The sequence below is a fragment of the Lytechinus pictus genome, chromosome 1 (genome assembly GCF_037042905.1).
Source record: "Lytechinus pictus isolate F3 Inbred chromosome 1, Lp3.0, whole genome shotgun sequence".
Classification (NCBI taxonomy): Eukaryota; Metazoa; Echinodermata; class Echinoidea; order Temnopleuroida; family Toxopneustidae; genus Lytechinus; species Lytechinus pictus.
Window position 1 is genome coordinate 13,300,461 of NC_087245.1, and position 144,179 is coordinate 13,444,639.

The 144,179-nt window shown below is 36.3% G+C and overlaps 4 protein-coding genes across 8 annotated transcripts; 2 read left to right on the forward strand and 2 right to left on the reverse strand.

The window, feature by feature from the left end:
- Window positions 1-5,329: 5,329 nt before the first annotated feature.
- LOC135153628 (uncharacterized) lies at window positions 5,330-16,535 on the forward strand. Its single transcript, XM_064097358.1, has 8 exons — window positions 5,330-5,555; window positions 7,000-7,380; window positions 8,260-8,655; window positions 9,121-9,504; window positions 10,879-11,250; window positions 12,039-12,113; window positions 13,188-13,250; window positions 13,727-16,535. Exons 1-7 carry the CDS (start codon window positions 5,330-5,332, stop codon window positions 13,244-13,246), a joined length of 1,893 nt encoding a protein of 630 aa, XP_063953428.1. The 3' UTR covers window positions 13,247-13,250; window positions 13,727-16,535.
- On the reverse strand, window positions 14,521-45,488 carry LOC129257744 (alanine--tRNA ligase, cytoplasmic-like). Of its 4 annotated transcripts, none has more exons than XM_064096472.1 (20): window positions 45,244-45,488; window positions 42,935-43,305; window positions 40,999-41,187; window positions 37,653-37,798; window positions 36,617-36,808; window positions 36,152-36,296; window positions 35,408-35,553; window positions 34,627-34,735; window positions 34,054-34,204; window positions 33,458-33,585; window positions 32,763-32,913; window positions 31,956-32,125; window positions 31,525-31,638; window positions 30,841-30,978; window positions 29,956-30,206; window positions 29,009-29,171; window positions 28,382-28,576; window positions 27,304-27,393; window positions 18,861-18,968; window positions 14,521-17,844 (listed from the first exon to the last, which is right to left on the reverse strand). In XM_064096472.1, the coding sequence occupies exons 2-20, from the start codon at window positions 43,289-43,291 to the stop codon at window positions 17,662-17,664; spliced, it is 3,126 nt and encodes a 1,041-aa protein (XP_063952542.1). In that variant the 5' UTR covers window positions 43,292-43,305; window positions 45,244-45,488; the 3' UTR covers window positions 14,521-17,661. The 4 variants fall into 4 exon arrangements, with proteins under 4 accessions (XP_063952542.1, XP_063952519.1, XP_063952534.1 ...); XM_064096449.1 differs by having other exon boundaries at window positions 44,550-45,251; XM_064096464.1 differs by lacking the exon at window positions 45,244-45,488 and adding an exon at window positions 44,815-44,903.
- On the forward strand, window positions 44,619-70,291 carry LOC129257735 (uncharacterized). Of its 2 annotated transcripts, none has more exons than XM_054896130.2 (6): window positions 44,619-45,027; window positions 53,766-54,106; window positions 56,317-57,053; window positions 62,499-62,754; window positions 64,322-64,590; window positions 66,640-70,291. In XM_054896130.2, the coding sequence occupies exons 2-6, from the start codon at window positions 53,777-53,779 to the stop codon at window positions 68,417-68,419; spliced, it is 3,372 nt and encodes a 1,123-aa protein (XP_054752105.2). In that variant the 5' UTR covers window positions 44,619-45,027; window positions 53,766-53,776; the 3' UTR covers window positions 68,420-70,291. The 2 variants fall into 2 exon arrangements, with proteins under 2 accessions (XP_054752105.2, XP_063952514.1); XM_064096444.1 differs by lacking the exon at window positions 44,619-45,027 and adding an exon at window positions 45,365-45,760.
- A 5,323-nt stretch (window positions 70,292-75,614) lies between these two features.
- On the reverse strand, window positions 75,615-86,905 carry LOC129257754 (uncharacterized). Its single transcript, XM_054896153.2, has 2 exons — window positions 86,604-86,905; window positions 75,615-85,829 (listed from the first exon to the last, which is right to left on the reverse strand). Exons 1-2 carry the CDS (start codon window positions 86,877-86,879, stop codon window positions 83,475-83,477), a joined length of 2,631 nt encoding a protein of 876 aa, XP_054752128.2. The 5' UTR covers window positions 86,880-86,905; the 3' UTR covers window positions 75,615-83,474.
- Window positions 86,906-144,179: the final 57,274 nt, after the last annotated feature.

A 144,179-nucleotide genomic window follows, 5' to 3' on the forward strand; every position in this document is an offset into this window, starting at 1 on the left:
TGACCTACGTAACGGAATATTATTGTGAGGGGGGGGGGGCTATACTGCCATTATCACCTGTTTCTAATCTTCCAGTCACGAGCACACACACAACACACACACCATGCACACACAACACACGCGCGCTAAGTACTGCTTATCAAGCCGATTGCGAACGTTTTCTCTACATCGCGGTCATAGGCGGATCCAGGGGGAAATGACGAAGAGACTGCGCCCCCACCCCCTTCCCCATTGGATGCGGAAAAAGAGAGAAGGAAAAGAAAAGGGGGAGGGGAAGGACGGGAGAAAGAAGAAAAAGACAAGAGGTCACGAAGACAAAGGGGGAATATTATGTAAAATCAACTTTCAGGTTATTATAAAACATAGCCTAAATTTCGCTTGCGCTTCGAACTTGCATTGAATGTTGAGTGACATATTACTCTGCTCGGCATATTTTATTATTCAGTGTGATACGCATCCTGTTCATGATTATCAAAAATGTGGTGAATACAAAAAAAAAAAAAGATTCAGCTTGAACAACGCGCTCGCATTATTAAGTCTTCTGAGATCATGGAGATACGAATTCCCACTAACAGTCCATGAATATAAACTGCACCCCCCCCCCATTTAGGTCAGTATATCAAACATTTTCAGCTTGCGCCTTTTCATTTAAATTAATTGTTTAGTTGGATACACATCCTGTTCACGATAAAAGTGCTTAGATAGAATGTCTCGTTCTTAGGTCCAATTAAGTCACCAAAATATTTAGCTTGCGCATTATTTATTTAGTTAGATCCATTTCCCCTCCACAATTTTCACTCATGTCAAACATTGCTAAAACTGTACCGTTTCGGGTCAGTATATCGAAATTTTCAGCTAGCGCTTCGCGCTCCTGTTATTGAGATACACAGCTTGTTCTTTATTTTAAAATCATGCTTGAAATTTTCAGCTTTCAAATCAGAATATCAAATTGTTTTAGCTCGCTGTCCGCATCATTTATCTATGAAGATATAGGCCTACCCATCTGTTTCCTGATTACATAAAAGTGTATAGATTATCCCGTTTTCATGTCTATATTTTAAAAGGGATCAGCTCGCGCTCTGCTCTCGCAATAATTGTAATCGAGATACATTAAAAATGTACTTGATTGTACAATATTTAAGGTTGGAATATAAAAAGAATTCAGCTCGCGCTTGCCTCATTGTGCTTAGATGAACCCTAAATAGGTTTGAATGAGAAAAAAAATCCCCTTATTTACCTTGCCATCCGCTCGTTTTTCGAGAAGAATCAAGAGTGTGAATAACTACTTATAAACATGCACTCTCATTCTGGTTTGTTGTACGACAGGCCCAAATACCATGGATACTTTTTACCATTCTTGATGACAGACTTTGATATGATATATTGCCCCTCAAAATCGGGACTGGCAGCAGTTTATACAGCGTTAACAGAATACCTTCTTAAAAATATCACAATTGGAAAGCACCTGGACTTCTCAGCAACCCAACCTTTTCTCAGCTTGATCATAATGGAAATCAAATAATATTTGGGCGAAAAATTAACGTCTAGTAATTGACTGAAGAAAGATTTTGATCATGATTTTTACATCTCATGGCTTCCATTCCTTAGCTTTTCTGATTTCATCTCTTTTTACAGGTAAATGAATTCATGTCTTTTCCTAAGGTAATTGAAATCTTGTTTTTTTTTTTTTACGATGCATCAGCAAGTTTATGTGTATCATGCTATCATTACCTGTTGATATTATGCTATCATTTATACAATTTACCATTCATTTATCCATCATCCGATTTTTCCTTGATAATGTTGAGATGATAAACCAATTAATCAATTCAGTTATGCATTTAAATTTTCATTAATATTTGCAATAGTTGTTTCATTGATTGATAAAACAATTTGAATTGCTTTTTGTGCACGAGTGCGATTGTATAGACTCTTAATTGATTTCAAGGATTAAAAATGAATCCAGATCGGGTGTGATATGGACCACTCGCTTTTTGGATTTGTTCTCAATCATTAGGATTAACTTCTAACATCTCATAAGCTTTATAGTAGGATTTAAAAGTTAATTCATTTGATTAGAAATAAATCAAATGTTCAGGTAGCCACTGTTGACAGCCGATGTGGATTTTTTTTATCCTTGAAATTTAGAGTGTGCCTGGAACTCAAATTAAAAACAGTTTTGGTGTCTGGATGGTGATGATGAGATGGTTAACAACTACCGTGTGAGTAAAAAAAAAACTTGACACCTCATAAGGAATAAAAATATGTCATCAACACGTAATTTTTATATATGGCTTGAAAAAGAATTCTCTCCCAAATAATTTGATACCATATTTATGTGGTACGTGTTAACCCTTTATTAAGAGGTATTTTTTTAAGTGATGTAAATTTTGATTTGCAAAGTAAGGCATGACTGCAATGAATGAATTCAGATATCAATGGTGTCATAATCCTACAAGAGTTGCAGTAAAATCCATTTCAAAATATTTTCCCATTAATTTACATTATAATTATTTTAATAGTATCATTTTTTAGTATCAATTCTTCATTGAAAAGGGATTTGCAAAAGTGCATACTAACTCATGTAGGATTATGACATCATTGACATCTGGATTCATTCATTGAAGTCATGCCTTAGTTTGGCCCAAAAATGTACATCACTGCAACGAATACCTCCTGATCCCCCAAGTGTTAACACATACCCTATAAATATGGTATCAAATTATTTGGGAGAAGATAATCTCTCCTGCCATTTATAATGATTATGCATTCATGAAATAATTTTTCTTAAATTTGGGGATTTATGAGGTGTCAATTTTTTCTTTTACTCACACGGGTACAGGCCTATAGTTCTACGGTTGTTGTTTCGTGTCGATTCGGAAATAGGAACCATAATTCTTTATTTATAAGCGGCAATTTTCAACATCTTTAGTGATCCGATTTTAATCGAAAGTCTAATTATAGTCCATTTATTCAATTTCTAGGATGCTCTTTCATCAAAAGTGCCTTTACTGGGACTCCATGTACACCAATAGTACTATGCCAAGATAACCCAATTGTGACTATCACTGGCTCCAACTCTAACCCTGATGGTCCAGCAACGCACTGCATCTGGAATATCACCAGTCCAGATAATACCAAGATTATTGTCCGTTTCAATCATCTAAATCTTGAAAATGGCGACAAGCTTCAGGTTTCATCTGATGCGAGAACATTCTTCCAGGTTGCCGATATTCGCATACAACTCCATCCGCTATAATTCTAACGTCAATAATGCAATTATCATTTTCCATTCTGCAGTAGCAGTTAGTGATTCTACGGCGACCTTAGAATTATCATATGGAGGTAAAATATTTTCAGGAATTCGTTCGATATCCTGCAAATTTTCCTATATTTTCAGAAATTCCGAGAAAAAAGATCTACGGCAAATACGAATGAGGATCTATTTCTAGGCTTATATACTATAGACCGACAATTTTGTCTTATGCCTCTCGTCAACAGTCTGACTTCTTTTGATTGAAAATAACAAACAACTTGAAGCTATGGGCATATAGAGTTTAATGATAAGAGAAAGTAAAATCAGAATCTTATCTTATTTTCGCCCCCCCCTGAAAGTGGCACCCAGGACATCACTAAAGAGGCAGAGGGGCGATCGCCACCTATATGGTTTTCCAATTAGTGAACAAATAGGAGAAAGAGTGTAAGAAATATAGGTATGAGTGTTATGTTACAACCGTTATTCAATCGGGTAAAAAAAAACTACACCACCTTAAGGCTCTCCATCCCCCTACATCAAAATAGCCTTGTGTCTCTCTAAACTATTCATTTCATACTTTACTTTTTTTGTTGGCTCTTACATACTTTGATAGTGTAGAATTTTATGCTCTAAAGACATAATCATTATGTCATTGTATCAATGATATCGCTGGATGAAGTTTTGGATTGCTGTTCGGTGATCTAGCTTTATGTCGATGCAAATATCACAAGTTCAAATAGCATCGAGAAGCAGAGACAGTATATTTTTTGTGAGGGGCACCCTTTGGATTTTTCAAGAAGAGAAAGAGAGGAGAAAAAGAGGAAGAGATGAGAAGAAAGAAGTAAAAGAGAGATTAGTTGTGTAATTCTTATAAACTGACTTATATACTGACAAGTCGACCCAACAAAAAGTTTGAATAAAAGAGAAAAATCAAACAATTTTAACATTGAAAATTTCATCAAATCGGTTGAAAAATGAAAAAAAGTTATGACATTTAAAAGATTCGCTTTATTTTACAAAACAGTTATATTCACATCCTGGTCAGTATGCAAACGAGGAGACTGATGACATCATCCACTCACTATTTCTTTTGTATTGCATTACACATGTTACATGAAATATGAAATATAATTTTCTCCTCATTGTCATATGAAACAAAGTTTGATTTCTTCCTGAACACGTAGAATTAGCACTGTTTTAGCATTTTGAGGTTCAAACAAGAGGGTTCTTATTGTAAAATCTGTAAAAAGTGAAATATTGTTTAATTAAAACAATGAAAAACAAAAGAAATAGTGAGGGACATCATCGAATTTCTCATTTGCATATCACAGATTTGTGCAATGAACTGTTTTTTTTAATGGGCGAAATATTAGAATGTCATAACTTCATTATTTTACATCCGGTATTGATTAAATTTTCAGCGTTATGCTTCTTTGATTTTTCTTTGATTCAAATCAACATTCTTCCTGGGTGGAATCTTGATTTTTCAAAATGCCATTCACTGGCACTATTAAATGGAAATTCACGACATGTTGATTTTTTTTCTTCAGATGGAGGACCGCAAGACGATGTTTTGCTCTTGTCAGGTGGATACATTGACCTGGATGTTTACACTTCGTAATTCCGAAGGTTCGTAATTCCGAAACACGCAAATTGCCTATACCTCGATGTTCGTTAATCCGAAAACGTAAAAGGGTTCGTTAATCCAAACATTTGTGGCGTTATTCCGAAGGTTCGTTATTCCGAAGGTTCGATAATCCGAAAACGAAATAAGGTTCGATGTTCCGAAGGTTCGTTAATCCGAAAACGAAATAAGGTTCGTTGTTCCGAAGGTTCGTTAATCCGAAAACGAAATAAGGTTCGTTGTTCCGAAGGTTCGTCAGTCCGAAAACGAAATAAGGTTATAGTTAATCATTTAGTTTTCGGACTAACGAACCTTCGGAATTACGAACCTCATTTCGTTTTCGGACTAACGAACCTTCGGAATTACGAACCTTCGGAAATACGAACCTTCGGAACAACGAACCTTCGGAATAACCGAACCTTCGGAATAACGAAGCTTCGGAATTACGAATGTATGCGGACCTGGATGAAAGCAAACAATCTTTAACAATCATATCACCAGAATATACAGAGACTTCTCATGACGTCTACCTGAATATCCACTATGTGGTGATTGCACCAGGAGATAGCAAAGTCCACGTTGCCTACGACACGCTTGCCATTGGTGCCGGTGTCGACTTGAGTGTTTACGATGGCATTTTTACCAAGAAGCTGATATCCAACTTCAGTGGTTTTGGTGAGAAAGAACCAATTCCTTAAGGGAGTATGCTCAGCAGTAACGCAGTCACTCTTAGGCTGTACTCAGATTGGCAGTATCCAGGTGATGGATTCCAAATAACCATAAGCATAGACGGTGAGTGTCATGCCAATCTCTTTAAAACTAGTGTTATGTAGGTCTATGGCGCGTTTATTCCGTCAAGTTCAATGGTAAATATGAAGTTACATAATGTGGGCGACGTTGAATGTGGGTGCAATGGTGTAGGTTGGGCGTGTCTGGGAAGTGTACATGTATACGAAAAAAAGAGACATAACGTGGTGAAATATTATTTCTTTGATGGCAGGGTGAGACGTGATGAGAGGGAGGGAGGGAGGGAGAAAGAAGCAGGAATTAATAGATAAAGAAAGTTTTGGCGGGAAGAAAGAGAGAAAGAAAGAGGGGGACGGGATCATTAAAACATATAGGGGTCTAATCAAAGTTGAGCCTCCAACAGCTCGATCAATAGTTTAGATAGTAAAGTATTTTGTATGAACCTGTTATTCCAAGAGTTGTGCTACAAGAGGCCTATAGGGCGGTGCGATCACCGACTTTTGAAGATAAAATGGAAAAGAGAAAGAAGAAAAAAAAATGTTTAAAATAGAGAAGTGAGAATATCAGAGGAGAGAAATGAGAGGGAGATTGCTCAAATATTTCTATTTAGTTATTTTTCATACATAAATACACCACACCTCTAGGTCAGCTTCTTCCCTATATCAAACTGTCTTTCGATCCCTGCCCTATATTGCCATTTTTGACCCCCACTGATCACCAAATTTTGAAGAAAAAAAAATGTTGGATTTCAATTTTTTATATTGACCAATGACAAAAAAATATTTGGTAACGAAGGAGAAATTGTCATTGAACTGTAGGCCCCAGAGGAAGTTGATTTCAGATCTCTGTAACCTATGACCGCCATAACAGGGTGTCGGGTAAAAATGGCAGAGGTAAAAATGGCAAAGGTAAAAATGGCAAAGGTAAAAATGGCAGAGGTAATAATGGCAGAGGTAAAAATGGCAGAGGTAATAATGGTAGAGGTAAAAATGGCAGAGGTAATAATGGTAGAGGTAAAAATGGCAGAGGTAAAAATGGCAGAGGTAAAAATGGCAAAGGTAAAAATGGCAGAGGTAATAATGGCAGAGGCAAAAATGGCAGAGGTAAAAATGGCAAAGGTAAAAATGGCAGAGGTAAAAATGGCAGAGGTGAAAATGGCAGAGGTAATAATGGCAGAGGCAAAAATGGCAGAGGTAAAAATGGCAAAGGTAAAAATGGCAGAGGTAAAAATGGCAGAGGTGAAAATGGCAAAGGCAAAAATGACAGAGGTAAGAATGGCAGAGGTAAAAATTATTACTTATCATTTGTCACCATGATCTTTCCTATCAGCTTTACCTGACATTTTGTTTGGGAATAATTTCCTCTTTATCAGAAGCTACGCCTCAAAATGTAGCCAGCATGTGTGGAGGTGTATTAACACTAGGCGAGACCCTTCCAAAGATCACCTTCACCACACCACTGTACAACTACCATAACTCCAAAGACCTCTACATGGACTGTTTCATGTTCTTCAGAAGTCCTGCTGGAAAGCAAGTGAAACTGACCATTACTCGCATGGTAACAGTGAACGAAATAATCACTATCTTCAACCACCCGTCCTCTTCCAGCTCCTTACACCGTGTCAACACCCTGTCTGGGATAATGGACTCGCCACTTCAGGTCATCTCCTCAAGGGGTGGATTGACCCTGATATTTGATGACAGAGTATTTGGACTGAACGGACCTGGAATAGAGGGTGATCTTCAAATCTTGGGTAAGTCTGGTATGAACATCTGTGAAGATGGCTGGTAGTTTCTTGAATTCCCATTTTCCCTGAACAATATAAATATTGTTTATTGGTAGAAAGTAATAGGTCACCTGATCAAAAAGGCTTGATGACTTTCTTGATGGTGTTGCTTGGGTCCATAACACAAAGATTTGTTAAAAGCTATAATTGCACAGGACAATCCTGATTAGGCCTACAACTATTATCTTTACTGGCTTTAGACTTTTTTTTATTATTTGCAAACATTTGGCCTGGTTTGGATGACTATCAGTATTAAGTACTTTGAGATTCGTTTCATAAATTCTTTTCTTTCTAGACGAGGTTCCAGATTCGCTTCCTGGTTTTTGTGGAGGGGTTATTGCTCTCACCGATGAGACACCACACGTCACCTTCTCCACCCCTCTCTTATACTATCGAACGAGCGATGATGTCATCATAGACTGCAAAATGCACATAATGAGTCCTGTTGGGAAGCAGGTTAAACTGACCATAACTCATGTTGACACAATTAACGAGCAAATCAAAATCTACGATGACCAATCATCAACATCAAGCAGAAACCTTGTGACTTACTTTTATGGACACCTAGAGAAAAATGTCACGATACTTTCATCCCGAGGAGGACTAACAATAATATTTGCAGATCAAAGCTATGCAGAAAATTGAGGAGGATTCTATGCTATAGCAGAAACCTTTGGTATGTCTAGCTCGCTCTTTTACTTTGACGCCATATGCACTCTGACACGATATATTCATTTAGACCAAATGAAAAAGAAACATACATGCATCATTAACCCAACCGTTGGAAATGGGAAATGTGTTTGTTTTTCGTTGCATTCAAGTTTCATGAATAATCATTCTCTGTAGATTCCGTACCATCAGATGAGCCAGGATTCTGTGGCGGTGTGGTTACATTGTCAGAGAGATCACCCGTGTTCACATTCTCCACACCTCACTACAACAACCCTGCTTCTTCTGACATCTACATGGCCTGCCGGATGTACTTCACATGTCCCCAAGGACACCAGGTTCAATTCAACATTCAGGGTATGGAAACCAAGTCAGATGCGAACAATGGCGTCACAATCTACGACCACCCATCCTCGACAAGCAATACCTACATGGCCGCTCATCTGTCTGGTGTTCAGCCAGATACTCACCAGTACTACATATCCTCTCGTGCAGGGTTTACTATCACTTACGATGATATTGATGCAGTTGATGACAATGGAAAAGGAATGCTTGCTGAAGCTCGGATAGTTGGTAATTAATATGATTTATGATCATGATAGGGTATGGAGGGTGTTTGTGTGTGTGAATGTGAGAGAGCGGATGTTCATGTAAGGGTATGTGTATGAAGGTGAGTGCATGTGGGAGTGTGTGATCGTGAGAGAGAGGGAGAGTACGAATAATCAGCAGTCGCACTTTTCCTTTGACCAAGTAATCTAGAAAGTTCTTTTGACATATATTGAAGAGAAATATTAGCTTTAAAGCTTAAAGTAAAGAAAATCTGCTTTACCAACAACCTGGCTCTCATCTTTGAGGTGGAAAGTTCGAAATCATTATTTGTAAAGGCAAGATCTACCAAACACATCTCAGATGCATGGAATTGCTCTATAACTCATCCAACATTAATCAAGAAAGGCGATATATGTCACCAGAATATTCAACCATGTAGCAACAAACCAAGTCTTATCTCCCAGCTATCCTTAATCTTTCAAATTATAGATGGAATACAATCGGGACAAACAATATCATGTGGTGGGACCATACCATTAGATGATGAGCTTCCCCTTGTATTCTTTTCGACACCCACCTTTCACCACCCTCTCAACATCGATGCAGACAACGACTGTGTGGTTTACATAACAAGCACACCAGGCAAACAAGTTCAACTGACATTGAATCAAGTGGCGACAACACCTAATGAAGTAATCAAAGTTTACGATCATCCGACGGATTCCAGAGACCGGAATCTTGTACTTAAGGCCCAGGGAACTCTAACACAGAAAGTATCGGTGTATTCAACAAGTGGAGGATTGATTTTGACTTACACGGATAGTAGCACAGGACTCAATGGCCCAGGTTTTCTTGCAGAAGCTTTTCTATTAGGTAAGATTGCAGAAGATCTAATATTTTCTGAATTTTTTTAATGATTATATATTTGTTCCGGTTGTGGGCAATGCAAAAAAAAATAACGAGGTTAAAAATCTATCATTAAGCTGGTTATGCTCAGTTGCATTAAAATTATGTGTAATCGATTGTACAAAATTATTATACAATCAATGAAATGTGTTATGAAACCAGGGATATACTGCATTACCTTTCCATATTCATTTGATCACAGAATCATTTTATGTTCAATAGTGTTATATCATCATAAGATTTCTCACAAATTTTAGAAATGAAACCTACAATTTAAATATACAATTGATCGCTAAGCTTTGTGTCAGAGGGCCAAGATACATATACCTTTTTCTAATCAACCTTCAAGATTCATGTGATCAGACAAAATCATTCTACATTCAATAGTGCGAAGTCATCATAAGATGTAAACCTATTTTTACATCCCCCCCATCAATCGTACAACTCAAATCATCTGCAATCAGTTGCTAAGCTTAATTGTGTCAAGGGGCACAAGTAGCTATTCCACCTTTATAATTCATTTGATCACAAAATCATTTATCTATAATATTGCTATATCATCATAAGATGTGAACTTATTTTCTCTCAAATTTTAGCAATCATTCGTACAAATGGAATCTATAATCAATTGCTATGCCTTGTGTTTCAGGGTCCACATACATATTACAATTTCAACTTCATATTCCAAGTTATTAAGAAAAGTCAAGTTTGGTAGTGCTATCTTCATAAGATGTAAACATATCTCTCACAATTTTTTGTATTTGTGTGATTTTGCGTATTTCACATAATTTCAATGCAACGGTCATTATAATTGTTCCCATAGGCCAGGCAGTGCTCTGACAACCCTGTCCCATGAAGGAATAGATTGGAAGTGGTAAATCTGCCATGCGACATCTTGCTAAGATGTGGACTTGTTATTTTCCAAAAGATTACCTACTTCACAATATGACACTTGATCAGAGCAGTATATTTCAGTAGTCTCCACAGGACATATTCTGAGCATTTAATGATGTTTCTGTCCTCAAAGAACATCAGTGTGGTGATAGTTGCATAGTGTTCTCTCAGTAAGATATGAATGCGTCTATTTTCACATTGATTCCACGCAAATCATTTAAGCAACATCAGAAAAACACAAAATTTATTGGAATGGTCTCTATATTGCTCCATACAGTGATGTTGCACATAAAAAGCAATTCAAAGCAACAGAGGAAATGATGTTGATGGAAGTGGTTCAAATAAACACTCAATTAACTTTCTCCAACAAATACTGCAAGAGTTCTCCTCTTCCCCTCCCTTTGGTAGGGTCTAATCTGATTTATATCATTTTTTTTAAATTCAAAGATGAAGTTGCGACTTATCAGAGTGCATCATGTGGGGGATCAGTGATTCTCAGCGATTCCTTCCCAAGGGTGTACGCAACTACTCCATTCTTTTACCATTCACCCCATGCGGACATGGTCATTGAATGTCGATGGTATCTGATCAGCCAATCAAACCAACAAATAAATCTCACTCTCAAAGACATCGACATGAGGAATGAAGTCCTCAGTATCTACGATCATCCAACCTTGATGATCAATCAAGTGGGTACTGTGGCACAAACTACAGATGAAGTTTCTCTAAAGTCAGAACAGAGAGGGTTCATTATGGATTTTGCGGATGAGTCCCCTACAGAAAATGGACGTGGGTTCTTTTTTTATGCGAGATTAGAAGGTAATCTTCATAATCCTAATCAGACTTCTCTTTGTTTAGGTAAACCTTACTTTAAAGAAGGAAATCAACCAGGATCAAAATATGGACATTTTTAGTGGAACACCATAGTTTATAGGTGGCACGACATTTGTTCCTGCAATATTTGCTCTGGTCTTAATATCTCAGAAGGAATATGGTTAGAGTTAGGATTATAATAGAATTTTTGGTTCAGAATAGTGTCAAGATAAGGATTAGGGTTTATTCAGTATTGGAGGTTAAGTTTTTGTTTGGCTTAAATAGATTTTCCATCGCAGCAATTGTCGCTGGAGCATATGTCATGGAAACATTTTATGAGATTCATTATAGTCACTAAGAAGAGACGTCTCCTTGGAAAATTTGGCAATCAGCTTATCTTGCCCTATCTAAGCAGCTAAGGGAATACAACTACTCTGTATGATTTGTAATAGTAAGCTTAAACTGAATATATATATATCACTGAATATGATTTAGTATTTATTGGTATTCAGAGTATTATTATTATTGCTTAGAGTATAATTTAGTGCAAATAATCAATCCCTTTTGATTTTCTGTAGACATTTTCTTCATTATTTTTAATGGTACATGGATCATATTATTGCATTGTACCATTAGAAAAATATGTATTTTTTCATACTTTTTGTATTAAAGAATTGTAATCATATTCCGTATCCTAAAAATATACTCCTAATAAGAACAAGTCTGACAGAAGAGAATCAAAATTTAATGATAATGAAATAATGATTATTATTACTCATGCATATTCTAATCAGGTACTGAAGGAAATATTACAATACCTGATGAACCTATACAGAGCACAATACCAAACGAACCTATACAAACAACAGGTAACAAAATAAGTAACCTTATGATAAGTTTTCCATTTCTTACTTACACTCAAAATTTAATGTGAAATTGTCAAACTAAATCAAAACAAATGCTAGCACTAAAGAAAAGTTGACTATTAAATGAAATAATTGAAGCCTACAAATGCATATTGTATTCCAATAGAATACATGCCAAAAGCACATGTACATGCACAGCCCTCTAGGAGACAATTCAGTTCTTGATTTTTCTTTTCAAAGTTTTATTTTACATAAACACATGTATGTATTTTTGTACATGCTGCTAAATACATGTATACTCTTTTAAGTAATAATAATAATTTTTCTGTCAGGGCACTTACAATTAAGGTGTCAACGGACATTTTCCAACCAGGGCGTGGTGTTAAGCTAGTTTATGTAATGTAATGTGCAGTCATCTTTTGGGAAATATAAGGTCCTTGCTCTTGTTTTATATTATCTATCTTCAGTTCAAAGGCTTTATTGGGTAAATCAAACAACAGTCAGGGGATTTCAAGGGAAACTGAGGGCCATGCTCACTGACGTGCACTATCTGAGATCTATTTCTTAAGGCGACCGCACACCTTACGACTGGTCTGCGACCCGATTTTAGAATAAAATGTAGTAGTATTTGATGCTAATATTAAGACTTGTAATATCTTACTGTGTAATGTTCTAAATCATTGTACGAATACCTATGATCAAATTTGTGACTATGCTCTCATCCTTCTTAGAATAAAAGCGAATTTGATATCTAGTCGTAATGACGTCATAGCAGTCGTACGATTGGCTACGATTTGTAACTAATTTTGACTTTACTCCAAAAAAAGGGCTTGCAATCTTTCAAAATGGTTATAATATTATTATTTCAATTAGTTTTAACCTCAAATAAAATGATATGTTCCATTCACATCTTCAAAAAATTAGCAAAATGCGATTTGTTCCAAAATCGGGTCACAGACCAGTCGTAAGGTGTGCGGTCGCCTTTAAAGTAATGGTCTCTTCAAAGTTTACAGGCTCCATTCCATTTTCATTGCTATCAAGATTAAAGTCATTATGTAATTCTCTTCCATTATTTAGCCATTACCACATCAAAACCAAACACTTCTCCTGACTTGCCATCATCACCAAAATCATGAACAGGTAAACAATTTTAGTAAAGATTTTGATTTCATATATTTGGTTGCCATTTGTTAAGTTTTAAAACCATCTTGTAACATATATTTTTAATTAATGCGATACACTTTTCATTGGTCTGTAAACTTTAATCAATGATATTTTGTTTTTCACTTTCTAATTATATGCTTTGTTATCTTCTTTTAAATGGACCTAATCATTATTTTTTACTTGTACACCATGACAATCTGACATGAATTTTATAAGTCTATTCATGAAATTTTCAAAGAATGTGAATGTTTTCACATAAATGTAATCATGTCAGTGTTTTTCATATGGTAGACATAAAACATTTTATCTCATTCTCATATTCCGTTGATGAAAACATTGAATAAATACTCTCAAAAGGCCTTTTGCAAGAACACATTGCAAAACAAAAACATTTGAAACATTTACTCCTCTTTCACTTTACCATGTACATTTTTTTATCAAAAATTCAATAGGAAAGCGAGTCCATGTCATTTCAGTCACTGTCATCGTATTCGCTGTGGCTATACTCTTTACCGTTGTTGTGTTGGTGGTGATCTATAGACGAAGAGGTCATCATGACTCAGACACAATGGAACAAACGGAGGACAGTGCAAACAATATTATGGCAACACCAGACAAAACGGGCAAAGATTTAGGTACATCCAACGAAGTGGATCCCAGCTATACAGAACTGAATGATATGAATGATACTGCTCAGCATCAAAATATATAGTCACCATGATGATGAGAATTGTGATGCCCTGTGAACACGAATCAACCAGCAAAATTTTGGAGAAAATTTGAACTTGCAAGAATGACCTTGATACCTATGACTTTCCAGTATCAGCTCGACACTTTCTGAAGTTTCCAAATAAAGCCTAATTCATCACCTTATTTCATACAATATGTTAAATTGTTTTTAAGCAACTGTACAAACATCTCAAATGAACTCAGATCATTATAGGTCTGATTATAAGAGCCTTCCTTGGATTACCATTACAGATTTTTTTTTCTTTGAATTTGCTTCAAAACTTTTGATCATGAGCAAAAGATTTGTGATGTGCTCATGAATACATTTGGGGGCATTAGCAATGCTTACAGATCTAGATATTTAGAATGCTCTTCAAAATATACAGGAATACTAGGAGTATTTCCATTCCAACTGCATCCCTGCTAATTCCACCTCTAGTACTACAAAAATATTACATGCAGGCTTGCAGTTGTGAACATTTTGTAAGCCAAATTACAAAATATATGAAAATGCGGATAATGAATAATCATAAATTCTTTTTGTTTAATTCAAAGAAGGAAATCTTTTTCAATGACATCAGTATAATAGAATGATAATATCTGTATACTTATCAGCACAAAGCCAGATTCTCAATGGACCTCTCACCAAATAAGTGTACAGAGTTTGGAATACGAGGGGGTTTGAACTATAATTTGTAAAATAAATCTATGGTTTAAAAGGGTTTTCATTTCAATCATGATTGACAAATTATTTTAACCATATCAATTACAGATTTCAATTGATTCAATTCTGTGTTTAAAAAAGAATTTATCTTTTAATGTCTATCAGTTATCAATGTTATTATCAGTTGCAGAGAGACCACTTTAAAACATGCATTTGGCATCATATTACGTGTTTTGCAGAACTGATTATGTGATGTATATAGGCCTTCACAAAATTTTGTTTAAATCCTTAAATAAAATGAAATTCAGACAGGACGGATACCAAGTTAAATTCCAGGTTTGCTCACATTATATGAAAGAAGTATACAAATTGCCATTTGCTAATAACTTTAATCCACAAACATAATTAAAACCAAGGAGAAATGATAATTTGGTACTTAGTTAATTTATTTGCTTCATAAGCATAATTTATAAACATAATTGTTTTCATGTATGTACATACAGACAGGTGATACAAATGTACACATAAGTTATTGACATTATTGTCATCATTAAAGGCAATATATCAAGTATGAGTTTGTATATTACACCTTACCTCAGTTTCATAACAACTGAATGTAAACAGTTAATACCACGAACTACCAACAAATGTTATAAGACCATCAAATGAATTCTGTAGCTTGAAGTGTTACTCATTTAAATTGTTACTACTAATTTATTTTCATAATTAATATGACTGTATTTCTATGGTAACTCATTTGGAAAACCAATTAATAACCTATTAAAAAAAGAACTACGGTATTAATTCAGATACAATATATTGCATAGCACATGTTTATATACAGGCTTTTTATTATCGTAGGATATATATGTTTTTATTTGTTCATATTTTATTAATGGGAGAGGGTTAACAATAAAACCAAGTATATACTGATTAAGTACATGAGCTAAATTAGTAAAGAGTCACCTGAATCAGGTGAGCATCGTTTAAAACCAAATCTGAGTGTAAATTGTTTTGAGAAGCCTGTTTTATTTATTTTTTCCTACATGTATGATGTATAGCCTAGAGGCAGATGGAATGTCTGTCATTGACTGTGCAATCATAATGAACTTGGAATACTCTTTTCCCTGGGTGTAATCTCAAAATCATGTCGCTTTTTTAAGTCACTGCATTAATATCAATCGTACTCATCTCTGAATGAAATCAGACTTTTGTGCTTTAAATAACAAAATAGTGATTTGATTGGACTAATTTGTGGTATAAACAATCTCAAATATTCTCAATTTATTAAAAGAAATTTTGTATTTTATGTATTTTGTTATCAATTTCTTACAATTTATTTGCAATTTAAACCTTTGTATTTCTGTAATCTTTCTTAATTGAGAGTCACATATTTTTTAGCATTTTTCTTTCAGCCTGCAGTAAAATAATTACTGTGTTAATTAGCACATGGCCAATATCAATTCTTCATACTCAAGGATTTTACAATCTGCTCCAACTTCCAACATGATTATATCATATTCATTGTAGGGGGGAATGTCAGTATGGGGGAATTTTTAATCCTTTACATTCCAAATTTAATTGTGTATTGAATTGTAATTTAGAAATTTATAAGGGCTATTTTGGACATTTGGGGGCAAAATTACTCTCAAGACCAATGTATACGTATCCTTTTCCGCTCTATCAATAATTTGTGAACATTGAACAACTAATGCAAAATGAATCTCTTGACCGATGTCACTGGCAAAAGCTTTCTTTGGAGCTATAGTTAGAAATTACTTTGAAATGAGATTAAAGAACCTACCTTTTATGGCCAGAAATAAAGATAGTTCTTGATTTTGTGACCTGGATATTTCGTCTCATGACTTGTGATATTTGAAAATCTTTGGATAAGGATTGAAAAACAGTGCTCATGTCAAATGTTTTTTATGCATGCAATGTAGAAATTGACTTGACTACAATCAAATAAAGATACAGTTAAATATTTTCATAGTATTTATGAAAGTTGTGAATTTTCGCATTTCAATAGTACTTAATTCTTTCTCATAATGAAGTGTAAGTGTAGACCAGCTTTCAATTGAACACTTATCGGCATTTAAACAGTTGAATAATTTTTGAAGACCTATTTGGCAATAAAAAGGTCACTTCTTAGAAATTCTCATTTACAAATGCTGAAATATAGAGACCCTTTCAAATTCATAGGCCTATAAATAGATAAATATCTTCAAGTATCAATGGCTCTTGCACAATATTTATAACTTTTTTTTCCATAGAGTACATACCTCATAAAATTGGGAATATATTGTACAAAAACTACCCGACAGGTTTATATTTTAAGAGATATCTCATCTAAACCATGATTCCTATAGCAACCATTTCCACTATTTGTTACATAAACTGGAAAAAGAAATTTACCTGTCTGCAACTTTTTTCTACATGTATACTGTACATGAATACATATATTCTATCAAGGAGCATGCACAAGTGGTTCAGCAATAGTGCAACAGTCTGGTGACTGGCAGGTTTTGAGTTCAAATTGAATTAAATTTGCTTGGACCTTTTGATTGGAGAAAAGCCGACCAGTTTGACAAGCAAAAAAGCTTCAAAATTCTGTGGGCTATTGCACATTGCGTCTTGCACACTGCAGATTTAATTTTCATACAGCATTGTTGGGTGTTGCCACCTTGTTCAATGTTTACAATAAATATTTCTTTTAAAATTGGTTATTATAAACTCATCAACTTGCCTTTCCACACAATGAATGTTTGTTTTGTGTGAAAATTTAAAAAGCCATCGAGTAAAGACTAACACATATACTGTTCAAGTAGTCTATTGAAACTCAAGGACAGTGATATACAAGATAGCATATACTTATATGTGTCAAGCTGCAACAAAAGCACACATCTGGCTAGTATCGGCATACCTTTCATGACCATATACTTCAATATGACATTAACAGATAGCTCTTACTTGATATTTCCTGTGTATGAAATGCTACGTATCTTCTTCAAGTCTCTGAACTACATATTGTCTTGCTTTCTCCTTGCACTCTTCCAAGCTATATGATGCTAAGCCACGCCCCCTAGCAAAGGTCTCTGAGCCGAAGCCCTTCCCCTCCATCTCACTCATCACAAAGTCCATCCACTGGCTGGCATGTAATCCCCTCGAAACAAACTCCTGCACGAAACAAATGAAATGAAAAATGTATTCAATGAAGGCTGAATCTTCAATCATGAGAGTAGCAATGATAAAGCTTTAGAAATGAAATACTTACATTGCTAATGCAACTGTCACAAATACCTTTACGAACGATTTTTATTCATTGCAATAGGTGGTATATTTGTATGGTGTTCGTAAGGGTATTTGTGACCAAAGCATTACTTTCATTACTAATGCCAAAGTTTGATGTTAATTTTTTAAATGGTTTAACGCTACTGAAAGAACAATTTCAGAAAAAAGCCATATTTTAGCCACTGGATATGACCTCTTAAACTGAGATTTCATAATCAATGGCTAAAGCTTGTAAGTACAATTAATTATTGGGGGAGGGAGGGGTAGGTGAGAAGGTAAAACAAAAAACATGTTCAATCTTTCTTGAAAGTCACCTTCAATATATTCTCATCAAGTGCAAGTGAAATCAACAAACGAAATGTCAATTAATTACAGGAAGTAATGTACCAGACACTAGAAGTGTGGTATGAAATCAACAACAAGCAGATGTTCTTTCAACATTCCAAGTGTCATCAAACCATGAAATTAACTCTCGTGCAGGATGAAACTGACAAGGAAGCTATCTTGAAAGGGAGTGAAATATACACTGGAGTTGTAAACACAGAGAAATGCAGGTCACAGTCGAGCCTTTGTTTAGTATACTTGGAAATTAGGATCAGCATTGAGATATTTTATTGAGAATTAAAAAAAATGAAATTGCAAACAAGACAGATTTCAAATACATTTGATAACTTGGGCAATGTACAATAAACACTAGTTAGCCTGTGTTTATAAAGAGTTGCAGGTTGATCACTCATACCACAAAAATTAACAGGATATTGGTTTGATTTCAAAAATAAATTTCTTATCAAGAAATAAATTCAAAAACTTGATTTCATAGCTTGATTCTGTCACAGAACACCAGTACTAATAGATGTGTAATTATGCAAATTATTTTGCAAATTGAATGAAGAAAAAATTACCTGAGGCACTCTGCAGATGCAATAAGCCTTCTCCTTGTCAGTACTGAAAAGCATGATGGGAGTAGAACCAAAGTCGTCTTCTAATGATTGTTGTATTTTCAAAAGCACCTGGAAGAGATATAGACATGCAATAAATAACAGATAATTACTTTAGAATCAATGTCAAAATTATATGAAATAACACAGTAGCTACTAGGGTGACCTTTCACAATGGCAAATCAAAATAAAAGGTTCCACGGTGGCTATTACTGATAGAATAAGTTCTATCGGTGGTAGGTTTTTATGAAACATTGACATGATTAGGTAACATTGCAGCAATTCTACACTTCATTTCATTAACAAGATTCTCTTGACTTAAATACTAACTCTAACAGAAAAGAAAATGTCACTGCTTTGTACATCCCTTTATTTTCAAAATTGGTGGCATTAGCATTACAGATGGCACTAAAGGACAGTATATTTCCAAATTTTTCCTTGGTACTTGCTATAGAGCCTATATCTCAAACTCTTAAAATTTTTTGAAAAGCATTTCTCCTACAATAAATGCCATCAATGTTAAATATAACATAGTTAAGCAAATATATTTCAATTTTCAAAACCTTCATGACTTCACTACATAGCCATTCTCGGCCCTATACAGTCAGAGCGCCACGCGTATGCTAATGAGCACGATCGCTGAAATTTATTCAGAATCCCATCCGCCCGAAAATCATCTAGCGGGACTCTCGTAGATCGCGAGATATCACGAGAGTCATGCAGGTCTCGTTCTAATGACGTCATACTCTTCACTGGAAAAGCCAAGATGGAAGAATGCAACCGTAAGTAAATCTTGAAATCTTTAGCTTTATTTTGATATGAAATATGTGGTAATCCAGAAAAAAATTGAACCTGAAATAATGCTTTAGATCTAGGCAATATTTTAGCCGGATCGGAGATCGAATTTTTCATTAGAATGTTGTTTTTTACGTCCTGACCCTCCTCAGAATTTTTGGCTTTCGTGAAGCCTCCGATGTTGTAGAATATATTTCAGTGATGAACATGTGTAAATATCTCTGGGACGCAAAATCTCCTTCGTACTCGTATTTTACGATGAAACTACCTCAAATTTTCCATTTTGTCAACTGCACTGACGCTGATTCTTCTTTTGTACTTGTTTATTTTATTGAGTGATGACGTCAGCCATGGTCTCGCGCGGAGTAACCAACTGGTGGGTCAGTCCCATTAGTGTATTTTTGTGTCTTGTTTAAAAAGCTTGGTGCCCCCAATTCTCTCACATTGATTGTGCGAGGGCCAAATCATTGCCATGCGAACTTGAAATAAAGATTAGATCTAGTTTGAAATTATTTTGTAATTATTCCATGAGGTTGCAATCTAATTTTGTGCCTTATATTCTGATGCATTTCATCCAAATCAGACTATTATTTGAGACTGAGATAGAGCTCGAGAGCTGTGACACTAGTGTCAGTGACATGACACTGTCAACAGTTGTCTAAAAAAAAAGGGAATTGACAGATTGAGATTGACTGACTTCTTGACTAGCCATGAGGCTCCTTGAGAGTAAATATCATTCATTAACGTGTGCTTACCCTCCTTGGAGCCAGGGATTGCATCCCATACATTTGCGTGTACCGCGAAAAAAAACCCAGAAATTTTACGCTCTCGAGATTTCTACTTTCCATATAAGAGAGGTAGATCTAGTCCTAAATCATGTGAATGGGATATACAACTTCATCTCTGACATTTTTACATTTAAAACAAGAATTCATTAAAAAGACAGAAAACTTTCAACGATGTTCATGTCACCATCATGTTTTTTTTTTTTTTTTGCCAAGGCTACAAAACGCCTATTGAGGAAATGAAGTTGTATCCCATTTACATGATTTAGGTATAGATCTTTTAGAAGGAAAGTAGAAATCTTGGGGAGAGTATGCATTTTACTCTCTGGGTCAGGAGCCTCCTGGCTACAGGTATTCTCTCTAGTTGTCAGTACTAATAGATCTCTATTGTAATTGATTATTGAATTAAAGTTATTAAGTAAATTGAAAATGAATTATGGAAACCTCAATAATAAACCTTGGTTAACAAAGGTGTCATTATATATTTTTTTTAGAATTCAATTTAATCGTAGAATCTAATGTTAGATCTAAGCTTGATCTACTTTCTTTGAAAATTTAAATTCAAGACTCGGGCAATATACTAATCAAGAAGTTAACGTCCATGGGAACTCATTCATTTACTCATATTTTGTGGACTTTGAATTTTGATGAGACAAAAAGACATTTTAGCCCAAGATTTATTCAAGAAAGTTTGCATTTTTCAGGTGACAATCTGACATAGACTCAGATTTGAATTTTATTGCATTTTTAAAAACATGTATCATTACATGATTAATTGTGCAGATGGGTGAGGCCTGAGGGGCCCTGATATGGTGGGGGGGGGGGGGGCTTTCATTATCATAACTGCACTTTTTGCTATAAATTTTATTACAAACAGCTAAAACTTACCATCCAATTATGATTTTTTGCATGATCCCAGGCTAATTCTGCTCAGTCCTCCCCCTTCCCACTCCAAAACAAAAAAAGAAGAAACATTCTGCGGCCTTTGGGTATCCACACAGACAATGTCATTGTACAGATATTTTTAAGAAGTGCCATACTGATACAGCAATGCTTTGATAATTGAATTGTCACACTGCTGATTTTATTTTCTGGGGGAGCAGCAAAATTATTTTTTGATGGAGATGTGTCCCTCAAACCCTGAAATGGGAGTTCAAGAGGGAAACATACATGAACATGTATTTGTTTTTAATATAGTTAGGAAATATGAGCAATATTTTGATAAACTAAAATATGAATCTATGCATTTTATTTATTGTAAATTACTGAGCCTGCAAATTCTTTTTGCTTTGGGCAAAAATATTACTTGGATGGGCGCTTCTATTGCTATTTCAATAGATTTGTTTGCTATTTTTTCCACCGTGTCCTTCTTCATTAAGTGCTGACAAATTTTTATATGTGAACATTGTAATTTTGCTCTGAGTAAATAAATGATAGGAAGTTAAATGTTATGTTATTACATATTGCAATTATTTTCTTTGTAATAACATTTAACTCTCTGTCCTTTTGTTTTATTGCTTTCCTAGTTTGGAATTTATTTTGTTGTAAAAGCAATCTTTTCTTTTTTTTTCTTTACAGATCACCTTCACATCTGGCTGGATGCCAAGTTCTTTTGATAGGAGACTCAATTGTGTGACACGCTGTTTTTAATGGACCCTTTTCTTCTGAAACTTTGTGCTTTCCAGGGGCTAATGTTACATCGTTAAGATCATCATTCGTCAAATCTTTCAGAATTACTTCGACTTTTCTACAAAGGCTGTTTTCATCCATATAGGAACAAACAATTTAGAACATAGTGTTTGGGAAAAGGATTCCAAAGCATTTCACAATTTGTATATCAGTGTTAGAGAGCAATTTCGGTGTGCAAAGATTATTAACTGTTTGGGATAAAGTACAGATTCCCATATGCTATTATCCAGACATTGAATTATATGGCTTTGTTGTATCCAGGGATGATGGGGAAGTACATGTAGCATGCCAGTGGGACACAGATGAAAGTATTGAAAAGATTAAATCAAATGTTTTATATCTCACAAGGGGTTGTTCTTGTGCCAAGAGCAAATGTCATAACCGTTTATGTAAATGTAGAATAGAGGGTAGATTTTGTGGGCCAGGTTGCCGCTGTAGACAGTGCCAAAATCTTACTGCTGTAGAGAAACTGGCAAGTGATAGTGACTCCAGTGAAGAAGATTCTGATATTGATCATTTTGATTATGATTCTGATTTTGATGAAGTTCCTTGTGATAAAACAAATATCGAAGGTACCATTGAAATCGACATTGATGGTGATTTATCTCTGTTTGAAGATTTGCAGGAAGACTGTTCAGATTATGAGTAGGCATTCTCTGTGTCATGTTCTTGTAGCCCTTTAAAATCATTCATCAGTCATTTAATCAGTCTATTATATGCCAGTATTCATTGGCTGCTGTGAGGGTGAAGTTTGTTACATTGAATCAATTCATGATAGCTATTACTTTTATATTATGTACATGTTTTTTTTAATGGTTATAATTTTTGTTTAAAGAACATTTATAAGAAGGCATGACAGGCAATGTGGAAATGTTGGTGAGCATTTACACATGTTTTTTATGCATGTGATACCTTTTTATTTGTATATCATTAAGTGTCTGCAACATTACACTATTTCCACATTATGCATAACAGAAGAAGTTGAACTATTTTTTTTTTTCACAAGTATGCACATTTTTCATATATTTAACGTACCTTGCCATGTTATGTTTATTCTTGCTTTTTACTGCAATACATATGAGTCAGTGTATGTATACGTTTCTTGCCAGTTCCATTGAGGTCTTGCAGGTCAATCATTTTGGTAGCTGAAATAATAGTTGTCGTAGTTGTATGAAACAAATGTGAAGTTTCTTACGACAATTGTGAGGCTTAAGCAGAATACATGATGGTTACATGTATTTTGTTAGATTGGCTAATTATTTCATTAGCAATATATAGAGGTGCAGTACATGTATTTCCTCTTGAACTTTGACGCAGCTTTTTTCAATATGTGTGTGATTTACAATATCCTATAAAACAGTTGTGTATATTATTATTATTATTTTGCCCTGTTGTTGCTTTGCTTTTGCTACTTATGATTATGATTATGTAAATGTGTAACTTTTTTTGCTTACATACATGTATTGAACCTTTTGTACAAGTTGTCATGATGGTGAGCATTGAACTACCCTTGTTCCTACTTTTACATGTACATTATATATATTTTCATGATCACCTCTTTATAAATTGTTTTTCCTTGTCATTTAGATAGTGCATTGTGGCAGTTTCTTGCAGGTCAATCATTTTGGCAACTCAGATAATAGTTTTTGTAGTCACATGTATATGAAACAAATGATAAGTTTCTTACAGCAATTGTGAGGCTTAAGCTAAATACATGATGGTTACATGTATTTTGTTAGATTGGCTAATTATTTCATTAGCAATATATAGAGGTGCAGTACATGTATTTCCTCTTGAACTTTGACGCAGCTTTTTCAATATGTTTGTGATTTACAATATCCTATAAAACAGTTGTGTATATTATTTTACCCTGCTGTTGCTGTTCCTACTTATGATTATGTAAATGTGTAAATTTTTTGTTTATGTAAATGTGTAAATTTTTTGTTTATATGTTGAAGCACTTGTACAAGTTGTCATGATGGTGAGCATTGAACTACCCTTGTTCCTACTTTTACATGTACATTATGTATATTTTCATGATCACCTTTTTATAAATTGTTTTTTCCTTGCCATTTAGAGAGTGCATAGTGGCAGTTTTAACATCTCATACACATGTTAACAATGGGGACATTATTACAGTTGGTGATACGTATATTGACCCCAGTAATTCCATATATTGTAATATGTATTACCTAGATATACATGTATGTAAACGTATGGCTGAATTATTTCTTTTATGAGGCAGTTTTGATGGCACTGACTTCTGTATACAAAGATTATTTCACTTGTTTCCTGTCATGACTACCAAAGTAATTTCACTGATGACGGGCTTTCCTAAACAATACATTCCTTGTTTATAAAATTGTTTTAACTCATATTTACCTCAACTACTGTCTGCTTGCCAAAGACATTCAGGGAGCATTAGATGTAAAACTGCCTTTATCTTTATTAACATGTTTGATTGTAAAACAAAAACAGTATTCACTTATACTCTCTTCATGTACTTGCCTTGAATGATATTAGGTGCCAAAGTTTTTTGCTTGTATTTATATGTTTTGTAAACATGAGTTTCAAGAGTTTGATGTTGGAAATAAACTCTTTTTTTCTTGTTAAAATTGATCAGATATTGAACATGCTTTCAATTTTTTTTCTTTAGGAATATCCATTTACTATGAGCTAGATTTTGAATTCATGCATTGTATTGCACTGGAGATCTGAATATGAGAATATAGAAGAATAAATGAAGAAAGAAATAGAAAAAAATCAAGATTTAAAGAAAAAGAAGAGAATATGTGTATGAACTTAAGTTACAGTTACACAACTGTTTAAACACGTTTCTGTGCATGACAAAAAGAAAAGATGTGTTCGATTAGAAAGTCGGCTGGATGTGTGAGGAAAATATTACATGTAATATCAAGAGAGAGAGAGACAGACAGAGCAACACTAATAGAGAGGGAGAGAGATGGGTGTTTCCCACGGAGAAAGGTGTTTGAAAATGAATAAAAAAACACAGTAGTGGGACAAGATTTGTGAATATGAGGAATTGAAAATTGAGGAGGAAGACGAGATCTGTTGAACAAATGATATCCAAGTATCCCACTGCACGATGGAATGTAATTGTTCAGAGAAAAGGGTGGATAATGAATCGTGATAAATAGAAATATACATCGCACCCAGGTGTGGAACCAGGGGGGGGGGGACACGTGCCCCCCCCTTGAGAGTATTGAGAGCAACTTGTCTATTTTTTTAAATGTAAACATACCGTAAATACACAAGTGTCCCCCCCCCCTTAGAGTGGCAGCAAATATTTTAAATGGGATTATGTGGTTCCTTTACAAGTGAGCCCCCCCCCCTTTTTTTTGGGGGGGGGGTTGTTAATTTCAAATGTGGCAAAATGTCAGTCATTTTTGGAGGGAAAACTTTTGCTTGTCAATATTTCCTACGAAATATTTGCCCCCTCCCCTTTTGGAAAATCCTGGATCTGGCCCTGATCACACCCCCCCCCCAAATAAATAAATAAATAAACAGAAATACTAGTGAATAAAACAAAATCAACTAATGGGAGAAAGAAAATTGATAAAATGGATTGATAATGATTTAGAACAGTAAAACAAAACACATGAATTATGGAGGGTGTCTTTGCATTTTTGTATTTTTTATGCTTTTCTAAACTTCCAAGCATGTTGACATTTATTAATTGTTCTATCCATTCTTGTTTGTTTCTGAAAACGGGATGTGTGCATGTATGTAATTCTTTTCAACAAATCTTGGCAACAAAACCGGCCGGGGGGGGGGGGGGGGCAGCATCAATAAGTTAACTAAGTACATACCGGTACATGTAATTCAGAAAACGCAGAATTGCATACATGGGACTGAGTTTATTGATAAAACACAAATACGACTCTACTCACTTAGAATGGCTATAATAATGAATGCAGAGATATAAGGAAATATCCCATGAAATTTTTTGCATTCTTGTCAGTCTTCTATATTGAAAAATCTATCAAAAACAATTTTACGTCTATAAACTTTGTATAAAAGAACAAATACTCTATGAAAGTAGACGACGTTGTTGTTCGGGGTTTCGCTTCGAAAGTCGATGAGTAGAAAGGTCATGACCTGCGATCACGCGTTGAATCCATGGAATGCGTTGACCAATCAGATTGCTCTATTTACGTAACTCGTTTGAAGCTCGTTTTGGACAGGCCCTCATAATGACTTGGCGGTATGTTTCCCTGGTTCCTGACTCTCCTCATTAATGAAAAACCATGAATTATGTCTCATTTTAAAGAGTGATAATTCAGCTTTACAACTGTTATTAAATTTGAAGGACGCAAGAATTATGAAATGGTATTATACGTCGTTAAAGCTGAATGATTTGAATTTTTCCGGGGGCAAAGTTCTAGGGCAGTTTACCTTACTAAGTTAATGAAATATGTCGATAATTATGGTATATATCGAATCCTTGATTCTTCCCCTTTCTATCGATATAATGTTTATGGTTTAAAACAGTAAATTAACCCGGTAAAACGCAGAGAAACTAGACCCTTGCGTTCCTCATTACGTATTCATGAACCGAGCGGTCACGAATACGAGCTGAATAAATACGTGCGAATTAGCTCGCGCGGCGGAGTGACTGTATACAATTTGATGGATTCTCAATACGGTGCACCAACTATCAGTTGTAGCAGACAAGGTCCAAGAGGTGGGAAAGAAATTTGTTTCATATTTCTTTTCGAATTTTAGACTGTTTTTGGTGAATTCTTCCTCCGCTTTTGCCCAATGGTTTTCATTTTAGAAGCATCAGAGTCACATTACAGTACACTAGCACTGCGATGCCTGCGCCTGCACGTGATGTCCATCCGAAGTTAGAGATTAGGCTGTCCGCTGCAACCAATAGATGCTGCACCGTATTGTGAATCCACCATATTGATTGTAATTTTCCTAAATAGTTTACCATAGACTTAAAATCACAATCCATTGTGTCATTGATTGTGCGTTTTAGGTTAATGAGCCCCTTCTCTTTACTTTATGTGCAGAGACATAGAATGGAGTAAACAATTTCAACATTTTAGCTACAGGAACAATGAGATATGGATAATTCTGTGGTTGACAGGATGGATCAAAATTAGCCTTACCTTGTTATCAATACTATTCCCTGCCATTCCTATCACACATAACGGATTCTTATCACCAAGTCTGAACTCTTCATTTAGTCTCTCAGAAACCTACATGAGGAAAACAATGGATATTTTTATTGTTGGTTATTTGGTAGTTAGGTAATTCATTCCACCGTATTTGGTAGTTAGGTTGCACCTACATGTTTCCAGGGAGAATTTGCATCTCAAAAACATAAGTCCTTTCCAGGATTTCACAAAGTTTCAAGAAAGGATACTCTGCACTCCCCCTTCTGTTTTATTTCATCTCCATCTTTTCTACAAATCTTCTATGAACCAAAAAAAACACCCCTCTAACATTGGATTTTCATCTAATCTTTAGCAATGCAGTACAATTTGAATGTATCTACATCACTGCTCCAATGAATACCTGTCTGAAACCAATATAGCCTGGGGGTGTTTCACAAAGATTTACATTTCAAGTAAGTATAACTTACAGTCGCACTTACATGTAACTGCCTTGTTGCGTGCTGTATAAAAGGCATGACTGTATCGGTCAGGTCATCCCAAGAGGACTCCCACTACTGCGTATTGATCTTTTAGATTACGCACCGTATGTAGCTAAGTGCGACTCTCAGTCATACTTAAATCTGTGTGAAACAACCCCCAGGGGAGCATTTCATAAAAAGACTCGTCAGATGTTTTATACGAAAAGTCTTTTTATCCGACTGTTACAGTGCTTCTTGGCCAATCAAAGTTAAGGAAAGACGTCAGATCTGACAACCTGTTGGACAAGGATGTTGATGAAATGATTCCCTGATATTTATTAGCATTTAGAGTCCATTTTTCCTAATTTAAAAAGTCTGACAATTCATCCCAAATGGATGATAGCAGATTATTTTCTTCTCTAATTTCCATCTAAGATTTTCTTAATCTCTTAGGCTTTCTTCTTTTCCCAAATTCTGCTTTGACAATGCTACCAGGGAGATTGCTCTGGTCCAATAACACTTACATGTACCTTGTACCTAATATTTGCATGACTTACATTAAATCATCCTAACAAATCTTCACGAAAACCACTTGTTATCTTAGGACTGACCTGTTTAATGACTGATCTCTTGTTGAGTTTTTCTGCTTTCTTAAGTTTATTCTGCATATCAGCAACTCGTCTGTTCATCTCTCTCTTCTTCCATAGATCTATATGAGCCCCTTCAACATCCTGTACAAAGGTTTCTAAAGATTCCATCACACTGTCTCTGGACTCTGGATTATTTGAAGTCGATACATTGTGAATCTGAAGTTAATAAAATGACAGGAGAACATTTTTTAAAAAAAGCTAACGTACTGTGGTCAGCTTGCCATTAATGTTAAATACATGTATTCTGGAAACCTTGATTTTGATTGGCTGTTGAGCCCTGTTACCATGGTAAATGCGGACGTGGGCTGCGAGTGAGAATTAAAAATTAAAGAAATATCTAACTGAACGATGAATCCCGTGTAACTTTACATAAGATCCCAGGAAAACTAAAGTATTTAAATGAGGTTTATATAATGACTTTGAAAGAAAAAGACTGTGATTAATGCATGGTAAGAGTACACTGTGGTTGACTTATCTCTCAGGAGCAATGAGAAGGAGTGACGTTACAACAAGGGCACAACATGCATCATGAAATGCACAAAAGTGACAGAAAAACCCTTGACATCTTTCTTTCTAAATCACACTAACCTCTGTCTCAAGCTGGCCGAGTCTCTGCAGAAACTTGTTGGAGGTATAGTCAGCTAACATGACATCATTACTGGTCACTACGGTCAGTCTTCTCACACCCTTACTGACCAGCTTCTCAGATACAATGACCAATCTACGGATGTGACCAGTGTTCTGGACATGCCTAGAAAGGACAGAGGAATGATGGGAAGGGATAGAACAAAATGAACTGTCAAAGCCGAATAAACATACTTCCAAAGTCAAGAAGTCAAAATTAAGACCTCCAATCAATAATAATGACAGTTCTGCCTTTGGTGCCAGCTGCTGTTTCCAATGCATTCAAGAAATTACTACTATACAACAAATCAAAGCAAAATTATATTTGCTTTCAAGTCATTGTTTGCTTTTTTCACAAATAAGTATTTAAGTTTTAAGAAACTTTTTTACTTCATGATATATCATAAAAGCTATGTAGAAACAAGTTACACTACATGTATTACATTTTAACATTCCCTAAACAAGTTTTCGCATATTCAAGTGATTTAAATAAATAAGGAAATAATAAAGTGAGAAAAAGTTTTGATATGAAAGAAAAAAGTAAAGGGACTGTTCATTTTTCTTCTAGTTGCACAGCATTTGTGGTATACAAATTAAAGAGCCAATGATGACACACACTTTTATAGTATTCCTTTTTTAATATCATATTTATTTCATTTTATCTATTTTCTGTATATCACTATTTAGTAAAACTTTTTGAAATTTCATTAATTTCTTACTTTACATTAGATCTGCAGTGTTACATTTTTATCTATTGTGTTTGCTAATCAAATGATCTTCTTGGGGTGGGTCTGGCCCTCAAATGTTTACATGAGAAAATTTTCATGTACACGTACCTCAATGAACTATTCACTGTAAGCAAAGAGCGAAATAATCAAGATTACAAAAAAATATAAGCAGGAGATACTCACGTTCCACCGCAGAGCTCTAGTGATGTCTCCATACCAAGCGCATTCATGTCCCCATTCAATCGACCATCATGATGACTAATACTGACCACTGTGACAGGATCAGGGTATGTCTCACCAGTCATTGTCCGAAGACCCTCTATACAAAGGGCTTTCTGAAGAGGGATAGACTCACGATGGACAGGTAGGGATTCAGAGATGAGGTTGTTGGCAATGCTGGATATCTGTTGTAGCTTTCTGTCTGAGATTGATTTCTATATTCAAACACAATGTACAAATAGAGGATTTCTGAAGGTTTGCACAGCAGAATGGTTTATAGTTCATTATATTGTTAGTCATGACAAAAGTAGTAGAAAATAATCAAGAGTTTTAAAGGTGTGGGGGCATCGTGGTCTGGTGGTTAAGACTTGTCTTTCAATATGAGGGACATGGGTTCTTTCCCAGCCATGGCATGTTTTTCTTCAGCATATTATTCATTTTTTATCTTGTTTCCATCAATGGGAGAAGTTGAACACACTTGAAGCAATCATGCTCATCCCTCCTTGTACATTGCCCAATTTCTATAAAAATTCTTTTTATTTTTCTTCTGTAATATAACTATAATCATGACATTTCCAGAGTTAATATTGCTTTACTTTACCCATGTTACTCTTTGTGAAATTCAAAAAGATATTCATAATCTAAGGGGTGTTGCAAGAAACTTATTTGCATATGTCTGGAAATATGCAATTGATAAATAAATTTTAACAATAACAAATTGATCCATACTTTCTGTTTCAACAAAACACAGACCAGCAATCAATTGCAATTCATTGTAGAACTTATGATTGATTCTTGGGACCTAAAATTGATATGCATGTTGACACCTCCTCTATATTTCATGATTACCTCAGCATTGAAATCAAATCTGAACCTGTCTGGCGCCACCATTGACCCCTTCTGTTCAACATGACCCAGGACCTGTCGAAGGGCAAAGTTCAAGATGTGGGTCGCTGTGTGGTTCCTCATCAGTTTCTCTCTTCTATCCTATACATGGATAAAGAGCATGTTTACTGCGGAAATGATAGCATGTTTTAAAATATTAAGACAAGTTCTGATCGAGAGGTTGAATTGAAGAAACTGTTTTAAAGTGGTTGGGAAATGCTGATTATATTTCACCTAATCAATAAGTATATGCTGTAAGAATATGAGTCATCAAAATGATAAGATATTAATGCTAGTTAGCCGAGATACACATAAATGATTTAAACATATTTGAAGAATAATTCTTTGAATTTAAGAGACCTTTTTATCATAATATCCTTTCTAATAATTAAAGACAATCTGACAAGTTATATCTATGACCTCACTCCATGTAAGACTCAACTGCAACTTTCTCAATTCCTTGTTGTTTTGTCCATGAAGAAGTTTGAAGATTAGAACTGAAAAGATTCTCAGGGAGATTACTGCTGCAAGTATGAAAGGAACTTCTTGTAAAGTCTGGATGCAAACCCAGATTTTTCTTCAGAGAATAAACTCCTTCCCTCCAGGAACTTTTTTACTTTCTCGATGTATCATGATCCACTCACTCACCTCATTTACATATAATGTCACATGATCACCGACAGAAACTGCTTCAGCTGTAGTCCCTAGGTGAAGAATGTAACCGCCGTAAGATTGCACATCGTAAACAGAAAACATCAGCTCCTACAAAGGATACAAGTTACATTGACAATATATGTTCAAGAATGGGCATATTAATAGGCAGACAGAAAGGTGGTAGGCAAGACAGCTATCTGTGGCAAAAATAAGTGGGCCGAGTATGGATATGATAATATTTATAAAAAAATAAAAAAAGCCAAATGAAAATTGATAATTTCACAATATTCTGTCATAAATTTGGCATATGAAAAGTAAACTGAAACCACCTATTCGAGAAAATCAATGATGAAAATTAGGATGAGGAATGCAAAATCATCATTTGTAAAAAAAAAAAAAATAACAATCATGAGTATGTCACTTACTTCATCGTGAGCCGATACAAAGGATCCTTGATCCCACTGTTGACCACCCTGCTCAGCATAGAAGGTGGTCCTATCCAAGATAATACCACATTCTTGACCACTTTGGATGCTTTCAACAAAACCTTCAGGTGTCTTCAAGGCAAGGATGTGAGAGTGAATAAGAGGGAAAGCTACATTGATTGAAACAAAAAGATAAACATGTTTCATAAGATAACATTTACTGTAAATGACTGAATGTTTTTATATCTTCTATTGACTTGGAACATGCCTTTGCATTTCACTCTTGCATATTCTTCCATATTACAGTTGCACCTTGGTCAAAACTCAATCCAAAATAATTCGATGCAATAACAAGCTCTGCATCTTTTAGAAAACGTTGATATTATTATCATTAATATCTAAGAGAATATTGTCTTCATAAAGATAAAAAGAACATATTGTATTATTGTATTAAGGAATAATCCTCTTATATCATATTCAGTCGGGTCATATTCACTAGAAGTGCATTTCTCACAATAGCAGTGAAATACATAAAAAAATACAGAAGGTACTGAGAGCTTTAAAATTACCCCCTTAAGTCTGGATACAATGGTTAAAATACATGACATTAAAAGTAGCTTAGAAATCTCCTCTTCCCCTCTTGACTATGAGTGAAAGCACAAAATAAAAATATCAATATCAATATCCATGTAAGCTCTAAATTGGCCCTTGTAATGTGTTTCCCTAAGGCAACATTTTTCCTCCAAAATTTAAAAATAATCCTCCACAAAATGTTCAGAGTGCAAACCAGTTCAGAGAAATACTTACTGTATTTTCCATGTTTTAGATGCTGGTAATTGTATTTATAGGAGTCATCTGTGTCCTTAACAGACTGTTCATGCAGATAATTAATGTCTGTTGTCTCTAGCTTGATGTTTGATAGCAGCTGCTCATTCTTGATCCCTCCTTTTGATGTGATCTATTAAATTAAATAAAGTAAGAGGATTTTGGATCATGGATATGGGGCAGTCATTCAGGGGAAAAAATTACACAGATGCTTACTGAAAATTCATTCTTGAAATTCCCCTCAAGCCCTGGAAATGTTTTCCTTTCCTATACTAACCTTGCAACCTTGCCAGAGAATATTTTTTCCTTGTCATCAATAGTTCTACACAATAGGTGTGAATATAATATTTCCATGACATTTACTCTGGCAATGGTGCTCTGATAGAGAATCTCAACATTGAGCCAAACTTCAAACCAAATCCTTATCTAAAGTTCTCATATCATTCTGAACCAAAAACCCTCTGATAAACACTCTTGAGGCTTTTAATTACATGCACTTAGAACTGGAAAGCAACACTGTGACTGCAGGGAAATATGGATACTGTTGTTGACCGATCTCTCAAGATTAAAGCCAAGTAGTGACATTACAATAATAGCGCAGATTGCACACAAGGATTGTAAAATGTGTCAATTGTCTGAGGTGCAGATATTGAGCTTAATACTAAAGACTCACATACCTCTTTTGACTCCATTCTAGACTTTTCAAAGCCCTCTATGTCCACACCAAGTCCATTCTCGTTGGCTATCAGGGTCGTTAGATCAAGAGGAAACCCATAGGCATCATACATCTTCCAAGCAGCGTCACCTACAACGTGCCAAGTAGTAACAAAAATTTGAACCTTGCCTGGCATATTCTGGTCTACGAATATTCAATTAGCAAATATAAATATGTACTTCTCCTCAGGGTCCTGTCCATGGAGGATTATCCTATTGTTACTGGGGGTGCTGAGCATTGTAACAGCACCCCCAGTAACAATACATATACCTCCGTGGCCAGGTCCATGCTTCTCCTAGTTACATATATGCACATCTTGTCTCTCTCAAAACTGTATGATTGATTTTAATAACAGGTATATATATTTATGCGCATCTCTCTGGGAGTCTTTGCTTAAAATAAAATATGATAACTGATATTAGAATTTAAAAAGTCAGTACTATAGGGGCAGTAGACTATAATCAACAACAATAATTGTATCAGCAATGCCTTCACATTTGCAGAGAGGAGGGATGTTGAATGTTGATGGGACAACAGGAAGGAGGTGGGTATATTTACCTGGTAATACTTTATGTGCGCCGAGTTCTATTATTGTTTTCTTGAGATATTTCTCTCCTTTCCTCAGAGTTATTAAGAACTGCTCCTCTTCCCTATTCAGTACATCAGCAATATACCCAGGATTCTCTTCCAATTCAGGAAAGGTGTTCCCCTACAAGAAGAAAATGTATCAACTTGATTACAAATCCTATTGTTATTAAGGTGAAGCAAAAATGTCTCTTTTCTCTTGCTTTCATATTTTCTTTTGATCTCTCTCCTCCTTTCCTTCATTAAAACTACTGTTCATCATGTTATTCTAGCAAAATGCATATTTGGTACATTTAAAAAATCTTGCACACAAATCAATAGCAATGTGCATAGCTGGGTTGCCACACTTGCATCATACTCATATTTCTAGGTCAAAGAAGCGAAAAATTATTTGCCAAAATGCATAAATTTTGACTGTTAATCAATTGTTGAATGTTACTGTTCTTAGAATTTCATTACATCCCAACCTTTCGACCACAACGTATTCTATCTATCTATCTATCTATCTATTCTCTGTCTGTTAATTTCCCTTTCGCAATATATTACCAGAGAGTTAACAACCAGAGGAACGAGACTGCCTAGAATACCAGATGAAGCCTGAAGTTTCTCTGTAGCATACCGTACTGCTCTTCTGATCACTCTCTTTATCACGTACCTACATGTAAGAATAAAAAGCACAGAACAAATTGGATCATGGTCTAATACATGACTTTGAAAATAACCCCAAAGATGCAGGAAGTTCTGCACAATGCTATCATATTTTTTATCATTCACAAATTTGAGAAAGTTAAATAATAAGTTTTGAAACCCTGAAGTAGCAACCTACATTTATTTGGATATTCTAAATTATCAGGTTTTCAGTGAATTACAAATTATTTCAATACTGTACCAATGAATAAAAAAGTTTACTTTGCCAATTTGAAAATAAAGCAAAACAGCATAAGCAAATATACCTTGCTCTAAAATGCCTCTCTTAAAGTTTTGGTAAACTTCCCTTATAGTATTGGTCAATATTTCAGTTTATTACTTACCGGTACACTTACATGACTGTGTATGTCCAATAAGTTAACACATGTTTTAAATTGGTATATTTTACAATTTTACATTAATTTTTTTTTTGATCCTGACAAAAATGAAAATAAAATTTTTTAAAGAATTGAAAGGGCTGAAAATTCAGGATATAATAATAATATTTCTTCTATAGCACCTAGCATACAAAGGTACAAAGCACATTATATACAATTTGTAGACTATTTATAAGGAATCATTGAATTTGTACGATAATTGAATGGCATTTATAAAGGGTTTAAAGAGTATTCATTCTTACCCACGTTTCTGAGAGTCTGGTCTACATCCGTCTGCGATGGCCACTGTAAGCATCCTAACATGGTCTGCTACTGCTCTATAGGCTGTGTCAATATGGTCTTGGTCCTTCTCTCCAAATAGACCCTGGTATGGTCTTACAGGACAGGTCTATCAAGAAACAAATGAACGATTTTAATGCAAGCATCCTAACATGGTCTGCTACTGCCCAATAGGCTGTGTCAATATGGTCTTGGTCCTTCTCTCCAACTAGACCTTGGAATGGTCATACAGGACAGGTCTAACAAAGAACAAAAGAAAGGTTGTTTCACCAAGCTGATGAGCCACCAAATAACATATTAGGAGATTTATTTTGCACCTAACTGCTTCATTTACGTTTAACCATAGCTAGACTTAAAAGGCACCTCGATATATCAAATTCATTATTATTTTTTTGTTATTTATTGAATTTCATGTAAAGGAAAAAAAATGTGGTTTTTGCATAAATTAACATAATTTCTATGAAATAAAATCATATTATTTTGGAAAAATGAATAACACAGCCTTGTAGATTACACCCCACAATACAATAGGGCAAATTAGAGCAGCAGGTGGGGGGGGGGGGTTAAATCCCCCTTGAATACCCCCTCTCCCTCCTCTGGCCACAGAAGCCAAACAAAAGCCATCCTGGTTTGGGTTAAATTATTTGTGCACATACTAATGCCTTGCATGACTAACAACCGTGAATAAAGATAGTTAAGATTGTTACCTCTTCCAATGTCTTAATAAGAGGCTGGAATAAGTCTGTATCATAACTGGAAGGCACTCCTTGAAGGATGGATACCAGTCTTTCTAGTCCCATCCCTGTGTCGACATGATGTTTGGGAAGATTGTAAAGACTTCCTGCTTCATTTCTGAAATAAAAAAATGCATTTAATTAATATTAGATAGTAATGTGTGTATTTTCAATTCAAGCTAAATCCCTACTGAGCCACTCAAACTGTTAATCATTTGTATTCAAGCAAACAATTTTACAATCTTCCGAGGGAAGAAAACTGTATATCATTTTCTACTGAACAGACATGGGTAAAGATAGAATCTTGGAAAAGCATATCTGAAGCAAGATGAGAATTTTGACAGGTAATAGAAATGTCTTCACATATCTGTATTAGTATCATTGTCATTAGTTCATTTACCTCTTTTAAACATATATATTTCACAATGAATAACCAACCTGTAAAACTGCATGAACACGAGATTCCAAATCTCTAGTACATCAGGGTCACCAGAGTTGACAAGGTGTGATGAATTTCTGTTGCCATGACGATCAAAGTGAATCTCGGTACAAGGTCCACACGGACCAACAGCACCCATCTCCCAGAAGTTATCTGCCAGGCCAAAGGGAATGACTCTATCCTTAGGAACTCTGGAGGATTGAAAACAAAGGTGAAAAATAATTCAAATGATGTTAATTAGCAAATAATCACCGTAAGTGAAGGTGATGGGCGAACTAACAGTTTGAAGGCAGGATGGATGTAGGTATCTTTCTGTAGCAAAGCTGATGAAGATTGCGAGTACATTCTGCTAATTGAGTAAATGATAGTTTACCTCATCACCTAAAATATAGAGGTGATTATATGCTCTATGTTTCACATCTGGAACAACTATGAAAGAAGAAAAAAATATTCATGAGGCTTCTCTTCAATAAGGAATTTTGTTTTGGGGCAAAGAAATTAAGGTTTCATTAAAAAGAGCATGCCAACATTCTATCCAAATCTGAACACCAATAGACTGGAAGGCCAGGCCATGGGGGCAGTGGTCCTGGGAGTCCACATTCAGGCCCTTAGCAAGGGGCAAGTGTGTGATGGCTGCTATTCAGTCAGCAGACTTGATTATCAGGCATCTATAGTGATACTTTTGGTAACCTCTTTTCTCAACTACTGCCCATGACATGTGGCAAAATGCAGAGCTAACCATATTTCCAAGTAATATCTATCTCTTCTAAATGGTACATTTATGAGAAAATTAAGAGAAGACCAGTAATTCCCGATTTGACTTTTGGTTAAAGTTAAAAAAAAAAAGAAATAAAAAAGACAATTGCATTGCATTAAGACCAGATGGTGTAAATAAGTTCATGGGCCCTCATGCTGCACACTCAACAGTAATGACCCTGACAAGGTTTGACATTTGACCTGTCAATTTCTGATAATAATATCAATGAAATCTAGCCTAGTACATAGCACAAAATGGTGGGGGAGGTGAGCACTCACCCTAAATCTAACCATATTTGTCTTGTTGCCTCATCAGCTTCTAGCTGTAGCTCATTGTGTCCCTTGAAGTAGGTGAAGTAGAGATTCTCAATGGGTAGTCTGTATACACTGGTTAGCAGATCCAGGGCCATGGTGCATGCTTCTTTCTGCGATCAACACAAAAGTGAAGCATGAATGCATGGTGCATTGCACAAATTGCTCATGCCTCTATTTTTCTAAAACAAATACATGTAGGGTTCAGGGTGGGATAGGGTTTTAGGTTTAGAAAAGTATGAGAATTTGGATTTCGATAAGGGTTACATCTTGGGCTAACATAAGGTTTACAAGCACATTTGTCTTTACATGGACATTTTCACCAGATCAAATGTCATAGAATAGCATGCTAATGACTTCAGGAATATATGACTACTCAGTCACATGATATTGAGAGTTATAAAAGGACCAGAACAGAAGTTTGAGGACAAAAGGGAAGACAAATTGATTATTTAATTGCTACATGATCAAGAACTATCAAATGTCTGAATTCAAGAAATTGTATTGGAACCAGGTATAATTTATGTTGAGCAGATGATTCAACCAAAAAATTACACGGGGGCGGCGGGCGAATTCGCCCCGGAAAGTCCAAAAAGAGCCCCGGAAAAGGGCTAAAAACATTCACACGAGGGCGACTGCAAAACTCATAATCGCCCCCGTCAACATTGGGAGCCAGCGCCGGGTAATCGAGTCTACCCGATTCTCAATGCCAGAGTCCGGGAGTCGACCCTGATCTCTGGAGACTCGAGTACCAAGCGGCGGCGGTTCTGAGATAAAAGGACTCGAGTCTTTGCCATGCTCTCTCATTCATGGACGAAAATCGGCCCCAGCTAGCGCCGACTCTCAGCGCCGAATCCAAGCACTGAGATAAAATAAATGTAGAATTTGGAGCTAGCCGAAGAGTGTATACTTCGAGCAGAACGTTTCTCTGCTTGGAGCCTGCAGTATTTATACCGTGTACATTAGGCTCAGTGTGCATGACTGCATGTGGTATGGGGATGCATCGTGTGCATTGTGTGTAGTGTGTATTTCTGTGTGTGTGACTGTAAAATGCCAGTCGAGACCACGTGCGTTGTGTTCAGCGACACTTGTGATTTGTATCATAAAAGTTAGTGTACTGGGATTTGTGTGTGGATTGTGTGAGAAGTTTGGTGAAGGTGTAAGATTTTGGGCGACTGGATAGATGATTGCTCCCCCCCTCCCATTTATGTACACTCTCTAGCGTCGAGCTGCAGCCACCTATCTTGATCCTTCCCCCCAAAGCTTGTCTCTCCTCATTCCTTCTTTTTTTCCAAACTTTATTTCCCTATTATTCTTGTTAATTTCTCCTTTTACAAGTTGTAATTCACTACGAATTTCATTATAATTTTAATGAAGTGTTTATCACCTCTTGTTTGTTTTTAAATATTTGTATATCTCTGTTCAAAACAAGAGTCTCGTCTATCCCTTATAAAAAAATCACGCTTTGATTTTTTTTTCTTTCATTCCAAAATCCCATTGATAACGTTGGCTTGCTAGTCTTAAATGGGAGTCTTGCCTATTGGAATATTGGCGAGAAGTTAATAAAAAAAAATTATGTTATTGTTCTGTCAGTAATAAAAGTAGAGATTCAACTATGGATATTTTTCAGTCATATTTCATTTAATCTTAGTTATTTTAATCCAAACATTCATTTTTTTTTTCAATGATGTATTTCACCTTTGGCCAGTTCGCCATTTTCTTAAGTGACTGAAAACGTAGACTAGTCCCTTAATTCAGGGACATCGAACCCTCCGCAATTTGTTTACACAACTTTCTTTGTCTCCGTCATGTATTGCACAATCTTGAGAAGCACATGTTGGAAGGGAGTTGCCGCCCTTTTCATTCTGTCTTGGTTTGGCTGCCACATGGCCTCTCTCACTGTGTGGAGGAATTGGGTCGAAATTGCCAGTTTTGGTTCTGGTAGGCCTTTTTGTCATGAATCTGTGAAACTGATACGAACGCTTAACAATTCAATGACCTTCATGACATATATCATTATTTTGTATGAATAATTTTAAGTCTTTTTTTAAATGTGTCATTTAAATAACTTTCAGTCAAATATGTACGAAGGATATTTGTTCAACTTCATAACACTCCAGGTATATTGTATGATAAAATAAATTACCTCAGAATTGTACAAATTCAGAACTTTCTTTTTCTTTTACATTGTCTTAAGACACGAATACAGAACTTTCTAGATTAATTTGACAAATAATGGGCTAAAACACTAAATAGTAAACACGCAAAGCTCACGTCAACCAAGTATCAAACATTCAAACTTGGATTAAATCATGGAGGTTCTACCTCCATGATTTAATCTTAATAGGTCCGTATTAGGTCCATGAATCAACTCAGATATCGTTCAAGCACCAAAATCAATCTATCATCACAACACTAAAATCATAAACAATCACTTTGAAGAAACAATGCGAAGGTCAAACCACGGTGAAACATGTGCTGTGTGTGTTATCTTTGCAGTGAGTTGATCTTTGTGTGTGTGGTTTATGTTTGCAATGCAGTGAGTTGGATCTTGTGATGACTGGGGAAATGACCAGGGAGTTGGGAGAAGAACCAAAACAAGCGTACACCGAGATAAAGGTATCTAGTGTAGGGGCATAATTGAGGCGTTGTCTCAAAGCTCATTATCGGCGCTGGGAGTCGACTCTCTCTGGAACCGACGCCTGGGGCAAGAATCGGAGTTGACTCTCGCCAAGACTAGAACCGCCCAAGCCTACAGTGTGTAGTGTGTAAATTGAGGGGGAGACAAGGAAATATGTCATACTAATGATACTATCACATCTCCCCCTCAATTTTGTTTGTAAATAATGAAAATGTAACTGATGTTAACTTATACTGGAAGAAGAGACAGTAGAGTAGTAGACAAAATTCACTAGAATTATTAGAATAAATCAGTACATCTTGTTAAAGCAGAGCCTGCAGCAGAGCAGCCCTGCACTGCTGACCAGCATCCCTTCAATGTGGCACACACACACACACACACACACACCCATACACACCCTCACACACACACAAACGCAAAAAAGCCGCGAAATAGCTCCAGAAATTGTAGCCCTGGAAAGTGGAAAAAGAGCCCTGGAAAATGAAAAAGTAGCCCTGGAAAATTTTCAAGTTTCTCCAAAAAGAGCCCTGGAAAGAAAAAAAGTAATTTTTTGGTTGAGATGATTCTGCTTCTCTTTGGAAAAAGGTTAACCTTTTGACTTCTAAATTCTGTAATTTCCTACATGCTCTGTACATTCACTTTTCAGAGGCAATGGGTCAGGCTTGACATTACCTTGAAGAAATCTCCAAAAGACCAATTTCCAAGCATCTCAAAGAAGGTGTGATGTGTAATGTCCTTGCCCACATCATCCAGATCATTGTGCTTGCCTCCAACCCTGATACACTTCTGACTGTTGACTACACGACGGTAGCAGTTCTGAACCATATCAGGACGGATGGTTCCTTGAAATATGTCCTTGAACTGCAGAGGGCAGTAAACATTTTAAAAGGTATGGAGAGAGAGAGAGAGAGACGCAGTGATGAATGAAAGAAATATACAATGGTCAAATTAAGTGAATTTAAAGAAAATATAATATTGAACACGATATCGTAATAGAATTGCAAAATAGTTCCACATCTTAAGTAGATATGGCCTATGATTTCCAAGTCTTGAAATAATTCTTGACTCTCTAATTAAAAAACGTTGCCAGAACCTCAATTAAACCATTCAGTAGGCCTAATTGCATTCTCAAAACTTTATAGAGTGTACTAAAGGTACTGAACTTTGTTTGTTCCCTCTCCCCCCCCCCCCTGGATAAAAAATAATAAGTAAATTCAAAATGAAAGTTAAAAAAAAAATTAAATAAATAAAAATATAAAAATAAAATGAAATTGTTAGGGTATGACAGAACTATTCTTCAGCACAGGCTAATCATTCAACAGCAAAATAATTCTTTTTTTTTAATTATCTTATAGAAAATATGGTATGATATGAAAATATCATGCATAGATGAGCAAAATGAGTTTGGTTTTTTTTTTAGTGTAATAGTTGGATAGAACAATAGATTTAAAGAACAAGGACAAGATAACTTGTGCAAGAAAGGAATAGCTCATTAGTATTTAAGATTTCTTCAGGCTTTCTTTCACCAAATCTCTCATTGAAAGACAAAAAATCCACACTACATTGTCTGCAAATCATTTTCAACAGGCACCACTTTTTATTGGCTGTAGACTGCCATGAGTGGATGATTATCTAAGTAATCAAAATATTTGAAATAAAACAGATTTCCTCTTTCAGAACAAACACACACAAAAATATTTTTAGCTTTAAACTGAAAAGACATAGAAAAGTATCATTATAAAATCACACCTGTGTCCCCTACATGAAAGATACAATAAACTCAACAGTTATCATAGGCAGAAAAAATAATTCTATGGCATGCCATGTATGATGGGGGGACCTAAAGCTACGCACTTTGTTTTCAAACAATAAAAACTATCCCAATTTTAATATTTCAACAAATATCTTTCACTAATTTGGGGCAAACATTCTAAAGATCATTAACCAAGAAGAAAATATCGCAAAACTCACTGATACGAAAATCCCACCGTGTTTTCCGAACACCTCTTGATTTCGCCACCCGATGTAGAAGGGGTCCTAAAGCTACGAACTCGATTTATCATGCAAAAAAATAGTATTTCCTGTGCCTCAATTTCTAAAATATATTCATATTATTATAGGATAAAATTAAATTTAAGCGAATATAACTCCAAAATTCCAAACAGTTGTTAGTTTTTTGTGCATTTAGAGATTTACTGCAGCCTCTGAAGAAAAATTGAATAGGAATCGTTCGTCCCTCTGCAGTCACAGTTCCACAGAGTGCGCATTTGCCATAAAAACTGCATGCGCGATGAGTGGTGCCTCTTTAGGACCCCCTACCATATATGTATTGAAAACAGTAAATATTTGTTGTATCCCTTCATTTTAACATGCCCTAGGGCTAGGGTACCTTGACAATGACCTTGGCCATTTAAGCATAGAATTTTTGCATAATTGGCATCTTTTCTGTGCTAAATCTCTGATTTATTCATTGAGACAAAACCAGGGGAATAGGAAAGCTTCTGTGAGAACTTGGATGAAGAGATAACCACAACTGTGACTTTTGATAAAGTGCATGTCTTCCAGAGTATGCCAAACCACATTTTAACTACCACTCTTATGATTCTACCTGATTCATTCCTGCATTGGTAAACAGCAGTGTAGGATCACCATAGGGAATCACCGAAGAAGACGGCACAAACACATGATCATTCGGCCCTTGAAAATAATCCAGAAACATCTTCCGTACTTCGCCGGCTGGCAAGAATTCTCTGCTCTGTCCAGGTCGCAGTAATCCAGCAGATGTGTTTGGACTGGTGTGGACTTTCGCAATAGGCTTCTGATCATCCAGAGAGGAGCATCTCAAGAAATGTTTGGAAGAAAGCTGGGTTGCAAGTCTGTAGTATCTCGGATAGTGGTGAACTGTCCCTGCTGCTCTTAATGCTGCCATCTTCCTTGCAGGAGTGAAGGCGCATAGCCCTGACATCTTCAATGACAGTACTTATTGAAAGAAATATAAGAAAAGAGATTGGAATTCTGTCAAGATCTATATCATAAACGTGTTCTAAGGTCATGGATCCAAACATCTCATTGCATGTGTAATGTTGTCAAAGTAGAACATTGTGACTAAAGTGGTGACAGAGGCCGAGGGTGCTTACCAAACCATATGCCATCAAGGCACTAAGGGAGAGAATGCAGACTTTGAAGCTGAGAGAATTAAAGATCTAAATATCAATTTATGATATTGGTTATGGCAAGGTCAGAGCCAGAGCCCAGAGGCAAGTGGAGCCAATTAACTAAACATATGTAGTTCAGAACAACTAACAAAGAATAGCTAAGACTGAAGCTTTTGGTAATGTTACAGTATGATTTTTTTTTTAAGTTGTACAACGCTATCACTTTAGATAGAATTCTAATTGGCCATATTGGTGATGGAAGTTATGGACAACCTTTCCATTCACTCCAATGTACAAAATGAATAAAATGTTACAACTTTCTTCATTCATGAGGAAATGAAACAGTATGCTATTCTTGATATAGATATCTTTTGATTTCAAGATCTGTCCCAGGGGATTAGGTACTTATTTTGAGAAAACCACCAATTAATGATATCATTGACCCTTCCACTTGTACTAATATTCTACTTCTTTGTCAGCGTCATTTCCAATTCCATTACATTTGATCCTTGTCTGATTTCTTTAATTCAAAGTCAAACTTTTACAAAGTCGCCCAAAATAAAGTTCGAGATTTTTGTTGCGCTTGAAAAAGTTCATCCTAAGCATTATTTTAAATTATATACATCCTTGACCTTGTATAACTTGATCAACATTGACAATAACCCACTTAGTCTAGACTTAGGTTAAGTCTTAAATATTTCTGGATTGAATGCAGAAATTCCACGAGAAGAGTTTCAACAATTGGTTTTTTTCACTCAAGGCAAACATGAGCCATGATGAGATCAGGCAGTCCAGAAAAATGATGTCAAAGTGGTGCCTAGTAATATAATAGTATGGCTATTAGTATGAAGAATTAATTTTTCTAGTTTCAGATAAGAAAGATCATGAAGATTCCTAAATTTCTCTATCTAATTTGTGCTTTCTGAACAAATCAACAGTCTGAATTGTAGACAGGCGATTTGCCAAAATTTTAAAATAGAAAAATACTATTTTTGCTATGTATTACAAAGTAACATTTCCTGGCGAATTATTTTTGGCTTTTGGATGGCTGTTCACATCAACTATTACCGATGATTGATAGATTCGCGGTTGAATTTGGCCGCAGGGTTGCGCGCATCTGTCAGCGGATCACAAACTATTAATCACCGGGCTAGCGCCGGGCACGATCACGACGAATGGCTGTACCCAGGTACCCGTTCCGCGTTGCGTTGCGTAGTTCCTTCTTCGCTGGTCGAATTCTCTTCACTTAGCTTCAGCTGTCGGTCAACAAGACATGGCAGGAAAGGATATAGGCCTGGGTAATTTTAATGGTATTGAAAAGTACTCATCTGACCTTCCTTTTACCACAATTATGTAGTTACAGCCTAGTGATGATCCCATTTTGATGCGAACATTTTGGAGACATGGACAGCGCCATTTTGGAATTCACGCCCTCTGCAGTTAAATGTCGAATAATGTTTTTGGGGAATTCGATCTCAAGAAGACGTTTATATTCTTTGAAAATTACCATTTTACAATCATCATCTACCATTTTGATGAATTCTAGGTAAGGAATGTCTTTTGAACTTCTTATGATTTACTCCGGAGTGGTACTTTTTGTATGGTTGCTTATAAATGAACTTCGAAATTGACCCATCCCTGCTCATGCTCTGCCCCTGGCTGATTTTGAAAAGCCCATGCCTTGGCCTTGCTTAGTCGAGGCGCGGTGAACTCTAGGCTCCGGCGGCCGGCCGACAAGCCTGTGTGCGCTGCGCTTGCTTACCTGAGCTTGGTCGGTCGAGTGAATTTCAAACCAGTGTGTGTGTAATTGAGTTTTGTCAGACGTACCGGTACGGTACTTGTAAGTTGTATAGTGAGTGATTGTATTACCGAACGCGCGCATCATACTCATAGTTATAGTATTATATGGTTGGGGGTCCTAAAGCTACGCGGGTCCTAAAGCTACGCACCACTCATCGCGCATGCAATTCCAATGGCAAAATAAATGCGCACTCTAGCTCTGTGTGTGAAGCTGTGACGAACGATCCCTATTCAATTTTTCTACAGAGGCTGCAATAAATCCTTGAATGCAGAGAAAACCAGCAAATGTTTGGAATTTCGGAGTTATATTCACTTTGATTTCATATTTTCCTATAATAATACGGACATATTTTAGAAATTGAGGCACAGGAAATACTATTTCTTTGCATGATAAATTGAGTGCGTAGCTTTAGGACCCCTTCTACATCGGGCGGCGAAATTAAGAGGTGTTCGGAAAACACGGCGGGATTTTCGTATTAGTGAGTTTTGTGATATTTTCTTCTTGGTTAAGGATATTTAGAATATTTATTACAAATTAGTGAAAAATAATTGTTCAAATATTACAATTGGCATAGTTTTTGTCTCACCTGCATAGCAGAGTGAGACTATAGGCGCCGCTTTTCCGACGGCGGCGGCGACGGCGGCGGCGGCGGCGACGGCGGCGGCGACGGCGGCGGCGGCGTCAACACCAAATCTTAACCTGAGGTTAAGTTTTTGAAATGACAGCATAACTTAGAAAGTATATAGACCTAGTTCATGAAACTTGGCCATAAGGTTAATCAAGTATTACTGAACATCCTGCCTGGGTTTCATGTCACATGACCAAGGTCAAAGGTCATTTAGGGTCAATGAACTTAGACCATGTTGGGGGAATCAACATCAAAATCTTAACCTAAGGTTAAGTTTTTGAAATGTCATCATAACTTAGAAAATATATGGACCTAGTTCATGAAACTTATACATAAGGTTACTCAAGTATCACTGAACATCCTGCATGAGTTTCACGTCACATGACCAAGGTCAAAGGTCATTTAGGGTCAATGAACTTTGGCCGAATTGGGGGTATCTGTTGAATTACCATCATAACTTTGAAAGTTTATGGATCTGATTCATGAAACTTGGACATAATAGTAATCAAGTATTACTGAACATCCTGTGCAAGTTTCAGGTCACATGATCAAGGTCAAAGGTCATTTAGGGTCAATGAACTTTGGCCAAATTGGGGTATTTATTGAATTACAGCCATAAATTTGAAAGTGTGTTGGTCTAGTTCATAAAACTTGGACATAATAGTAATCAAGTATCACTGAACATCCTGTGCGAGTTTCAGGTCACATGATCAAGGTCAAAGGTCATGTAAGGTCAAAGAACTTTGGCCACGTTGGGGGTATTTGTTGAATTGCCATCATATCTCTATAAGTGTATTGGTCTAGTTCATAAAACGTGGAAATAAGAGTAACCAAGTATCACTGAACATCTTGTGCGAGTTATAGTAGTTTTCAAAATCAGCACTGCTGCTATATTGAATCGCGTGATGCAGGTGAGACGGCCAGAGGCATTCCACTTGTTATCATTTGGAAACAAAGTGCGTAGCTTTAGGTCCCCCCATCATACGCATCAGAAAATAATTTTGTACGCTCAAAATTTTGCAACATCCTTCCAAAGAGAACTTGAATAGTTTTTTTTCAAAGTCTTGATATTTAAAAATAATAAAATATGGTAAAAATAGCTCATCAGTGATTTTGTTCTTTTCTCAACTTTTCCCATAGAAAACACACGTTCGGTAATACGATACCTTTTTCAATAGACCAAAAGCTTCAGTCTCTGTATTTTGGTTGTTCCGCTGAACTACGTTGGCTCCACTCACCATACATAGACTGAAGGGGATGGGGCCCCGTACCTACAGCCAACGTATAGTGAACTAGCGTTTTATAGATCGCGATTTAAAACTGTTTTTTAAGCAAAATTGAAAGTTTCATGGTTTCCATTATCAGGGATATATAAATAACTTAAGTAATTGCATACCTTGGGCCGGAGTTATTGAAAAAAATCCTCTGGATGATTGAGAAATCTGTCATCTAAGACATTTTCACCTGACCTGACGGTTTTTCTTGCAAGTTGCCATCTTGAATGACGTCATTATCGTTATTAACTTAATGTCTCGAATCGATATATCGCGATTATAACTAGTACTAGTACTAGTATAACTAGTATCGTTTATCTTTGGTTTCGTTCGCATATGGAGCAGATCGTATAATATCGAAAGCAATATCGATATCACATTCGTGATTGTTGACGTTCGTTTGTAAATATTTTATAGTTTGGCTGCCATTTTGACCATTTTTATCGTGTTCAACCCAATTAAACATCGGTAAAGTATATTTTTCATGCCTTTTTCATCTATATCGTTTAAAGTATTTAAATATTGGAATATCAAGTTTTAAAAGTTTGTTGTTTATACATCCTTAGATTGTAAATTCGATGTGTAAAATTACATCAAACTTTGGACTGTGAATTGACAAAAGGGAGGGAATGAGAACACATGCGAGCCCACACGTACACCCTACCGTCGGTAAATGGGGATTACAGTAAAATGTCAGAAATTGTTGAATAAATCCCCAGAAACGACGGTTATTCCTGTCTACTTTTTCAAGTGACCAAAATATTTCACATGCGAAGAGGGGTCCGATTGGAAGCTAACATCGTAAAAAGGGAAAACGATTTCGGCAAAATTTTTACATATTTATATTTTGTAGGTAATTGTGTATTTATGGTGAAAGTTTGGTGAATTTTATGAGAATAATGTGTTTGATATATATGATTGAATTCATGAAAAGTGTTCGGTAATACGATCCACTACCATACATGTAAAATCAAATATGATTAGGTGAGAGTTTCATATGCACCCCCACTAAAATTGAAAATAAAAACATGGAGGTTCAGAATAATATATCTAGCCCTAATATAGAACATACAGGCGCGGATCCAGGAGGAGGCCGAGCCGGCCCCCCCTATTTTTTGACAACCTGCAGAAAAAGTGTACTCTTTAACTTGATAGAAACTACGAAAAACAGAAAGAAAAGTAGGAAAGAGGTATTATACCCATGATGTGTAATTTACAGCCTCGTAACGGCCGGCCCGACCCCGAAAGGAAACAAGAAAAAGGTGAGGGGAAGAATTGGAAAATAGACTTTATATACAAATTTTCGCTCACGCTTCGCGCTCGCATTGCCTGTGTAATGAATCCCATTCAAGATGATTAAATGACACTTAATATATCCAGTTCTGAAATCAATTTGCACACAATATTTTAGCTCGCACATCGCGCTCGCATTATATATTAAGACCACATGAGATACCTTATCTTGTTTATAACAATAAAAACTAACATATACTTAAAACTTTAGTCTATTGTTAGGACTACCCCCTGAAAAACCAACAAAAAAATCAGATTATAGCAGCCAATGGGAAAAATGTTGATGAAAATATATTTTTCGGCCCCCCCCTATTGGCGAAAGCTGGATCCGCCCCTGACATATATGATGGGGGAGTGGAAATTTGTTTATACATACCAAAATATGGCTTTATTCCGTCAAATTTTGAGCAGGATCTAGTGCGTGTAATTGTCCATAGACATCGGTTTATTTAGTCAGTAAAGGGTCTGTGAGTCAAGACTAGTCGAACTATCGGCTGATAATCATTAAAATACCCCTTCCGGTATCAGCGCTTCTCGCTAGCATAGCGGGAAAGGTCTTGACTGCAGATAAATAGAGGTGAGTTCGAGTCCGGACTAAGGTAAGCAACAGTAAAAAAATGATAGAAAAATCTGAAGTGAACGAACCGGAAGTACATGTATCATCAATCTTTAGCTATTTTTGGTGGGGGGTGCATATAGAACTCTTTCCTATGATTATTCAAGTCTTATATACCATCACCATCTGAAAGCAGCCGTCTGTTTTGAGGAGATTTTTAAACATTTTATATTTTATTAATTTGATTTTTTTTTCCTCGTACACAGTCACAGACGACTCGCGATCGTGCAGCCGCCATTAGAATCAGGGGGTTAACAATGCAAAATCCCTCCAACAGGGCTCATTGAATTTTTTCTTTATTTCATAAAAATATATAAAAAGAACTGGACCAAAATAAAGATTATTATCACCCGTATCAGACATCTGAGCTGGTCATTTACAAAACCGTATTTCCCTGTATTTTATTATTATCAGGAAGGGATAGGTATATTGTTTGTATTTTCCTCGGTCTCAATGCGCGTATTGACTTTGCATGCAGAGACGACGCAAAATATACCTTTGTATTTTCCCTGGTCTCACATCCGGGCCTTTGAGGATGCGAATGAAGTGATACGCTTCATAATGTTCCGCGCACCAACGATCTACGTCATAATAAAGACAACGCTGGATCTGGGCGCTTGCAAGTACGTCATAATGGTAAAGTGCAGAGCCTAGACACTGATATTATCATGACACAACAGAACTCTATTCTTAAAAGATATCACTGTTATCGTGATTTTTGCTCTAGATATCTGATTTGGATGATAATAAAAATATTGACTGCCCTTCTTTCGGGGAACATCAAATATATTGCCCTCGTCTAAAGACTCGGGCCAATATGATTCTTTTGCTGGCAATATATTTGATGTTCCCCTCAAGACCAGTCAATATTATATAATTATTCCGTTTTGACCTGAAATGCACCAAAACGGGTAACCCAGGACTCGTCCGTGTAATGTGAGGCAGACATATGCTCTCCAAAATGGGGTCACAATGACTCAAGGGTTCATTACATGCCGCCGCGCACAGAAAAATCAAGCAATAGAAGTCGTGTGTTGTGGACATCAGAAGTGAGACCCACTAGTTAGAAATCTACAGCCAAACGCGGTTCATGGTGCGAGGTTAGTGATCTAATACTAACCTCGCACCTCGCAATACGTGTGAGTGGGTTGCAATAGCACTCAAAATAAAAGGGGAAAATATAAATTATGCACTTACCTCAATTATATGGATGAAGGTCTATCGTGAGACACAGAATCCTGACATCGAGGCACAAACTGGACCCTCAAAAAAAGGAAAAGTTCTGTCTCGTTCTTTCTCCTGTCAAAATTGAAAACAAAATGGCCGATCGATACCGAGAACGAACGTTACAGAGGTCTAACTTTTCCTGTTTGGATCATTTTTGTACATAGACCTCTAAATCTAAATGTCACACTTTTGTTTAAATTAAGAAATTACATCCAATTTGACAAAAAATATTCAAAATGAGTAAACAACGTACCTTAGACTGAGGTTAGCGCAAAAAAGGCCTTTCAAATGATGATCAAAACATAGTCATCCTCGGTCCTTTCGGTAGTATGGTAAAGTCCCCTATTAAACTAGTCTGCACACATGGGTATAGATCTGCACGATTCTAGTAAAAGAAGATACGCAACGACCACAAACTTTACACATGCAACAAATAGAAAGATATTCTCGAAAAAATCTGACTCAAAATGGTGCAAAAATAATGAATTTTGGGCATTTTCATGTGACGACCTCAAAGTGCAACCTTTTTCATCAAAATCCCTCAATTGTATGTGAAGTGAATGGGTGCGCAGACATGGGGCACCATTATTTTTGTTCAATCTGAAAATAACTGGCTGAGGTTTTTTCCAAGAAGTCCAAAAAAATAATGTGTATTTCTTTCAAATTTTTATGAGATTTTTGGCACATTTATTCATTAGAATATAAAGAACATAATCAACTGAAATTTTTCGTGACATAAAAAAATGTCATGTTAAATCTCAAGTTAAATAATTACCGTAAGTAACGGTGTATTAACCGCACCTTTTTCTCAACGGGATATAAGCAAAAGTGGGGGGTGCGGTTTATCCACGGTGACGGGTCTGAGCCCGCCCGCGTAACCCCTCCCGAACATGTAAGAAGTCTGCCAGTTCACAACACATCGAGTGGCCGGGCGTAGCCGCCCAGGGCAATGTCGTTTAGAGGGGTATGAGCCGCGGATAATGGGAAGCGATTATTACGATCTTAATCAAATAGTGTCCATAACAAATGCACCCACCTTCATGACACTAATTTCGACTTTATTCTCGATTCAAAGCAGCGAAGTTCCCTGGCTAAGTTCAAAGAGACGCCAAGCATTCTCGGTAATAATTTGTCACAGCTGAGCAAGAGCGGAGAGCTAGCTTGCGTTGTATTGTGGTTTTAGTGCGACTTAAGCTGGCGCTATTCATTTTAACCCCTCAAAGTCCCGTTTCGCGCCAGCTTATTTTTTTCTTTCCTGTTTGCTTTTCATAAGATACGATGTACACCGTGCACCACGTATGAGAGAGACGGCACGAAGCCGTAAAACAAGTGGAAAAAATGCCAATTTCTTTGTTTCTTGAACCTTCCTGTAATCCCGTATCCAAAATTCATGCTAAGCCATCGAATGCTAGACAAATTCTGGAAGTGATTGTGAGGTTGTGATGCAAGAAATGTGAAAGACACAGTTCACAATTTGATAAGATGTACTGGTAGTGGTACCGTATCGAAGTTTGCAATGTACATGTACAAGAACGGCAGTGCTGTGTGTGTGTGTACACTGTGACTGTGAGGTGAGTGAGTGTGTAAGTGGCCAATATTGTTGGGACCTTTCTTTCTTGCTAACATTTGTAGATGAATTGATCAAGAACAGCAGATTTCCGCATACCGGTAATCTCTTTGAATACTTTGAAATCTTTAACTTAGTTTTTGTTTCTTCGTACCTCAAATATGCATGTAAATGTGAGAAGGATTTTTTTTTTTTTTTTTTTTTGTTTTTGTCCAAAGTTGGGGGTGCGGTTAATACACGGGTGCAGTTAATACACCGTTACTTACGGTAGGTGCGCAGACATGGGGGCCCCCCTTCATACCGTAAATTGGCATCTTGAATGACGTCATCATCCTTAATAGACGTCTGAACTTGTCGCTCGCATTGAGCCAGGATATCGAAAATTATCATTTGAAAGCCTTGATAAAAAAAGTATAAACACCAAACTCGGCTGCCAGTTTTTTTAATCTCCGATGATTAATTTAAAAAAAAAACAAGAAACAAAACATTGGTATACATTGTATAAACTAGAAAAAAAAATTCCACCGAATTGGTGGAAGGTATTACCTATGGGGGCTCGTACTAACAGGTTACCGACAGTGAATAGTGATGACAATAAAATTTCAGCTATTGTTGAATAAATCCCCATAAATTATTGTTATTCCTGTCCAATGTTTGAGCAGTCTTGCAGAGCTGATGCTCAAGCCTTGGACCAAGGCTCGAACTTAAGCTCTGCAAGACTGCATCAATTTGTAACTTCCCACATACATGTAGCAAGTTCGACTTAAATTAAATGGTGGTTGCCGTTGTGATATATTTAGGCATTCATTCAGAGAATATTTATCCCATTTGGCCACATTTTAATTATAATTCTTACTCTGTATAAAAACATCATTTTATTGGCCATTATATTGATTTTTTTTTTTTTTTTGTACAATTTTATTTGTAACTCTTGTCAGTGGGTTTTTCCTTTCTTTCATAGTCAGGGAGTGTAATCTCTAAATTCACTGGACCTAGACCCTACAACAACCGCATGCACCTTCCCAGGGGGATACCTACTCTGTATGACGTGTGCCAAACCAAAGTAAAAAAAATATGGGGCTCTGAAACAGTGGAACTAGACATTGGTCTTAAAATGGGGTGTCTCTGGAACTACTCTTGGATCAACAATTGCAGAAAATGCTAGCTAGATGTGAGCTAAGGATCGGAGCATGGGTCAAGTGAACCAGTCCGGCGCCGATCAAGCTCGCTGCTCCGACTAGCTGAGTAGTTCACGATGGGCGTGCATGGGAACGAGGAACCACAAATTTTAGAGTCTCCAGAACGATAATAATAAGAATTTCTACATGGCTTTCTAACGTTAAATTGGTGATACTCTGGATCAGAAATTTATGTTGGAAATGGGGGTCTCAACCGCGGCACAAACATGTATAAAAATGTTATCAAACATTTGCACACTGAAGTGTTAGATCTTTGAACTAAACTTATTTATATGATAGTGATTTGTATTGTATAGTTTGCCAACTAGGCCCTCACATATATATACATGTATGAAATCCTGGATCATTTGCTGATATACGCTCATCACATATGTGTCATAAGAATAATAAAAAGGAAAACAAAATAAGGGAAGAAGAGATAGACATCTAAGGGTAAATTGAACAGCAAATAAAAGATGAAAGGAGCAGAAGAAAAAGGATAGATGGATTAAATAGTAAAAAAAATGAAATAAAAAATCTGGAGAAAAAAAAAAAGAGGTAGCAATTGATAATGAAATTAGATACAAGAATTAGTATGACTAAAATATGACATCAAATAGTGGCAAAAAAGTCAAAATTTTGTGAATGCTTTAAAAGGGGGGAGAAATGTTGATTATTTTCTTTTGATATTTTTATTTAGTGTGAAGCAAGATGAATACTCCTCCAGAAGTGATGAATATGGGATCACCAGAGGAGTACCATGATCCAGGCCTTCCAGGGCATCACTTTGACCTCTCAGTTCAACCACAGGCATGGAAGGATGGGAGTCAGTCTACAACAGTCCTGCAACCAAATGGAGGTTATGATGACAAGCTTGATGTGAAAGAAGAAGAAGAGCAAGAGACGAGGGAGAGGGGGCATGAAGAATATGAAAAGGTGAATGAGGAAGATGAGGAATTCAGCTCGGCACCATCATCAGGATCATCTGGAGATGAGGCTGATGATGATGAAGACAATGAGGATGATCAATTAGATAGAGAGGTAGGATTAGTTTTAGTGTTTCTTGTCATTTCAAATTTGTTTTTGTTTCTCTTCCATTCATATTTTTCTTTCATTTTTTTTGTTGCCTCCAATTGAAGGATTTTATTTACAAAAAAGCTACAAAACAAGTTATAAAAATGATCATAGATGAAACAACAGGACATTTTCAAGATCATATCGATACAAAAACAATTACATGGTTATGCAATCATCCAATAATCTTTAATACATAAGCTTTAACATAGATTTTGGAAGACATTGAATGAAAACAAATATTCACACCTATTCAATGATTTCTCTGGGTAGACTTATCTTTATCTGTACCAAGCTTTCATTTCTACTCTTTTTTCTATTTCTCTTAAGAATGTAAATTTCAGATTATCCCTCTTTTCTTTTCCACAGTTTCTTGAAATGATGACTTTGTGAATGCACCAAAGTGCAATAGTCAGTTCTAAGTAAAACTAAATTTTTGTCTACTTCATGTTTAAACAAAATTTTATGATTGATTTCTATTAATCGTTATGAAAACTTTTTTAATTCAAAGAATGTTTTTTTTAAATCACAAGAAATGAAATCTTGGTGAATATCTTTCTCCATTTTGCAACAAGAACATATGTTATCGTTCACTAAACCCCATTTGCGTAGGTTTCTTCTCACCTTAAGGTGATGGGTTATACAGAAGTTTAAAATTAAATTTGCGTACATGTAACTTGCTCACATGAATTTTACAGAGATTACGTTTAAAAATAACTTCCCAATCGAAATTGGTCCCAAGCTTATTTTCCCAGTAAATACAACATGTATTGGTGTGCATGTAGTCGGGACAAAGCAGTTTATATGAAAATTTGCTAAGTACATTCACTGATATGCTTTTCTTTATCTCCAATTATCAAAAATGTTATTTGTAAATGTGGTTCTAATTGCTTTGATTGTGAAAAGGGAATTGAAGTTTTCCAAGATTTTCTTAATTTAGAGTAATCATACATACATTACATTTTACTTTTCTGGTTTTGAGTGTTAAAGCAAAGTTGCCTGTGGATAGAAAATTCCCATCTCAAATGATGTCCTCTTGAAAGGTCAAACCACTTTTATACCATGGTCCTTTAAAAAATAGAGTGTTTTTGTTGAACGTTATATTTTCATTATACCAAAGAATTTGTTTCAGATTGTTACTTTCTATTGCATATATCTTTCTGCTAGGGGAGGCTTGACCTGATTCAACTAGGTAAAAATTTCTTTAAATAATTGTTTAATGTTGAGTTTACTGATGAAATTCTCGATTTCTAGACTAGTCTAGGCAAGAGAATAAAATAAAGTTCACAAAAATAAAGTTCACATCAATTCAGACTTCTCTGCCAAGTAACATTGCTATAGCCTATTTTTATTGCCAAACAAATACCCTTTAAGTTTATAAAAAAAAGATTGAAATACATGTACATGTAACATTCCACAAATATCCTAAATTGTTTGGAAATCAACCTAATCTAAAATTCAATATAGATCAAGAGTAGAAATCATTCCACAAAATTCCCATCGTAGGTCATTACTACGGTATTTGCACAGCTCAGCCTCAATCATACCGCACACACACTCATGCACAGGCTGTGACAGCAGAATAACATCATTAGGGATCTGAGCCGAACATTGCATGCAGGGAAACGGACTTTAATATGTACCCAGTTTGATTTTCATTGATTACTGTATGTTACTAATTACTTTCTGCAAACATGTCGCCAAAACTGCTGCAATTATCTTGTAGTCATAATTTAGAAGAGTAATCGGCCTCCAGTTACTTGAATATTTCATATCTCCTCTTTTGAAAATGAGAGTGATTATACCTTTTCTGTGTGTATTTGACATTGAACCATTTTTTTAACAGATCAATGCTTTTACAAGTATTTTCTTTTCATTGTCATAACATGCTTTGTGTTTCAGATTGTTCAACAAGTGTACTGGTAGTTGCAGATAATTTGTTTCTAATAAGCAAGTATTTCAAATATTTTCATTTGAAATGACCTGTATTCAGAACTGAGTTTCATAGAGAGGAAATCTCTAGCTGCTTTTAAAACATTAAAGTTTTGTTAGACGTTCCGTCAAGTAGTTGTTGTTTTCTTACTTACATGTACATTATGCCACTTTATAGTGAAACTGAAAGATTAATATTGAACAATATGAATATAGTCACCATGTAGCTTTTATTTTCTTTCCAGAGTTTGACACATGAGCAGTCTTCGAGAAGAGGTAGTCATTCAGATGAATCAGAGAGTGAAGATCCAGAATCTTCAAGAGAACAAATAAACTATGGTCTTGGTAAACCAATAGGTACTAGGAATAGAGAGGTTGATGAGGATGTGGCTATACATGAAGAAAGTCACACAGCTCATGATGTCCATGATGATCTCGAAGGCTCTCGGAGAGAGATGAACCAAGGGGACATAGAAGAGGAAGATGATGAAGAAGATGAAGGGGAATATGAGGATGAGAATGATGAGGAAGATAGAATTAAAGAGACACAAAAACTTGTTGCTAAGATCGAGCATGATATCCAGGGCCTGCGATTCCAGGCAAAACAACGCGGGCATCTGCTTTCAGATCTACACAGGTACGGTGCACAAAACCAGCAGCGAAGAAAGGAACAAGAATATATGAAGCAGTCTTCTAAGGAACCAACAAGCAGCCCTCACAGGACAGCACCGCAACCAAAGCCCAGTGACGAAGGCAAGATAATTGAAAGGCCAGTGTCTATCAAACTGCGCCTTAGAACTCGGAGCACATCCCCTAAGACACAGCAGGAGCAGTATGCTTTACCCCCGGTTGTGAAGGCTAAACCAGGAAAAGTGATAAAGCGTGTTTTGAGAATAGGAAAGCAGCTTGGTCGATGGGAAGCATGGAAGGAGAGCTTAGCTGCTAAAACAGATAGTGAACTGGCAAAGATCATGATGGACCAGTAAGTATACCAGTCAGTTGTATTGGCAGATTCCAGTTGCTACAGTGAATGACAGTTTGTCCATTAAGCCAAACATTAACCCCAAGCCTAACCTATATCCTAATGCTAATGATCTAATCTTTTGTTTAACTCGTTGAGTGCTGAATGCATGCTATGTAGCCTACTATAACATGCCGCACTTGTGTTCGCACGCCTACTATTGATTGCTTTGTGCTTGCATTGTTCCCCACCCTTGCCTGCTTCTTGCATGACTGCGCACATTCGGAATAACAATCATTGTTACGGTGTTTTATACTGTAATATTGCTCATCGCACACATTCTCTAATTAGCACTATTGTGTGCAGCATGAACTCAGCTTTCTGACAGATAACTTTACCCACGTGGTTTACATTAAACTTTTTCAAGTATTTCTACATTTTTGGCAAGACACAAGAAGCGTGGTATGCATCTAACACGTACGTGCATAGCGCCAACTTAATGTGTTCCGCCATCTTGCTTGTTGGTTGCCGATAAAATGCGCATTTTCAGATTTTTTTACACTCAGTCATTAGCCGTGACTGAAACATTGACCAATCAAAAACTAAGATTCTACAAGAAATATGAATATTCATATACGAAAGTATAAACATAGATAATTCAGTTTTATGTGAAATTTAAACCCAATACTTCAAAATAGGGTAAGTTTTATGTCTCTAAAATGACCCTTAAAACCAGAATTTTATTGTTAAAAAATAAGGATTTTTCCAAGTTGCCATGGTAACGCGGCCTGAGATAAAATATCTTAGCAAATATTTCATTTCAGTGATCGAGGATGCATTTGTTCACGGTATATGTCTACATAAGTTATAACATTTTTTTCCAGACCATGGATGAACTTTCAAAAAGAGAAATTTTAGGCAAGTTTTTACGATTTTCGGCAATTTTCTGACACAGGCACTTTGAAGACGTAATTTTTACAGAATTAGAAGAAGACATTGTGGATTTTCCTAATTATCACGACGGATATGCAACTTACTTGTAAACAAATTAAACAAAGTCTATGATACATTTTCGATAATGCGAAAAGAGACATTGAAGTCTCTGATTGAGAGCCGTAGATTGAACATTCGCACAGCGCAATGGTAACGTTTTCGCCGAATTCGTCGGGGTGAAAACTCCAAGCGAGCCGTACCACTCACCAGTCCCGAACGCTGCGCTGTATGTTTGATGATATATCTGGTGCCATTTCGTGCTTATAAATTTGTTTTTTCTACAATGCCACTATCTCATTAAAATTGTTTGTCATGATAACATTGGAAATATTATCGTTTAATGGCCCAAAGGATCGACTGTAATAAAAGATACTTTGAAATATTGTCAGAGAGTGATTAGTTAGGTGATGTTTATGGTCAGAATTTAGTCATGGCTTCGGGTGAACTTACTCGAACGCGGTCACTTGCTCACTGGGCGAGTCGGCCTGGCCCTTTGGTGAAAGGCCGTTGGACGTTGGGCAACGTGCAGTGCAGCTAGAGCAGAGTTGGGGAGTTAGGTAAAAATACTTTGAAATAAGTAATCTGCAAATATTTTTGTCTTATCCCTTTGGATTAGAAATTCAAATTCTCAAAGTTGAAATCCAATTTTAGACAGTGACATAACAAAGAGTGGTGCTGTTAGGGGGTGGGGGGGGGGGGTCTTGCATGCCCCCAATTCACGAACAAGAAAAAAAAGGAAAAGGAAAGAGAATCTTGCGAAATTGTTTAATTGGATTTTTGTAACAAAAACGTCAAAATTATGCTCATGTCGCTTGTTTGCAACTATATACTTTTATAAATTTTGCCCGATATGCCATATCGTATACTGGTAACCCTCAATTTTTTTCGCTCGTTACGCCACTGATATAACAGCTACTTTATGCTATCATTATTTGGTTGCGGGATCAAAGCATCAGCTACAGCTAAACATACTTTATGCCTGTTCAACTTCCAATACAGGTTTAGGTCTTTATTTATGAGATGTTAAGATCTATGGGTGCCTTTATTATTTTCATTTTCAATTAAATCAATTATCATTAGTTATGTATTAATTTAGTATCCTGCATGATACATTTTATTGTGTTAAAATCATACAATTTCTGTTATATTAACCCTAACTAGGCCGGGCTTTTTTGGCTGTTCTGTGGCCGGGGGGGGGGGGGTTGATTCAACCCCCCCCCCTGAGATCTCGGCCGCTGATCGCGCGAGCGCCGCAAAAATTTGCACACTGGTAGTATGCGATGTAATCTACAAGGCTGTATGGTAAAATTTTCCAAAATAATGAGATTTTATTTTACATGAATTAATTATGCTAATTTATGCGTAAATCATACTTTTTGCTCTAATTCACTAAATAAAGCTCCTAGAATGCTAATTTTTGGTAAAAATATTCTATGTAGCATTCTTAACAACGGCAATTGAAAAAAACTTCGGTTTGGAAATCAATTTCTTATGTATTTTATTGTTTTATGAATTTCTTATGTATTTCTTTGTTTTTCAACCTTTTGCTTTTCTTTGTTTTTTTCACCAGATTTATTGCACAACCTTTTTGAAGCATAATTATGCTAAAATCAATTGCTTTCAGCTGTTTGAAGTAAAAATAATCATATCTTTATGAATATGATGAGAAAACTCAATTTACATTGACTTTGTACACAAAATTACGTTTTGGAACAGTTTTTGGTCCGACATGCACTTACAAAATGTTGCGTAATTTCGGAACCGCGTACCCGTGCGTCGAAAATTTGGTCTCAAAAGATGCGCGAGACTTAAAAGTATAAACTCTGCGAGTGGCGCGGTCAAAAAATTTCGCGCGGCGGAATGATCGCAGAAAATGTTGAGGGGGGGGTTGATTCAACCCCCCCCGGCCATTTTAGGGTTAAGCCCTTTTAAAAACATGCTCAATAGCAGACCCCCCCCCCCATATATAAACACAATAGAAGTGTATATAGAATTAATTGACCCCCCTAGCTCCCCTATTGAGGACAAAATGAAAAAAAATGCTCAAAATAATCGACCGCCCCCCTTTGACGAGGCAGCTGTCGGTGGCATGATGTCTTCATTGACTCTTTTTTTTTTTGCTTGTAAAAAAATATTGAAGAAATAGGGGCTACTCTAAGTGTCCCCTATGAAAAGCGATCTGGATCTGCAAGTGCATGGGGCTGCGCCCTCTCCAACGTCATTGCTACCCCATATCTTTAGGATCTAGCTCTCATCTTTTTCAGCTCCCTGATTTTTTGGAAGAAAAAAAAAACGGGGCGAAAGAAAAGAGTGAAATAAATCAAATACGATTAAATAAAAATTTGAGTTGTTTGAAAGAACTTATCAGAGAAACTAAATTAAATTCTACAACCATGAAGAATAACAGCAATCTTGATTAATTCTGTTTGAATTTTTTTTTTTTTTTTTCAAAATCAGAACCAATCAATCTTTTTCTGATTATTCTGTCACTTTCCATATTTTGGAGAAAAAAATTAAGGTGTTCATCGACGCCCTGTACTGCATGATGAAACTATCCCCACTCGGCCCTCTTAACTCCCCCCCTCTCTCTCTCTCTCCCTCCCCCCCCCCCACCACAAAGCCCCTTGCTCATTTCTCTTATCTCACCTTGACCTTAATTAATTAATCTTAACTATCTGGCGGTACAGTCAAACGTGACTGGTCGCCATCATAGTTTCATCCCCAACAAACACGGAACAAACAATAACAACAATACTGTTTTTCGACCCAACATCATTCCTTTCAATACGCATAAGGCCATACGTGGGCATGCACAAACAACGTGGGTTCACAAAAACAGACCCGCGTTTGGACTGAAATTGTGATTAAAATAAAAAATTTATAAATATAACAAAAATATTGGTATAATAAAGGATATTTGATTAACGGAAAAACATCCATCGCTAATTCATAAGAATTCTGGAAAAGATTTGAACGAGGTTTTTATCAACGGTAATCAAGAGGAAATAGTGTATGGATGAATGGCGTTCGAGCGTTAGCCGGTGAGGGCGCGGGCCAAATCTGGCAGTATGGCGTCGTCCATTAAGCTGACGTTAGCCAGCGGCGACTGCACGTACGTGCTAAAGGTACAAAAACTTCCACATTAGAAAACAACGTTTATCCAACAGCTTCTACAAACGTCGTGAGAACCAATTTATTTGAAAATCAATTCATAACAAAAAACAGGAAGTTTGAGTATAAGAAGAGGGTACAAAAGCCTTATACTCGGAAGCAAGCTTTTACTTGACTAAAGCAAGTTTGTGAGGTATCACTGGATAAGAAAGAGCAGGAAATGGCAGTTCATGTAATAGCAACTGAGTATCACTATGATGCATACAAAACACTCTACAAAATGGTACTTCTTGATACAACTCATAATTTATTGAGGAAAATAATAATCAATCTACATGATGTGGATACCATTATAAAGGTTAGGAAATTTCCTACAACTTTGCTACACAATATTTTGAGGAAAAACTAAACGGTATAGAGTTGAAAACATGAATGATACACGCTGTATAAGCTAAAACAACAACAACATAAAGACTTGGGCTCTCAAAAGCAATGTCGCACAGGGGATTAGCATGGGATTAGCACTGTGGCATTGAGTTGGTAGTGTGTATGGCATGTTGAGAGTTAACAACTCTTTACCTACAAAGACTTAATTTCAGATATATTAAGTAGGCCCGGGATAAATGGTGACACAGCAGTTGCTCCCGTGACAATTACTTTGGGCTTTATTTCATCTAAGATATAGGGTTATGGTTGCAATAGGGTTTTATTTTAGGTTTAGGTTTAGGATAGGGTATAGTGTTAAATCCAGGGTTGAAGTTGGTCATTCCATTAGTGTGTGCAATTCACAGCGGAGCAATCAATGCAGGAGCAAATGCCGGGATGAATGCCCTTTTTGAAATTCGATTTTTGGCCAAAGTAAACAATCAAATAGTTTGAACAATCAGGATTCCTGGAAAAAATTACCTATTTCATGACCAACCGGTAGTCACACATATTGAGTGAGCTGACTCTGTCGAGTGTCTCAGTACATCGCCTATGACATGCACATCAGCACAGCTAAATGATGCATGGTCGCTGAAGCAGCCGTCATTGTCGTGTCTTAAAAGGATTACAATGTTTGAAATTCATTAATTTTAGCATGAATTTCACCTGTTATCTTGCACTTTGTTTTTAAATATCAAAGATTGTAGCCTGTAATTGACATTTTTGTGAACATTCGATTAATGTAAAAAGTAGTATCGGTTGTCGATTGTTGGTACACAGATCAAATTCATCACTTTTTTAAGTTTTACTCCTTGGCTTTATTTTAAGGCTGTAACAGTTGTGACAAAAACAAGTGTTGGGTCAATGATGTCCTAGTATTTAAACAAAAATTGTATGAAATATTTTTCTTCTTGTAACCTATTTTTATAATTTCAGCATGGACAAGTCCTATTTTCAGCAATTCATGGCTCCTCCAAAACCAGAGAAAGGCCTGAAACGGAAAAAGAAAGAGAGCCTCAAACATCAGAGGAAGACAAAAAAACCTAAGCAAGTGAAAGTCGAGAAACCTGAAGAATGGGCCGATGGTTATCTTGATGACGATGATATTGATGATATATATGATCCAGTCGAAGAGAAGGATGACTATGACTATGATCCAGCTCGCGATTCTGAAGCCTTTGGAGCCTATAAGGTAGCCTCACACATTGTCATGCAATGTAATGCAATTGATGTACCATTATGACACACAGATCACATGATATAATTGTGTAGATTCTAGGGACCTTTTCATATAACTATGGTAACTCTGTCAATGTTTCAAACTACCATGGAAACCTTGATTATGATTGGCTGCTGAGAGCCTGAGACTTGTTACCAAGATGTTACCATAGTTGTAACTCTTGATATGAAATGGAATCTAGACTAGACTAGAAATCATATTATGATTATAAAAATTGTGAATTGCGGCATCATTAGCCCCTTTTTTAAAAGCAAAGGGCAAAATTGTTTCAAATTGCAGAGATGAGCAGTCATCTATGATATAAAAGTAGTACATAGTGTTACCTGCAGACAAAATTTAATAATGGAAAGTAGGTTAGTTATGAACACAAACACATCAGGTGAATTATACAATAGCTTGTTTGTTTGTGCCAAACTCAGGAAAACATGTAGTCTTATTTTATTTCATGTTGGTGCATTACCTTCAAAGAAGGTGATGCTATGTCTCACGGGATACAGTTTCCAGAATATCTCCTGCAGGAACTTGGCAGGACAGCTTTTTGCTGGTATAATGCCAAGCTAGTATATAACCAATTACAGAAGACATATTCTACATCTAAGGTAATCAGGCATAGGGGCTGACCTCATAGACGACAGAAATTACTCTCAGGTCTTTTTATCAAAGTGGTGGCAATGGCAGAGCAGGTACTCAAGCTCACAACTTTACAATAATTAATCTAATGCTCTAACCACTAGACCACATATGTAAACCACATGGTTTTGCATTTGTTTCCTCAAACGATGCTACTTTAATTTGATTCTAAAACTTGAAAGAGTCCGGCCTGATTGTATTGACTGTTTGTTTTGCCAGGCCTTTAGATAGCGTCGTTCTCAACATCATGTGGGGGTGTTTTACAAAGGTTTAAATCTGACTAGAAGTCATGCAGAAGTACCAGCAGTCCAGCACACTCATGATATTTAAAGGTGCACACTACATGATCCAATACAACATAATACATGAACTACATGTAACCACATTTTACATTAATGTTTAAATGTGTAAGTTCCAAGAACTGCAGGCAATAAGGCCAGAGTGAAGTCCAAAGTGGGTTTGAGTCGCAGTCGATGATAACATCATTATGATTTGGAATTGAATAACTTTTATTCCAACATGGAGATTTGAAATACACTTGAAATTCAATTTCAGTATTTATACCTTTATTTTGAACTAACATTGGTAAGATTTTATTGGTTGGAATGTCCATATCAGTATTGTAGTTTCTTTGAAAATTGGATGGCAAAGGCTCGTGTAGTGTGCGCCAGGCTTTACATGCAGTCTATTTGATTGATACACCGTAAAATACATCCCATGAGCATGATCTGACCAATAAAATGATGCGCTATTTACCACAGTTAACTGTTAAAATGAATATGAATTTTAATTTACACTTTGTAAAACACCCCCCTCCCTGAAATGAATTTGGGACTGTGACATGCCTATAATAGTTACTCTCAAACCTGATATCACATTGTTCTCCTAGACATCAAATCCAGTGAGAAATAAGAGGAAATCCCAGAGACCTCGGAAGTTGATGGATGTGAACTCCAGCCCTCGACAATCCAGGATGACCAAATCTACTACACGCCAGCCAAAGAGATCCCTTAAGGTCCAGAAGAATAGGGAGCAAGAAGGTGGAGAAGCACCTGTTGTACAGCTAAAGAAGAGGGGACGGAAACCGAAACCAAAACCGATTATCATCAAGACTGAAAAGAAGAAGAGAAGAGCTCCCAGGATACACACTGGTGGAAGGTGAGTAGGAAATCTTCCTATAAGTAACTAAATGCGACCCAAATGTGTACATGTAGCTATACTTGTGATTTATCTACATATTCAACAGCACATATCTAGAGTCTTTGTAACATAGCTTGAGATCTGTTTAGGACTTTGCAGAGATTTGACAAAGTCCATGAGAATTCTGTAGATTCACAATATGATGTGCCATCTATTGGTTGCAGTGGGCAGGCCAATTTCTTACTTAGAAGTTGACATCACAGGCATAAAGAGTGCACAGTCATTACAGTACTAGTGTACTAGCGACTGTGTGTGTGTAATTACTATCCACTCCCCTGCAGAAGAAGAATTCACAGAAAACGGTCTTTGAGATCCATGGGGAACATAAATCATAGATTTGATATTCAAGTTAGGAAAATATATGTTTGTAATTGCTTTTGAACGAGGAGAGAGTTTGTTGTTTTTAAAGGTCAAGTCCACCCCAGAAAAATGTTGATTTGAATAAATAAAGAAAAATCAAACTAGCATAACACTGAAAATTTCATCAAAATCGGATGTAAAAAAGAAAGTTATGGCATTTTAAGGTTTCGTTTATTTTTCACAAAACATTGATATGCACAACTTGGTGACATGCAAATGAGACAGTCGATGATGTCCCCCCTCAACGATTCGCCCAATATTTTCGCTGTGCGAAAGTTTTTGACCGCGCCGCTCGCTGACTTTTTGCTTTCAAGTCTTGCGCATCTTTTGAGACCAAATTTGCGACAACCGGGTACGCGGTTCCGAAATTACGCAACATTTTCTAAGTGCATATCAGACCAAAAATTGCTCAAAAACGTGATTTCGTGTACAAAGTCAATGCAAATTGTGTTTTCAACCCATAATCATAATTGTATGATTATTTTTAGTTTTGCTGGTCTAAATGGATTTATTTCATGCTGGTCCAAAAGGTCCAAAAAACAAAGAAAAAGAAATTGCAAACACAATATAATAGATAAGAAATTGTTCTGATATCGCAATTTTTTTCATGTTCATTTTCTGAGAACACCACAAAGTTTCTACACCAAAATTAGAACATTTGGAGCTTTATTTAGGGGATTAGAGGGAAAAGTATATGTATGATTTTGCATACTAATTACGCATAAATTAGCATGATTAATTGATAGGGATTTGCATGAAATAAATTAATACAGAATTTTGTAGATAATGTTCGAGGCAAGCAGCAAGCTGCGTGCCAAGTTTAGGCGCGATCGCGGGATTGACGGCCGAGATCTCAAAAGGGGCCTGGGAGGCCCCCCCCCGTCCATATGATCTTCCAAAATACCCCGGCCTAGATAGGGTCAAATGTCTGTTATTGTGTTCGTCTTTGATCACAACCTCTTTGATGTACCTGTCTGTCATTGAAGTTGTTCCTCTCTTTTTTTCCTCTTCCCCTCTGGTTTTTCAAATCTACCTGTTCTGAATTTCTAAATGATATACTGCACTGATGTGTGCTTCATATCAAGTCTACTTGCAATCTTCCTCACAAAAATCCTCTTTATGGAGCTCCACAATCATTTCCCTCAAATCTGTTGGTATTTCATTGGTCATGCTGAAAATCTCCAAAAGGCCCTATCAATGAGAGAATGATCACTAATGATGCTCATCTCACAAGTCAGCAATGTATGACTCATTTGTAATGTGAAAATTCTGAGCCTATTTACGTATTCCCAGGTAGAATTTTTAAATATTGTGGATGATTTTTTTTTGGGTAGTAAACTGAAGGGGGACCTCAGATACTATATCTTGTGTGGATAGAGGAGGGGAAGAATTAAACCATGACTTTTCATGTGACATGCCTATAATCAGTTTCTTTTTTGCATTGGTGTAGTGTACAACAAGTTGTATTGCCTGATGTAACTTTCATCTCAGACATGTACATGTATATAAGGCATCAGGAAAGTCTATTTCACTCTTCACGTTGATGGTGACTCTTCAATCATTCTTTGGACTATAAATGGTGCTATAAATGTTATATTAATGAAATTTTGCAGTTGTAATGGTATTTTTTTTAACTTCATGTTTCAGGAGACCTTCTGTGATGAGTACTTTAAAAAACCTTGACTGGAATGCTCTTCCAAGGCGCTATGAGTGCAAGATCTGTTGCCTTCGGTTGGATGGAATCGATACCTTCAGGTCTCACCTAGAATCAGTGCATGGTGCTGAATATCTGAAATCCAAGGAACCAACCAATCCTGCTGTAGAGGATAATTCAAATGATGGGCAGGAGGCAGAGAAACACTTCCATGGTTCAGAGAAGCAGTTCCATGACCCTGGGAAACATTATGAAGACCTGGGCCATCTGCCTGACCAACATTCATCTATGCAGGAGAGTGAGCAACGCAGAATGGCAGAGAGTGAGATGTATCGGACAATGGCTTACGGGCCAGATATGGTGGATGCGAGACGCTTTGAGATGATGCCGCCGTTCAAGAGGCATCTTCATGAAAGCTATTCCAATGAGTGGGGTAAAATGCAAGGAAATATGTACAGTAGACCCTTGGCATCAGGCCAGATGATGCCTGGGGAACAGTCCTGGGGGCCTAACCGAGGGTATGATGCCATCCCTGGCTACCGGAAGCATTATGAGGATGGGCGGGAGTGGGGTAAGAGTGGGGGGCAGTACCCCCATGTTATTACATCTCTTGGACAGAATATGCAAATGGGAATTGATGGAGGAGGAGGGGGTGGGCATAGACAGGAGCAACATGGGGAAGGGTATAACATGCCTGAAGGTAATCTTATGGGAATGGACTCTGCCCCCTCCCAGGACAACACTTATGTTGATATGAATTTGAGGCACAGTGAAGAAAATACACATCCGAATGATGAGGATGTAACGCAGGAGAGGACAGAGAGGGTTGAAGAAAGTGTAAGTGACCAAAGACCAGAAAAGGAAACTGAACATGACACTGAATCAAGATCAAATGAAGGCATCAAAGAGGTTGAAGATGGGACTAATGAGCAACAAGATGATGATGACCAGAAGGAAGATGAAGATGAGCCTGGAATGAAAAAGAAGAGAAAGAAAACAAAACCTGTCAAAGAGTGGGAAGAAATAGACAGGTGGGCCAACACATTTGTTCACTGTCCACAATGTGATGACTATATTCGCTTTCGTCCTGGGCAGAAGAACTTCCATTTTGCTGTGCATGCAGAGCGTCGTCTGTGCCAAGAGTGTGGGAAGATGTTTACCAAAGAGGCTTTCAGAGCTCATGTCCGAGTTCACCAGGCTAAGAAACTGGGAGAAGTCCTCAAGCACATCTGTGAAGTCTGTGGCAAAGGCTACCGCTTCAAGTGCAGCTTGAGCTCTCACATGCGCTGCCACACAGGAGAGCGGGAATTTGAATGTAAGATATGTGGTAAGAAGTTCCTCTCAACCCATGGGCTGGAGAAACACGAACTGGTCCATCGTAAAGTGAAGCCCCACATGTGCCCTGATTGTGGGCGTGGCTTCACCCAGTATCATAACATGCTTGCCCATCGGAGACAACACACCGGTGAGAAACCCTACCGCTGTAACTTCTGCGATCGTTCATTCACTCACAATGTCAGTCTGAAGAATCACAAGAAGAAGGAGCATGGGGTGGATCTATGGGCAGGATCTGGTGGTAAACCGCCATCCTCAAGTCGTCAGCGGTCCAAGTCAACAAAAAGTGCCCCTACAGTTCCTGTCAGTCCTCCTGTACCCCAACAGCCACCTTCACAGCCAAAGCCATCAGTGCCAAGTGAAAGAGAGTTAATGCATACATTAGATCCTACACAGCTCTATAACATGATGCCCACCCTTGATTATGGGCATTACTAACTTATTGTTACTCGCCATTTTTTATATTTATTTATTATGCTTATTTCGATATATTCATGCAGATTAACAAATCATGTCTTCTACTAATCTACTTGTGTAGCATGGTCTGTGACTAGCGCGAATAATTCTGCTCTGATTGTGTTTATCATTGACTTGAGTCTTAGCAACAGATTCCAAGCATTGTATTACAGTATAATATTGAATTTTGATTTACAATGCTTTTTAGAATCTAGTATCTGAAATACAGCATTGTGGTTTTTAAAGGTTTTGTGGCAACAACTGAAGTCAAAGTGTATTTAAAGTTGTAAATGGTATAAATGGTAGTGATTTTTTTACCTGATTGCTAGGAAAGCATGAGTGCTTGTCAGTAAGCAACCAGAGGACTGGTGGCTTAAGGTCCTCTCTGAGGGACCTGGTAATGAGGATTAATGCCTTACCAAAGGGCACTAGCACACCAAGTGGGAATCTAACCCGGGTCACCGGAATCCGAAACCCCTGCCTTACCGACTGAGTTATCGCGCATTAAAATTTCACTATTGTTTGGTACCAGCTGGCAATTTTGACTCACACTTATACTGAAAAGGCCTAGAACAATAGAGATGGTTCACTAAACTTAGTTATGTGCTTTTGTCGTGTCAATGTGAGTCCAAGAAGCCAACTGATACTACTTGGTGAGTAAAAAAAACTTGATACATCATAAATCCCAATTTAAGGGGAAAATGTGCCATAAACACATAATTATATATGACCTGGAATAGTATTTTCTCCCAAATAATTTGATATTGGATAATCAGAAGGTATTCTTTGCTTTGATGTCAATTTTTTGCCAAATTAAGGCATGATTCCAATTAATGAATCCAGATGTCAATGATGTCATCCATTACAAAACACTGTTTTTCAATAATTAACATAATTGTTTAAAAAAAAAAATCTTTAGTATAAACTCTAAAGTAAGTTTCATTGAAAAGGGGTTTGCAATGACGTTTACGGCACCTCATGTAGGATTATGACATCATTAGCATTTTGATTCATTCATTGCAACCGTGCCTTACTTTTTAGCGCAAATCAAACTTTATATTCCATCACAGTAAAGAATACCTCCTGATTATCCAAGTGTAAACATACACCACATAAATATGGTATCAGATTATTTGGGAGAAAATACTCTTTTAAGCCATATATGATAATTATGTGTTCATGACAATTTTCTTCCTTAAATTGGGAATTTGTGAGATGTCAAAATTTTTTTTTTACTCAAACGGTATATAATTTCTTGTTAATTCATGCTAAAGTCTTGCCTGTACGTTTAAGGAAATATCAGTGATCTTCAGAAAATAAGCACATTGAAGAACAGTGGGTAGATGCTTCACTATTAAAAAAAAACTGTATATTGAAACTGCATGAGGGTTTTATTTGAGTGACTTTTGCAAATGAAATTAAAGTCTAATGCTACATAATGCAAAAATATTTTGAGTTACATTCATTTTCCAAAAATGCATAGACTTAATATGTGAACTCAGCAAAGTGAATGACGTGCACATGGACCAGAAGCCACTCATTAATCTAACAAAAATATCTGAAATTCTGAACACAAAATTAGAACTTACCTTGTGTTATTGGATGGATGCTTCATGTTTAATGTGCCGATTTTGATCTTAGTGTATTGGATGTGAAGTTGGTACTATTTTATAACTTCATCAATGAATAAAATCATGAACTACATGTACATGTAAGACACATCTGCCCTGTTATACTTGCTTTCATGGTGATATGTGTGTATCATTGGAGCAAATTTCAGAGTGTAATTTTGATATTTTTTCTGAAGTTTCTCCCCTTCTAAATATGATTACTTGTATGCAGAATATCTTCCTTTAATTGAAAAAAATTATTTTAGAATGAATTGAAGAACAAGTGACATATAATTATAAAACCAAGTTGTACATGATTCTTATGACATTATACATGTATTAACCCCTCCAACTCGCTGCTATATCATTTTGAATATAGTTAAGATCTCTTCATGTTCAATGAAAGCTTGTAATATATTCCTCAACATGGGCTGTATGCGGCATTGTTAACTCTGCTCTATCACTAAGTCACCTTCAAATGTAACATGATGTTTAAAATAATGTGCATGTATGGTGCTACAGAAAATTGATGATTTTATGTACATTGCATGATCACGTTATATAAACATATAGAAGTTTTGACTTGTATGTTGTACATGGATAGTTGTATGGAACATCTATAGAACCAGTTTAGCATACATTGACTATGAACCTTCCAACGCTAAAATCCAAGACATTAGATCAGAACATTTTATATATCAGAACATTTTTTAAGTTGTATTCTGGATTTAAGAGTCAATGAAATTGTTTTTTGTGCACCACGTGTAAAGTCCTGGAAAGGACTAAGAGAAAGTGGAGGTACAGAAGGACTGTTAGTCAGAAAGAGTTGAAAAGTTTTAGTAGGCAAGATGAGAGGCTTGAGTAAAAGGCTGGCTTGAGTTAGAGAGATGAGAGAATGCTTGCTGGAGTCAGTGAGTGGAGTTGTAGAGTTGTACCAGATCAGGTTGACTCCATCTTCTGCTCCATCTCTACAACTCCACTCGACAACTCAATCCAGCTTTCTTTCATCAACTCAAGCCAGCCCTCTATTCAAGCCACTCTCCTTGCCTACTCGGCCTACCTACTATGCAAGCTTTTCAACTTTTTCTGGTTTACAGTCCATTATCAAATATATTTTCAGCTTGATTATTTCTAGCTCGATTATGGCTAGAACCAAGCTATGAATATTTTAGTATTCATGATGGTGGTAATATGAGATTGATCAAATGTGTCTTAAGTCAGAATGGTATGTATTTACAAATCAACTTTACAGTAACATGTATTGTGGTATATGGTGCTAACTGTTTTTCTTCCTATTCTTTTTTTTTCCTTTCAATTTTGCAATTCATTTCAAAACTTCAGTGTTTCGTGATGTTCTAGCCTTGTTATGAATAAATTATACTTTCAAACATTTGTAGCCTTAGAACAATTAAGCAATACATCATGAATGCATGTACATGTACTATCTCATTATGTCAGTGATCAAATATAATTTAGTCATTGTGGTGTGTACTTCAAATTATTGATACTTTGTGACAACGAGACAGCTAATGTAAAGTCAATTCCATTTTGATATTGAGTATTTGTTTGTTTTTAAAGCTGACATCATATAGAAACAAGTCATTGAAATTTGAACAACTTAGATCCATTGTGATAGAAATCATAAAAATTTGAAATTGTGATCAATGAAATTGTGTTCGAAACATCTATCTATGGCGTATTAAAAGGCTTCTATGTACTCTACTGCAAATAAGGGACTGCTCCATTGGTGTGATCATGAAAGCAGATTGGAGAAATTCACAAGAAATGCTACAGTATCTTCTATTTGTTTTCATTGATGACAATTTCAAACTTCACAATTTTTTGTACCTTTTGATGAAATATTTTTAGGAATTGACAGTATTTTCTTCCTTTCTGTTTTTTCTTTATATTTAGTTATTTGATGTATTATCCATTTCTAATGATTAAAGTGATGTCCTTTTATTTATTTATAATTCATTTATTATTTATTTGGTACTTAAAAACACATACAAGTATCCAATGATAAATCAATTTGAATACAAATAAAACAAAAATGAAATGTGATGTTAGAAGCAGTCTACTCAGAGCTTCAGCTGTAAGCCAGGGAAGAACCTAGGGACCGTTTCGTGAAAGGACTTGTCATTTATCCGATAGTTACTATAGTAACAGTGGTTCTTAGCCAATCAAAATCAAGGAACGTTAGATCTAACAAATTGTTGGACAAGAGATGTTGATAAAATGCTTCCCTGATTTTTCCCCCTACCCAACCAACTGATGCGCTCAGAAGACTGAAAGTTTAGCCTGTGGGCAAATCAAATAACAATCTGAAATGATTAAGGGCAATTAAAGATGGTAACATAAAACGATGATTAAAAATTAACGAAATAAGTAAAGTTTGTGTCTTTATATTCAAATTGAATACTAATGAAATAATAAGAGAATACAAATTCAATTATGAATTATTACATTTGTAATCTCTTCATATAGATATAGTATTCACAATATATAATCAACTTGAAAATTGAATTTGAATCATTGATTTGAGAATGCTTCATTATATATTTTGTTCAACATAAAAAGAAATAGGAGCAAGCTTGAAATGTAACCTTTACACAAACAGCAGATTCTGGGTACTGTAAATGAGTTTAACAATGTTTTTTTTCCATATTTCTGTCAAATATCTTACTTTCGGAGATCCCATACAAATGTGGAATCTTTGTTACAGTAGAGGTCCCACATGCCTCTGTGAATTCTGCAAAGGTTTATCAGATTTGGGGGCAAAGAGGAGTACTTCATCCTTGCTGACATAATTTGCTTAACATATTTTGCAACTTCAAAAGCCAATTTCTATAGAATGTTTGTTCCAGAAAAAAATGCATAGTTTGGGATAGAATGCTTGACAACTCATTGCATGTTATGATAATGTATTCTGTTACAAGCATGAGGATAGTGGAAGTATTTTGTCTAAACAAGACACAATTCTTTGCAAATATTTGTACTTTTAGTCACTTTTGCATATGTATTTGCAACTTGACCATTCAATTGCGCTAGACTTATTTGTTGCAGAAAGTATATGGTTTGGAATAGATTGTTTTTGACATCGAAATTTAATTACAACTCACTTTTATAGAATTATTAGGTATTCAATTACATATGTGTACTATATACATGCATGAGCATATATTGCAAAATGTATAATCTAAACAAGAAAAGAGAATGCATTATGGTAGTGTACTCTTGAAAATACATTCTACTTTCACAGAGTGTATTAAAAACGATACAAGTATGATATGTACACTTTGAATGGTACGCATTTATGATCGTTGAAATGACATTTATGCATACTACACCAAAATTAAGATATATCTTTGTTCAATCTGCTGTATAGACAAGAAAAAAGAAGAATCAAACATGCCTGTACAAATTTGTAAATGAAATTAATTCTATCCGGCTTTGACGAATGCTGCTCATGATATATGCACAATCATATTTGAATATTTGAGTCAACATTGATTGAAGATGTTGGGTTTCTTGTTACTGGTAATTAAATCATGTTAAATGATGCTCCTCAAGAGCAAACATGTCATTTTATTGTATATGTATTGCATGTATGTATACTTGGCATAATGTACATGTATATGTATACATCATATAAGATGTACATAATGTCATTTTATTTGTGTACATGAATTTCAGATGACAGAGCCACACGCAGTTTACTTTAAATCACATACTATCTATATACCTACGTATATCTTGTACCTGCATACTTATAGGATATTTGCATGTAGCTGTTGCCCATGCAATCGCAATCTATGGTTACCATGCATAAAGTTCTCAAGAACCCCCTCCCCTTACCTGCAGTATTTGATAAACTATGTCTTCTCTGATAATTTACAGTATATGAAATAATTTATTAATCAAATTAATATGAAATAATTTATTAATTGAAATCATGATTATAAAAGTCATGTCTTACGAGTACTAGTAGTTTGATAATACTAAGATATAAATGTGCTGTTGGAAAAGTAATACTAATGGATTTTTTTAATGGTGCCATTTCACTTAAAGGAGAATGAAACCTTTGGAACAAGATAGCATGTGTGAAAACAGAAAAATCAAAGAAACAGACCAACGAAAGTTTGAGAAAAATCAGACAAATAATGAAAAAGTTATGAGCATTTGAATATTGCGATCCCTAATGCTATGGAGATCCTCACATTTGCAATGCGACATAGATGTGTGATGTCACTTGTGAACAACTCTCCCCATTACTTCAGTATATATTTTACTTAAACTGCCTCTTTTATCACATCTATCAGTAGATGTGTTCTTTCTATAGAAGGGCATGGTATACAGATTTTTAAAGAATAAAGAGTTTGTATCATAAGAAAAAGCAAAAAGAAACATTTTGGGGGTATTTCATAGTCCATCAAACTGATCAAAGGGATAGTTGTTCACATGTGACATCACACTTCCTTGTCGCATTGCCAATGGGAGGATCTCCATAGCATTAGTGTATTGCAATATTCAAATGCTCATAAATTTCCCATTATTTGTCCGATTTTTCTCAAACTTTCTGTTCTTATTCTTTGATTTTTCTGTTTCGACACAAGCCTAATTGTTCCAAAGGCTTCATTTCCCTTTAAGACTTTTGCACAAACATTTACCACTGCCTGTGAAATTAATCTTTTTCATAACAGTAAACATCATTGATGACATTATTAAAATTAACTCATTGATAATTACAATGATTATCAAACGGATTTCATAATGAACTCTTACTAACTAGAGACTGTCCTTTGATATATTCAATTATGTCTGTTCTTGCCTATATTGACTGATGCAACATATGTAAGTCATGTGATCAGTTGATTCAATCACAGTTTGTAATGCTTTGTGTAATGAAATGGTTTTTCATTGTAGTTAATGAATGGACCTAGTGTAACTAGACAAGGCTACAGCTCCAACTTTATATCAAAAATGCAAGTCCTTCCAATAAAATTATTTAATTTCTGCAACAGACTGGTGATTCTATGACGATGCTTTATTTCCTGATAGTATGTGTTTGGTGACATAGCATGAGGTTGCAATTCAAGGAAGCATCGTTTCTGTGTGAACATTTTTTTTAATGAAATTTGGATAACTGCCGTTATTCATCAGTAGGAAATCTACAGGTGCTCTAACATGCTATGCTAGTTTGTCAAATTCCCTCACACATATTTCTTCTTGTATTGAAAATAGATCTTTCCCCCTCCATCTGTCTCTGTCTCATTGATTCATCTTGCTCTGTCTTTCTCTCTCTCTGTCCTTCCATCTCTTTTTCTCTTCCCCACTCACTCTTCTATCTAGACTATCACATAACTGATGTAGTGTCAATCTCCTTTCAGCTCCTTTAAATTTCATCAAGATTCCACTTAAATGTTAAGGTCACCCGGAACATCACTGTGACCTAGGTTATCCTGCACTTGCGCCTCAAGTTTCTCAACACACCTCATCCAAGAAGTCTTCAACCTGTCAATAAAACCAACAACAAATGCTCCAAAAACACACTTATCCAAGCACAGTTCAAGAGACTTAGCAGAACAAGATTCTGTCTCATTTATTAGTAACGATCATAAATCTTTAAAGGCAAGATGGCAAAAATTGAAACAGAAGACAACATAATACTCATTTTTTGTTTTTGTTTACCATCATGAATATCTCACCAATAACCCACGAACTTAGATGTTGTAAAGGACATGCAATGTAGTCCCACATATGTCTTTTCATGGTGTATGGTATCGTTCTGAATTCTTGCCGTCAAATTATGTACATAATACCTTACACTTGAACTCAAAATTACAATCAACTTCTATGATATCTGGGCTAGAAAAATACCATTTGAAAGAAACTGGTGACATAGGTTAAAATACATCACAGAACATTGACTGTTGCATACTGGAACCATGTGAGTTCTGTACAGAGTCTATGGGAATTACAGACTTCAGTTATCAATGGGTTCCAAACTTGATTAGACTCATCTACTAGGATTCACATGCCAGCTCTTCCGCATCTTTCTGATAAAAATAGAGGATACAGGACAAAAGACACCTGTTCACTGCGAATTTCAAGGTATCTTATCTTTTCTGCACATCCATCTTTCCACTCAACATTGGCAGAAATGTCCTGGAATTTCAAAAGAGCTGGAAAAGGAAGAGTTCTTCAAAATGTGATAAACTGTCATTGAGGCAGTGTGCTATTTTATTAAGATGAAGAAAATTCGTTGTGAGCTTTCAAATGTTTGTCATGGTACAAATAGAGTATAGAAGATGGTCCACTACAAAAGATTGCTCTTCAAATGCCCTCATATATAATTATGATTCTTTAATTTAAAAAAAAAAGCTGAAATTGCCAGGCTGACATACTGGTTCCATACATTAATTTCTCTGTGCAGTGCCCATGTCTGTATAAAGTCAACATGAGTACTATGGCTTATCACTGACCCCCAAATCATGTTATTGTTACACAAATGTGAAGCAAAGCAATAGAGTAGGTATATCCCCCAAATAATACTGGTTATGTGAATATTCAAGATAAATAATATAGATCACTTTTCTTAAAATCGTCCAATTTTGACAATGAACATGGGGAGTTTTTATTGGATACTGGCTTCATAGTCCTCTGAGTATGTAATGAAATCAGCCAGACTGACGTCCAAAATTAGAATATGTAACCATGTATATCTAACAGTTAGCTGCATGGCCTGTAGCCATGTCAGGTACCGGCTGATCATCTTCAACAATCTGTCTAGAATTAGTATGGATATTTTGTAATGATAATTCTGATTCAAATGGAAATTGAAATACCGAATTTAGTTCAACATTTATTACTTTATTGTCATTCATAAGAAAGTTGAATATCTTAAGGTTGCTCTTAATTTTCTGCAGCAACTGTAACATCACAATAGAAGAATCAAACACTTCACATATCTTGAGAGCTGAACATACCCATTTCAACATTTATCTTAAAGAAGATTTTACTATTAAAAAACTAGGGCCTACATGCACATAGCCAAACAGCACTGATAGTGCAAAATATTAAAGCATGTTGTGATTGTTAAATACAACCCCACTCCTCAAGAAAATAAAATTAATAAATGGTAATGGTCAATAATTTTTCCAGTTGAGATTAATACATCTCTTTCTACAATGTACCCCTGCAGCACCTCTTCTTATTTGAGTCTTAGGTGCCTTTTTCTGCTATGATTGTATTTATTCCTTTGTTTTGATTGATTTGAATGTCAAATACAGTAATGAATTACTAATAAGTAGAATTTGATTGACAAAGTTAGAGCTCAAGGGACCTTATGGTAGACAACATCCCCAACTTTTACACAATGCTTATACACTATATACTATCAATACCATCATGAAGCTCAATTCTTATACTCAACAATAATGATACAAGATGGCACCGATCACATCGACTAGTCAAAACCAACAGTGACACTGCTCACTTTGACTGGCAGCAGCCAAGTCACAGCCTGTAAAATGGGTAATACCGTTCACAGTGGTAAGTCACAGCCAAGTAACAGGTGACGGCCAAGTACTTGTAATACACAGTGGCACTGTTCACATTGACTAGTGGCAACCAAGTTACAACGTGTATAATGGGTGGTACCCTTCACAGTGATAAGTCACAGCCAAGTAACAGGTTACGGCCAAGTACTTGTAATACACAGTGGCACTGTTCACATTGACTAGTCACAGCCAAGTAACAAAGTACATAAGTGGCACTGCTCACTTTTAGTGTTAGCCAAGTCACAACCTGTATAATGGGTGGCACTGGTCACATTGATTAGTCATAGCCAAGTCACAACCTACACAGGTAGCATTCTTCACATTGACTAGTGGCAGCCAATTATCTACATACATGGTAGTATTGTTCACATAGGTAACTTACATGTACATGTTTATATTCATATCTGTTCATTACTCTCAATAGCCTTAAATACACAAATATTCTGTATGAATAACTCTACTGTGTTTTTCCCCTCAATGTTTGGTAGACAGGCTTTTTTTTAACTGATCACAGTCTTAAGCATGGTAAGTTTCAATTTTAACTTTAGTTTGTACTCTGCAATGACTCTTAGAGCGTCAATTCTGTTAAATGAATAGAACACAACTAATCAAGAAGAAAGACAGATGAAGATTGTGAACAAATGAAAAGAGAGAAGTGGAATGGCTGAGAAAAAGGATGGAAAAAGAAAAGGGGAGGACAGCAGGGAAATAGAAAGATCTATGAGAATATCGAAGAAATTGAAGAAAAATACATGTAGCAATATTCTAAACCAACTCCTTTAAATGTCAAAATCAGACAGTTCAACTTGTAAAGAAATGTGGGCACAGAAGGAGAAAACAAATTATTCTTTATACACATCTTCCATATTAAACATAAATATACAATAAATAGAAAAGAGAGCTTATTTCCTGCATAATATATTTCAGAAAATGTAGGTACAGTGCACTTCCAATGCAAGTTATAAATAAATTTCTGAGACAAATTGCCAAGAATGCATTCCTTTAATTCCAAGTACATGAAATTCTCAAATATATCGATTTTTGACCTCATTATCTTATTAATGCTTGATAAGGAACAGAGATGGAACATAAGCACCAAAATAAGTGGAAGATTATCCAACAAAAGCAATTCTTTATAGTGGGTAGAAGTCTAATTAAATTCCTATATTGCATGAATTCCTATCTCTTCTTACATAATTTATCACTAAATGGCGTATTAAATAAATAAAAATTATCAATCGTGATGCAAGAAATAGCAAAAATACTGTGTATACATGTACATGTACTGTGACCTGAATAATGTCCATATGCTAAATTCTAAACTAAAAATCTATCTTTCTCATTAGCTTTGTGAATAGAGTGACAGAGTGTGGGAGACTGCACCTTTGAATGACTCACAGATAAATGGTGCTATACAAATGCTTTTCATCTTCAGAATCATTACCATCCAAGCCCTACTTGTGATTCATATTTAAAAACAAGACTGTGATGTGATGTATGTCTACTTTATTTTCAAAAGAAATCACTCCAAAAGCTCCTGAACAAGACAAATTAGGTATATTATTACAACTAAGAGCAAAGCCATCCAACGCTTCCAACATAAAAGATACAATTATCTTATCATATTTGTGTTACTTATAGTATGCTTTTCCCATTAGGGCATAAGCACTTAAAATGAATCAATTTTTTTCATGGCCTTAATTTCAGTGATTCGGGACCTGCCATGGAGAAACCAGGCACAAAAAGACAAACCGACACAATTACATGAGCCAGATTATAGTAAGAAATACCTCGGAGCCTAGTTATAACATGTTAGTGTTTTGTACCGCCCTTTCACACGGTAAAAAATTGTAATTTGAATGATTGATTCCAGTGAAAAATAAGGCTAATGACCAATTTTTAGCATGTGTGAAACCAAATTAGAATCACGAACGCTAATCACAATCACAAATTCAAATTCTACTCCGGAGGTGAGTTCCAGTTAAGTTTCACTCAAATTACGTACAAATTTTCCATGTGAAAGGTCCGATGATTCTAAAGACGAATGATGATTCAAGATTCGCGTGTGAAAAGGCCTGTAGTAAATTTGAAAAAACAATTCTTTAATTCAAATGAAGCCAGTGCAATTCAAGACTGGTTGGGAAGGACGATCTTGTAACATCTGTTAAAATCTAATGTGCTATTCAGCTTTGCAATCAATTAATTCAAATCAATCGATTAGAGGTAACTGTTGAAAGAGGCCCATCAATTGGATGAAATATTACTTTCAACTCTTTACATTTCACAATCCTATGAAGTACATGGTCGTCAAATACTTCGATGTAAAAAAGGGGTTCTTTTGTAGTTGTATCAGACATGTTAAAGCTTACATCCTTGTCCAGGTGGCTAGTGCCACCCAAGTAATTTGTTGAAAAATATTTGAATGGAAATTATTCTTAAAACAAAACTTTGAAATACGGATCTGGGAGTATCGCCACATGGGTCACGAATGAGCCCAACTGCCCAGTAATCAATGAGATTGCGTGTTGAATACCATGTCCGCACTGTATCTTGAGCATTAATTCTAATTCAATTCCATTTAATTCCATGTGAAACACAACATAAAATAATGAAATGATTAAGAATAATGAAAACTGGCTTCTATGGAGAAAGTTCAGTACATAATTAAGAACAAGTGCACAAATAATCAATAAAATATGATGATCTAGACAAAAAAAATGAATCCCTGCCTGCTGATGGAGAAAACCAAGAATGTAATTTACATGTCTAATTGGCTTCATTTGAATGCAACGAAAAAAAAAAAGCATTACTAATTGGTACAAAACTATTAAAGAATTCACAGCATCAAAAATTCTCCAAACTTTGCATTGATTCAAAGTCTGAAACAGCACCAAATGTTTACAATGTGCACTGTACAAGATGATTCCTTTCTTCGACATTATTTCCACTTTCAAATGTACATACATATATAGAATGTATTCATCAATAACATGGCTACATGATCATATCACTTGCATAAAGGACTACTCCATAACATAGCACTCAGACTAGAACATCAGACTAGAATTCTAGTCCAAAGAGTAATTTGATACAACATTGCCCTTAACCAATAAAGGTAAAGTGTGTCCCTCATCCCTGTGGAGATTTTTGAAAATCATTTTCTCCTATCCTAAAAGCTGGGTTAGCAGCTACTACACATATTGTACTGATGACATCAATACCATTTACATTGCAATCAGTTGGGACATTCCTGAATCAAACCTGTTTAATATCATCACTCACTCCTTATTGTAAGCAATTCCTATTGGGGGGGGGGGGGTGGTGAAAAAAAAACATCTTAACCTGCAAATCAGCAACTTTTTGATCAAACCTTGTAATAATTATTAATTCAAACTTGCATATTTTCCCCCAAACTATGTAACAGTGATGATACACACAATATTTTAAAAATTATAGCCAATTTGAAAATGAAAACCAGATTCGATCTCGACCATAGTAAAGTGGTGTACCACCTTGAGTTAATAAAGTCCTTATCCTTACCAACTAATTGTGACTTAGGTGGAGGGTATCAAGGGAATCGGTGGAATAATAACATTGACAGTAAATATTCCACCTGGACCCCATTGCATAAGAGTTATTGGTATCATGGTATTTGGCTATCCAATGGTATCTTTAAAGGAATCCTTGATTTTGATTGGCCGATGAGCACTTTTACCATGGAAGTTACCTTTGGATTGCAAACTTACCATAATAGTAATTTTATGCAACAGGGTCCAGGCCAGGGGCCCATTGCAGAAAGAGCTGCAATCAAACGCAACTCAAAAAATCTTGCGCAACTTGATTTTCAGCCAATGAAGCACCAGCATTCGGGACATGCGCTTGAACGCAACTCTTTCAAACCCCTGATGTCTTATTTAATCTGCTTTTCATTTTGAATTGTCAACCCACATGAAATCCTAACACTGTAATTACATATGGCGTGCTCAGTGCTGTGATAAGATGATGGAATAAAAGGCATGAAATCTGACAAAAAGAATTCCCCTTGATCTACGAGATAGTTGGACAGAATTGTGAGCATAATGGGACATAGAAAGCACCCTCTGAAAGTCCAATAAGAGCAACAAATAATACTGTTTAGCAACAAAATACATATCTTGCAAAAATATTAAAAATGTATCGCTTTACAAAAGCATATGGTATACGTCCAATACTGATGACATATGAATGAAAAAATCAATTTAATGTCAATCACATGAACAGAAAGGTATGTTTCCAATGTCAAAGAAAATTATTAGTGGAGACTAAACATCTATTATGATTGTGTGACTTACATGAAATATTGATGTGACAAATTTGATATGGAAATAACCTCAATAACTTTTAATAACAATGCATAACCCATGGCAATCTAATCAAACAAGACAACTTGATCACATGACAAAATACTACATGTGACACCTACCAATTATATGACAATACTTGATCATGTGACATTCTGCATACACAATCTCTTTGGTATATCTGTGTGATTTTTCTTAAGATACACTTTGTACACTACAGTGATTTCTTTTGTTTGTTTTTTATTAATTATTTACAAAATACTTAATCAGGTTAAGTCATGATTGAAATAAACCACAACCATATAAGGCATTCATTCATCTTATCTTCATCAATTAATGCAATCATCAGCAAGTCAAACTTTGAAGAAAAAATATTACATAATTTACAAAATTCACCTCCTTTCCTCCTGCATTCTTTTCCATTTGACTTGCTAAAAAAAGGTCAAAGGCTTTTTTTTCTTTGGATTTGAGATTCATCCTGATATTTTAAGTACACACTTCTAATTGTATTTATTTACTTTACTAAAGCCACAAGAAAGCAAGAGCATTCATATTTTTATACTTTATACAGATCACATTATTTCTAAGGCTCCTGAACTTCTGCATTGAATTTACCATCAAAATAAATATTCTAATTGTTTCAATTAAAAAAAATCTTCCACAATCACAATATGTAGAACTAAAATCAAAACCAAGAGGGTTAAAGATTTTTTTCTTGACACATAATAGTAAAGATCGTCAAATACAGCAATCTTATGGATAACAAATGTCATCTACGAGTTACTGTTTCTCTTTCCATAAGAGAACAGCTTATGGTAGATTCAAGAAAAGAGACCAATGTAAGGTCACATAACAAAGGAAACCTACCAAGTCTTCACTGAAAATTGAGAACATTTCTATTGAATACAAGTGTCATCTTAGATTCAAAACAAATGAAGCACTTACTATATCATCCACTCTGGATAGAGCATTTTACTCTGTTCTGGTTTCGAAAAAGGTTTGATAGGCATCCTTCTTTCATGTGAAAATATGTTATTCTCCAATCTCGAATCCTCAGCACAGTGTATGTTACTTAGTAAAAACTCCTTATCAAGTTTTCTGTTACTCTGTTTCATACAAGTCATTTTTCTTGAGAATGACTGAAATCTAAGTTGGTTTCCAATGTTGGGAAAAAGAATTCCTCAGTATCTAGGAAAAAGGGAACTAACTTTTAAGATATATCTCACAAACATTTAGCTGTTCTCTATGTAAAGAACAATATTCAAATCTGTCACACAGATTTTAAAAGTCATTATCATACTGATGTAGTGTCCAATTTCTTGGTAAACATGATTTCATTAACTTTATATTAATATTTTTCAAAATACATTTCAAAAATTATCTTAGCAGAAAGGGAAGCATGACTGAATGAATGCCAAAACCTGGCTATTTCTCCCTAATCCAGGTAGAAAGATCCTAAGTGTTATCAGATAAAGCGATATTACATCAAACAATAAGAGTCTTGCGATACCAAGAAGATATGTTGTTATTTAGTTTCTACAGCACCTTGTCTATTTCCATCATTTTGCATCAGGGCAATCCGGATAAGGAACTCGGTAGCGGTACTCATTGACTTCACCTCACCTTGCCCTCCTTCTTCTGCACTATCTTCGCCCATCATTTCATCTCTTCTTGTCAGCCCTACGACAGGACTCGAATTACCCGGCCCTCTTGGACCCATCGCTCCCTGGTCGCTACTTGAGGATTCATACGCTGTGTTTGGTTCTAACTGAACTGGACTGTGCGTTGCTGATATCACACTGTTGCTTCTACTTATACACCTACTTCTATTATCTACAGAGCTGGAGGAACCTTTCTGTTCGAGGATTTGAGAAATGCTATGAGAAATTACTACAGGTTTTGGAGGCTCCTTCTTTGGAGCTGGAATACTCTCTGGCAGCGTCCTCTTGGGACTGGCTGCGCGTTCTTTACAGGGGCGAGGAACTTCTTTGGTTTCCATGACACCCCCCACCTCTTCATCCTCATCATGAATATTTTCCACAAGGGCCCTCATTGTTCCCATTCCCACATCGCCTGACATCTGAACTACATTCTGCGCAACAGAACCCTTCATCTTAACAGCTTCTGCAGGCCACTGTGTTACCTCATGTTTAGGTGCAGGTGCAGGTGCTTGAGTCTCTGTGTCTTTCTCGGTAACAGGTAAACCCATACTTTCTCTGCTGTCAGTGACACCCACTTTCTGACCTACATGCATCTGGCTAAGCATCTTTTGTCCAGGAACACTAGAAATAGTCCCGTCTTCATTAATCTTTACTCCCTTCTCAAACATCCTCGCCCATCTACGCTTCTTCTTCCGGCTTCTTCTCTTTGCCCTTTTCCTTTGCTCATGATCCAGGGATAGATCCTCTTCATCAGATTCATCATCATGAACATCTCTTTCCTTGGATGCTTTGGTTTTAATGTCAATGGCTTTCTCAGAGACTGCAGATTCCCGGCGAATCTGTTGGCCATCTGGTACAGGTTCTCCACAGTTTTCATCACACTGCTCATTGCTCTTGGCCATTTTTCTGAGAGTCTCTGCAGCAGACATGGCAAGGTCTGCTTCATCCTCCCTTCCTTCTTTCTCACTGCCATCAGAAACTACTAGTAGTTCATCACCATCTTCATCAATTTTAGCACTTCTATTATATTCTTCCACTACATTATCACTCCTACTATTCAAGATGTCCTTGATTGTCATAGGTCCTTTTCGCTTTTGTCCAATGTTCCTAGGATCATTCTCTTCTCCTTCTTGGTCTGCTAATCGCTTTGCAACCATTTCTTTTATCACCTGTCCTATTGGCTTTGGATTTTCCTTGTGCCAAACACTGCGCACCAAAGTTGCGATTGCTTCTGAAGCAGCAGCATTCCTGACATGTTCACTTCCATCAGTACTGCAATTAATAGTTAACTTGAATTTGTCCCTTTTGTTTTTACTGACTCTCTCAAGAAGTTTCTTGGTTGCCATAAGTTCCTCTTTTCTTGCCGCACTGAGCTCTGAAGATGTCCTTGGTGTTCGCTTCCGTTTACCACGTTGCTGTGCTTTACCATACCGGTCACATCTTGAGATTGTACGGGCAATGAGATCCTTGAAGGTGACGGCATAGTAGTCGCTTTCATCCTCACTATCAGATCTTGAGGGCGTCTCTGACTTTACCTGATGCAGCCTCTGGACAATGGACTCTATTCCACCCATGTTGGTTCCAGACCTTGGAGAGTTCATTGCATTCTCCATATCTTCCCTGCCTTGCCCATCCTGCTGCAAGGTCCCCATTGGGGACCCTGAACAGCTATCAAAGTCTGACCCAGAGTCATTCGAGGGTACTTTGTTATTGTTCAAACTAGGCTGTGGGGATACACAATGTTGACTTCCATCAGAGAGGTCTGAACTGTCGTACACACCTACATAACCAGTACCTCTTTCCCTTCTCAAGGTGGATTGATAAGTTGGATGTGAAGGATCCCTATCATTAGCTAAAGACAATTTTCTCTGACCTACATGCTCATGACCAAGTCCTTCCATAAAAGAGTCTTTTGTAGGTCGAACTGATAAGTCCATTGCTTCTTCTCCACAGGCCCCATGAAAGGCTTCTGAAGAACGCTGAGACTGACTGCGAGGTGTGACAATCACATCCCGGTTCTGGATGATTACATCCTGCTTTCTACTATCTTTTTGGTCTGTTGAAAATGGCACACTTGCAGTATGACTAATTTCAGTAGCTACAGGTTCATTTGCTGAGGAGTTTCCCGAGGAAGTCTGCTTGGAGCTATCAGAGTCAAACCTTCCCTCACTCTCACTGGCTGTCTTTGCTACCTTGATAGATGTGTCCTGATTCTCAATCTAGGATGAAAACAGAAAAGTTTTGCTTTGAAACTATATTCTATGAATACAATATCACATTAGTGATAAAAACAATTTGAATGAGGAACAAAATTGAAAATCCAACTCACTGACATTGGGTTTTATTTATTTGATAGTAACACAAATTCAGGCCATTCCTGCACGTTATCAATTTTGACTATGCAAAAGCACATACAGCAATGGACAAAACTTGTAGACACATATTTAGCCAGCTATTTATTACAATTTTTAATGAGAGCTATGGACACTTCAATAAGAAAGTTGGTAGGCACCATATTCAGAATGAATGCTACCTTATGGCAATAGATGAAAAATGATTCTACATTTCAGCTACAGAAGCCACGAATCATATCAGAAAAATAGAATAAAATACTAGCTTTTCTAACATTTTTGCCCATGGCTGTATTTCATTTATTACAAACAGAAGAAGAAGGTTTTATAAATTTAAATTGTATTGCCAAAGTCAGAAAAGGATTGTCTAGTATACATTACTTTGTGCATTCTGCAAAATATATTTGCTACACTTGCAAACCCTTTTATTGTCTCACTGCTACTTTATCTTTCTTCTTAAATTTACATGTACTATGTTGTTGGAACATTTCACTTTTTAATGTCTTTAGTCAACATATCTCCAGCAAAACTTCAATAATAGAATTCAATTAAATGATTCGTTCAACGCCTAAGAAAATCAGAAACAGCAAAAGAAGGTGAAACAAATGCCCTCATCATGTCAATAGAACTTGAAGAACTTACAGCAGGTTTGCGTTTCCTTCTTTCAAGCTTGTGCTTGTACTCTGCAAAATCTGAGGAGTGCGTTGAGGTTTGGTAAGCAACAGAATTTCCGTGTTGGAGTTTGTCTTCTGATCCAGTGTCAGGTTTAGTGGCAGCGGTGGGATTTGAAGCAGGTGTCTTTGGGGATGGAGAGTGGACCCTGTGGGTGAGCTCCAACGATGAGGATCCCTTCATCGATACTCCTGAGTCTGAAGGGATGGGTGATGGGCTTCCCTCCCTGGAGTTCTGCTGACCCATTTCTCTCAGTCTGTCTTCAATGAGTCTGCACAAAAGAACAAAAAAAAAAATAAGGTTAACAATATGATTTAATATAGAGGAAAGCAGTCCAAACTACAGCATGACTTTGTTGACACATTTGTTGACAACTGATTTTTGTAAAGTCTCAGATAGCATTGGTCATCGATCAATGATAGACAAGAGTAATCTGTTGGTTGGTGCTGGTTGGGTTAGCATAGTATTACTAGTAAGCTTATTGATCACAAAATGTAAATTGGAAGCATACACTCTCATCAAAGATGTTATTGTCATTGGTCAACCTTGTTGTGTACATTGAGCTAATTGTCCATTTTGTGATGGTATGATGATATACAAATCATAAAAGCTTATGAATAATCAAACATTTAGATTTGTTGCTGATAAGAGGGCTTCATGTACATGTAGTAGCTTTCTGGAAAGACTTCCACAGTTATTTATCATGGGAATTTTTGCATATATGAAAGAATGATGTAAGTAATAATGGACCAGACAGATTTGATGTAAGGATACATTAATTTTGGTAGGTGCCTTACAATAAGAAAAGTGTATAGAGAATTTTTGATCAAATTAAGAAAAAGCACCTAATTTCATCATCAACACTCAAATTTCATGATTTCAATTGAACGATAATTTTTGATATGCTCAATGATGATCCAATGCATTTATATTGTGCCATATTTCTGTGAAAAACATTCATAGGCGCCCACTCATGTTATCATTGTGAAATGTTTTTCAAGACACCTACATCTTGCAGAAGTAAAAGAAATCTTGCTTGACAGTAAAAAGTCCTCTCATACACCGCACCGGGAGTAGATGAAAATGCATACGATGAATAGTACTGATCCATATCATAACTTCTTCATAGGGTCTATGAATTCATTAACCTGTATGGCGTGTTAAATTACAGGAATCTGACCTCCCTCATCTTTAAAGATAACTGTATGAATTTGTATATTACCCTTGAGGAGAAGCCACTGATGGAAGGCAATATGAAACAAAGAGATACCGTAACACCTCTCAATGTCTCTTGTATCACAGAAAGTAAAAGAATCAGCTCTCTCTCACACATTTTCAAAGATTTTTTTTTAAAGCCCACCTCACATTTTTGTAGAGCCCCTATAAAATTCCATGAAAACATAGATTGAAAATAGACGACAAAGTGAAAAGGGTGTAGAGCTATTTCTTGTACATGTAATATGGTTTGGAAAGAAAATTTGATTGTCAAAATGTCAGTAATCAAAGCTCCATCTCATGATATCAAAACAGACGTACACATAAGCATGAATTATGGATTTATGCAAAATGCACCAATTCCACAATGGAAAGGAAAAACTTTATGTTATTATTTCATGTACTGCCAGTGGAGGACAAATTTCTATGTTTTAATATGGACTAATAAATGAATCTGAAAAACATTTATTTTAAAGCTTTAACCCCAAAATAGCAAGACTGTAATCAGATTCCGATAGCTGTATGATTCACCCAGTCACAATGAAAAAGTTAAAAATGCATTTCCATTCTACATGACTACATATGTATAAATAACCACCACAAATGTTTTTTTTTATTCACAGCCCTATTATAAAACATTTTACCCCTTGCAAGTTACAAGCTACTGTCACTTGCGCTGATGTAATGTAAATTGATTGGTCGAGAACAAATATGTCACGAATTCTCGCACTTGTTATTGATAGCAAGTATGAAGAAACAACGCCAAGAAGGGGATTAACACACCTCCAGAGAAATAGATACTAGTAGTAGATAATAGACTGTCTCACACATAAACCTCATGAATAAAGTCATATCAAGATAAAGTGGTCACAAACAACATATATTCATATATATGGCTCAAGGCTAAACTGTCCTAAGAATAAGATACTGTATCAAAGTAATGATGAGAACTAAATTAGTAGAGATATCAAGTGACAGACCTGGTAATATTTCAAGACAGCAAGAAAAAAATTCTGAAAATCAAGAAACATGATGGAGAACCCCCCCCCCCCCCCCCCCCCGCCCCAAGCACAAAAATGAATATCTGTATTAAAATGTCGAACAGAAAAGGGGAAAGTCTGGACAGAGAAAAGGTAGGGATCGTGTGTTCTTCCATGAGAGCATTCTATGTCTGTTGCTATACAATCAGACTATTATGCATATATCTTTGACAATTTATCTATTCTCCTCAAAATGAAATCAACAAAGCAGATTGAATTATATATCAAATAGAAGAATACTCTGATTTTCTCTTCTATCTTCTATCAAGCTTGAAAAGACTCTATGTGCAGAATCATGTCTTCACTCTCTCTCCTTTCATATTTCTTTCTATTGATCTGGATTGTTATCTTACTCTCCGACCCTTGGCTCCCCCCCCCCCCCCATCTGTGTCATACCCTCCATACAGCATTGCCACAGACATAATAAATACATGTTGAGAGAGCAGGTCAAACAATGTAAACATAAAACCCAGAAGATGAAATGATGAAGACATGAAATGGAGACAGGATCTTTCTATTCTTTGTCACGCACTGGTTAAATTTCCAACTAAAGTCTGCTACACAGTAGAGTGAAAGATAATTAGTGAATGATGGAAGCAGCTTAGTCAACCAAAAATATATTTACACCGCCAGAGGCCAACGCCCTGAACTGACATTAATGTAAAAGGCATTGTCTTAGCTTAGCTGTGTCACCCATTCAAGGAAGGGAATAGTTCGCTCTGTGTAATTTGATTACATTTAGCAAGCCGCATGAAAGAGGACGTGTATTACATTTTTCATATGATCCAAAGTTATACATGTATGACTGAACATGGAATATGTCATGAAATGAACCATTTATCTTTGCATCTTTTACACCAAGTGCTTTCATACCAGCTCGGTCAAAGAAAATTCCTGGTATTTTCTGATTAGGAACTCTACCAACATTAGAAAATATCCAGGTCTCAACACTAACCCTTTTTTTCTACTGACCCAACCTGATCATGTCAGACCAGTAGATAGTCAGTTCTACCATTTTATTACTGGTCCGAATCTAAAATTTACTGGTCTCCAAAAATAAAGAAAAACATAAAAAGGCTTGAGTTTATTTTGCCGTCGAACAGTACACACACACACAACATAATTCATGAGAGCCATTTGCATTTCTCGATTTTGTAGAGCTATTTTAGTGAGACACCAGAGCCATGATTTATTTTCTGATTGGGAATTCTACCAAGACCAGAAAATATTGGTATTTTTTTTAATGGAATTCTACCTAGATCAGAAAACTAGGTAATTTGCCAGTGTAGGTGAAAGTGAATTACCTGTAATGTCCCTGAAAGAAATACCTGCAAGTAAAAAATTATGAGAACTTCACAGGAATTTGAAAAGGTTGCAGAATTTTTTGCAGTGTGAAGAAATTAAGGGAATTTTACATAGTACATGTGAGGGGAGAAGAATATTCATCAATTGTGTAGAAATGAAAAAGTCTATGGGAACTACATGAATATCTCATAATACGCCCGCCTGTAACGCGGCAAATAGACTTATTGGTCAAGCAAGAAAGGTGGCGACTTCACAATTGACCTTCTGACCTCCAAATCAATAGAATTCCTTGAATCTATGTTACATGTAGTATCATACACACCAAATTATATGAGCCTAGGTTAAGTTAAACTAAGGTTATCTCGTTAACAAGGACTTCAGAAGGGTGAGATGAAAACATGTCACTGTGACCTTGACCTTTGACCTCAAAATCGATAGGCTTCCTGGGATCCATGCTAGTATCATACACACCAAATCATATGAGCTTAGGTTAAATTAAACTGAAGTTATCGCATTTAAAAGGAAAAGTTAACGGATGGACAGACAGACAGAAGGGCGGACGGACACTGAGCTTGATACCATATAAGGTCCCATAGGACGGGCGTATAAAAACTAATTATAAGGTATTCTGTGGCCTGAATAAATCCTAACAATCTACCGGTATTCTTTTAATCAATCAAGTGAGTATGTATGAATAAATGCATGCATCCTGGATGCATATATTTAAGTAGATCAATAGAGTGCAAGCATTTCTATATTTCTATAATCATTAAAATATATGATCAGCCAATCAATTTAGGCCTATACTTTACCATAACTGCCTTTTTTTATTATACAGGTTACTTCTACATATCCAACTTCTAAACTTGATTGGAGTTGTAGAAATACACATACGTACATGTAGGCAGAGAACTGTAATGAGGGGGCAGAACATAATCTCATGGGGCAAAATTAAAATGCAAGCGAGTGAAGCGAGCAAGACGGGTGGATTTGGAACAGTTATGTTTTGAAGTCAATTGCACAGTGTCCATGCAGATATTAATAAGAGCTATTTGTTTTAGAAACCAATGATAATTTATGATTGTTCTTTGGTAAATCATCATCATCTCAAACAATGATCATAATGTACTTCATTTTGATATGACTAGGCATTGCCTATCCTAAGTAAAATGTCAAGTTATGTCATATAAGTGAAATTACTGGCAAATGGATACCTGTATGGCAAAAAAAGATTTGGTTGCTCTTTTTACAAAACGAGCTCAAACACTTGTGAATTTTCCCACATTGACTGTTAAGTGTTAACTGTATGTTGTATTATACATAGGCCAAAACCCAATCAATGCTAATCATTATACAGACTAATGAAAACAATAGAGGACTAATTGAATTGATATTAATGATAGCACAGAGGTGCATTAAAGTGTCCCAGCTGGAACATACATACATACATACAGTGGATGTAACATGAATAATACACATGATATCTGATCGAGACTGTCGCTAATTAAGATGAGTGAGTACACAGTATTAACAGTCACATTCCACACCCCAGCTAATTCAGGATGTGTCAATGCATGTATCACATTAATCTTAATACAGACTAGGATGGATGACGACTGGCTATATATTACCCCCATATCAAAAATGAAACATGGAGGTATCATGGCCCTGAGGAGGGCAAAGCTTTCTAAGTGCATTGACCAATGATACGTTAACACCAGACATTAGGAGTCAACGCCCTGTGAATCGTTCCTCCACCCCTGGCTGTGGTAACCACTGGTATGGTGGCTGTGGTTTGCATAGATGATGCAGTGGTGATAATATATGGGTTTTCAGATCAAAGGTAAATTGCATAGCTCATATGTTTACAAGTGGTTTAGGGAGGGGGATAGGGCATAATAGGGATTTATTATCTAAACTCCATGTACCTCTTTGCATCAAACAAAATCATTAAAAATGAGTTGCTTTTCCATATTTCTTGATAAAGAATTTTATTTTTTGTACAAATTGCGCTAAATTCAGTTTTAAATAATTATCAGGGCCCATCTCCCAAGCATAAAGCACAGGAAGGATAGGCTACATAACTCGAATATCCATGTAGGCTACATGTACAGTACACTAAAACTTAAATATTTCATGTTCTCTTCCACAAGGGAAGCAATCACATTAGAAGTCAATAACACTTGGCCCTTTTCTAAAGGAACATACATCAGCACCTTCAGTAACATTGAGTGCATCTGTGTAATAGAAAAGCCTGGTGTCAATGCCCCTCTGTTCATAATCCACTCATGTTTGATTACATGTTCAAGAAGGTGATGATGGAGAGTGCAGCATCAACCGGAATAGACATAGGTTCACATGGAAATATTGTAGTTTAAATGGTGCAGGGATGTTGAGGAGAATCTTCTTCTCATTGTGGAATGGGAGGGGGGGGGCACCATCTTCTCTTCAAACATGCATGCATTTTTATACGTCACAAGGAGCAAATGCACCAAATAGCATTAGTATCCTTTCAAAAGACACTGATCTATTTTTGCCACTCTTTACCCAGGAAGTAATTCCTTGAAGCCAATAGGCACTGAAAGTCATGTATGAAGCCCAGCACTGAAGAGATAATTCTGAGTGGGTATATAATTAATAGTGGATAAATGTGCATTAGTCTTAATGAGCAAGAACGATCACACTTTGAAGTAACAAATGAATTATCATCAATTTATTGTCACAATCTGTGAGACCAATGAAATCGGCTCTTGCAATATGATTAGACATGTAGATCTCTCTATGTGTAGGCCTATGTTATATTTCCCACTCAATAGCACTACTCAGTCTTCAAATGAGTACAGATTACATGTATGGCCACAAATAACCTACTCCTCAAAATGAGTACAAATAACATGTATGCCCACAAATAACCTACACAATTTCAATGCATTACATATATATAAAACTTTGATCCAACTTTAAGTTACTTAACATCATTCATAGGAACCTAACTTGTGAGAATTCTGTGTAGTAGGGGGAGAAGTCTTCTACCACCTAAAAACCACATAGGGGTAGGGGTGGTGGGTTCAGTGCTCTGATGTAGGGTGTAACAAAAGCCTCACTTACCTCAGTAAACCACATAACAAAACAGGAACAATTAAGTCTGCCTTTGGAAATTGTTGAGTGATTTTCCAGGGGGAATACAATATTTGCTTCAAATTCAACTGAAACATCATAAAGCAACATCAAATTTAACATCAACATCAAATAATAAGTTAGGCCTACATATCGGCCTATAGAAGACTGTAGACAGAGTTCCCAAGCATACTAAATCACAAGTAAATATAATAAAGAGCAGCTGAATTCTCACCACAAACAAAGCCCTTAAATATTTTGTAAATTATGCATCATAATGCAGTCATGTGACATAAGCACATGATACTCAATTACCATGGTAACGCATCATCGTTGAATGTTGTCTGATCTTCATTTCAAACACGGATATGTGTACCCAGTGTTAAAACTCAAGAACAAATAGACATACACAAAGTGTGAAGAAATGAATGAAAAAATGTATTCAAAGTGCTGAAATTAAAAGTGTGTCTCATATGGCATACAATACATGATCCAACCAATCCAGTGCTAGCTAATCATATCATACATGGCAGCTTACATTGGATTTGATAAGCACGAGATCCTATCCAAATGCATGATCATGCTTGTTTTTATAGAATGTCAGTATTGTCCACTTATTGTACTGGATGCAAAATGTTTTTTTTTTCTTTTTCTATGTATTACTATTAAATATATTAAATGACAAAGATGCTAAGAGGTTAAAGATAAATAGAAAGAGAGAGGAAGAGCAAGAGAAAGAGAGAGAGTGGTGGAGGGGGAGGAAGAATGATAGAGGGGTGGGTGTCAGAGAGATAAAAAGAAAATGATAAAGAAATCAAAGATGAGGAGAAAGGGGAGGGTATTCCTAAGAAAGCAGCAATAGTATGTTCCAAGAAAATGAATGAGTCATATTCAAAGAATGTGGTCTCCAGAGGAAGAGAAAGGCTAAAACCCAAGAAACCACCTTTGTGAAGAGAGAATAAACAGAACACATTTCTTTGTAAACAGGAACAATGGTTTTTAGACTGTCTTTAAAGGATTAAAGAAGACAAAGGTAATGCCAAAAGACTGTAGTGTACACTTTGAAAATTACCTTTTGAACATTTTGTGTAGGCTAAGCTTGTGTAAAATATGTTTGTATCAATTTCTGTTTCAATGCTAAACATTACCAAGTTAAATTTTGCCATGCACAATACTTGCAAGGCAAAATCACAGGCAACATACTTTTCAATGTTGACCTCTTCTATTTTTAATGCTATTATTAAGAATGATTCTTAATAATAGCATTAAAAATAGAAGAGGTCAAAATTGAAATGTTTATGAAAAATACAAAATAAAACTCTCATTCAAACACTTGCACTTGGAGAATTCATTTGTTTCCTAAGAATGATAATCACATTTCGCTAAACAGAGACTTTCATTTTTCTGCAATCTAATTTGCTAATAGTACTGAAAACTTTTTGATCCAGTGCTGGATAATTCCATTTGTGTTGTCGTGCACCAGTATGCTAAAAAGCACTCGCATACACATGGGTACAGAGATGCAAATAAGACAATATGCCTTATTCATACAATATGCCTTAATTTACATTGTATTTAAATATTTTTATATGGTTAATAAATGAATTGAATTGAATACAGAGCAAAGAATATGAAGTGGCAAGGTTGGCACTGAACCACAGACCTTCATGTCTTAAGTCAAGTATTTAAAAAAGAGAGCCACACAACCAGAAATGAAATAAAATGGTCCTAGTTTTCTTGTGTTACCACAGAAGGACAGGCATAAATCCCTGAAGGCTGAAAGTAGGCTAGCTTTAGTGTCATCATCAGCCATTCAGTGGTTGGCCACATTATCGGAGATGGAAACTCATTTGAGAGACAATCTTTCCTCCAAGATACTAGATCAATCATGTCACAAAGTGTGGTTTTTCTACTTCCTACAGTGTTCAGGCAAGTAATGACATCATCGCATAAATAACCCAAGACAATGTAGGCTTAATGGCTTAGTTGTTTGGAGGAAAACGAGGGACACTGACACTTGCCTGAGAGGTAATGTAACGCATTGCTTGAATAATCCCTTGTTGCGGGTTGGATGTGACCAACATCGTATTAAACTTGATGAAAATATTGAGGTTCAACTTTGATATGAAGAAGTCTAAGAATTTCTCTTTTTCCAAGCTGAATACTGATGAAAATTACGATGAGGGTGAGGAAACTGAGGAAAGTGATGATGATGTGATGATGATGATAATGATGATGATGAATTGATGATGATGTGATGATGATGATAATGATGATGATGATGAATTGATGATGATGATGATGATAATGATGATGATGATGATGAATTGATGATGATGATGATGATGTGATGATGATGATGATGGTGATGATAATTTGAGGATGATGATGATGGCGTGATATAAGTAATGATGGTGATGATGATGATGGTGCTGGTGATGATAATGGTGACGATGATTACGGTGGTGATGATGACGATAACGATGATAGCAATGATGATGATGATGAATGAGTGATCATTGAGGTGAAGAGGAAAAGAAGGAAGAGGATGATGATGATGGTGATAAATACCGGTACTGATATTGAAAACTAGAACTGCAAGTTTCTTCAAATTGTCAATGAATGGAGCATCATCAGGAGGCAACAAGGTCTCACTGAGTGGAGCAAGTTCGCGGGCCTGCACGAACCACCAGTTTGTTGAATCATACAAATATGATTTGTATTTTCAGACTTAAAATGTGATTTGTGTGATACAGCTTTTTCAAACCTGAACAAAAAGTCAGAACCTTTGATAGACTTCTCTCAAGACCCACTTGTTGATCAAAATCATAAAGTAAATATACATTAAAAAATCACTCACAACTTTTGACTCTATAAAACATGCAGATTCCTGCTTTTGAATCTAAATTGCTAAAAGGTCTAGCAATATTTGGCATCAATATCCACTCACTTGCTTTGTTTTAGCAGTTTTTCATCATAGTTTATATAAAATCTACTAAAGTCTAGTACATGTACGTCTTGTCTGTGATGGAAGACTATCTGCTTCAAAGCATTCCAGACATGCACAATACCTGTTTTTCTACTGGGCCAAGTCAAGTTCCATGGGAGAAATGAAGTAGTCTGGAAGTCTCTCTCCTTCCTCCCTCAATCAGGGTACTAATGGATAATTCGTTTTTCATTCCTGATTTTCGTAGAGCAAAAACGGAAGTCAACCTCATGGATTGGTCTTTGAAAACACAAAAACGAAATCACAACGAGAAAAACCCCGTTGTGATTTCATTTTTGGAGATCAAAAACAGAAGAATGAAATCAGAAATACTTTTGGTCCTCTCTGATACCTCATTCTATACCTGTGTTTGTTATATATTAAAAACAAAATCAGAACACGCTTTCTTCCCCCTGATTCTGTTTGGAAAAACGCAGACAGCGAAAACGAAATCGGGTAGTTCGCTTTCCACTTCCTGCTCTCTGATTTGGTCTTTCGCACAACCAACAGCCATATCGAAATACGTTATACACACGGGCACGCAGTGCATGCCTGATACGACCATGAAGCTATTACGTAATAGCTTCATGTTACGACCACGTGCAACAAATGGCTTTTAATTTCCAGCGTTTTCGGACCTTCACAGACAGTGGCGTAGCTAGGATTTTCCCCCCCGGGGGGGGGGGGGGGCAATGGGGGGTCCTAGCTTTTTCAGGGGGGGGGGGCACCGGCCATTTTTGGCGGTGTGTGTGTAATAAAGTAATTTTTCAAGGGGCGCCCCAGGAATATCCCGACGGCCTAGCCAGGGTAACCACGTACCCTAACTTGTAGAGCTCGACAAGGGCAACCAGATAAACACTGACTTGACCCGGCGCATGCACATTAAGGGGGCTCAAATTAACAAAAATAAAGGGCTATTTATCGCATTTTTGAAATTAAAATAAAGTAAATTTTCAAGGGGCCCCAGGGATATCCCGACAGCCTAGCCAGGGTAACCACGTATCCTAACTTGGAGAACTCGACTCGGGCAACCAGATAAACACTGATTTGACCCGGCGCATGCACATTTAGGGGGCTCAAATTAACAAAATTAAAGGGAATAAAGGAATATTTATCGCATTTTTAGAATTAAAATAAAGTATTTTTTCAAGGGGCCCCCAGGGATATCCCGACGGCCTAGCCAGGGTAACCACGTACCCTAACTTGTAGAACTTGACTCGGGCGATCAGATACACATTAGCTTGACCCGTTGCATGCAGTGGCGTAACAGGGTCGGTGGCTGGGGGGGGGGGGGGGGGGCAAGAACCAAGAATTTCCCGGTCACATCATAAAGCAGGCAATGGAGTCATAAGGCAAAAATTTTGAGGGGGCGATATTATGGAGTATCGGACAAAAATATATATATATGCGAGCGAGCGGAGCGTTCGAGCAAAAATTTTGACATTTTAATGGCAAAAATGAGTGGGGTCCGGGGTAGAGCCCCGGAACCTCTTGATATTAAAGCCATTTTAAACCTTACAGATGGCCACTAATTTTAATCAAATTGCGTGTATATTTATATAGCTTTCACACTACACATAAATTCAGTGCTGCAGTTGTGTACCGTAATCATCTAAATATTTTGAGGGGGTCTACCATAGCAAATGTGGGAAAATTTGTAAAAAGTCGGCAGCGAGCGAAACGAGCCAGAAGAAAAATGGCCTTTTGAAATAAAATTGAATTGTGTGATAGACTTTTACATCACAGCAAATATTATGTCTTATATTTTTTTTTATTTCATTCATCTCATTTCGCTGCCTCCTTCATATTCTTTTATTTCCCCTTGGCTGTGGAACCAATCCCCCCCCCCCGTACGCCAGTGCTTCAACGCAAAGGTTAATGCAGGAAGGGTCCATATAGGGGCCCGTTATAGAGCCCTTTAAAAGTTACAAGTTAAGAGCCTCCACTGCACGGGGCCTTGACTCTTGGACAGAGCCCCCGGTAGCATTGGATATTTAGCAAGTTTATAATAGACTTTCATACGAAATTATGCTATATACCATCCATCTTTTTTTCCCGCTCGTTATCTTCAATCCTCAGCAGCGCGGTAGTAATATCTTGTCCCTTTTTTTATTTTCCAATTTAGATTTTGCCTCATTCCATTCTACCTTCACTCGCTTTTGTTTGCCTTTTTGTCATCTTTAATTTATTTCCCTGTCTTTTAAAATGATTTTGAAAATAAATTTTAATTATGTGATAGTCGCTTTGGAAATTTAGTCGATCAATCAATCAATCAATGCAGTTGTGTACCGTAATCATCCAAATATTTTGAGGGGGCACGCCAGAGCAAATGTGGGAAAATTTGTTTTAAAAAAAAGTCGCCAGGAGCGAAGCGAGCCAGAAGAAAAATGGCATTTTGAAATAAAATTATAATTATGTGATGGATTTTTACATCATAGCAAATGTCATGTCTTATATATTTTTTAAAATATTTTATTCATTCATCTCATTACGCTGCCTCCTTCATTTTCTTTTATTTCCCCTTGGCTGTGGAACCCCCCCCCCCCGTACGCCAGTGCTTCAACGGAAGGATCCATATAGGGGGTCGTTATAGAGCCCTTTAAAGGTTACAGGTTAAGAGCCTCCACTGCACGGGGTCTTGACTCTTGGACAGAGCTCCCGGTAGCTTTGGAGATTTAGCAAGTTTATAATAGACTTTCATACGAAATTATGCTATATACCATCCATCTTTTTTCCCCTCTCGTTATCTTCAATCCTCAGCAGCCCATGTCCCTTTTTTTTATTTTCCAATTTAGATTTTGCCTCATTCCATTCTACCTTAATTTCCCGCTTTTGTTTGCCTTTTTGTCATCTTTAATTCATTTCCCTGTCTTACTAAGCCTAATGTATATCTGGGAAAATTGTTCTTCCTCACATGTTCTTCTTTCCTTCCTTTTTCCAAATTCTTTCCGTTTTCCCTTTTTTTCTTAGTTTTATTTTCCCTTACCCTTTTCTATTCCCCTCCCTTTCCCCCTTTCATCTTTTTTCCTTTCCTTTTCCTTTCCCTTTCTTTCTTTCTCCCCTTATTTTTTCCTTTCCTTTTCCTTTCCCTTTCTTTCTTTCTCCCCTTATTTTTTTCCTCTTCCCGTTTTTTTTCTTAACATTTTCACGGTGAACTCCGCCAGGGGGAAGGGGGGCAGCTTGCCCCCTCGCCTGTTACGCCACTGGTTGCATGCACATTTTGGGGGCTAAAATTAACAAAAGTAAAGGAATACGGGCTTTTTCAAGCATGGGGAACCATGGTCCTGACTTTTCCCCCCATCCCTTAGTGCTGCCGATGGGTAGAGTAAAAAACAACAAGGAAAGAGAGAAGACAAAATAGAAGAGAGAGAAGCGAAAGGGAGAGATAGGAAAGAAAAGGAGGGGGAAAGGGAGAGAAAGAGAAGGGAGAACGGAGGGGTCATATCATTGTATGAACGGGATATTTTATGATTATGCCCCGAGCATTAGTGTGAAGCTCAATGCGAGATAAGAACAAAATAGAGGGGGCACACCATGGCGCACGCAGCAAAAATTTGCTTAATAATAAGTCTCCAGCGAGCGAAGCGAGCGAGAATAAAAATCACCTTCAATTTTGAGATTGATTTTGACATGGTATGCAGAAAATGACATATCTTTCCTCTTCCTTTTCTTTCTTTCCTTTTATCATTTTTTTTTTCTCGGTTGTAGAACTTTTTTTTTTTTTTTTTTTTTTTTTTGGGGGGGGGGCAGTGCTATGCGGTTCGGGTCCGGGGCAATGACGGTACTAGGGTTTTTAACCTAGGAGGAGGCAAACAAACATTTTGGGGCCGAGGGGATGGCACACATTTTTTTAAAAATCGAGCGAGAAGCGCGAGCTAATTTTATTGCAAATGCAGTCCCTACTGATTTAAAAAGGGAACTGTTAAGAATCAGCTGTTTGCATTAATTGGGTCATGAAGATGATATCTCACCAAATGAATAATGCGAGCGCGAAGCGTGAGCTGAAAATTTTTGATATCCGGGATGATACCTGGCCGTTCTAAGCTTTTTTTAAATTATAAAATGAATGGCTATCTAATTCGCTGAAAATAAATCCTCTATGGAAATTATGAATACGCAGGATATGTATCTCGCTAAAACAAATAATGAAAACTCTAATAACATTTGATTTTTAAGCCCCATGTGAACAGATAATCATTAATAACTGCGAGCGCGTATCGCGAGCTACATTTTGAATTTTATATAATGGCCTGAAAGATTTATGTTAGTGACCAAAATTGTTGGGATCTAAATGCTAACGGTGAATGGATGAGAATATTTTTAAAATTTAAAGAACAAAAAACATTTTTGGAGTATTATGACAACGTTTACTATACATTTTGTTTCTTCAAATTTCGGGGGGGGGGGGCAACTCACTGGGGCCTCCCCATTCGGTGGCGCCACTGGTCTGGGGCGGAGCCCCCAGAACCTCGTGATATTTTTAAACATTGCAGATGGCCATTTTTTTTTAAATCAAATCGCGGGTACATACATCACATATTATATTAAGTTGCTAATTAATTGAATTGAAGGCTACACGTGCAAAAGAAAATGTCTCATGAGAATTATTCGAAGATTAGAGGAGCTTTATACTCATATTTTATATTTTGACAATACGTTTTCTATCGATATACGCCCCCATCTTTTCTCCAAGAGATGACGATCTACAACAGAAGGCTGAAGATATTCATTCGACCCAACCCATTCTCATTTTTTAATTTGTAAGTTGATTACAAAAAAGAATATGTATAATGATTAGACTGATTCTAGAAACAGAGAATGGGCAACCATTGAACATATTTTGTGCAAATAAAAGAAAAATACAGGTGTCACTCAGCTTTCGGAACTATTTTATTGGCGGAGGATTTAGGACTGAGTATAATATATGAATAAGATCTGCTCATGAGATGCTTTAACCAGTTGCCCCCTAAATGTGCATGCGCCGGGTCAAGCTAGTGTTTATCTGGTTGCCCGAGTCGAGTTCTCCAAGTTAGGGTACGTGGTTACCCTGGCTAGGCCGTCGGGATATCCCTCGGGGCCCCTTGAAAAAATACTTTATTTTAATTTTAAAAATGCGATAAATATCCCTTTATTCCCTTTACTTTTGTTAATTTGAGCCCCCTAAATGTGCATGCGCCGGGTCAAGCTAGTGTTTACCTGGTTGCCCGAGTCGAGTTCTACAAGTTAGGATACGTGGTTACCCTGGCTAGGCCGTCGGGATATCCCTGGGGGCCCCTTGAAAAATTACTTTATTTTAATTTTAAAAATGCGATAAATAGCCCTTTATTCCCTTTACTTTTGTTAATTTGAGCCCCCTAAATGTACATGCGCCGGGTCAAGTCAGTGTTTATCTGGTTGCCCGAGTCGAGTTCTACAAGTTAGGGTACGTGGTTACCCTGGCTAGGCCGTCGGGATATCCCTGGGGGCCCCTTGAAAAATACTTTATTTTAATTTTAAAAATGCGATAAATAGCCCTTTATTCCCTTTACTTTTGTTAATTTGAGCCCCCTAAATGTACATGCGCCGGGTCAAGTCAGTGTTTATCTGGTTGCCCGAGTCGAGTTCTACAAGTTAGGGTACGTGGTTACCCTGGCTAGGCCGTCGGGATATCCCTGGGGGCCCCTTGAAAAATACTTTATTTTAATTTTAAAAATGCGATAAATAGCCCTTTATTCCCTTTAATTTTGTTAATTTGAGCCCCCTAAATGTGCATGCGCCGGGTCAAGTCAGTGTTTATCTGGTTGCCCGAGTCGAGTTCTACAAGTTAGGGTACGTGGTTACCCAGGCTAGGCCGTCGGGATATCTCTTGGGGCCCCTTGAAAAATAATTTATTTTAATTTTAAAAATGCGATAAATAGCCCTTTATTCCCTTTAATTTTGTTAATTTGAGCCCCCTAAATGTGCATGCGCCGGGTCAAGTCAGTGTTTATCTGGTTGCCCGAGTCGAGTTCTACAAGTTAGGGTACGTGGTTACCCTGGCTAGGCCGTCGGGATATCCCTGGGGGCCCCTTGAAAAATTACTTTATTTTTTGGCACACACACCGCAAAAAATGGCCGGTGCCCCCCCCCCTCCCCCTGAAAAAGCAAGGACCCCCCAGTCCCCCCCCCCCCCCCCCCGGGAAAAAAATCCTAGTTACGCCACTGTCTGCGAAGGTCCGAAAACGCTGGAAAAAGCCATGTTAAAGTGAATTTTTGTTGCACGTGGTCGTATCATGCATGCACTGCACTGCGTGCACGTGTGTTGGCTGTTGGCTGTGCGAAAGACGAAATCAGAGAGCAGGAAGTGGAAAGCGAACTACCCGATTTCGTTTTCGCTGTCTGCGTTTTTCCAAACAGGATCAGGGGGTAGAAAGCGTGTTCTGATTTTGTTTTTAATATATAACAAACACAGGTATAGAATGAGGTATCAGAGAGGACCAAAAGTATTTCTGATTTCATTCTTCTGTTTTTGATCTCCAAAAATGAAATCACAACGGGGTTTTTCTCGTTGTGATTTCGTTTTTGTGTTTTCAAAGACCAATCCATGAGGTTGACTTCCGTTTTTGCTCTACGAAAATCAGGAATGAAAAACGAATTATCCATTAGTACCCTGATTTCCCTCTTTCCCCTTTCCCCCACTCTGAATATCCTCTTTCAAAATATGATACTACCCCCTATACATGCTATAATAAATATTGACCACACTTTGACATTAATCCTTGCATTAATGCTCACAGCTTGGTTCTATGGGAGTCATAAAAAATAATTTTATGCACAATATGTGTCATGTGCTACCGGATAGTGATATGTTTCGTTTCATGAATCATGAAATGTCACTTTGGCACATGCAGGTACATAAAACAATTTATACTTGAACATTCATGAAAAGATTTGATAGAGAATCGAATTTCCAGGGTCAATGTAGTCAGAAGATGAAGCAGGGAATTCATCCCCAGGTTTTTGTATCTGGCAATTCATGGGGAATCCAACACAAATAAAGACTTTTTTTAGAGGAAAAAGAAATAAAAAACAGACTACATAATTTTTTTTTTCTGTCTAACCAAGGAGACTCCAGACAAGGTGACAAGCACTTTGCCGGATAGTCACAGGTATATACAGTGTATGTTGCTGCGAAGTTTCCAAGTAGCCCATGTCTCAGAGACTTCTTATACTTTCTGGTCTCCTGCAGGCTGCACGGGCCTAGGCTGCGTTTATGCGACCTCAAGTCAGAATCATGATTCGAATCATGATTTGAATCATGATTCAAAACACAAACATGAATCACAATACCACAGAATCAGCGTTCAGACGACCTTCATTTTAAAGCTGTTTTTCCTCGGATTCGGACCGATCCAGTGCGCATCACAGTGCGCAGTTTGACAGAGGAAGTTAGGTCAACTTTTTTCGCATGTGTTTTGGCTCCCGAAAAATCAATCCTGTACCTTCCGAATTCAGTCTATTATACCACAATTTGTTTACCTATTATTCTTCTTGTCGGTTTATCGAAAATTGTGTTCGGATGTAAATTTTAGCGTAGATCCAATTTCATATTGACACTTGTTAACTCAACAACAATTGATATCATTGTCTGTTCAGTTAGTTCATTTACTAGTTCACTTGAAGTTGAAGACATGACAAAAAAAAAAGATGAAAAGAAGTGGACGATGCGATGCCCAACACTGAAAGCATGCATATCATATTATGTATAAATGCACTGAGCATATAGCGCGTCTTGAGCTTGGCAAGAGTCAAACCTAAAGTAGCCCGACACAATGACGTCATAGAATCATGATTGTAATCACGATATCGTTTATTCGAACATTTTCGTACGTGATTCTGCAGAAACGTCTTTCCAAACGCCCCTTTTTTCGTGTTTCATGTTTGTGATTCTAATCATGATTATATTCAATTTCGACTATGGCTGCGTTTATGCGACCTCAAGCCAGAATCATGATTTGAATCATGATTTGAATCATGATTCAAAACACAAACATGAATCACAATATCACAGAATCAGCGTTTAGACGACCTTCATTCCAATGCTGTTTCTCCTCAGATTCGGGCCAATCCAGTGCGCATCACTAGTGCGCAGTTTGACAGAGGAAGTTTTTCGCACGTGTGTTTCGGCTCTCGAAAAATATTTTGCTTCCAGAATTCAGTCTATACCTCATTTTGTTTACTTCTATCATATAGGGTCCATATGCTTCTATTCATCTTGTTAGTTTATCCAAAATGGTGTTCGGAAGTGAATTTCAGTGTAGATCCAATTTAATATTGATACTCTATATACTCAACAACAACTGAGATCATTGTCTGTCCAGTTAATTCATTTACTAGAACTTGAAGTTGAAGACATGACCAAAAAATGAAAAGTAGTGGACGATGCGATGACCAAAACAGAACTTGAACATGACAAGAAATGCATGCGTAGTACATACTCATGTACATACAATGAGCATATAGAGCGCATTGAGCTTGGCAAGAGTCAAACCGAAAGTAGCCCGACACAACAGTGAGGTCATATAATCATGATTGTAATCACGATATCGTTTATTCGAACATTTTCGTACGTGATTCTGCAGAAACGTCTTTCCAAACGCCCCTTTTTTCGTGTTTCATGTTTGTGATTCTAATCATGATTATATTCAATTTCGACTAAACGCAATCGTGATTCTGCAGAATCATGATTTGAATCATGATTCAAATCATGATTCTAGGGTAAAAAAGTGGCGGATAAACGCACCCTAAACGCAATCGTGATTCTGCAGAATCATGATTTGAATCATGATTCAGATCATGATTCTAGGGTAAAAAAGTGGCGGATAAACGCACCCCTAATCACTAGTGGCAGGCCATAGATATTCATTCGAGCCAACCCATTGCTATTTTTTTATTTTGATATGGCTGATTGACAAAGTGTATGCATATGATTGTCCATCTAACACTGATTCTATTTTTGGTAATTACTGAACTTTTCCCAAATTGGGAAGAAGTATCACCAATTTTGGACTATATTTTGACTGGCAGAAGGATTAGGGCTATATTGCTGTTTGAGGTGATGAATCTGCTCCCCCCGACGATGTCTTCAAACACGCCAATTTATTTTTAAAATGAGCCGGTCGAGGGACCCTTTTCTGGTCAGATATGGATTGCCAGATATATATCCTATCCACTGGTAGTAAACATTCGACCCCCGAATTTCATCCTTAATTTTTATGAATTTTTTAAAGTGCCAATTTAACACACGAGTCTTTGGGTAATGAATTAGGCCTGTGATACCTGTAACCTTGACCATATCCTATTACAAGGGGAATTCCCTAGTAGATGAAATACCTGCCTAAACTCTTCAGTAGCAGATTGCTTTCACTAGTATACATGTTTCAATCATCAAGAGGTCCAAAAACTGAACTTCATGGCTATATACAAGGCTGCATAGGGGGTATAACAGGTAACAAATAGTGATAGTAACTCTGTGTTTGTGTACCTAGGCTAGGCTGTGTAGGCTGTGTGTTTGTCTATGCGTTGCATGTTGTCGTGTGTTTTCGTATACCGACGAGCGCTAATGTAAATCGTGTATAGCACCCATCACAAGATATAGTACACATTAGATAGGCCTTGCATCAATTGCACTTGTGAAATTGGTTCATGGGGAAGGGAAGGAGAAGTGAAAACTTTAGAATTTGGCTGAAGAGTGGTGGATTCAAGAGGGAGGGGGGGGGTAGAGAAAAGCAAAGTTAGTATGTTTGGGGGGGGGGGGCTGAGAATGAGTGCTACTGCTATCTTGTTCAACTTTTACTGACTTCTAGCCAGACTAGCCCCCATCCATTTAGAATACAAGCCATCTAACCCCCTCTCTCCCTGTCTCTATCTCTCTCTTACACCCCTTGGGCCCTTGTCATAGGAAGATGTGAATGTATAGTATGCTTGTATGTTGATTGTCATTTCTTTTTATTGTTATCTAATTTAACTCATGTGAATCTGGTATTTATATTGTGGGCAGATCTTGAATCCAGATATGCACACTATTCATATCTACAATTTGCATAATAGGATTTGGGCCCTACATTGCATCCATTGTTGAGCTACGTATAGGCAGTTAGGATGTGTGTAAATCCATAGAGCACTAGACATTAGGAGTAACATTAAAATTGGTCATTACAAAACACATCTGTATATTTCATGCATTTCTTTGTGATAAAGTGAGTGTACATATGTTAAAGAAAAGCCAGAAAGGTACATTAAAAAGAAACCTTCATATGCCATACAATACAGGCTGCACGGGCCTAATCACAAGTGGCAGGCCATAGATATTCATTCGAGCCAACCCATTGCTATTTTTTTTAATTTTGATATGGCTGATTGAGAAAGTGTATGCATATGATTGTCCATCTAACACTGATTCTATTTTTGGTAATTACTGAACTTCCTTTTCCCAAATTGGGAAGAAGTATCACCAATTTTGGACTATATTTTGACTGGCGGAAGGATTAGGGCTATTTTGCTGTTTGAGGTGATGAGTCTGCTCCAAACACGCCAATTTATTTTTAAAATGAGCCGGTCGAGGGACCCTTTTCTGGTCAGATATGGATTGCCAGATATATATCCTATCCACTGGTAGTAAACATTCGACCCCCGAATTTCATCCTTATTTTTTATGAATTTTTTAAAGTGCCAATTTAACACACGAGTCTTTGGGTAATGAATTAGGCCTGTGATACCTGCAGGTCTCTGCAACATCTCTGAAATCCTGAGACTTTGCAGAGCCATCACGAAGACGTCTCAGCTGTTGGGGGATGGAGTAAGTATCTGTGACGTCTCTGTGACTGATGGAGATGTCTCAGAGATGTCACCAAGACATCACAAAAACGGGAAAAGTATTTATTGTTTTTAAGTCTAAAAACTCAACACAATGTGACTCCTCAGAGATTAAAGGCTAATCAAGAATAAAATGAAAAGCCCTAATAAACTTCAAAATGTATAACAATAAATTTTCTTGATTCATGGATACTGATGACCAGGGTACAGCAGGTGGACATGTAAGTTTAGATTTTCTTTTTGCAAGATACACCCACTTCCTGGCTTTCTCACTTTTATAAGCCAAAACACCACAAAATATATATTGTCTTCAAAATTCATAAATGTGGGTAGGGGAAATTATATGGGTTCCATATGACATTTGCTCCAATCGTCCTCAAAAACTAAAAAAAAAAACCTAATCCTGATCCACACATTATTCTGAACCAAAATTTTTTTTACAATCCTAACTCTCATCGTATACCCTAAGATATATTAAAACCGGACCAAATGTCACAGGAGCGAATGTTGTGTCCCCACACTATAGGATTATAGATCTACATGTAGGTTGGGTTGAGACTATCTCAAGCCAATGAAACTGAAGAATCTTGGAATAGACCTATACAATGAGGCCACAGAAAGCAACTAGATTGACTTGATAACAATTCTGAATATGTTTGCCTCTTCCTCCTATTCCAAACAATTATCAATTTTGAAGAAGAAGAAGAAAAAAAAACAATTTACAATGGATGCCACGATACAGTAAGTGATGGATAAACCAAAATAAGCCTTTCCAAAATTTAGCTCCTCCACCTTACATAAAATATGAGGACTGAGGAGGCAACAGAAGGTATATGGTGATGGACAAAGAAAAAAAAAACAAATCCTTTCTCAGAGTGTTTTCCCCCTTCTATTGTATCCAATACTCATGACAGACAAACAGACCCCGGACAGACAGAGAAGCACGTATGTACATGTAAAAAATCTTACATGTGTATGTATGGAATCAGGATATTGATAAATCCATTAGTAACAATTTATTTCATATGAGGCAAAAGCATACTCATGACATTATGAACCTTTAAATTTATAATCTCTTATTGCAATTCCACAAATTGATAATCTCATATATGTAAATCTTGACATGAAATATGTAGTAATTACTGATGAGGATTTAAACAAAAAGTATGGCATCATATTATATTTTTGGACCCATTAAAAAGGTTGGTTGTAACACAAACATGTAGTTATTTGTTTCTATTAAATTGCATAATGAGGTAATAAGAAATCTCCTGCCTTTCGGGAACATGAATTTGTTTTCAAATAAATACTGTTCATGCAAAAGTCATTGTACTCAAATGGGAAGATCCAATTTAGATGGAAGCTTCAAACATCATGCTTTGCGTAATTGCATGGAAGTACGATGTCAGTGTGGTCAAATGTAATAAACCGGTAAGGAACTCTTTTTAGGAAGATAGCCTTGCTAAAACGGAAAGATCTCACATCATGTATCTTAAAAAAAAAGTGCAAGGAAGATCAGTTTGAACGTTCCATGGTATATTGGATTACTGTGGTGACGTGGTCTTGCATTCAGACTACTGGCTCAGCTTTTTGCAAAGGCATTTCATGTAAACGAAGCTGCACCAAACACAATTTTCATTAATAATAAAAATTCATATTCATAGCACCTTTTCCACAAAATACATGCTTTGATATGCCATCCCTTCTCAGCATAGGAGATAAAATCTTTGCAAATTGTTTACAGTATTGTTCTTATGCACATGATCAGGATATTAGAAGAGGTAGGTCTTTAGAGGTCAAGTCCACCCCAGGAAAATGCTGACTTGAATAAATAGAGAAAAATCAAACTAGCATAGTGCTGAAAATTTCATCAAAATCGGATGTAAAATTAGAAAGTTATGACATTTTAAAGTTTCCCTTATTTTCACATAACAGTGATATGCACAACTAGGTGAGTCAGTCGATGATGTCCATCACTATTTCTTTTGTTTTTATTGTTTGAATTATACAATATTTCATTTTTTATAGATTTGACAATAAGGACCAACTTGACTGAACCATATAGTATTAAACAATGCTAATTCCATATGTTCAGGAAGGAATTAATCGTTGTATCACTTGACAATGAGGGAAAAATTAGAATAATTCATATTTCATATAATAAAATACAAAAGAAATAGTGAGTGGATGATGTCATAGTCTCCTCATTTGCATACCAGCCAGGATGTGCATATAACTGTTTTGTGAAATTAAGCGAAACTTTAAAATGTCATAACTTTCTTATTTTACATCCGATTTTGATGAAATTTTCAGTGTTATGCTTGTTGGATTATTCTCTTTTTATTCAAATCAACTTTTTGTTGGGGTGGACTTGTCCTTTAAGTTTTTATTGAATTGATCAAATATTGGTGGTGATTTAAGGAGAGGATCATCATTATTCTCATCAATAACACCATTCATAATTTTTCTAATCAGAAATAGAATGATCAGTCCTCATTTGTATCAATCGAATTATCTTTCACCACTAGATTATCATCATCAAAAGCTATCCTAATTATTGCAAAAAAAAATTATTGTCATATTTATAATTATTACTTCTAGTTTGCTTGTTTGTTTGTTTATTTCCCCTATATTTTTTTTAAAATTGTATTTCAATGTTATTTGTTGTTCACTCTTTATGTATGTCTTATATTTATTGTATTTAATTGTAATTGTATCACGGTGGTGCCCCACCCACAATTTTTTTAAATGAAAACTTCCAGGGGCTCCCAATCCCATGTTTTTATCTAATTTGTATATACCTGTATCTTTATGATTGATTGATTGATTGAAATAAATTTTGAATTGAATTAAATTGAATTGAGCAAGACAACATGGGGAAACATTTTATGCAATAACTTTTTCTCAAATTTATTATAATAAAAATAATAAACCTTAAGTTTAAAAAGTCAATATTTCTTGGCTTTTATTATTGGCCTCCACATGTGAAATAAATAGTAGTACCTTTTCTCCTGCAGAGATTTCCAAAAATATACTGAAATTCAACCTGAAATCATAAGTGAAATGTGGACCACAAAATATTCCAGGCAAATTATCAGTTTCAGATCAATACTTGTTTTTTTGCTTTCAGTCTGAGTGATTAATATAGCTCCTCCTGCTTCAAGCATGAGAGAATGAATTACTTACATTTAGTAACAATTTGTCACAATTTATTTTTTATCAGTATTTTTGTCTAAATTAAACTTCTTTTTAGTTTTATGCAATTTATTATATTTTTCTTCAATTTACATGAAAACATAAAATTTTTAAAGATTTTTTCCTTCTGCATAATAACAATCAATATAACTCACCGTAATCAAATCAATACAGACTGGGGAAAAAAGAGTGATGCGGGGGCTACGCTAGAACATAGTGGGAGTGGTGGAAATGAAAACCCACTTCCTGAATAAATCTAATTGCCTTGAAGAAAGCCTATGATTGAGGTGATGCTGGAAGGCCCAAATAATGTCACTTTCCTCCTCTCACACCAATATGTCTCTATCAATCAAGCTCAACTGATATCTGCTTCCAGATGTCCTGAACATCTAGCTTTGTTGATACATCCAAGCAGAAGCCGCGCTGCTTGCAGTAGCAGCTATTGGCTCGCCTGTGCCTGCGAATATAGCAAAGTCACTATCATGTGTCCCAATGTAACGCTGCAAGATTCCCAATGCATCATCCTGTTATATCAATCCCCAAGTCTTAAGTGTAGAGAGAGTTCAAAAGCCTTGATAATGTTATCCCCATGAGACCAGTATGTCAATGACATACGTGTATGCATTTGCCCAGCATCAATTGATTCTTCCTTTCTTGAAAGATACAGGCTTTGCGATTGACTTGAACCATGTAAAACCGATTCCTCTCATACATCATTAAAAATTGAAAAAATTTCAATAATTTTTCCCCCTTGGCCTTGCTAAAATCATTGATTGCATACATTAAGTCATATTATGTACTGTCCATGTAGGTAGAGATCATTTGAAAAGAGACAAGAACTTGGTTACAAGGCCTTAATGTGTCCTGTTTGAAAAATCAATTGTTTACATGAATATTACATAAACACCATATGGATCAAAGGATAAGTCCTCTGACTGTAAACCACCAGGTCTGAGGTTCAATTCATTACACAACACTTCTGAAGTTCTGACCTTTGGTAAAATGCATAACTACACTGTACATTTGTCACTAGTATCTATCCAGGTATATGCGAGCTAACAGTACTCAGTATAGGATGAGAACATAAAGTGTGTAGCAATCTGAATGACTTGACCGCTCGTTACTTAAAAAGTACCCAGGGAGTGGAGACTCCACATACATGTACATGTATATTGTACTAGGGAAAGTCGGAATCATATGACCTCAGTGATAATGTAGGCCTATCTGTAAAGTTCTTCCAGACATTTTTCAATTATTAAATTATAGCTCAATACAAAATGTGAATTGTTATCATCATGACTACAAAAACATAGAAAAAAGGGAAGGAGGTTGATGATACAAGTAACAACCAAGGAACACTGAAGTTGCTTATCATATCTAGTAGATGACATGAATGTTCAAACCTAATCCACATCATGTTCTCAGACAGCTAGTCGACTCATCCCTTGGGAGCATGAATTTTAATACTGATAGTGACTTACAGTTATGACAGATACCTGCACATCAAGTTTATACAGTTCATCTTCATGTCATTCTGGAAATTTCTCTGAAAACTTCAAGGTGAGATCGGCATGGCACATGATACCCTGCTAGAGAGTCTGCATACTATAAACTAGGCATTGTTAGTGTAGCGGCCGCAAGACTTTGAGCACATGTGAAAAAACAGATCACTTTCAAGAGGGAAAGGCGAGAAAGGCACGGTCTGAGACACCATAGGGGGGTCTCAAACACCTCCAGGTATCCAATCAGTTACCTCTGTCCCCGTCAACCGCTCTTCTTGTTTCTTTATTTCAATTTCAACCGCTCTTTATTTTTCTTGCAGGATGGAAGGAGGAGGGGTGTCTTTAAAACAGTCACATGGGTCTAAGATATGAATCAATGCATTCCTAAGATCTGAAGAATAACATTTCGATTTGACTTGAAAGGCACGTTTTCAATTTTTCTGTGAGGTATACGGTCACCACAAGAGTTATCTGAAAAAGAAGTATAGCCTCCCAGTCTCCATCCTGACTGTTTTCTTTTTCCAATACAACCCTGTCAAGTCATTGGTGCCATATCACTAATCCTATTCTGCACCTCCTAATTTATTGATTGTTCTGACAATTTTTCTTAAATAATCTGGACTGTGTGCATTATCATACCAAAACAAATAGAGAAAATTAAACAATCAATGATTAGGCCTCCATATAAACACCCAATGAATCTGCATAGGCCTAGGACTTCAAGAATTTCTGTTAACACAGAAAAAAATTGTCCATATTTTGTTGCACTTACGATGAGAATTGTCTTTTGAAGATAGTACAAGGGACCTTTCACTGGGGGTTGTCTAGTTCTAGAAGTTCTGGAAAGCCTATAAAACTAGTCTTATCTCGCCGCTTCAAAGGGATAACTTCGCTTCTACCTCAAGCCACAAGATAGTCAAGGGACCGTAGCAACAGAACACGCCCTCCCCCAGTGGCCCCTGGCACCATCTCATGCACACACAAAAACTGTGTCAATTGCCACTTGGTCTAACCCCATTTCATCCAATACCATGTGGTCTACACCCAGTTCACTTTATAGTTCATTTTTTCTTCTCTTAATTATCATCCTCTTTGTACTTTTTCACACATTTAACTCTAAATATTCCATTTATAGTAATACAGAAAAGAACTTTGATAGTTTGCTAACTTGTCACTACTAAGATAAGACAACAGACTGTCTTCCCAATTAATCATATTTTGCATTTTACATGTACATTATCAATTAACTTGTCTCGTTTTCATGGCTACTGTAAATAAAAATCATGTACCATCTGATTTCGGCGAAATAGCTTGCCCAATATGGTTTTATTGTTCCGATTTCACACACACATACATGATTAGCAACAGGTGTAGCTATCAAACAGATCCATATCACAATGATTTGGAGTGTGGTAATCAGGCTCCTTATAGATTATATTTTGAGATATTAACTTGGCAGACTCACAGTTTGCTTTTTCTCATGTCTCTTGGCATATAAAGTTTGAGGAACTTTGACGTGATGTTGACATAATTTCCCTTTGATAAGTAGGGTCAGATCTTATTTTGGTGTTGTCTTACAAACTAAAATGCCTTTAGCCTTGGCTAATCACTTCTCATTCATGACTAACTCATAAAGAGTTGTCAGTAAAAGTTCACTGTTTCCTCAAAATCTGTTTTTCCCCTTATACTTTCCTTACACTTTTAAGGAAGTTACAATCATGTCATGTTTTCAATATCATAATTGTTAGCAGAGTTCAAGTAATCTGGATTTCTGATAAGATTAAACCCACACCTCGTCTAAATGTTATTTATAAATATCATGGCTTTTGCAGATACATGTACACTGATATTGGGTATTTTAATATCGTAAGTCTGGGCACCTAGAATTAGACTTAAAATCTGAAATAACAATTTAAGTTTCTACACTACAAACGCTTCAAAACATTGTTTGGCATATGGTATAAGGGCCAATTATATCATAATAATTCTATTTGGCAACCTTACAATTTACTTACTGAGGAGATCACGGTTCTACAAGTTCTTGAGATGGGCTTCTCTGTCAGTGGCCCATGGCTTTCTCTCAGAGCAATCAGCCATGACCACCCGACACTAGCAGAAGCCTGTGCCTGTGAGTCAGCTTTTAACTAGCCCCATTACAGCAGCGCTCCACCAACTTGTCAACGAATGCACCAAGAAACATGATTCACGGAGAGAACGGGATAAAAATAAATTCATTTCCAGACAGTTCGTTTTGCCTCTCTCTTGAAGCAGTTTGGAATCTTTCTTGAGTAAAGTTCTCACCTTGACCTACTATAGGGAAAGCTTGTGGAAGACTTCTCACATTGCATCCACATACAAATATGAGGATTAGACTGAGAGTGTCTGAAGCACTCTGATTTATGGTCTGAAATATGATGAAATGACAGATTATGAAAGGAAACAGCAAACAAGCATCCTGCAATATATCACTACCAATTATAGATTGCCATGACAACAGCAAATTACCTTGATTCATAAAGCCCCCCCCCCTCTCTCTCTCTCTCCCTCTCTCCACATTAGCCTCCATGTAGTATACCAATTAGTACTTAATTCACAAATTACAAAAAAATATTAAAGCTGTAAGGTGCCTATGACATTTGGCCAAGTATATGTGTCCTATATATAAGAAAATAAGAATGTAAAAGAAAATTTGGGAGTTTTCTTCTATATGACACTGTGTATATCAACATGCCTCCTGCACTCAAATAGAAAAGACATTCCCCCTTTTCACTTAAAACTTTTATCCAACTATCTACAGCCTGTCTCGATCAATCTCAAGTACAAAATCCATTTGTTGAAACCCAAGTAGTCTTTTGGCAATTTGAATGGACTGCATGTCCGTTAGGAACAGAATATGCTTGTTCTTGTGGAGTTGATTAGACAACTAAATCCAAATGACAGAAATGTATCACCAATTCTACTCATCGCTTCCAGCCCTTCTGAGATTCACTGACCTATATTTATTTATTTGACAAGGAAGGGAATGAACCTACATAATAAAGACCTAAATATCAGCAGGAAATGTGCCACAATTTCTGGTACACATCAACAGCCTCATTTCTACAGTGACGCTGGCGAAGAGGCACGACTGCCTTCGGAAGGCAGTCAACGGATTGGGTTCAGCTCGGTTGAACAATGGGCGCAAGGAGGCAAGTTTGGGGTTCATTTTGTGGTCACTGCTGACAATACTCTCCATTGGCCATGTGGAGGGCATAGAGCTGGAACTCCGTAATAGGGTCCATACCAAATGGGATGGAGAAGCCGTGAGTAACCATCAACACACTTGTTGCGGACTCTAGTGTATTAACATGGTATTAATGAAACTCCCAGACTAAAACTGGATGACTGAAATCACAATATCAAATTACACAGTATTAAATTAAGAGCTAAATAAAGGAGCCTATAGTACAAATGCATTCAGAAGCCTTTGAACCAAATGTCTACCGTCTATATTTCTAACAAGGTGGTTCATAATCAAACTTATTTGTTATCATTTAATTCAACTTGAATAGTATTTTAATTTTTAAAGACTTCTTTTATCATAATCTCATTACTGAATAGCAGGCAAAAAATTATCTTTTTTTAATTTTTGAGGGCTGCTGTTCAAAGACTACTGCATAAATCTGCAAGATTTGATTTAATTTTTAAGCTTCAACATTGCAGTCAATGGGGATTTCGAGGGCTATTTTGAACATTTCAGGGGCGAAATCACCAAGCTCCAGTGTCTTTTTTCCCTGCTGAAAAAATATATAGATCTTACATAGATCTAGTCCACAATATGTCCACAATAACCTTGAGTTCAGTATATAAGGTAATGATCACCTGGTAATGATAGAACAGAACAGCATTAAAATTAGTTCCTCCACAAAAAATATAAAATTGTTCCAAGATATTGTATCAAATTTTATTAGCAAATGGGCCTACAATTCCATTTACAAAACATTTTCGAGGGGAAAAAATAACGAGGGAATGATTAATTCAAAACACTCATTTTTTTAATTTAAAGAAAAACTTATAGCTAAATATCATCAAATGCCACCGAAGAAGCACAGGATTCAACTAAATACACACATGTGAGTCACAACGCATGAATGCATTATCTCATCAAATCAAAGTCAGAGAGCAGGAATTGAAATAATACCTTATCTTTCCCATTCAGATTCAGGAAGAGGAAAATAGTAGGGGATGCGGTCGAGGAGAATACTCTTATGAGAGGGGCATGACATTGCAAAAACTTGAATATGTGGAATTGTGTGTGGGCATGTTTCACCAGCGAAATGTGCAAGAATATAGAACAACAAAAAAAGCAAAAAATAGACTATAAAGTAGAAACATGTAGCCTCAACCCACACACACACACACACATACTCATGTTGCCATAGCTACACTCAGACGAGAAACAGCTTCACCAGAAAAATCACAAATGAAATGGAAATTTTCATTGACATCTGTTATCAAGAACGGAATTCCTTGCGACTGGCTGGGCTGAGAACAAATTTGTAAGTGAAAATCACTGCAAAATTGAAACTAAAACTACGGACGGACAACCATGTTCCTATTTTGTGCCTTGCCCACTAATAATTAATTATACATCAACAAGCACCTTCTCCAGATTCTATTGAGACATTGATGAAGCAAAGTATCATTCATGCCATATACAGAATTAATGGATGGATGTCCATTTCATTCACCCCTCCCCTCCCACAAGGGGTATCCCAGCAAAGGCATGTTTTCCTTCAGCAAGAAATTTATTCACTTTGTGTTACACTAAACCCAGGTGAGGAGAATACCCGGCAGGATTAAATTCCTTGAACGCATCAAGCACTGGAAACAGCTGCTGCAGCTTAAGAGGGATAATTTTTTCATAATTTATGTATTAGCTTTTTTTTAAAAACACATTCAGGAAAGAAAAAATTGTGCATATTTAGCCATATACTGTATACATACATGTACATGTACATGCAGATCTGTGTGTAGCGCAGTTTTGAGGATTTTCGAGTAAGACCAAATGGGATTTGACAAAGTGGCCTATCTAATATTCATGATTACAGAATAAAACAAACAGACCAACTAAAAGCAAAATAAAGAGTCTAGCAAATAAGCAATTATCCTCATGATATGATTAGTGCATTACAAAATGTCACCATGTGGGCAAACAGCTAGATCATAAACTTGATCAATTATACTTGCAAAAGCAGTTTAACCCAGATATCTGATATTCCTAAGTGTGAACTGACTGTCTGGTAGTTTATCATGCCAAAGTGGGTGGAATGATGGGTAGTATGAGGAAGAAAAAACCTGTGAAACAAACCTCAATACATTTCCATCAATTCCCTTTCTTTACATTTGACATTTCAAAAGGGCAGCAAAGAAAAGGCTGAACACATAAAAAAAAAACGTTTGCCAGAACCGCTGGCCAGAGGAGGTTACTTTCTTCAGTGTATTTTCCACTTGCATTCAAGATGCAGTGCATTCTATATCAAAGGTTAACACAACAAAATCTAGGTCCAGCTGTAATCACTATTTAAATCCAAAGTTTCCTAACAACTCTTGTGCCTCTTTCTTTATATTTACCATAAAAAAAAAACTGTCCTCAAAACTATTGTACAAAAGTGAATTTAACTCCTTCCCTGTACCTTGGAGGTTATCATAGAATTGCTTTTTTAGTTACATACATGTATTGTTTATCAGCATACATGTAATAAGCGTTGAACCTCCCATACAACACTTCATATTTAAAATTCTTTCAGTGAATGATTGGTCTGAACCGGGTATAGGTGTGGACCTGGTCCGCACAAAGTCACAAAATTTGAATAATGGCAATGCCAAAATCCATGCAGTCCAGATTATTTTATTGTTGTTTTCAGGAACACCAGGCGTACACCACAGAATAACGAAACTAGCACTAGCAGCACCAAGTCCAAGCAAAATTCCTTGAACAATCAAATGTAAATTGTTGAGCAGTACAAACAAAGCTTCAAATAAATTGGGCCTGATCCATGCATGTGTTACCATGACAGTTACCCTCTTTCAGACTGATTAATTTTAAGTGTCCTCACGACTGAAATGTGGTAAGCTATGAATTACTAACTGCAAATTATACTTCTCGGTGCACAATAATCACATGTTTACACGCTACCCCAGCTCTAACCCATGAGGCTAGTCTGACTTGCCTTTTTTTCTGCATGCAAAACCTGAATACCTTGCTCTGCGAACCAGAGTTGACTCGTCTTTTTTGCTCCGCAAAAAATAGTAAATCGAATTCATTAATGTGAGCTGCGTGAGTGATGATAGATTGACTGTTATAAATAATATTTCCAAAATGTTGCCCAAAAAATAGATGAAACAGATAAGCTACCTGCTTTACCTCCAGTTCAATTTCGATTTGTGGGCGCACGTAATTTGGCTCTCAGAGCATTGTGGGTTTTGGAGATATTTTATCCACTGATCTGTGTTTCTGTTCAGCAAGCCGAGTCTGATCCTCGAGATGGGGCAGTGTGTAAACGCGACGCTGGATATTCCGAATCCGCAGGCCGAGTCTGCTCCACAAGGCAGGTCTGCCCTGCGAGCTGGTGAAGCATCACGTAAACGCGTTAAGTGATGCATGGCCAAATGTGGAATAATCCCGGGGGGCCACTTACATTGATGAGTAGATACCATGCGCGACCAAAAAAACACGTAAAAAGGATGTCTTTTTCAAGATAGAGTATTTTACGTACGTAACGTAATAAGGGTGTCAAAAACACTAAAATATTGAAATAGGGGTATCTATTTTGCTAGGAAAGCTACGTGTTTAGGGTCAGATTTGCGAGGGTATAAAAAAGACTAAAATGTTTTATACAGGATATACTTTTTGCCCCGTCAACACTACATGTTGAGTCCGATTTGCGCGAGGTGTGGGAGGTTGGGCCATATACCCAATGATGTAGTAAAGGTAAAACCGACGACCGACGTCCGTGACATAACTAAAATATCGCTGTACTTGTTTAGGGGTTCAATTCAGGGAATACTTGCCAAGGGTATCGTTTTGTTCCCAATACTTGTAAAGGGGAGAGTTTCACATGCCAATACTTAATAAGGGGTGCATTTTCACTATATACAGAAAATACGTGTTTAGGGTGCTTTTCGAGACCCCATGGTCGCGCATGGTATCCACCCGTCAATGGAGGTGGCTCCCCCGGGGGTAATAATCAAACAAAACACAAGTTTTAATGAATTTACCCGAAATGTTCAGAACGGCTCTACATACATGTACATGCAATAAGACAATCAATTCACCTTGACATAGAAAGAGTTCATATCCACGAGTAATTTTGTATACATGTACCTCTCTCTATATTTCTTCTTCTCCTTCACCACTCCTTGCCTTTACAATCACAAGCGCTTCCTTGCCCCTTCTCTCCCCATGTCTCCATGAGGAACCATATAAACAATGACTCAAACCTTGGAAAAGAAACACTTCCTTTTCACATGTTTTCACCAAACAAATGATCGCAAATGTCAAGTATCATGATTGGCCATCAAGTAAATGTGATATCGTTTAATAGTCAAGTTCCACATGCATGGCAGAACATTGAGGAAATGGAAGTTGACCAAAGAAAATCCGATAAATCAGAAAGATATATTTATTAGTACTTCTTGTTTGATGCTTACTGGCATGACTTGAATGAGTCTTCAGGGAGAACAGGATAAAAATTGACAGGAAACACAAATAAAAGTGTTTTATTCCAAATAATTTGCAAGTCATGGATTATATATACTTTGACAAAGTGACAAAGTGGGGGGGGGGGGGGTTCTGAAAAGTGAGAAAAGGATTTTTATCTGCAGGTAATAGCCAACATCACCCCCCCCCCCCAAAAAAAAAAAAAAGATAAAGAATAGATAAAAACTATTAAAAAAAGATAAATGAATAAATAAAAGTTCTATAAATGAATGAATAAAAGAATTAACAAAATAAATAAATTGTATATGAATGAATGAACGAATTTATAAACAAACAAATAAATTATGTTTGCATCGAATCACAATATCCCCCAGAGGACCCCCCCCCCCCACCACCATCTCTGGGTCTCCCGTGTCTGTCTCTCTCTCTCTTTCTATCTCCTCTTTTTTCTCTCTCTCACACAATAATCTTCATGAACATACAGTTCTCTGTCCCTCTCAACCAAATCTCTTGACACAGGAACCATGGTCTGGCTCTCAGCTACAGATATTACTGACGACTTGTCGCTCCATTCACAAGTGTACTACAGCACACCTACCTCCTCAGGACTGCTAACGATACGGTAGTAGCTCCATGGTATAATACTGTCCATTATCCAACTACATTTGGTGATAAATGTACATACAGGCCTAATGTAATAACTAGCAAAACAAATTTAACTGACTTAAAGAACAAATCAGGGATCTGTCCACAGTTGTGGCACAATGTTTGTGACTAAACAAGGAACAAAATGGAGCCTAATTGCCTGCATGTATCTGAAATTGAAAACGCCTGAATCCCCAAGATACATGTAGTTATAAAGTTAAATTGTCACAATAACCACGGAGGAGGACGATGGACAAAGGGATGGAGACAGGTGGACAAAGGGACAGAGACAGATGGACAAAGGGACAGAGACAGACACATATTAGAAGACAAGCAAACTGGGATCACGATGCAACTGCTGTAAACACACATACACAAACATAGGAAATTTCTTATCTGAACTTTAGTAATTGATCATACAACATCCTGAACTGGGACTAAAAGTTTAAGAGGTACACTGCACAAGTGCATGTACTTTCATATCAAGCCTGAACAATCCCACCAACAACAGTCATTGGACTGTGAAATGTCAGGCACAAGGTTCAAACCACAGTGTCACTTGTACCATTTAGCAAGGCATTGTTCAGCATTTGCTACTTTCTATCTAGATGAAAAAGCAGGATACATACCAAACGCAAATTCAAATTCCTAGTAGAAATTCTCGAATAGCCATATATTTTCAACCATGCAAATTGAAGGGTAAAAAGTAATCAATTTTGATAGAAATCTCTTGCAAATGAACTGCATGCCTTGCACAGATAGTGATTTCCATTTCAAACTTGATCTAAATAAGAAATTCTATTTTGTCATAGAAAATCTACACAGCAAAAAAATGATTTTGGTTTCCTGAAAGTAAATACAATGAATTTTCACATCAAAAGTAAAGAACCAAAAGGGAATCAATTTTCATTTTGATTTATCCATAATCAGAAAATCACTGTCCCTAGAACTGCTCCAAATATTACTAGCTGAAAGTATGCCAATGTTCAAATTCTCTTTATTCAAATATTGAGTAGACCTACAATAAATTGCATCATTAAAGTTTCACAAAGTTCCTATGAACTGGGTTTAAAAAATCTTTACCTGTTAAGGAGAAATTCAGCCATCTCTGAATCAGACTCTAAGGACAACACTGCCATGCAGTTCTTCCATCTTGTGAAAACACCCTCAGAGAGCTGTATGAACTTCCCCATTGGAGCTTGAGCCCTGGCTTCACTCACACTCCCTTGTTTGCGAGACAGGATCCTACAACAGTAAGAGAGAAACAAGAAGACAAGGTAGCTGGATGATGTTATTGAGAAATGATCTTCAACATTTGTTACTAAAATGCCTTGCCAATTGGTAATCATGTTCCTTTCTTTCTAATGATCAAGAGAAATTAACCCAGTTCTACTTTTTACAACCTACCTTCACAAATCTAAGATGCCCAAAGTGCCATAAGTACAAGCCATGTGTAACCGACCCTATTTCTTCTGTGTCAGAGATCGTATAAACAATACTACGATATTTACTACATTCATAAAATTGCCATATAGTTTTCAAGAAGAGATAAAAGGCTCTTGCAGTGAAACGCTATCGTATTTCCAGCGTGTTAGATGGTGTCAATGTGAGTCAGATAGAAATGTTGCTGGTACAAAGGTTTTTAAACCATTTCTTTCTATTCAGACTTCAAAAATTTGCGGCTATTGACCCGGTGAGGAGAAGGGCATGTGAAATGTAGAAGGGTTCTTTTCCTCGTATCAGTTTCACATCGCATAACCACTCCAAGAGAAAAAGTGCACGCAACATTTTTACCGATGTTAAAGGTATGAGTTCAGCTGCATATATAGTTCCATTAATTTAGGATCTGCCCAAGAAACTTTGACACAACATCCAACAGTGCGGCAATTCACTCAGGATGCCACCGCAGTTCATCCAAAAAAATAACTTTGTATCATGGTGATAATAATTCTTCTATTGTTGTCTCATATTGAAGAAAATCAAGTTTGTTTTAGGACTAGATAATCCATCAATTAATTTTTTTTTTCAAATCAAAAGTATTTCTTTTTTAATTGATTTATTATTATTATCATTATTAATTGATGCCATTACTTCAAAGGAAAAACAATTTCTTAAGATGTTATGACAAGCATGTTTTTCTACTCTCCTAGATTTGGTTTCTTGAAAAGGTATGGGGGTTTTTTCACCTCGTACATGAAAATTACTTTGGAGATGAAAAGATGAAAATCATCCATCATTTACGTATGTCCAGTCTGTAGATCTAGCATGTGACAATATATACAAAATTTCTGAAAATCCTTCTTGGATTTATCATCTGCAGGCCCGTCAACTCAGGGTGCTGAACAATATTCAGGCACGCATGCCTAATTGAGCAATTGACTGCCTCTTTCATGGGCACATCTATATAGTCAGCAAAGGTATGGTTCTATCATTTTCACTAAATATGTATTTTGTCTTTAACGGTACCTTAAGCCATCAAAAATATACTGATTGCATCCTGAAACTAAATTGATACAGTGTCACCATTCAAATGTCTATTTTCAGACACACTACATCCAGGGGCCGCACTATGTTGCACGCGATCTCTCTATCCCCCCCCCCCCCCCCCCTCTGTCTATAGCTCCAGAGGAAAATTACATTTTTATCACTGGTATAGAACCTCTCAAATACTTTACTTTTTCATAAAACGTCAAGAAATCATAAGTGGTGCTTGTATTTTCCCCAGATACCTGCAAAATAGATTAACATGTACTATACTTTACATAGACGTAGAGTTTAGATCGATTCCTTTGTCTTCCCAGAAAGTTTCAATGAATTGAGTCGGTTACAGTTCTTTAGTTATAATTACATGTATACTCTTCTAGTTACTGCAGACAAAAGTGCAGAGAAATTCAAACATTTTCTATTTTATGACAGTTGTTGGTATAGTCACAACTGAGTAATTCAGAAAATTTTAGGATGTTTGGTCTGAAAAAGATGACACAAGATCTTTGAATGAATGAACGGTGGTCCCCTTAAAGGAAAATTGAAAATCAATGTTGATTTTCAAATTTAAACTGCAATGATTGAACACATAAAACAGAACACTGTTCAATGGTGAAAAATCAAAATATAAAGCTGATTAAACATTGATCTACTTTAAATATCCCGCTCTCTTTAATGCAGCTTACTGCACAGTTTGACCATTACAAGAAAGTTCACTTCTGGCACGTGCCTATGTAGGCTTCCACTGCAAGAGAAATTATAAAGCATTTCAAAACTCATCGTGTTCAATATTGCATTCTGTAGCATCCGCGAAGCTGAAAGTCGTAAAATCTGAGCTGATCGCGTTTCCAAACGTACCTTTTGTGGCATTTAAATTTTCCTTTCAATCGTGATATGAAAGATGTTTACTTTTATGACTGGGAATGGGGGACATTGAAAAGGCTCTTTGTTTCTCAATATATCCGCATTTTGTAATCACGTTTTCAATCATAATTCATTTTGCTGTTTAAATTTGGAAAATCAACATTGAACACACCCTTATTTCAACAACTTGAGTTGGTTCTACTGATATTCTACTAGTTGAATAAAATCTTTCATGAGTCAGTCTACCAACATGTAGGCCTACCATAGATCTATATTGCACACATACAGGAGATACCTGTACCTGGCTGAAATTATGGAACAGGCAGTAGAAAGTCTAGTACATGGATCACAGAATCACATCAAATCAAGTTTTTCATTCTAAAACACAAGACCTGATTACGGTTACTTTTCACAGAAAGAAATCAGTCAGATACCAGGAGAAATTCTTAAAGTCAGAGAGCAAGGCTAACATATTTGTTTTCTATGGCTATCAAGTGACGAAGAGAGCTGCACGCCTGACCTTAGAAATCAGTTCATAGGGTCCAGGAATCAATACCAATAACTGGAGTCTCTTTAAAATGCAAAAGAGGCGAATGACATGGAAAATTCTTCACTCATTTTTACAGCTTGGATAATGGATATTTAAAGGACAAGTCCACCCCAACAAAAAGTTGATTTGAATGAAAAGAGAAAAATCCAACAAGCATAACACTGAAAATTTCATCGAAATTGGATGTAAAATAAGAAAGTTATGACATTTCAAAGTTTCGCTTAATTTCACAAAACACTTATAGTTATAGGTCGGTATGTAAATGAGGAGACTGATGACATCATCCACTCACTATTTCTTTTGTATTTCATTATATGAAATATTTTAATTTTCTCCTCATCGTTGTGTGAAACAACAATCAATTCCTTCCTGAGCATGTGGAATTAGCATTGTTTAATACTATATGGTTCAGTCAAGTTGGTCCTTATTGTCAAATCTGTAAAAATTGAAATATTGTATAATTCAAACTATAAAAGACAAAAGAGTGAATAAGAGACATCATCGACTGTCTCATTTACATGTTACTGAGTTATGCATATCACTGTTTTGTGAAAAATAAGTGAAACTTTAAATGTCATAACTTTCTTATTTTACTTCTGATTTTGATGAAATTTTCAGCATTTTGCTAGTTGATTTTTCTTCATATATCAAAATCAACATTTTTCTGGGGTGGACTTGACCTTTAATAAAGTGACAGATTGACTAAGATTTCAGTCAGATTGAGAAAGTAGGATTATTCATATTTTGATGTTGCTTCATGTATGAAGAAAGTAGAGCAGTCTGTAGGCACGACTAGACTACAAGCCAATCTCTTTTTTAACCAATCGAGCGTGTACCTTCTTCTCTGCAGTGCAGGTTTTGCAAGATCATTGTAGATCAAGTCTATAAAACAGATCCGGTATTTTTTAATACACCAGATGACTACCGGTAATCCATGGTATGAAAATATAATGAATAAAGTGGTAGGTTGACAATTGGATAAATAAACAAATAGGCCAATGTGATATACCAAAGTGGTACTATTAGACCAAATTGCATTAAAAGTGACTTGGATAAAATGGATCCAGCAAGTGTATAATCTGAAAATTAGACCAACTGGTACTATACCAAGTGGCTAAATAAAGCCAACAACCACTTGTCTGTGCCTTGTGAGGTTAGGAGGTCAATAGATGAAGTCATCCAGGAAAAAGGGTCAATACAATCATCAAGCATCTCCTTCAAAGCGAGAGCAAACCCAAGCCAATATACTTAGATTTCAGGCCTTCAATTTCCCACTTGAAATACTACACACAATGAAAAACGAGTGATACCGCTACACCTAAAAAGATTAGCAGCATGTACTTGTAGTATTTTTTTATTCAGGAATTGTTTACAATGCAGGTACATATACAGAAAAATTCACCTACAAATTGACAATGCAACATTTTCTCATCAAGAAATACACAATGAAAAAAAGAAATCTGCTTTATATTCTTTTGGATACATTTAATAAATTATAGGCCTACTGAATGCAAGATTTCAGTAAAGATATAGGCCCTAATCATATGGATGGTGTTTTCAGAGCAAAGGTTAATAGTCTCTCAGATGGTATGTAAAACGTAAATATATCTCACGTATAATTATCATCATTTAACAAATTCCTTGCCAACTAGAACAAATCAAATATAACCATTTCGCACAATTTGTACAAATTATTCTTGATCATCACCCCCCCCCCCTCTGTCCTTCCCCTTGATCCAAAGCTTCTCAAAAGTTGAACGCCCATCACAACAAAGTCACCTTGCAGTGACGAATGGTGGAAAAATGTTTTCATAAAAAGGTCACACTTGAATGTAGACACAAGAAACCTAACGAACTTTTTTACACATCTTATCAAATGTACAATCTGTAATGATACCCTATAATATTTGATAAACAAAATGGCATAATTCAAGATATATGGTGTTTGACTTTCCACCTGTTCAAACAAAACAGATGATATAGATTATACATCAGATATTGATGTTACAATGCAGATTAAAAAGCATAACTTAACACCTCCTTTTATGTATTTGAATTAAAAAGCAGAAATAATGAGATACAATGAAGGATAGATTGATCTCCTTTTGTGTGGCAGTGTTTCCATAATTCAAGAGTTGAGATGATAAGAGATGGGGGTTAGAGGGCAAAAACACCAAGTAGGGTAAAGACAAAGGCAGAGTTTGAATTGCATATTAGGCTACGTTCACTCAACCTCATGCAATCAACCCTAGAAACATGTTTTTGAAAGGCATATAGTTCAAAGTTTGCTCGTATGTAGCGGTAGTTTGAAGTTCAAACTACCGCTACATACGAGCAATTGTTCTTGTCGATCATAAAAATTCTTTCAAAACGCACACATGAAATGCTTAAAAGGTACGTTTCTAAAGGCGACTCTGCAGAACCAAGGATGTTATAAAGTATGACTGATGCCAAAGAGATCTCATTCTCTATTATAATTCTACTGTGCATGAACTGCGACTTCTCCAGTTCAAAGATGTAGATAAACATACTGTATCCATTCCAAGTCAAACACCATGATCTGTGATTAACAGTGGATGGGCTTGAAAGAGGAAATAAACAGTGCTACTGAATGCTCTCCCCACGTAACCAAGTTTGTTGCGCGTTTTGATTTGTGATTAATGTTTGTGATTCCAGCTTTAAATAACATAGTTTGAACACACCCTTAGATGCTGATTAGCACCTGAATGATGAATAGACTGGAACGAAAAAGGACTTTGATTCCCAATCTGCATGATGCAGATGAAGTGACAGGAGATATCGCCAGATAACCCCGGGCTGAGGGAACAACTTTTATCAGGTCAATGAATAATACATGCGACTACTCCAATTCTTTTCCTCCTTTCGTATAAGCTCGGTGTCTCCTTGTAGGGTACTATGCGTCCGTGTTGCTCATTGCCCATTCCTTTTGGAATAATTTCCACAAAGACGGTGTATGTGTTTGAGTATGATATAGGGTGGGGAGCAAGTGTGAAGATATCCATGTGTTTATTAGTAATCAGCATCACTCAAACAAAAAAATGCAGCATTTGATGGGGTCATAAAAGGCTATTCTTTTTTTATTAAGATCAATCAAAATTGTTAAAGTGATGCAATATGGTTTACAATCCCAAACTAATACACTGATATATTGTGAGTCATATAACTTGGGCTGAAATTAAATAATAAGTTTGTTTCATAAGAAATATAAAATGGAACACTATGAAATATAACTAAAGTGCATCCACCATGAAATAAAATTACTTGGGACCACACAAATATGTTCAGCTAAAACTTATTAAGCAAATTCAACTTTGAAGTAATTAACATTTTGAATAATCTGGTTTAAAAACACTCCAACTTTTATACGCAATTATTCGACTTTACATGTACATATATATGAGGTCCACTATTGCAGACCTAATCATATATATATTTTTTTTCAAATTACCAACAAAACCAATGAAATAAGAAATCAACATTAAGAACAATTAAAATGTAAAGGGTGAATCAGTTGTGGATGTTAAGAAAGCCTCTACAGCAGGCTAATAAAATGTAAGAACTCAGGGCAAATAATACTTCACTCCCAAGATGTAAAAAAAAAGCTCTCACAGACTGAAGCAGAGTCTAAATTCATTTGGATTTAATAAAGTCAAGCAACAACTTGAGTTGAAAGAATAACCTCTGTTCAGACAAGAAATATTCATTTTTACCCCAGTATAATAGAGGCCAATTCATTGGTTCCCTTTATCAATATTTTGGTAGATTCTCTCCAATCCTACATGCAGAACCGGTTATCCGAACTGGGGGTTCACTTATAGTATTCTTGGACAGGAATGATATCTGCTGCGTACGGTACATATATTATGCACTTGTTGAAAATGTAAAAAATAAATCATAACATATGCAATTACCAGGGAACTTGGAGCCTGAAAAAATACAAACAAGTAAACAATTAAAAGAAAATTGCTCATATCCTTTCATCATTTCCTACAATTAACGTTTGTTTGCCCACGTTTTCCCACTACAATGAAGACAGTAGTCTGCCCGCAGTTTAACCTGAACGGATTGGTCAGAGTAGGAAGTATAAATACGTGGTTGCCAAGCTCAGGCAGGATACCAACATGATAGGTGAAATCGTTCTCTCTTCTGAAGTTTTGGCAGGTTAGTTTATTTCTAGGGTGCTTACATTTCTTCCACTGAAAGTCATTAAGGGAAATAAGTTCAATACTGGACCAAAATCAGCAATCTGAAATGCATTATAGAGTATACCACAGTCGCATCAAGTCTCATTTTCATCACTTAAACACAAATCTAGAATGCATAAACTCACACGGAATTGCGTTTGGGACAAACATTCCTTTTACTAAGACCAATAAATGAAACATTACTAAATGTGCTTTTATGATATCACAATAAAAATGATTGCAGTCATCCAAGACCTCATGTATGAACTCCTTCAATCTCTCTCGATACGTATATGAGAGTTGATCCTGTTAAAAAAAAGATCCATATCAGGAGTCCTGTGAAAATCCACCTACCATTTCTAATCTGCCTGAATATATGTATTGAACCATGTATCATGCACATTTCATGATGCTCATTCTTCCATTGAAATATTAGCATGAACACACTCAGAGTTGAGTCTGAGATGCAAGACTATTAGTACATACATATCAAGTATGATTCAAAGAAGGTGGGCGTGTATTCTAATCTCATATCTCATGACCAAATCATCCTGACACTGTTAACGAGCTATCGAAAATAACACTTCCTTGCCATGCCCTAACTAGACCATTGGTCATAATGGTCAATCAGCAGTGACCAGCGGTCAATCACAACTGACTACTGGTCAATCATAACTGATCAGCAGCCTATTATAACTGTCCACTGCTATTATTTACATACAGTGGATCAGATCTGTATTGCATAATTCTAGTGAGTTTGGCAATGGGCACCAAAACTATTATCCCAAATGTGATAAATTAAATGGTATCAGTAAAATCATTTTCATCATCCAATTCAAAATTCTACCATTTACTAATAATGATAGTGTTCCATTATGGCAGAACTACGTACCGACAAGTAATATTTATTTTAGCGAAATTGGGTAAGAAATGTCTAAAATGTGTAAAATATAAACACCAAGACTTGGTGTAGGTAAAAGAGCCAATCATGTGTTGAACCCATGAGATTTCTATTCATGCGATTATATGTGTGCGATTCATGTACATATTTCAGGAAGTTCACAAGAGAAATGGATGGACAAACATTTTAATATGGTCACTTATTTTTATTTCAATAAAAAGTCACAAGAAAATGAAAGTGGGATATCAAATGTCTAGCATTTCAATGAGGCGAGAGGAGGTTGTGATTTTCATGGAATTCAGATCTTTAATCCATTTTTATAACAATTTAATATATTTTAGCTACTACTCGTAATAACCTTATAATCAAGACCATGTTCAAGAGCTGTACTTCCTATTTACAGTCAATTTATACTTCGTTATAGATTGCTAATATTAAACTAAGGATTTCTATATCAATCAAACAAATTACAGTATGTTCTTTAAAGACACGAGATATGAGAAATATTCTAAAGTTAAGGTAAAGGAAATGTTTTGCTGGGATTTTTTCCCCTTTTACATCAATTGTTCTAGATTGGAGGTAAGGTGAGTGAACTGAGAGTCTTTGATCTCACATGGCTTCATTCCTTTTCCTGTTTTTATCTCACACAGCTCACAGTGTGATCAGGAAAATAAAATGACTATCTTCAAGCAGTTGGACTCTACACAAGGAACATGATTCAAACTTTTGGGGTCAATGTTTTCTCATTTCTTTTTTTTCTCTGGCAGCACAAGAGAGTTCATATTCATAATGACATTTGCACTATGATAATTGATTCGTACATGTATCAAGCACTTTTACACAAAGATTGATCAGAGTGATTTAAATAATGGACACTACAGTAAAATATTTACATAGTGAAATTTGAAGTAAAAGCATATTATATGTAGAATGCTGGAAAGACTTCAGTTTTAGGATTGATTTTGAAGAATCTTCTTTATAAGAATGGCTGAATTTAATGAATAATTGCTTCTTTTTGAAGCAAACTTACCCCCCCCCCCCACACACAAAATTAATAATACTCACTTTTCTTGCAAAATGTTCTTCCTATAGGCTATATGTATGTTGGGGTGGATTATACAGACATGTATCACCATGTTGCAGGTCCATATAAAAAAATACATCAAATGTCATATTAAAGTAATGTTTAATCCAGATGAGCTATTGAATGTGAACGAGGCATAGACTGTCAACCTCAAGGGGCACAAGGATGATACCAATAAATTTTAAAACATGAGTAGTATAACAATATGGAAATATCTGGATGAGCTCTTTTGTGTGAACAGGGTTCAAATTAAACCAAACTACACCTTTTTAGACTTATAATGTGAAAGGGGCTATGATACCAATAGATCAGTTAAAAACATGAGAGTAAGGTTACAGGGGAAACCGGGCAATTGAGTGCCCTGGATGGGATACTTCAGGTCAATCACACAACTTTGTCATCCTTTTTTAAATAAACAAACTGTTAAGGGTACTTGACTTTCCTTGATCAAGCAGGCTAGTGATTTTGTATCAAAAAGCTTTGTTAAACATTTCCAACATTATATTTTCAAATCTATCAATCAGACAACAACAGTGTATCTTGTTTCACAAAACAATTGCAATTCTAAGAACTATCCATGAAAAGACAGCTTAACACTTTTATGATATTTTAATGAAACCTCAACAAAAATCATACAGAAAGTGTAAGAAACAAACCATATCAAGTACCCGTTATTTGGTGGCTCAATAGCTATAGTATTCAAAGTATTCTATAGAATTCTATAGAAAACAAAAAATTTCATCAATTCTTTGAAGATTAAAAATGTAATAGGAATAGGCCTATAGATGTCCTGTTCAAATTTGTGTTTGGTTTTTACAGACCTTTTCTTGGGCAAATGATGTGGCTTGAACATGACTGTAAAAAAATAGTGTGAATGCAGTGATCATCTCCTAATACATGTACATGTATGTTATATTGACTTCACAGCACATGCTCCTATAAAAAAGGAAAATATGCCCCCCCCCCCCTTTGCCAGCCCAAAGTTGACCCTTTTCAGGAGGTTAACAGTCAATATACTACACAAAAGAGCTGTAATTCGGCAAGAATCATCAGTCCTGAAAGATCACTTTGTATGAAGAACCCTCTCAAGTCTAAATAGTCTAAATGGCATTTAAAATGTTGCTTTATGATTGTGGTTTTCAGGTAAAAAAAAAAATAGCAAGAACATGCCCTAACCATGCATTCCTTACTGTGACGATTCAGTTTAGAGAATGGAAGATCATTTCACTGAAAACTGTTATAAGCTATTACATTCTTTGAACCCGACTGGCTGCGAGCAGATTTGTCATTTCCAACCTGCAAACAAGATGCTTTGTGAAACACACTCCAGACAATAAGATATAAATCATAGAGAAATAAAATAAGAATCAAGAGATGGAGAGAGCTGCAATGACTGACAATATAGGCTACATGTAGGCTACAGCAGAGTGCTCACGTAAACAGACCATTACACTGCAATCTTGTTTTCACTAGGAAATAATTAACTCAAGTCGGGAAGTTCGTTTATATGCAATTATGCTGAGCGGCAGCAACAGGCATGACTACTACAGAAATGAACATTCCCAGTTTACGGGCCAAAATTTCTAGCTTTTATAAAAGTCAGTATACCTTTATAGACATCAGTTCAAGACCGAAACGACTCATAAGGTTCCCAGATCCTAACCAGGTCCCAGGCCAGGTCAGGGTGCAACATTTTGATGTAGTCAAATAATATAAAACTTTACCCCCCAAAATATAGATATTTTTCCACTACCCTACTTGTAAAGAAATACATGTAGATTATTATACAGTACGCTTTCAAGCATTCCTTTATAGTTGTCGATAAGAATTGAATGAACATCATTATTTTTTAAAAACCCAAAGTGACCATATATTTCTGATTTATTTATGAAAAGGTATATAACATAGGCAGATAGCCTGCATGTCAATAAGATTATTGCACATGACCCTGTGCTAAGAAAGTGCCTCAGCTCATGTTCTTGTAACCAATCTTCATCCATGTATATAGAGATTTGATTAATATGAAATATGAAATATTTTAATTTCCTTACAATAATGTGAAATAAAGTTTAATTCTAAATAGGTTCATTATTGCGGAATGAAATAATCGCTAGAGGGTATTCATTTGTCTCGCAATCTACTATGGAAGTTTAATTCATTCCTTAATATGTTGAGTTAACATTTTTGTAACCTAAATGTGATTTTTTAAGTCAAATGTTTTTTTTTGGTCAAATCTGCAAATACTGAAATATTGTATGATTCACATTATAAAATGCAAAAGAAATATGAGTGACATTATTGATTCTCTTATTTGCAGAATACTTTATTGTGCATATAACTGGTGTGTGAAATATAAGTGAAATTTAGAAATGTAAGAACTTTCATTAATATTCCACACCCAGTCTTGATTGAAATTTTTAGCATTATGCTAGTTTAATTTGATTTTTCTTCCGTTGGGGTGATTTTCCGCTTTAAAGTATAACAAGTGGAATGCCTCTGGCCGTCTCACCTGCATCACGCGATTCAATATAGCAGCAGTGCTGATTTTGAAAACTACTATAACTCGCACAAGATGTTCAGTGATACTTGGTTACTCTTATTTCCACGTTTTATGAACTAGACCAATACACTTATAGAGATATGATGGCAATTCAACAAATACCCCCAACGTGGCCAAAGTTCTTTGACCTTACATGACCTTTGACCTTGATCATGTTACCTGAAACTCGCACAGGATGTTCAGTGATACTTGATTACTATTATGTCCAAGTTTTATGAACTAGACCAACACACTTTCAAATTTATGGCTGTAATTCAACAAATACCCCAATTTGGCCAAAGTTCATTGACCCTAAATGACCTTTGACCTTGATCATGTGACCTGAAACTTGCACAAGATGTTCAGTAATACTTGATTACTATTATGTCCAAGTTTCATGAATCAGATCCATAAACTTTCAAAGTTATGATGGTAATTCAACAGATACCCCCAATTCGGCCAAAGTTCATTGACCCTAAATGACCTTTGACCTTGGTCATGTGATGTGAAACTCATGCAGGATGTTCAGTGATACTTGATTAACCTTATGTATAAGTTTCATGAACTAGGTCCATATATTTTCTAAGTTATGATGACATTTCAAAAACTTAACCTTAGGTTAAGATTTTGATGTTGATTCCCCCAACATGGTCTAAGTTCATTGACCCTAAATGACCTTTGACCTTGGTCATGTGACATGAAACTCAGGCAGGATGTTCAGTAATACTTGATTAACCTTATGGCCAAGTTTCATGAACTAGGTCCATATACTTTCTAAGTTATGCTGTCATTTCAAAAACTTAAACTCAGGTTAAGATTTGGTGTTGACGCCGCCGTCGCCGTCGGAAAAGCGGCGCCTATAGTCTCACTCTGCTATGCAGGTGAGACAAAAATCTTACACTTTATAAAGTATAAAAATCAAAGGCCGGAAATTTGCTGCAGCAAAAACAGTGTGAAATTTGAGCACTCTAGACTAATGTAAAAAAAAACTAGATTTTAATTCGTCATGCGGACGAATTAGGTGGTCTGTCGTATAGATAGATAAACAGGAAAAAAATATTTAAACAGATATTAGATTGAAAAATAGATAGACAAACAGATTTACATAATCAAACAGATACATACAAGAAAGATATATAATTATAGTAGATGGATGGACTGATGGATGGAGAGATCAATTATAGGTGGTTATATTAATAAAACATAGACATATAGATAGATAGAGACACAGACATATAGATAGATAGAGAGACAGACTTATAGATCGATAGATTGATTGATAGATATATAGATAGATAGAGAGAGAGAGAGATGATTGGTGGTTATATTAATAAAACATAGATAAACATATAGATAGAAAGAGAGACAGACAGATAGATAGATAGACAGATAGATCTAGACAGACATATAGATAGAGAGACAGACATATCATGAAGCTATTACGAGCTATCTCGTAAGAGACAGACATATAGATTGATAGAGAGACAGAGATAGATAGAGAGACAGACATATAGATGAATAGATAGATAGCTAGATAGAGAGACAGACAGACAGATATATAGATAGATAGATAGATAGATAGAGACAGGCAGATATATAGATGGCTAGATAGATAGACATATCTAAACAGATAGATACATATATATAATAATTAAATATAATTATATATCATAATGTATGTACATTTTCTCATGTTAATTTTATGTTTATAACAAGATATATTGTGATTGTTTTTTTAATATGCAGGACCCCAAGGGAGAGCAATTTTTTGTTGATTGGGTATCCTGTTGAAATATTGTTAATAAATAAATAAATAAATAATAAATATAGCGTATTAGACACACAGAGAGAGAGATAGATAGATAAACAGACAGAATAGATATACAATGTAGGTAGATAGACAGACAGACATATGGATAGATAGAGAGAGAGGGACGTATTCAAACAGAAAAATATATATTAGACAGAGAGATGTGATGTAGGTAGATAGACAGACAGATAAATAGATATGATATAAAAAGTAATTATAATCTGTTTTATTTTGCAATATTTTAGCTATTATTTGTTAGAATTCTTATAATTGATCGGGGGCAAGATAGCTTAAAAAAAAAAAAATCATGTTCACCCGCGGACTCGAACCCCTGCCTGCATGATGGAATGAGAAGTAAGTCTGACGCCTAACCGATTGAGCTAGAATATTTCCCATAGACTTAACACTTAAGCAAAACACCAGAATCTCAAATCCAATCTTGCAAGTGAATTACGGGCATGATCCCGACATCTGATCGGAAAATGAAGGAAACGCAACCGAAAGCTTAGAATCTCAGCTACAACATACTAAAAGCTCAGGGATAACTAGCAACAAAAATTGGAGATATGGCTTACGAAATAGAAGAATGTAGAATCTAGTTTTGAGAAAAAGTCATGTCCCATAGAGATTACCCGCAAAATGAGTAAAAATGACATGCCATTATTATTTGCAATTTTTGAGGATGATTTGTCTATCAAAATGAAAAATAAAGGCAATAACTTAGAAAGAGTAAGAACTAAGCTACAACATATCAAAAATTGGGTGAAAATTGACCAATATTCACGGAGTTAGAGCAAGATTTGCATAATTATAATGACGTCATAATAGGCAAAATGGATTTTTTGAATTCCGACGCCATTTTGATGACGTCATAATATAATTGAGGGTCAAATGAGACATGAAATTATATCTCTAGTTCATACTCTATCAAAATATGAAAAAAAAATTGGGGGTCCCCATGCGTTCTGAAGAGCTACAGCGGATTTTCTATAGGCATGTTTTTGCCCATATATGGCCTATAGTGAGAGCTCGCGCGCACACGTGCTGCAAACTTTAACGGGTGTTAATTTCCTTATTAATGGTCGTAGAAGGTTGATCAAGGTATCAAATTGCTCAAAATTATATGATCAATGCAATGAAATAAAAAAAAACGGTGTTTCTGAGTTGCATTGAGGCGTTACGCGCGGAAACGCGCGCGCATACGTTTGCGCGCGCAATTTTTTGAAATGCTTAAAATGACCTAAAACGTACTCTGTTTTGGTCAAAAAGTGATTTTTAGCATTTTAAAATTTTGACGCGCGCGTCGTGACCTTCAGGTGACCTTTGATGACATGACCTGATGACCCTTGATCTGAAGTTTATGTCATGTGAATTTGATTTATTTTTGATAATTGATAATGGAGATATGATTGATAATGTGATTTTACAAAATGGCGTCTAGATGACGTCATGATGACGTCATGACATTAAGATTCTTGCAGAATTGAGGTCTTATTGATGTTGATATGTGGTGATATTTTGATGATTATTGAATATGAACTTTCTGAGATTTGCTGTCCACAAGAAATGGAGGAAATAAAAATAAGAAATAAAAATAAATAAATAATAAAAAGAAAATTCGGACAAACATAAAAGGTGATCTGTCAATTTTTGACAGACCACCTAAAAACGGGCCTCATAGAAGAGAACAAGGGCATCAAAAGTTAATAGAACAGGGTCTAACACAAAGTTTAATGATTGTAGCTCACAATTTTTGAGGGATTTTGATCACTACAACTAATATGCTTTTCACACTGCATTTCCTTAACCCTATACTATCCTTAACCCCGGACAATCCTTAACCCCATACTATCTTTTTTTCAATTCACACTGTCTTTCTTAACCCCATACTATTTGCTTAGCCGGGGTTAATGCCTTAACCCCGGGCAATCACACAACTCATTAATATTGATGATTTTTACCATACAGAGCACGATTAACGTTCAATTTCGACTTCTGTGATTGGCTAATGCTTAGCCCCACTTTTCCTTAGCCCGGTTTCGAATCACACTGCATCTCTTAGCACCGCAATTGTGGTGCTAGCACCGCAATATGCCGGCTAACCCTGCTTTTTTGCAGGGCCAGATAGTACCGTACTATTTACTGTGCTAGCCCACTTTGCTAAAACGTAGTGTGAAAACGAAGTGGAATAAGCTTAACCCCGGGAAATTGGTGGGGCTAAGACCCCCCCCCCTTAGCCCCACCAATTTAGGACAAAAAGTGCAGTGTGAAAAGCATATTAGTGATTCAACATAGAATCAATCAACCAAATCAATAGATTACTACTGTAACAGGTATACAATATTTAGAGGTAGTAAATCATAATGTAGGATAAATAACAAGTGTGATTTAATATTCTTTATAGCAAAGTACATGTATACCTAAAAATAAGCTATAGATCAATATTTTTTTTCAATTTCCTCAACAAAAAAAGAAAAACAAAACAAATTTTTATTACATGTACATGTAGGCCTGTAAATGTACATTTTTATCGTCACAACATAATAAAAAGATAGAATAGACATGTAAAAGTTCTTAATACTGGTAGACTCTGAACATTAACTTGGATGAATGGGTTTACCTTTAACCTGTTGAAAGGAGTTTTTGAACATGAAATGGTATACTTGAATGGAAGGTTGAATGCCCTGTGGGACAGGGCATGAGGCTTTGTTTAGAGGCAGATCATGTGATCATGGATTCCGGAGGTATACCAGGAAATAATCAGGCAAGGATTAGGAGCCAGACAGGAGAAGGGTGGAAGGAATCAGGGTAAAGATGTGTGTGTGTTTGGGTGGGAGGGGCACAACTCCCCTACCACCTTTTAGCTCGAAAAGTGACTTAATTTCCCTCAAAATAGGAAAGAGGCAAAATTTCTCACAGAAATATGCATACATCAATCATCATCATTGATGCTTATGTTTAATATGCTATGTGTTTTAATATGCTGTCTTTGACATTTCATGTTGTATTGTTTATCTTATGCTATATGGTTTATATCATGCTTAGTAAAAATTTTCATTGACATTATGTCATATCATGCCATCAGAAGTTACATTGTGGGACCTACACGGATACTATTGTAAAAACTTTTGTCATTTGGCTACATGCTGCGATTGACTTGTTTAAACTTGAATATTGGATGGTCAAATATCAAATTTTCCACTTCAAATTGAGAACGGTTGGGTAGGTTAAGGGTGTGTATCAGCGAGAGAGTGCTACTTAGGGTGTGTTTATGCTTCTATTGCGAGGAAAGAATCAGCGTTTTCAAACATCGTTTCAAAACGCCGATCGTAAACGTGGTTCTGAGAGTGCTGTTTATGCTTAATTTTTCAGAGGCGAAATCACGAACTCCAGCTGGCTTCGCATGGTAATTTTCGTTGAGCAGGAAAGCTAGGTCAAATTGGGCGCGCTCTTTTTCGAAAGTTTTTTTTTTCCGAGTGTTGTTATGGGGAAGGTGCGACTGTTATTTACACCTCGAACAATTTCCGTTATTTTAGTCATTGTATGGAGCTACTTGGCATAGCCATATAATTTCCACCATGGTGAGGATAATAGTGAGAATGAAATAAAGAATATTAAAGTATGCATAATAAAATAATAAAACATCTATTTGTTTATGCTACTGAGGCATCTGGCGATGTCTCATTATAACTCATGTTCCTGGTTTTTTTTTGTAAATCCCTCAACATTCATTGTGATGACAAATTGGAAGAGTAATACTAGTGATAGTACTTACTTAAATCAATTTTAACACATGCAAATGTGACAAGGGAGATGAGAGGTAATTCCGTTGAGGTATACATGCGACCATGGAGCAATGCGACTGTATTTGCCCGCGGATTTTCATCTTACCGGAAGCATGTCCCAAATGACGTCATTTAAACACGTTTACGATCGTGGTTCTGTTTATACTTCCCCAGAAAGCCCGATTCTGGTCAAACGACGTTTACAAACGCTCCTTTTTGTGAGTTTACGATCGGCGTTTTGAAACGTTGTTTAAATGAAAGTAAGCATGGACGCAACCGTGTTTTGGACTAATCACGTTTGGAAACGCTGATTCTGGCCTGAAAAGTGGAAGCATAAACACGGCCTTACACATGTAGCTACATGTAGAACAGAAATCACAGGGGGGTAAGCTATTCTTTTTCTCTCTCTCTCTCTCTCTTTAAAGGAGAATGAAACCCTTGAAACCAGCTGAATCCATATCAAAGAGAAAAATCAAAGAAACATATTGTTGAAAGTTTGAGGAAGATTGAATGAATAATAAGAAAGTTTTGAGCATTTGAATATTGAGATCACTAATGCCATGTAGATCTTCCCATAGGCAATGTGACCAGGATCTGTGATGTCACACACGTACAACTCCCTCATTACTTTTGTACTTATTTCACTTATATTCTCACTGTTATAGAGTCTATCACAAGGTGAGGTGTTCTCTTTATATGAGAGGACAAGTACAGAGGTTTCACAACATTATATCATTGATGAATCGTTTGTCATATGATTAGAATGAGCAAAAAGAGATGTTTTGGGGTATATTTTCAGTGTCCAAAAGGGGAGAGTCGTTCATCTGTGACATCATAGATCTTGGTCGCATTGCCAATGGGAGGATCTCCATAGCATTAGTGATCTCGACATTCAAATGCTCATAACTCTTCTATTGCTAGTCCTATTTTACTCAAACTTTTGTTGATCTTATTCTTTGATTTCTCTGCTTTCACAAAAGCTAACTTGCTCCAAGAGTTTCATTCTCCTTTAAATTGCCATTCATCTGGAAAATATTTCAAATTATTTCCAATAATATTCTCTTACTCTCTAGACCATGAAGAGGATGATGATGATGAAGACTGATGATGATGATGATGATAATGATGAAGATAATAATGAAAAAGATAAAGATAATCGTAAATGATGATATTATCAGCATTTGTATAGTTCCATGTACATGGAGGAGCAGACTCAAAATCTACTGTGCTTACTAATAAAAAATTCATGTGCCTAAAAACATTATAATGTGGGTCACTTGCATTTCCACTTCCACCACCCATATTATTCATGTATCAAAGGGGAAGTTCACGTTAACAAAAAGTTTATTGTAAAAATAGCAGAAAAAATATTGCCAAAGGTATTTGAGAAAAATCCACCAAAGAATAAAATAGCTATTAGAATTTTAATTATTTGATTTGTGACATCATATGCGAGCAGCTTTCCTTCATACAAGTAGCATACTATGGTAAAAATAGTTCAAATGTCATTTTCTCAAAAAATTGAAAATGGTTTTTACTGTACCTTCAGTATATGAATAGACAAATCATTTGTCACCCCTTCCTAAAAGAAAACAAACATAAGTCATCCCAAACCATTAAAAAATATATATTTTACATATCATTTGGGGCAGCTGCTTGTTTATGACATCACAAATCCAAAAATCAAAATTTTAATCACTTTCTTAATCTTAAATGGATTTTCCTCAAACCTTCAACCACCTATATTCTTTTATTATTTTTTTCTGCTATTTTTACAACAAACTTTTCTTACTTTTCTTCAGGGTGAACTTCCCCTTTAAAGTGTTACTGTACATGTATGATTCTCATATACAGTATACAGTAGCCATGATTCATGATAAACAGACTTCAACATAAATCCTGTCAGAGGTAGCCTCAATGATCATAAAACTAAAGAATATTCCGATCTTGTTTTATTGGGAAGGCATGACTGTCTGATTCAAACATCTCCACAGCACTGCACTGGTTGGCAGACAGAGTAAAGAAAAAGCCTACAAGTTCTTTAACAAAAGCTAGACATTCAAGAAAACTCTAAAATCTTTTCTGGGAAAGGGTCTTTATTCTGGAAAGACGGGGGGGGGGGGAGTACTTGAGCTTTTTTGACATTGTATATGACCCTGAATAATGACAAAGTTATTGTTTGCAAAACATTTAGTCCTACTTGCCCATCAATATCCAAGTCGTTTGGAAGCGCATAGGGACGTTATGACATAATGTGATATGCACTATACAAGAAATGCGTTATTGTTTTTATAATATACCTTTCATCCTTTCATCAATAAAAAATACCAATTAAAAAACTTTAAAAAATATACATTTTCTATCCTTTTTGACAGACCAATTATTCATTAGAATTTGTAAAACTTACATGAAATCAATCAAACAGGTGCAGATATAATCTACCTGGATTATTTGTTTTACAAAGCCCTGTGGGTAATCCAAATCATATTCTTTAAAGAAATGATATAATTCCAATAATATAACAACAGGAGCAGGTGGAATGGTATACATCTCAGTTCAATATTGAATAGTGTAAGTGCGTAACATGAAAGAAAACCCCACTTTTATTTATTTTTTCATCTATAGATTAGCCCAATTAATATGAGGAAGCCAAACTTCACCCAGAATAACAACTCACCAGCATACATATATATTTTGCTTGAAAAAAATTTCACTTACATCCTGAAGCTTGTATAAAAAATTAAGGATTTAAAAAAAAAATAATTCCAATCATTTTTACAGACAATATGAAAGAAATCTGCTCTTAAAATGATAAATGATAAAATCCCATGCTATGCTTTATGCATCACCATCAGCTTCATTTTCAATTTTAAGCTAATTATTCAAAAGTTCAAGAAACAAATTAGACAAACACTCTAATCTATATTTTGGTTGCTGTTGACGTTTGATATTGCTTCAATGCATCAGTGGCTTGAGTACAGTTACATTGTACAGTCTGCCGTTAAAAAAAAAACAGGTTTCTAGGATAAAAAAAATTGCCAATTGAACACAGTCCATATACATGTAGGAGGTCAAAATAATTCAGTACCAAAACTTTTCTGCCTAATCTAATAATTGAAACTACAGATTTGCCATCAATCAAGGACTTTTGTAACCACAATAAAAGAAATTTTACTATAAATTTGGAGATTAGATTCCATGGAACATCATTCACAACTCAACTTTTGTTCATGCCAGTTTACTGCATCATAACCATTTTTGATTTAAAAAAAACTTTGACATGCCCATATTAGAATCTAGTTAAAGCAATTTTATTCACAGGTTTGTGAGCAGATAAAAAAAATTGTTATTTTCAGGGGCTTATCACAACTTAATACTTCCTAATTATGCAACATTGGATCGGGGCAATGAATGGGGATTTTCCATGGCTCTTTTTTTTTTAGTTTCCAGGGTTCTTTTGAGCATTTCGGGGGCAACACCGCCCCAAGCCTAAGAGTAAATTTTACCCTGCTTGTGAGTGACTATATAAAAAGAGATGTACATTGTAAACTCTCATTTTATGCAAAGAATATTTTTACAGAGAAAATTCACCACCGAATGAAGATAAGCTGGAAAAAACAACAACAAGATATTAACATAAAACATTAAACTGAAAACTGAACGCTTAATCCCCTTGTTAATACATGCATACTGAGTCAGGAAGGCAATATAATTACAAAACCAATATACATAATCCTCTGATATACTTCAAAAAGGTACAGTCTCTATAGTGCAAGTACGTGTACATCACTTACTCCTCACGTCACATTACATTTGAAAATGAAACTTCTGTTCTGAAGATATTTAACACATGCAATCACAAAAGAGGAAATACACAGTATTCCTTAAAGTAATCTTGAAGACTTTCAGTGTGGAAAAACACTTTGCAATCAGAATCCACAGTAATGCACCTAAAGTTTGTATACTCACATAATCTGTCTTAACCCATGACACAGCTTTCAATGGAGCCCCCAATACCATTACCAAGTTCACTCTCCCTCTAACACACAAACAGAGCACTGCGAGTCAGTCCTTTCCTTCAGTTAGCCAACGACAACAAAAAACTTGGAAGTGAGGGCTCACTGAGTAATGCATGGATTACCAGACCGACACTCAAGATGAGATGTCATTAGTCTGGCCTAAGACTCTGGACAGACCGAATAAACGGAGACGACAGAGCGATCGACCTGATAAAAAGTCCATCCAGCTACCTACCTCATGTCCCCGTGACACAATGAACTCCCTCTCTTCCTTGAGCTCTAGCAATGTTTACAAAGAACTCATCATCATCAACAGAGAAGTAAACTATCAATCAATGGGTACAGATTAACAGCATTGGACAGACAGATGGATGGACTACAGAATTAAAAAGATAAGTCACCAAGACTGGTGTGAGATTCAACGATAGTTTGCGCAGGATTTCTCTGTTTTGTTTCTTCTTGATCTCTCTTCTCTCATGCTCTCTTACTCTCTCTTTCGTGATGGGATAACGCTCCGAACTGCTTGTGAGAGAGAGATTGTTATATACACATGCATAGCAGTCATAAAAGAAAATCTTGAGGTAAAAAGTTGGATTGAGGACTGTAGGGAGTTGGTGTATCAAGTGCGTAGGTCGTCCACAGGATTGGTGGGAATCTACAGTCAATGTGTGTGTGTGTGTGTGAGAGCTTCGTTTGTGAGTCTCAGAAGAGAACTAGTCTAAACTATTCAGACCTTTCTATTATGATACCCCATCTTCAAGTTCAAGTACAAAATACCAGCCGACAATGTTTAAATGCGCTTTAGACTACATCTTGTTAGGAAATTGGAGATTGGGAATTCAATCAAACCTTATTAATAATGAGAGTTTGTGATGTAATATCTGCTTTTAAAATGTTTTGACTGTAATACACATACATATCTTGATCTCTAGGCCTAGTACATGTATATTTTCATGCAATGGTATGTTAAGCTTAGTAAATTCACCTACATGTATAAAGACGAACATTTAAAAACATAGGCAACATAAAAAGGTCTTATATCACAAAAAACTGAACTTTGATTCATGTTGTGCTTAATAATATTACTATTGTTCAGATGAAGAAAAAAAAACCCAGGAAGAAGACAAATTCATGCAGAAACTTTCAAGTTATATGTGACTGAAATATCATCACTTGCAGTAAAACACTGATTTCGTGAGAAAGTCTGTAAAACCAACGTTAAGTATTACTATATCATCATGGATCTAGATCTGGTACAGTTACATAAACTGAACTTTGTGAAATCATATAACTCTAAGCTGAAAAACGATCACACTGAATATCACCAACACAGATAGGCACACGTGGGACAGTGTATATTATTGAGCACTTTTAGAAATGTACGTCCACATAGTGGACTGGTACGAGATGACGTCATTTTTTGGACTGCCATATGCATCAGGTCCTCACACACGTCCACTATCAGAATCGAGAACCTCGCCACATCCGTTTTGCGGTTCTCCTAAATCATAGTGGACGTGTACGTGAGTGACGTCATTTTCACCGTTCAAGCCCAGCATGAAGATCAACCTTTCCCTTTTAAAACACAGTTTTCAGTGACTTTTCACAAAATTAATGTAAGTTGTACGATGCACTATGTTTATCATATTTGAAATTGCTTTCTGATCTCCAAAATATACATCGATATATATCCTAACGCGCGTAAAAAGGAATCAAAGCAAGTGAAAGGGCACATGTGCACAAGTTGCACCTTCGCATCACCCAA

Excerpts from the sequence above, each read along its gene's own strand:
- LOC135153628 (XM_064097358.1), top strand. The coding sequence starts at position 5,330 with ATGTATGCGGACCTGGATGAAAGCAAACAATCTTTAACAATCATATCA. Across the intron at positions 5,556-6,999 it reads ATCCAACTTCAGTGGTTTTG|AAGCTACGCCTCAAAATGTA; the intron begins GTGAGAAAGAAC and ends CCTCTTTATCAG. Across the intron at positions 8,656-9,120 it reads TGCTGAAGCTCGGATAGTTG|ATGGAATACAATCGGGACAA; the intron begins GTAATTAATATG and ends TTCAAATTATAG.
- LOC129257744 (XM_064096449.1), bottom strand. The coding sequence starts at position 44,598 with ATGCGCGCAACCCTGCGGCCAAATTCAACCGCGAATCTATCAATCATC. Across the intron at positions 32,914-33,457 it reads CTAGAATGGAGTCAAAAGAG|ATCACATCAAAAGGAGGGAT; the intron begins GTATGTGAGTCT and ends TTAATTTAATAG. Across the intron at positions 28,577-29,008 it reads TCGGCCAGCTTGAGACAGAG|ATTCACAATGTATCGACTTC; the intron begins GTTAGTGTGATT and ends TATTAACTTCAG.
- LOC129257735 (XM_054896130.2), top strand. The coding sequence starts at position 53,777 with ATGAATACTCCTCCAGAAGTGATGAATATGGGATCACCAGAGGAGTAC. Across the intron at positions 54,107-56,316 it reads ATGATCAATTAGATAGAGAG|AGTTTGACACATGAGCAGTC; the intron begins GTAGGATTAGTT and ends TTTTCTTTCCAG. Across the intron at positions 62,755-64,321 it reads AAGCCTTTGGAGCCTATAAG|ACATCAAATCCAGTGAGAAA; the intron begins GTAGCCTCACAC and ends TTGTTCTCCTAG.
- LOC129257754 (XM_054896153.2), bottom strand. The coding sequence starts at position 86,879 with ATGGGTCAGCAGAACTCCAGGGAGGGAAGCCCATCACCCATCCCTTCA. Across the intron at positions 85,830-86,603 it reads GAAGGAAACGCAAACCTGCT|ATTGAGAATCAGGACACATC; the intron begins GTAAGTTCTTCA and ends TTTTCATCCTAG.